This window comes from Calonectris borealis, chromosome 4 (assembly GCF_964195595.1).
Source record: "Calonectris borealis chromosome 4, bCalBor7.hap1.2, whole genome shotgun sequence".
NCBI lineage: Eukaryota > Metazoa > Chordata > Aves > Procellariiformes > Procellariidae > Calonectris > Calonectris borealis.
In genome coordinates this window covers 8,575,814-8,697,709 of record NC_134315.1, presented here as the reverse complement: position 1 = coordinate 8,697,709, position 121,896 = coordinate 8,575,814, and the positions used below count along the sequence as shown (strand labels likewise).

Below are 121,896 nucleotides of genomic sequence, written 5' to 3'. Positions count from 1 at the left end.
AGCTGGAATAGCAGGTAATGGAGGTGAAAGGCTGGGTGTAGGAAAAGTCAGTTGTGTACCGGGGGCCCGGGACGGAGTCACCCTTCCATGAAATCCAATAAAACCTGATCTGGTCATGATTAACTCAACATTTTCAAATCCTTTTAAGAGTTCACAAAGAACATAATGTCTAGCCAACTTGTAGTGGTATACGAGAGACCCCTGACTCTAATATCCCAGGATGTCAGCCCTCTACTTGTTTTAGATTTTGATGCTGAACACTGCTTTGCTTCTCAATTCCAGCTTATTTATTTAGCATTCTTATTGCTTTATCTCATGTATAACAAGCCCTTGAACATAAGTAAAGAAAAGTACATTATACGGAAAACTCATCTGTTTGAATAGTCTGAGCAAGGTTTATATTAAAACCACCGATACATATAATTAGTGGCAGAACTTCCTCTTGTGCCCAGAACCTGTATGCTCAGCTGTGAAACTGCTAAACAGAGAGAATGGAGAAGTGTGAAAAGTATCTTTGATGAGGCTCAGCCATGCCCAAACATCCCTGCGAAACACACAGGGTATCACAGGACCCCTCAATACCTAAGCAGGGTCTCCTGTACCTGCTCTACGTCGGACTCCAAAGTCAGTCCAGTTTCTTTCTTCATCCCCTTGCGTGGGGACTCCCTGGGCCAGGAGATGGAATCCACATTGCCCCCTTGCTCCTGAGGGCGACTGCAAAGTGACCCTGAGGGAAACAGGATCAGTGAAGGATTTTATTGGATCTGGAATCTTTCTGACAGGCCTTCATAAATTTGTCTTTTAAAGCAGAGGCCCCTTTTCCATTATACGTATTTTATGGGGAAACAGATGAGTGACTAACAGTGATAGCTATAAGAAGAGAAATACCATTATTTGGGGTAAATTTACCTGAGACTTGCTATCCCAACTGAGACTTGCTATCCCAACTCACTTACTTGTCTTGCTTCTATAATTCATTGTAAGAGGACAACTGTATGTAATAAATACACTAACCCTTGGCTTACTAATGCTGTACTAAGTAAAAAGTGATCAGTGTATACAGCAAAATACCTTTCAACCAATTTGAAATAGTGTTGGAAATGCTCATCTCAATCTTATGAGCAGCTGGGCAGGTTACAGAGTGTCTGAACTATCTTTGCACTTCATTTCTTTAACTACACCAAATAGCTGCTGGGCTCCTTATCTACAAACAGTATGAAAATAATAACAAAAAAAGAACTGAGTTGCATAGTCTCCTCTGTTTCCCTTCTTGATCTTAGGTGGTAATTTGCCTAAATTGGCAACAGGTTAGTAGTAACACACACGTAGCGTTAAGGTTGTTTTTGCGTGAGAGGCAAGGCCAGCGTGTCACTCATGCCTATCTACCATGTTCTGACTAAAGAGGGGAAAACATTCCCTTTCTTGAGCTAGGTGTTGAGACGGGATGTAAGAGGAACTGCTATTCCTTTATGGAAAATAGGTGTCAAGACGGACCAAACTGAACTTATCATCCGTATATGTAGTGAAGACTTTTATATGCTTACTCCAGTAGTTTAGGTGCATAAAATAATCCCCAGAAGGGTATCAGAGCAATCATGCCATGCATCAGTTCCCCTAGCTGAAAACTTTCTCCTGAGGTTCATTCTGATTGCACCTATTTCAGCCTCTGCTTTATTGTAAAGACAGCTTTGTATCTCCCCTTAGGTTTTTTTTCCCCTCTTTTTTTTTTTTTTAATTTAGAAACCTGTCTACATTCATGTCTCACTATTTTGTTGGAAACAGATGGCCCTTCCTGGAGACACACAGTTGAGTGAACAGACACCGACCACTTTAACATGTGGTAGCATGTTTGTAATTAGATATTTAAAGTGCTAGACAATTACTATTGAACCTTGTCATGAGGGAAATTTAGGTCTGTGTTTACCAAGATCTGAATTATAAACTGGATCCCTGCCAGAGCGTTACTCTTGGGTATAAAATAAAAGACGACTATGGTTGAATACTGAATAACATTGATTAAAGCTACCACCTGCCCTGTCTCAGTTATGATAGCTCACTCCTATCTCCCATCCCAGTCCCTTAGTTTTTGTTGACCGTTGCATGTGATTTGCCCATGTGATAAATTTTGGGATGCAACCAGCTGATCATAGGACGTACCACCTCTGTAACATCACTAGTTTAGGGCTCAGCTTCCCTCCTGTTTTTGGACTACAGACAGCTGAAGGCAGCTCCACCCCAATAGAAGAAAGTATCAGTCATTGTCGCAATGGAAAAAAAGCTAATAAAGTTGGAGAAAAGAATGGAAAGGGATAAAAGAAATCAGGGGAGAAATCACAGAGGAGCATTACAGAAGAAGAGGAAGAAGATTTAAGAGTTATCTAATCCATAAGATAATTTAATGACTGCAAACTTTTTACCCTAGTTGGAAACACGCAGCCTGTGGAAGTTGAGAGCAGAAGCAGCGACTGCTGGGGGATGCGGCTGTAGCTCCTTTCGCATGCCTCCCCCATGGCTGTGGCCATGGCTGGAAGTAAACAGTTGCGATCCAGAGGCAGTTCAGTTTCAGAAACACAAAGTTCCCTCTGGTTTCACCTTACTTGCAGCAGAAATTGGGCAGGAGGCTGGAGGAAAGTATTGTGGCTTAACTGAGAGAAACGTTGATGTTTGAAAACTATGAAAATGGTTGAACTTGTAGGTGAAGGAAAACCAGTTTTACATCAAAAATCTCACGCCTGAGCTGCTAAACTCCAGTGGAATACTTAGATATAGGTTGTGTAAGATAAAATAATATTATGACTTCAATTTTTTTAGAAAAACTGAATTGTTAATTCTAAGTTTGGATAAGGATTTAGCAATGAAATGCTTCAGGGATAACTTGTTTTCAGTGGGGAATTCTGTGTACAAAACTGATTACAGGATGGAGCCAAATCCCTGCCAAAGATAGGGGTAGGATCATGAAAGCAGATGAACTACAATTTCCCATGCACTAGAATTCACAATAATGCCAGGAGCAAAATGAGCACAACCAGAAAGTATTTCAAGAGCCAGGACTGAACTATGGGAGAAAGCTGTGTACTTTTCTCTGTGTACCTTTAATCACTTGCAAGATCTTTCTAAAGAGAGGTAGGTGTGTTGACCTTACAGAGAACTAGTACAGTAATTTAAATATTCATTGTATAATTTGGGAAAGGTATCTTGGAAAACTACTTGAAAAGATTTCAGCTTAAGGTTTATCAAAACAAAATAAACACGCAAAATTTTCCAGAAACTGAGTACTGTAGGGGTTGTATAGGGTGTAAAAGATGAGAGGACAGTGATGAAGAACAAGCAGCAAAACCTGTGGTTTGAAGTAAAATTGGTTTTAAGTTATTGGTCTCTTAAGGTTAAAATTTGAAAGCCTCGAAAATAAGCAAGCTGAAGTAAGGATGTCTCAGAACACAGTTTTGATTTGGGCTATGCATGGCAACATTAATTCAGTATCTATTGCAGCATTGTCTTGTAATTCAGCAAAATCTTACAGGATAATAAGGTAAAGTCAGCTGAAAAACTTCTGGGTCAAAGGAAAGGTGAGGGAGTGAAATACAACTCCATTGCAAACACTGAAGAACAGGTTGCAGAAGGCTGAAATAACAGATGCTTGTTAAAGGGATGCGAAGAACTTGCTAATAGTCACCATTAATAAAAAATACCTGTACCTCAGTAAATCAGGGTAGGCCTGTAGGCAACAGTAAATCAGGGTTTGGTTTCTCATGATGTTAAGGATTATGCATCCACACAAAGCAGTCCCTGCCCTGACAAGTGTACAATGTAATTGTTGTCCAAACACATCCCACTTCCTCGCTACAGTTGACTCATAACTGCTTTTGAAAAACTCCCATAGGAACATTTCTTGCAGAGCAAGACGCAGATGTTGGCTTTTTTTCTGGCCTCCATTTTGAGAGCCAAGAGAAGATGGCATCAGTTCGGGTCCGTGCGGGACCCCTGCGGGAGATGAAGCTGAGGTATTTCCAGCAGGTTGGACTGGAAACTGCCAGCTGAGGGAAGCACGGAGCAGGCAAGCAGAGGGCAGTGTAACCACACCGTTACACGGCGCAGAGCAGCACGCCTCCGGAGGCGGCTGGGAAGAACCAGCTACGGGGAAGGCAACTTAAGCACCAGGAGCTGGTTAGGGCAAGCCATGGAGATGGCTTCTGAGGGAAGCCCAGGGTGCCATTCCCGCTCCCTCCGGGACTGCCACAGGGCCGGGTGCCCGCACCTCAGCCGTTCTGTGGAGAGGCTGTGCCAGTGCTGACAGGCTGGGTGCAGCCAGCTGGGCCGGGCCAGGCCAGGCCTTGGCGGAGGTCGCCCACAGACTGACAAGGCCCAAACCCCCCAGGGCGGCCTTGACTGGCATGCTCGGGCCCCGCTCCGGGCGAGGGGCGGGCCCCGCTCCGGGCGAGGGGCGGGCCCCACACCCTCCCCCCCCCCCCCGGCCAGGCCCCAGCCCCACTGCCCTGAGGAGAACCACCACCACCATTCCCGCCCTCCTGAGGTGACCCCCTCCGTTCGCCACTGCGCATGCGCACGCAGCGCGCCGCGCGCATGCGCAGTCAGGCCGGCTGGGCGCCGCCGTGCCCCGCTCGCTGCGCCACACGCGCACCCGCGCCCACCTTGCGGCTCCATCCGGGGACGCGATGACGTAATCCCCCCTCCAGGAGAGAAGCGCAGCTTCCCCCCCTCCAAGTGCCCCTCCGCACGCTCCCTGGCTAGCCAATGAGAGAAGGGCGCCGCGCCGCCGCAAGGCCTCCTGGGGGCTGTAGTCCGACCCGTCCTCCCCGTCTCACCCGGCACCACAGCTGTGCGTCCCTGCCGGGAACGGGCCCGCCCCCCGCCCCTTGTGGGCCGGGCCAGCGCGCCCCGCCGCCCTATGGCAGAGCGGGTCAAAGTTCGGCGGGCGGGCGGTGCAGCCAATGGGAGCGGGCGGGTGCCGGGAGGGGGCGGAGCCGGCTGTGTTTTGTTCAATTGCCGTTGCGGAGCCCGGTCCATACGCGCAGGGGAGGCGGCCCAGGCGGGCGCAGGTACCGGTGGCCTCCGCTGCGGTGAGGGGGGTGCGGGGGAGGCCACGGGGGCAGCGCCCGCCGGCGGAGCGCGAGCGCAGCCGACAGGTAGCAGCCGTTGAGACGGCGGAAGACAGCGCCAGGCGGAGGGGAGGCGGCCAGGCCCGGGCTCCTTCACAGCGCCCGGGTGGCTGTGGGCACCGGGCAACCCTCGGCGGGCGAGCGCCGCCCCGGGGGGGGGACCCTGCGGGGTGGGGGTGTCACCCCGAAGTTGCCCTTCCCCGCGGCAGCAGCCTCCTGCTACCCCAGGGCTGCGGGCTGCTCCTCTCCTTAATTATGTAGATAGCTAGATAAATAGGTATAGATGTTGTATTTTTATTATTGGTATGGGTATTCAGGCGGGGGGCCGCGCCTCTTCATCACGGCGGGAGGTAAAGGTTAGCCCCCCTTCGCCCTGCCATTAGCTGGAGACTCCGTGTGGAAGCGAAACGGCGGCTGCCCGCAGCCCTGGCAGAGGGGGGGAAAAAGAAAAACCAAAAAACCCAAAAAACAACTTATTAGCGTTAATAGTTGCCGCTCGGGATGGGAATTAGGTTGGCTGCGCGGCGGTGCTGTGTCTCCCGAGGCGCAGCGGGGCTGCTGCAGGCGAGGGCTCCGGCCTGCCTCGGCCGTGCGGGGAGGGGAAGGGACGGTCCCCGGCCCCCGTGAGGCTCGGCCGGGCGCGGGCATGCCTTTGTGCCGCTGCCCTGCGGGACGGCTGCCTGCGAGCACACACCGCGGGGCTCCGAGGCGATTCCCCCCTCGGTTGCTCAAGGGTAGAGTTACGTCAGAGTAGGTGCATTTTCCACCATAGCTGCCTTCCACAGTGATTTCTGGGGGAAAACGGTGGTTATGTTCTTCCTTCCCCCCCCCTCAGCAATAAGAAAGTTGATTTCTAATTTATAGCTCGTGAGCGTAACAACCAGTTGGGTTAAAAAGTCCGAGGTGGACGAGTGAATCGGCTCTTTGTGTTATTCCGTCTTTTCTAAGGGCAGTAACATGGCTTTGTTCCGATTATTTGGCATATTAAAGGTCTTCTTGCCCACGCGAAGGCTAAATACAAATGTGTTCTTGAAATTTTGGGTGCTATTTAAGGAGGTCGCTTTAGGTCTCGTGAGAGAGACAGGCCGTTGTAGATGATCCTCCGCTTCAGCGTTGCGTCAGTTATCTAAGCTCTTCTGGTAGAGATCTGAAAGTTAAGGCGTTTTCTCTTGAGGTAAATGATACATCCATCATAACCGTTCAGAAAACAGCCGTTACGGGAGCCGCGCTTTGTAGCAGCGCTGTAACTTTCAGGTTGCAGGGTTGAGAGTGGCTTGGTGAGTCAGACCAGATAAGACACTGGTTTTTAACGTGCATGCCGAGTTCTAGGCCTCGGGATGAGTTGAGCCAGCTGGTCAAATCTATTTTCTGGTTCACTGTGCTTACATTAAAATTAGCTCCTGAGAACAGTTATTACAGCCTTTACTGTTACATTGCCTCCCATTCATATGCCTGACTGCTAGAAAATATTTTTGTCAAAGCCATTTTTGGCAAGAACCAGTAAGTCTGTGTATCTTGTGGCAAGCTGAAATGTTTCTGGATGTGTTTTAATTGTGAATAGTCTGTTTGCTTCAAGTCGGGCTTATGAAATCTGGAGTACAATGTTCGCTGAATAGCAAAAACTTTCCTAATGAAGCATGTGACTTGATCTGGTTTTATAGGAGGTGCAGTGTACATGATCAAGCCCAAAGAGCTTGTATCTTTACAATTATTGTGCTTCTGAAAATGCCTGGAAGAATTGTACTCAGAGGCAAGAGATCAGTATGTGTAGGGAGCTAAAACATATATTCCAAGTAGTTCTGCATAAGCTGGTGGAACTCCTAACTAGAAAATGGGTTTACTACTCATTTATTTTGAACTTCTGGGAAATACTATTCATATTAATATGACTGTTACTTTTAATCAGCCCTATTTTTTGTCAGTAACAAGATTCTACTCTTCATCGTATGGAAGTACATGCTGCCTATTAGATGTAAACTTAAAATTCTGATCTGCAAGATCATCCCCCAGATGAGATCCTTCCAGGACGTTCCATGCTGTGGTAATCTGGCTGTCCTCTCGCAGCCTTTACCTGCCAGTGTGTAACCCATAGTTACTGTCTCTTTAAGTTGAGAATTAAAGTTGATTAAATAATTGTAAAGGGATATTTTAAATTTGGTGTAGTTAAACTTCCCTACTTCCTCTTGAAAAGCTGTTTTTCTGCAGGGTACTGTGATTCAGAAGAATGACGAGACTGAAAGAAGAAATATTATTTGTGTTTGCAACCATTGTGTTAAACTTTGGAAGTTTAGTATATGGCATAAAGCTGTATTTATGAAAATATGGTGGGCAGATAAACTGAAAGCTTAACGTTACTGAGATGGCAGCAATTTATTGCATGGATTGCTTTATTTTAAAAAGGCATGAAGGATTTATTCTTTCCTATAGGAATTCCTTGAGAGTCTGGTAGCCATTACTGTGGCTCCCTTTTTTAGTTCCTTCTCCTTTTCCCTTCCCTGTTCTCTCTTCCCCCTTCCTCTGTTGCCTCCCCCCAATCTACATTCCTTTGTGTTAGCAGTGATGATGGCAGTTCTAGTCACCTCCTGTGGTTTGATAGATTATTCCCTTTGGAAACATGGTGTACTTAAAACTTTCCAAACATGATTCTTTCCTTGCTCCTGCACTTTTTTTGATGCTGTTTTTGAGTTTTGTTCTAAGAATTTGTCATTTCTGGTTCTGCTTTGAGTTTTCTTAAATAGTAATGAGAAGTCTCATTAAACCTTTAGTGGAAAATATTCGTGTTTATATTGTGATTTACATTTCTTTTTGTGTATTTTGAAGGTCATAATATAAACGGAAATTTTTCCTTTTGGCAACAGTGAATTTCCCTCTCCCCTGCAAGCCCTCAAGTCTTGTGCTTCTTTTAGCTTGCTTTAAACTTTCATTTTTATTTCTATAAAATAAACTTGTTGGACTATTTTTAGATTACTAAATTCTTGAGATCTGATATTGATGTAAGAATGATCTTGCAGGTAAATGTTCATAGGACCATGTCTTTAGTCTTACACAACCTACACATAAATTTTGAAATGTATTATGGTAGAACATGTAAGAGATTCCTGTCCATTATGGAAGTAGCTCTAACTTTTATTCTAGGTACTGTAAGTAACATAAGCTTAGTGAGGGGGTGAAAGTACACACAGAAATCTGTGAAGGGCTTTTTGAGCACTCCTGCAGGAAGGGTTAATGAGCAGAAGTAGCCCTGTTCATTAATTCTAGGGAAGAAATTCATGGCTGGGAAAACAGCTACTTGAACTCGGTGTACTGTAGTGGCTGATATTTTCTTAGTGGGTAAGTTGTTTTAATCTATGACTGTGTATACCTGAGAGGTAGCCATTTATGTTGACAACTTGTTTTTTTGGTATATCATGAAGTTTGTGTGGTTAACAAGATCTTAGCTGACAGTGAAATACTGCAATCCAGTGATGAAAGGGAGTCTGTATAAAAAAAAAAAAATCTGTGCTTTGTTGGTTTCTCTTAACTGTAACCACTCTGCTAGGGGCATTGAGACAGTCGTATTTTCAGAAAATGGTTTTCTTTCAGGATTTTTCTTTCCCCCTCAAAAGGAGGCCTGTAAAAAAAAAAGTGTATTTTTAACTCCTTTCTAGGCTGTTTTATGGATTTTTTTTTTTCTGCAATGACCCAACTGGGTATTGCAGTACTGTTGAGTATAGAAAAACCTGAAATTAAGGTAACTGTCAGCTCTTTAATATTGCCATTTCTACATTTTGTGCTGTTTTGGCTTTTCTGTTCAGTCAGTTTGGGAAATAATGTCATCAACAAGCTGGCAAGAAACTCCTCAGCTAGCTTGTAATGTTTTGTAGTGGGCAGAAATAACTTCTGAAGGCCATGTTTCTGCTAATTTTTAGGTTGAGGGGAGGAAGTAGGCAGGGTTGTTACCAAATACATTATCTGGGTTGTGGCTCTCAGTTTACTGACAGCAGTATTTTTTTAAGCAAGTGGTTGAATATCAAGCTTTAGACAATATGAAATGTTTCAGATAGGAAACTTACTGAGTTATAAAAACAAAACTAATATAATTGGCTTTCCACTGTTTGAACTTGATTATATTTTAGTGAAACACAGGCCATCACTTATGTTTTGCTTGTTGGGTGTTAACAGTAAGATGAAGGGTTCTGATGACCTGATGTTAGCATCATTGCTCTCAAGTTGGTATGACAACATTGGTTTAAGTTCCTGTGAAAATTAAACTCTAGTATAGTTAAGTACAGGGAAGAATACTGTCAATGATCTATCAAATTGCAGGCCTGGAGGTTTGGACATACTCACTGTGCCAGTGATGGCAATTGCTCTTCAATGTGTGTAAGTCTGTCTGTGCAGATAGAGTGAAGAGTGTGAAATCAAACAACATTTTGCCTAGAGCTGTCATTAGAAGTGTCATTTGCAAAACTGACTCAGTATACCAAGACCTACATGTCATTGTGGGAAAGGCATTTGAGATGGAAGAAAGCTGTTTCTGCATTTGCTGAGCTTTAAAATTGGAACCCAGCTGGTACAGGAAATAGTTGAAGAAATAACTGCAGCACCACTGTCTGTACCTCTACTTTTGTGCTTTAGGCTGAGAACTGTGATGCTGGAGGATAGGATCTGGATTCCTCTTTTTCTGAAGAATACTTGTTTCTCCTTAATACCCACCCCCCATCCAGCCAGTCTTGGCAGCTGGCTTGTTGTTTATTTGTTAATGCACTTAAGTTTTCTGGGTTTATGAAAGATCACATTTATAATTTGACAATTTCTGCACTGAAGTTAAGGTGGGTTAACTTTAAAAATGAACAAAAACCTTTACTGTCCTAATAAGACTTCATACAACAAGGCTGTGGCTTCTCTTTTACTGTCGCCTCCCCTTGAGCCATGAATGGGAATAATAGGAACTTCTGTTGGTGTTATATTAACTTTAGGTCTCTAATTTGCATCTCAAATAACATTGTGAACAGCATTAATGCCTTTGAGGGGTTTGGGAGGTTTTTTAATTTGTAGGGTAAATGTGTTTTTTAACCTAATTGGGCAGTTCAAATTATTATTGCAGCATGTTTGATTTTTTGCTCTGTGCAGTTCGTGTTGATGTGAGTGGCACTAAATCATTCCTTCAGTGCTGTGCACATGTATTATGCTTCACCTTATTAATTGTGGCTTTAGATTTTGTAGTAGTAAAGTATTTCTCCATTTCATACAGTTACTACTGGATACTGTGTGATGTTTGCATTCTTTATTCTATCCTCCAAAGCTTGCTTATAGGGAAAATTTTTGTTTTTAAGCTACTTCTTCCTTTAAGTCCCCCTACTTTCCCAATGAAAAATGCACTTGTCTGTCTTCCTTCACGGTTTCTGTTGATTTGACCTCTTTTGGTTTTAGAGGGATGAAAATTTACCATGTTTAAGGAAGGATGCAAGTGACAAAAAGCTGTATGTTAAGATCTTATAAACCCTGTTGCTCTATCAACTTCCATAGTCCAAAGTATTGTGCAGAATATGAAAAAGGTTAAAGTTTGGAGCTTCAGGTGTGATGTAGATTATGAATCAACAGAGTTGTGGGAATGTGCTTGAGGCTGGATGGGTCTGGATCCTCTGGGTTCTGTCTCTTGCAGCTCAGCATTTCTTAGTCAACATGTAGATGGCCACTGATGTTGCAGGTGGCTTTTGTATCATGGTATGAACCAGCTTTGTTTTCATAACGTAGGATACTTCTGTTCTATGGACCGTTTGATGGTGTGATTTTTTTAAGTGATGGTCTCTATAGGATCTATTTGTATGGTTGTAGTTTTTTTATGAACAGACAGTTAGAATTACAATCCTAGGTCAAAAAAAAAGGAACCTTTTTGCTCAATTATCCCAGTCTAATAGTAGTGGTAAATAATTATTCATTATGTCCTATTTGGAATGAAGTGTAGTGGTGTGTAAGCATGCCTCAAGACTACTGCTGTGCTCCAGAGTGTAATTTGATGCGGTGTTTAGTAAGTGAGGAGAAGAGAGGAGTAACGAAAACAGCATTCAATAATTACTTGAATTGGCTACAATATGGTATATATTTCTTGTAGTGGGAAAGGGGAAAGGAGTGGGTACCCAGGACCACATCTTTTCATTTTTTTAAAAGTGATGAAATGGAACAACAAGGTTGAAACTTGATGAATTTGAGGAGTGTGAGTAACTTGGACCTGTTGCCTGCTGTAAGGGGCTACCAAAAGTTAAGATACAATAGCAGAGTTGCTGGTTAGAAGATACTGCTGGCACTGGAACACGTGTGAAGCTTAACCCGCTCACTTCTCAGTACGCGTGGTAGTCCACTTGAGCTTGGCCACCCGTGTGCTTGCTTACCTCATCTCCTTCCATTAGTGCTCCATCCTGACTAGGCCTGTCTAGTTCAATTTTTGGATAAGAAATTGCTGAATTCCTGGAGGGTAAAGATGGACTGGTGCTGCTTTCTTACTTTCATGTGTCACAAATCAGAAGGATGGCATTTAAACAAAGCAGACAATACCTGGATAAGTACTTGTAGTAACCAAAAGTATTACAGAGGATGAAAAAGGATAGTATGTTGTCTCTAACCGTTGCATGCTTTGTAGGTGTCCTATTTGTGCTTGAGCTCTTAAGAGTTAATTCTTTCCTAGTTTAGTGACTTTAGATTTTGCAGTTTAAATGTGAACATGTAATTTATCTCAGGCACAGACTTCCTCTGACTGGCTGTAACTAATGCTGTCTGCTTCAACCCCCCATCTGTAAAATCCTGGGTATATTAGATTTTATTTTGGAGCATTTGGTTTGTGTGCAGCATTTTCCATCCTCAGGAAGTCCTAACCAAGCCTGAGGCTACAGTTGTAGTAAAAGGTGCGTGCATATGTTGTGTGACAGTGCTTTGTGACACCACATCAATGAAAGCTATTACATCACTCTTCTAGGCTGTTAGAAGGCTAAGCACACAGGTCTTTCTGAAGTAATCGGCTTCTGGTTTCTGTTGGTCGGAGGAGAAAGGTACAACAGGAGACTGCAATATTGCGGAAATTTGCGTACTGCCATGGGAGATGATTGGAGTTTGTTTATTTCTGCATGAAGAAAGTATGAGGCAGGTGTGACTTTTTTTTTCGTTGTGTAGTAAAGTAAGCTGAATGTGCAAATCCTGAAGTTTTAATTTGAAAAATCAGAAAAGTAACTTCTAGCTCATTCAAACTAAACATACACTGTAGGAGGGTAAGCAAAGACATTACAGTGGCTTGAAATTGAGGTAGTCATTTAAAAAAGAGTAGGGCTGAAAAAGGTGTAGGCTGGTTGTGAGAGTCCCCTGCCCCATACCAGCACATCTAATGTGATTGATAAAAGAAGCTTGAGCAGCTCTACTTTCTCCTCAGTCCAGATCTTTACTGTCCTCAGCATGAAAACTTGTTCTGAATATGGAACTAGACATCTTTACTGCAGGTCAAACTTATTGCCTAATTCCCTGGGCATGAGGGACAGCTATTCTTTCCCCTGTGGTAAGGAATCTTTTAAAAATATTTGAACTGTTCTTTGTCATGTTCCTATTTCCTTGTGTCTTGCCCTCCACCCTGCAACCTTGTGATACTTTTGGCCTAAATAAAACTAGTGTATTCAGCTCTTCCCAAGAGGTCATGTTTTTTCAGCTCTGATCATTCTTGTTCTTCTCTCAAGTTAGTTCGCATGGGTCTTCGAGTGTGGTGCTTAAAGCCCAACTTTGTACTTTGGCTGAGGCTTTCCTGCACTGAGTGGAGTAAAAAGACTGTTTCATGTGCCCTGGAGCTGATACTCCTGTTTATGTATCCCCATACATTTGACTTTCTTACAACAGCTTAACACTTGTTTCAAGGTCAGCTTGTTGATCCAACCTAGCCCACAGCTCTCTCCTGAAGAACTCGCTTTCCTGTTTGCTCAGTTAATCCTGCCTGAGCATACCTTTCAGAACTGAATTGTATCCTATTTCTTTTAGAACAGTTTTCCAATTTGTCAGTTACACAGAATTTTAATGCTGTCTTACAGTTCTTCCTGCCTTTCTCCTACTTGTAACAAGCCTACTCTGCTAGCAACAGATGATGGAAAACAAAGAAATCTGAACTGAGCTGGGTTCCTGTTTGGTGTGTTCTCCCATGCACCACTGATAACTGCTCTCTGGGTATGGTTATCCACTAGGTATTGCATTCACTATACAGCCTTTGCTTGCTTGCCAACAGCAGAAGTCTTTAAACCTAGGTGTATGACCTCAGTAGGTTCTCTCTTGTCTCTAAACCCTGTGACTCTGATGTCACAGTGAACCTGCTGGGTGCTACTCGCCTCCTTTTGCCTTTTAGTGCTCACAAAAGGTTCCCCCTTCCCCTGGGATTGTACTGGAACGTGGGGAATTGGAGACCAGTCACTTGAATTTTGACCTTTTTCTGAAGGCAGACGTGGAATGAAGGCAGGTCTCCTAGCTTCAGAAACTAATGTCCAAAACGTTTTTTTAAAAAAGTGAGGCCTATTCCTGTCTGTACTCAAATATATCACATAACAGCCTAAATATGGTACCTTGCAAATAATTCCAGGTGTTGTAGAGTGACTCTGAAGTCATCTGTAGTTAGGGTTGTTCTAAGCTCTCCATGCTTGAGATGAAATTTCTCTTGCATTGCAAGCTAGGCGTTGAAGAATAAGCCCCAGTACTTGGAGCTAAATTTTTTTTAGGGTACTTTTTTTGTATTTGTATACACAAGTATTTGTTGATATCTCTATGGGTGCAACTTTCTCTCTTTGAAATCTTAGTTCTCATGATATCTCCCATACTGAACTTGATTCACATAACGAATCTTGCACTTTATAGAAACGGGTTTCTCTGAGCCCTGTCTCTGGGATTGTTTGATACAGTTCTGTAAATAGTCTTCGTTGTTGCTTCTCCAGCATCTCTCCCTGTAAACTTTCAAACTACTTTGCGTCTCCACCTTCCAGTAATTTCCTTAGTCTTGCTCTAATCATTGCCCTGTTCATAGTCCCTGCACATGTAGCAGCTTATTCTCATCACCCAGATACATTTGAGTGTAGTTAAAGTTTTAGGTTGCCTACATGCTGGAATAATTTGTCTTCTTTCCACTGTGTGCTCAAAGGAGACAGACATCTATCCTTCCAAATCATGCTGCAGTCTTAAATTGGGCAGAGGTTTAGGAAGTCTGATAATCCTTCTCTAAAGGTGTTGAATGTTTGTTAGCTGAGATTACTTGAGTGATCACTTTTAACTCACAATGTGTTGCCAAAAAAGTAAGGCAGCATCTCCTGGTGTTGAGAAGTTAAAGGCAATGTGGATGGTGAAATGTGTGTTGAGTGGATGTAATACTTTTTTGTATTTTGATACACAAGATGAAGTATAATTGTTTGTTTTTAAAAAGTCCTTTTACTTTTTCATAACATTAACTTATATTTGCGTAACGACATATCTTAAAATAAAATCACTACATTTCTTCTTCAAACTGTTAAGATATAAGTAACTTCATGCTGTTATCCCAAAGTGTCAATTTTTGCTGTGGAGTAGTAGGACTGAGAAGTATCGCCCATCTTACCCTTGAAAAGGTGGTGGCTGGCATGGCTTGGGTAACGTGGGGATTAATGCTGTGCTTGTTGTGTGCAGCATTTGTGCACTCACTTGTACAGCAAAGCATATCCCAGTTCCTGCCCTCAGGTTAGACATTTGGGGTGGGATTTACTTGCTTATCTTCTAACACCTTCAGCTGTATTAACTTTCCAAGCTCCTTAATAGTCAACAGAAACAGGGATTTTGTTAGGATGCTTTTTTCCAGGCTTGTTTAGTTAGATGCGTCCTGCTGTCGGTGATGCTGCTAGGCAGGCTTGGCTGCGGAGACTGCAACTGAGGGTGGTACGGGGAAACTGTGTTCAGACAGGCTCTTTCAAGGTGGGATAATCCTTGGTTGTGGGAGGTTTTTCTATATTAAGTGTGATGCTCAAATTTTAGTAATATAATGTTACAGAACACATGTATCCTTGAGACTAAACTTTATAGTTCTGTTAAATATACAGTCTTAAACTTTGGAACTGCTTGGGGGGGACCTTCCCTTCCTGTCCCCCTTTTCTCTGTTGAGCACAGGCTCTGAGAGGATCAAATAAAACCAAACCTGTTTCTAAATTCTGAACTAGTTATTGAACTAACTGTTAAAGTGAACGAAACTGAAGTTTTGCACCTGCAGAAAAGGCTGCAGCTGTCAAAACCTTGTTTATCACTTCAGTACTTCTTGGGTCCAGGTGCTCAGCCAGTGACTTCCCCCAATGCAGTGGTTTGATGGTTTGAATCTTCAGCAGAAAAGATGTTACTGCTCTATGCCGACTACTGTATGCTTAATCTTTGCATGAATGAAGATGCCAGAAACCCAGATGTAATTTCAGAGGCTTATTTTAAAGTGTGTTTAGATAGAACTCACTTTTTATCAATATTGAAAGATCATTTGAAAGATTGAGAGTTTTCAGGTGAAGAGCTGCAAGGACATGCTTGCATCTCTCAACTGTTGACTTTACCAGATACATCTTTACTGTTTTGTCCTTCAACTTGGTTATCAGAAGTTGTTCTTGTCAGAATGCAGTCATCTGTAAGGATAATTGCCCAAGTGGGAGGACACAGATTTCCCTTCCAAACACTAATGGTCCTGTCCTCTCTTGCACTGTTGTTGTCTGCAGATGTTATGTGCTTGACTTGCTGGTCAAGTGACTTACCTGCTGCCATTTAAAGCTGCTAAATTTCTGTAGCAATCAGTGAAGATTAAAACTGAAGGCTCTTCCCCTTCTTCAACTTTCACTTTTTACCTGGCATTTTTGTGCTCAAATAAAATTGAGTTATTCTGCCCTATACAAACTGAAGTGTGATCCATAATACTTGTGTACTGCTCAGCACCTTGTGCCCATTTGCTTGCCGTACAGGAGCATGGTTTTGCATTAAGGCTTCATAGCCTGTACGGTGTGTGTAAACTTAATGATTTGAAGTCCTAGTGACTTCTATGAATCCACTTTGGCAAATTAATCTTTCCATGCAACTTGCTTGTAGAATTAATGACTCACTCATTAAACATCTGATAGTGTTGAGGTAATGCACAATGAAAATACTGAGCTTTTTCATGAAGCAGAAGGTTGTCTTTCAGTATTTAAAAACAAAACAAAGGCCAACAAACAGAAAAATCATGCTGATGTAGTTATAATGGAGTTCACGTTAAACTATTTTTTTATCTTAACATAGTTGTCTTCTCTTACATGGTATAATTTTTTGTCTCATGGTGTTTCTTTTAGTTCATGCAATTGTTACAAACGCTTTTCCTAAATACCTACTGCAGTTGTGTACCCCTTGGTTTGTGTCTTGACCTCTAGCACAGCGTTTCCTGAATCCAGCTGTTCAGTGCGCTGTTGAAGGCTGAATGCATAGACAAAGAAAGTAGTTATCTTGCTTTTGGAATGGTCTAGTGAACTAGTAAGAGCTGCGTAGCTCAACTGAGCTAATTTTGATTGAAGTACCTTAAGTCTGGCAAGAGGGATCTCCTTGGTGATGCTTGAAGTGATACCTGAATCGAATGCTGAAAGCACACACAATATTGACATGTATATTTTGTCTTTGTGTTTCATTGCATTATTTTAATGGACTTTAATTTGTGGTGTGTTTATACTTGGAGCATTTGTGGACTGTTACTGAGGGTTCACGTGTAGTAGAGCAGTATATATGTAGTGCAGATCTCTTCAGAGACTTCGCCATTCGAAAACTCATGGGATGTGCAAAGCAGAAGTTGGAAACCAAGAAATAATGAAGTTGATATGAACTGTAGTTTAGCAAAGTAAGGAGCAACAACAACAAATTCTTCAAAGTAGCATTCAGTTTTGGTATTTGTAGTGTAATACCTGAGACTTCCTTATGTTAAAGAAAATTCTTGCTACTTGAAAGCTGTGTGGTGTTTAGGCTTTTTTCTGAATTCTAATGGATCACGTAACTAGATGGGTGTTGTAAAACTTGAGGTCTTTCAGTGTTCCACCTCTTGAGGTGGTGTCTCCTGCCAAATGAATTCAAGTTCCTTGAGTTACAAATTACAGATGGTCAGTCATGATTGAGAACAAGTTTGGGCCATGAGAGGGAACTTGGTTGTCTGTTAGGCACCGTATCTCGTATCTGTTCACTGCACTTCTGTGCTCTTTCAAGATAGATGATATAGCAGAAAGCTTTGACTACTGTATGCAAGCCTGCATAGAACTTTACTCTTGTATAGCTCCTCCTGTAATTTGCCTTCTTTTTAGACATTTAGACGTTTTATATGAAGGTATGTAAATAGTGTATTTGTAATAAATGGCTAAAACAAGGATACGCACATACAGGTGCTCATTCAGTACAGTTACACAGTGATCTTCCGGAGAGTTATAATTTTGAGACAAAGACTGAAACTTTTCTTACCCTACTAAATTGGGCATAGTACTTTGTGTCATGAGAGGGAATTACTACTCTTAGTATGAAAAATTAGGACAGTAAGGCTCAGGGAGGAGTGTGTTTCATGTTATTGTAAGCATTGAGATGTATGGATATTTACAGAGCACTGCTAAGCACTTGAGTTCTAAATTTAGCAGTATCTGCAGTTCACCAGCTGTACTATTTACTGAAAAATATTTGGACTACTATAGGCTCCTTGTTTTTAATTTCCGTAGTTCTACGCAAGCTAATGTTAGGAAGACTTCCCTGTGTGCAGATTATATAGCTCATTAGATCCCTGAGATGCCATGAAGTAGCATCTTAACACAAGTGTTTTTCACCTGGCCTGAGGCCTCCAGCAAGAACATTTCACACTCGGGATCATAAAAACAAACCTAGTAGTTGGGCTTTTTATTTCAGACAACCAGATGTCTGAAACTCTTCAGAATGAACCTAATGGCAAATAGGAGGAGGCTTATTAGCTGTGTGTGTTTTGGGAGCAGGATGTATGGGAGAGATTTGTATAATCCCTCAGCTCCAAGCTTACAGGGTTTAGTAATATAACAGTACTTCAGTACTGATATTATTTCAGTCTCTCATGGGGAAGCAGCACGTGCATGGAGTAATCATCATTGTCACTGCCATACAGGGTCAGTGCTACATATTTTTCAGGCCTGAGTATTTTTAAAGCGTGTATATGTGCCTGCTTGACTTTTTAAGGGCAAACACTAGAAGAAAGTAGGTGATACTACTGCTTATCTTCACTTTTTCCCCTGGCTTTTCTTCTCCAACTGACGGAGTGAAGCAAGTATCTCAGTAGTAGAGCCAGTTAATCTTCATCTATATGGTTTTTTTCACAAGCCTTGGAGTAAAATAAAATCTTGTGTCTTGTATAATCTGGATCATTTGCTTTAGTGGGAGTGTGGTAGGCTTAGGTTGGGGGTATGTGCATTTCTTCAAACACTAATATTCTCTGTATAAATTATTATTTATAATGAATCTGAATTTTGTATCTTCCTGGAGACTTTGTGTGCTAAATAAATACTTCCATTGGTTTTAAATAGAATATTTATAAAAACAGTATGTGGAGGTGGAAATAATTTGTGTAGGACCTGAGCTCCAAGCTTTCAGTAATATCAGAGACTGAAAGTTACAGTAATACTCTTAAGTGATGATTGCCCACTAGGTTTTGTCCTGAACTACTTAAACAGATAATAATTCTTAGTTTGAGCTAGTGTAGTATTGAAATAATGACTGTTAGCGCATTTAGTTCATAATTATGGCAAAAGCAAAGGGCTTGGAGTTCATGTATAAAAGCCTCAGTAGACCAGACTTCCCGTTCCTCAACACTGGATGACGTAGTCTTGTGCTTTCTGCAGTAATGCTGAGAAGAGGGAGGAGAAAGAGTCCAAATCGCACATTGCAGGGAGATAACTGGTCACGGGCCAATGCTGATGGCTAATTCAAATGGAACTCCAAACAGAGTAGATGTAAATATCCTTCAGCAAAATTAACAGAATCCTTGCCTGTCATTTAAATAGTGGTAGATTATTTTAGGAAAGAGAACCTAAGTAACAAAAGCATCTTGGAAAAGCATCTTGGTACAGGATCAGACGCAAGGCACAGCTCATCTGTTGTCCTGTCTGGCAAAGAGACTTTAAAAGACGCAGGATGACTTGTCTGTGATGTGAATGTTAGGTCTTCCTCAAGTCTGAAAGACAGGTTTAAACCTGGGAGACTGATGAGACTTCTTGCTGATAGGAGCTGGCGATAATAATTATTTAACCTCTGGCTGGGTTGAGGTCTTAGCCCTAGTTTTCTCTGGTGATACATTCCCTGCTTTAATCAGGTATGACCTGGAAAAAGTCTCTTGAGCTTACTTCTCCGCTGCTTCTATTGCTTTGAGAAATTTGCTTTATAAACTGTGACAAAGGCTTAACATCCCCCATCTCCACCCTTCCTTCGCCTTTCTGGAAGTAGACTTTCCTCTTGCCTTAAAAATAAACCCAAACCACCTGATAGTAACTTGAGAAATAAAGGGTAGTATTTATTACAGACAACAGTTCATTGTGTAACAGAGTGAAATCTTCCGTTTCTAATTCAAATTTTATTAAACAATCTTAGGTTTTTATTTTGTATGTGTTTCTCGGCTAAGCTGGATGAATTCTGCATCTGAAGAATGAGAAATCTGTACACCAAAGTATTACCTTCAACCTCTTTCCAGCACATCATCTGGCTGCAAATTTTGCAAACTGGAAACCACCATCTTAAGCCAGGATATTCTCTTTAGTTTACTTCTGGTGCTTCTGCTTGCAGGTTTTCTCCATCTCACATGGCAAGGTCTGTTTTTTCAATCAGAAAACTCAGAGTACTACTTGTTCCTTTTGAGTTCAAGGGATTTGCCAAAAGTGTTGCATTTTAAGTAAAACAGAGTCCAAAGGCTGTGTGTGATGGTTGAGGCTTTACTTCCTTCTCATAGGGGTTCTCACATGTGAAGTGTGGGAGATGGAGTAGAAACGAGTATGTAGGATGCAGCCTTATTTTAGTAATGGTTTATATTTTGTCATAGCTGTCTCAGTGACCAGTTGGTGTTAGAATGATGATGCTTTAGGGTCAAAACAGTGACATTCCGGGCTCTGTAGGGATTTTCTGCATTTGAGGCAAGTGGACCTAATATTTATTCTCGTCTATCTGGAGGCAATAACAACCCAAATCCTAGTTTTTCCACCTTAGAATGGTGAAGTAAGTCCTGTCTTGCACATTAAGTGAGGTATGTTCTTCAGCAGACAGTTTTGAGCTCTTGATATTGCTTGTGCTTCCTGAGCCTGTGGAATATCTGAGAAACTCGACTCCAGTGGCCATCAGTTAATATAAAGGATGCCTTCTAGCGTATTTTTCTTGTCCCTTTTTGCAGTTTTACGCTGGAGTTGTGGCAACCTTAATCCAGGCTTGAAGACCTCATAATATTGAGGCTTCCTTCTAATAAAAACTGGCTTATGAAAGCACTGCATGGAGAAAACGAAGAGATTCTGTAGCTCAAGAAATCTCTCTTCAGTGTTTAAAAGAAACTCTTGAATTGTAAATGTTGGAACTAACTTCTTTGGCTTCATTTTGAGTTCTAGCATGTGTAGAGAGTGGTGTTGGGCCTTACCTGATTTTATGTCACATCTGAACTCTTCAGGGAAAGGAACTACTACTTAAACAGGATTTGCTAGGTGGTTGTGAAACGATTTCTACAGAATACAAACTAGGGTTATAAACTCTACTCTTTTTTGTCTCTTTTGTTCAGAACCTGTTGTTCTAAGACACTATTTTCACACTTTGTAGAGAATCTCAGAAAACAAAGGGGTGCTAGTTAATTGTGCATTAAGAGAGGATCCCTAAAGTATAACATGCTAGGAACTGAGGTGTCCCCCTTCAGTACCAATCCCCCAAAACATTGATGGATAATTCTATAGCTGCAGGAAACTTTCTAATTAAAGCTCTGATTTTTTTTTTTTTAGACTTGATGTGGAATTTTTGAAGGTTGCAGAATAACTGCTCTGCAGATTAGTGGTAAAAAGGATAGAGTCCAAATAATTCTCTTTAAATGCCTGCTGTCGAGAACCTTTCTGGGCTAAAAGTTATTAATAGACTTATGTTATTATGTTACAAGGAATGCTTAGCCTCCCTGTGAACTTCTTAGTACTATGGTAAATAATGTGTAGTTTTAGTAGAATGTTCTCTTTCCATTTGGAAGCTGGAATCTTGCGTTGCAAGAAACTAGGCATTTTTTTCAGATGGCATAAAGTATTAGTTTAACAGTTTCTAAAAAGCTGGTCTTCCAACTGAGTCTTGCTTCAAGCATAACTAGGACAGGGCAGACAATGCTCTGTTAAAACTTGATCAGTCTTCGGTGATGTTTCAATTTTGAAATGCTGCTTGGACACTGCAGAAAGTGCCAGGAGGCAAAAAATCACAACATCTTTCATCTAGAGTCTAGTAGCAAAATCATCTAGATCTGGAGTTAGTATTGCTGGGGTGATTAGCTGCTTTGGCTTGCTGAAGCAGAGATAATATTTTAAGGGACCTACTTATCCGAATTGGAATTTTGACTCTAGCTAATCCTTTTCTTCTGCTGGGAGCTGGCTAAGTACGTCTTTATGGGATTGTTGGTAATAAGGGTTCCATGTAGCTCTCTGAGAGAAGAGTAGGAATAATGTGAAGGAACGTAAGAGGGAACGACCTTCTGCATTCTCACTGGATAATTTAGTCCCATAGGCAGAAAAAATGGAATTGTGATCATCAAGAAACACCTATGTTTGTGTTATGGGGAAATAATCTAAAATCTTGTGATCTTTTCTTCTTTATCCAAGATGGAACTTCCAGAGACAGAGGAGAAATTGTTAGAAGTGTTTCAAACAAATGTAAATTTTCCCAGCGAGATGAGCTGTTGCTGGAACATTTTGTCCTGCAGGATGCAGAGGAGGAGGAGTGGGTTGGAAATGAGTCTGGCTGCCTTACTTTCTTAGAGCCAAGAAGAGATTTTTGAATTGGCTTTATGTTCTTCATCAGGACTCTTCATATCTTTGAAAGTAGGTTGTCAAATTGGATGAGTCTCTGACATCCTTTAATAGTCTGGGGGGTTGGCTAATCCATATTTTTAGTAGTCTTCCCAAAAAAGACTCCAGTGACATCACTAAGAAGATACAGAATTCGTGACATGAGTGCTTCTTTTCTTTTATCTCCACCCTTAATTTTGGCAGAGATTTTACAAGTCATTACTACTTGTGGCTAAACTTTTAAAGAAATAAAACATCTTGTCTTTAGTAGTACTATAGAGATAGAATAATAAATCTGTATTTTTCTCAGACTTCAGAGTGTGCCATAGAACAGAACTTTAAGTCAGAGATAATGGTGATACTGATTCCATCACAGTTCATTCTCCAACTATGAGGAATGTTAGCTTTGGCTTGCATTTGGAGTTTGATTTTTATGTTCCATTTATTTTATTCCTTTTCATTAGTCTACCTTTCAGCAATAAAAGTAGCTTCTCTTCCCCCCCACCTCTCTCACCTCTGCCCCTCAGCTTAAGGAGATCCTAGTAAGATTAAGTCTCTCCCAGGACAGAGACTGACTAACATCTTTTGTTATGCCTGTTTATCTTGGATGGCTCAGCTTTCTCACTATTCTACCTAATCAGGCTCCGTGAAGGATGGTGTGCTAAGGGAAAGATGGCCATAATCTTGTAGGACTTCATCCAACTTGGAGCTCCAAGGGCTATTATTATTACCTCAAGGCTTGGAGGATCTTAGTGTTTGAACCTGCATGCCTGGCTCAGCTGCTACCTGTAGAGACTTGGTGACAGCAGAGGTGTGTATCTTTGGGGTGTGCTTACAGGTTGTATACAGAAAGCAGGGCATGTACTCGCAATGGTAGGCAGAACTTGGTTGTGCTAAGATCTATGCCGTGATGCAGCTGAAGAAATGCAACTTCAGCAGGATCCACGTTGCCCTAGCAAGGATGGTCAAATGGTTCCTATTACTGAAAATCCAATTGGTTTGAAGTGCCAAGCAGTTTGAGAGGGATTCAGCCTGATAAGCATAAAGGGTGTGATAAGGAGAGACTGAAAAAGAAAGTTAGCTGCCTTTAAGCAGCTTTGGAAAGACAGCATGGTGGAAAAAGTACATAAAATAAACAGCTTGCCATCTCTGTGGGTATTTTAAATACATACCACAGCAGAGGATCTTGAAACAAACAAAAGAAAACCCCAAAATGTGAAAATACCATGGGGAGTTTTCTGTAGTGTAAGGAACTTCCTTCTAAGAGGTATTGAGGGCCAAAAGCTTGTAAGGCTTGAAAATACATATTGATGAAGTTTTAAAATGACAACAGCATAGCGAAGCTAGAGTGACTCTTAAGAGTCTTCTGCCTCCTAACAGCCAGTATTAATCAGCAAAGATGAGGGAGGCAATTCCTGATAAGAGTATAAATAGCTCAACCAGAGTGAACCAGGACTTTGGTCCCTCTGAGTTAAGGCGCTGAGGCTGCAGGGCTGATTTCGGATCACTTTGAGCTGCTAAGTTTAGTTGGTCAAAGGAATGTGAATTGGAAAAGGAAAATAGCAGCAAAACTTGTTCAAACCTTGCTTTGGAAGGAGTTCCTAATTATAGGAGAATCTGCCTGGCTCAGTGTGGGAAATGCTAATGTCAACTGGCTTTCTTGTGTGACTTTTCTTTCTTTTTTTTTTCCTGACGCTGTAGTTGGACAGGCACCTCGATAAGCAGTGTCGGCATCCCACAGTGTGCCCATACAAGCATTTGTGTCCAGTTCATGGCAAACCAGACTGGGGAACTGATCCAGCTAGAAAACAACCTTTACCAGAAAAAAAGGAAGTGTTTTGTTTTTATCCAACGATAAAAATTCCTTGATCTAGTAGTTCTCTGTGTAGTAGCAAAAACACTTGTGCTGGCATGCTGCTGTGGGCAACAAATAGCCAGAGAAGAAAATGTGTTGGCAGTTGTGATGGCAGCCAAGGTATATCAAACTGCGACCTAGAATGGCTTTCATTGGTAGGAGCCTGATGATGGTAACATTTTTCCCACTTAAACATTCATTATGCTGTCATTAGCAAGAAGGACTGCCCTGTAGGAACAGTACTGATGTCCACAGTGTATACCTAGCCTGGTGGCTTGCTTTGGACCAGCATTAGTCTAGTGCAGGGTGCTGAAGACCTAATGGTGGCTGCAGTGCACCTTCTGGCTTTGTTTCAGAGTGGATTACTTCTCGGCAAGGCTGGTCCGTGATGTGAGATGAAGCATATTAAAGGAGGATGAGGAGGAAATTCATTTCCAAAGCATGCTTCTGATGTGAACTAAAACTCATACTCTTAGGCCTTGTGCTTGGTATTGAGAAATGGAATTTCCTGATGGAAGGGAGCAGTAGAAACTGGGAGCTGATACATGAAGGCTTGTCTGGCTAATGTCACTTTTTCACTCCTGTCGCATGTAGCCCTTAAATACATACTTAAAAAAATCTTTCTCAATGGAGTGTCTCATTTAAAAAAGTATTGTTGGTAAGTGTGACTTGCTAAAATGAGAAACTTTCTGGGGAACTTCCATTTTGCTTGTGTTTCAGAATTGATTGGGTTGCATACTGTCAGAAAGGGCCTGAATGGTTATAACTCTTTATCACTTTCAGTATCTGGTAGGATTTAAGAATGTGGATAACTACCATTCAGCTTGATTCTGAAAGTGCCATGCTTCTGATTTCATTTGCCTCCCCTTTATCCTTTCATGCAACTGAATGCGTCGGTTCATTAACTAAAGACTAATGTCCTTCTGTCTATTCTGTCCTTATTCTAGCTTGTATTATGCTGACTAAAATTTCAGTGAAACACTTGAAGATTAGAACTAAGCAAAATGTAACTACATTGTAGTTAACTGATTACAGATCAAAACCTTGTTCCTCCCCTGTCTTTGGTAGTTTTCTTGGATTTGCTTTTTTCCTTGAGGGAAAAAAAACATACAAATTCTTATATGGTGCTTCCAAACAGAAAAGTAATTAAGCACCTGCTGAACTTTTCAGCTGGTTCTTATTAGTAGCCTCTTGGTTGTGGAAATCTTAATGATTAAGATGAATCTGAAAGTCTTTGTGCTGGTTACTAAGCTCCTCAGCTTCAGTATATTTTCAGTCTGTATATGGACACTTTCTGACCCCCAGTCAGCCTTTCTTTTGACCCCTATTCTGGATTTCTAGATCTAGTTTAAACTTCAACAGGGTTAAAAGGGACATTACAATGTTTGATCATGCTACTCCAAATACTGCTCTGTTCACACACTTGCCCTTAAACTTGCATAGCATTTCATGAACTGCACTTTGCTTTGGCAGATGCTTGTGTTGAAAAGGGTATATGCAACTTCTACCAGTGAGTCTATGAACTTGAGTGTGTTTGATATTTGACTTGGTGTAATTTCAGAACAAGATGTGGTAAATATTTCAAGTTGTTGGGTGCTTTCCTGAAAGATAGGACACATTCAGTAAAAACAGACCAGTGGGATCTCCAGGTATCTGGGTAGCATTATTTATGGTTGAGGAACACTTGTAAGCATCATAACTTATAGCAAATAGAAGTAGGTATGAGAATGAGGTCTAAAAGATGGGCAGAAATGATGATTGTGGGACAGCGTTCAGGCTAAGGGAGGCTGTTACGTAGCAGACTTCTGTGAAGGTGAAATAGTGTATGCTTAGCATATGAAAATTATATTTGAGGATGTACTCAAAGGCAACAGGTTTAAAAGATAATCTAACATTACCATTAATACTATTAATATCTTAGTTTCAAATGGGTTTAACTTGGGTCATGGACTCAAGTGGCTTTTTTCTTGCTACTACTTGTTATTTAAACAGCTGATAAGTAGCAGTGTGGAAAAGAGGCAATGTTTTATGGAAATATTAATTTTAAAGTATTCTTTTCTGCTATTCTTTTTTTACTGTAGACTTTAAAACCTAGCAAATGGAAGTAAACTTGTGATCCTAGCAGCATCAGTGTTCCTTCCCCAAGGCTCACGTTGCTTTGTTTAAATTTGGAAATACCTGTGTGTGGATCTTTTCCCTTTTTTATTCCGTAAGCAGTCACTGAATATGCTCGACTAACTTAAATCATAAGCCAGAATGGCTAATGCACGTCACAAATGGATCGTCGGTATGAGTTGAGGAAAGATGTTTTTGTTTACACAGTAAGGCAAAGTTATGGGAAGAGGAGTTTTTTTGAAGATAGCGTGAAGAAATTACAATTAATACTAATGTAGACTTAGAGGTTTTGAAAACTGGAAGTGAATTTGAGAGCTGTGGTGAGCCTGAAAGACTTGATGATAGAAGAAGGAAAATGAAGAAGCTGAAGTCCTGTGGTTTTGTTCTGGTTCTTCTTGAGAACTGGAAGAATGAGGTGGAGTTGAGGAAAGTACAGAGGTCCATTTGCTCTGGTAAAAATAACCAGCTAATAAAGACAGTGAGGAATGATATTGCAGCAGTTAAGGCTTACTGATGCTGAGGGAGGAGAGAGGGGAAGAAATTATGTTTAGGATAGAAAGAGGCAGCTAGTGAACCTAATGGTTTTGATTTAGATGACTGCTCACAGAATAAAGATACCTGAGCGCTTACTTTGTCAGTGATGTTTTTAGGTGTGTGGTAACGTGTCCTGCTTACAAGTTTAAGATCTGATGTTTGCTGACAGGTAGCAATTACATAACCTTTAAAAATGGGAAAAACAGAGACTATATGAAAAGTATCTGGGGGTTTGGAAAGTGGATATAGCATTTGAACTACCCACTGCCCCACTCTGCTTTTAAGAAGGGTTTAGTGATGAAACAACATGGTAGAATGTCTAAAAATGGCAAACAGTGTTAAACATACAGAACAGTATGGTAAGTACCTGCATGTTTCATATGCTGTTCTAGTACACCTGACTAAGATGTCAGTAATAGTTTAAATGAGGGAAAGCTTAAGTCTTTCCTTCTGCCTTGGATAAAAATCCTACCTAGAATCAGTTCAGTGGTAGGAAACAGCCAAATAATATCCTGATCTTTACTATGTGTGAGTCTCATCTCTCTTCTGAAGTTGTAATCAATGAAATCTCAATAGCAGTATTCTTTCATGAATAGACACATGTAATCTGAAATGCCAGGCAATAGCATTGGTCAGAGTGGTATACTTGCAGGAATGAATGGTCCAAACACGAGTCCTGTTACTATAACAGTAATTACGATGTACACAAGAATTTTTCTGACTTTTTCCTTTTTCTGCCCCAATTTTACAGAAAATCAGACATGATACACTGACAGCATTTGGAAATAAACTTTGGCAATAAGATGGAAGCATAAATCTCAAGACTTTAAACCAAAACAGAAATGGCTCATGAGTATTGAAACAAGAGACTGAAGAGCCTCCAACACTTCCGTGTGAGCAGTGGAAAAGGAACAACTACCATGGTAACACTAATAACAGAAAAGCTGCAGAACCAGAGCTTGGATGATCTGACGTGTAAAACGTACAATATTAATCTGGTAAGGATCTACCAAAATAACATGTAATAAATGTGAAATGCAAAGTAGATTAAAAGTAACTCAAAACTACATAACAAATTCGAGAACGTAGATCAACCAGAATTCAGCCATTTAAGTTAGGACTGGTTTGCAAGGTGAATGAGTGTTGTAAGGGGAAGAAGTGAAACTTCAGTGTATGGTCCTTCTTAAAGTGATGATCTCTTATTTTAATGATCTTTTTAACCTTACAGCTTCATTTTAAATAATTAGCGAAAAGCCTGTTCTCTTCACAAAATAATGTTCTAATGACTGAAAAGAATTATCAAAACTTCTCAGGGTTCCTTTTTCCCTAACAAAAAACACAAGTACTGGTATGTGGTGAAGTTTTCTTCACTTCATATTGCCAAGTGCTTGATATCTGACAACAGTATTTACTTACAAAAATCAGTGACCACCATGTAGATAACTATAAGCACTGGGCAGAAGGAGAACAGGTCATCAAATACAGTTGAACTGAAACTCAGGTTACTGACCACCAGACTATTGTTGATGCTAGTAGATCCTTGCTTTATCAGTGTGTCAGATGCCTGGTGCTCTGAAAAGCTTTGTAATATTTCCTGGGTTATTTTCTGCTGGTTTAATCTGTGGGTTGATGGTGTGGTTCAAGCATGCTATTCAGACACTAAGGAATCTATTCTCTTCACATTTCACTTGTGAAATGAGATATTATCTGTTCTAGAGTAATGCAAAATGGTCTCCTGTCAATTTTGGGTACCCATCTGAGAACCCTGAGACCATATTCTTCATGTAATGCACTAGCCTTGTTTCATGGACTTTAATTGCTATAGCACCCTTATGTAAGTCAAACTTTAGGGTACCAATGGGACACCAAAAAAAAAATTAATTTGACTAAATGTTGAAGTATTGTTCAACTGTAGTTCTGTTATTTTTTTTTTAAATAATAAATAATGCAAGCATTGAACCTGAAGCATGTTCAGTTACTTTTACAGTAAGATTCTGCCTCTGTTGTAACTTCTACTTAAATAGTTGAACTGCTTGCTTATTTGTTTCACAAGCCCAAACCAGGTAAAGCATATCCTGAATGCAGTGGAATTTGTGCGTAAGCACCTGCGAGTCTCATGTGAAGTGCTTGACCTCTTGTCTAATACTTTGTCCAGTGAGGATGTCCAATAGTAGACATTAATCAAATGGTTTTATTTTTAAAACTGTAACAGGTCCATTTAGAGTTCTTCTAATAACTTGTTTTTACTGTCTTCATCTTAAATATGTGCTATTCTTGAAAGGCAGATATAAGGTCATGGAATGTTAACTCTCTTAGAATAGAAGCGCTTACTCAGCTAGCATTTTATTTCAGCTAGCTTGATGAAGCACTTGGGATATGCAGTTTGTAGGAGAATCTGCTGTATTCTTGAACTGGCGAACTCATCACTTGTAACTAAACTCTGGGCCTAGGTGACCTGTAACCGGTAGCAGTGCTTGCCTCTAAACTTGTAGTGGCATCTTGTAATTTCTAGTTTTTGAGGCACTAAAGTTGGCATAAATGTGGAAACTGAGCTGTCCTTTTACTGATAGTCACTGTCGGTTTTTGGACCAGAGACTTGTAAGAGCAGAGAAGGATGTATTACTGCTTTTACACTGTGTGGAGTCTATACAGGAGTGTGTTGGCATGCTGTAATGTGTTGTAGCTTGGTTGTTTTTTATTCCTGTCCTTATCTGTACTTATAATAAAGCATGAAAAAGAATGAGTGGAGTGGAAAATGGCAGATGATGTCTCATCAGTGGTTTCATCCTCACCCTTCTCCTGCTCCACTCCTGCTTTAATCTATCAAGTAATTGGTTTTGTGAATGCTTTAGTTCTTGCAGAAAATGGGTTCTGAGACCAGGAACAGGTTCTGCTTGTACACAATGGCAGCTTGAAAAAGTGTGGAAATCATGAAGTGAGGTGTGGAAATGGAGAAGCAAGTGTGAATAAAAGTGTGCAACTAGGTTGCTCCCTACTAAAAAGGATTCATGGAAGCAGATGATAGCTTCTTGACTAAAACATGAACCTAAGATAATAAAAAGCACACTTTTTCCACTAGTAAAGACAACAGCTAAATTTTAATAAGGGGAAAAGACTGCTAGTGGGGGTCTTGAATCAGCTCTAGCACATTTAACCTGAACTTCTTGCCAAAAAGTCTAATGCTGTAGTTCAGCAACAGCAATTTAGAGCAATTCTGAAATGGTCTTGCCTGCACCTTTCATTACTTGTGCTGGCACAAAGTTCTGTGGGACCATGTGGTGAATTATCTTGTGAGCTGATTGAGGATTAAGACTAACCTTTCTTGCCTGGGTTAATGTTAACCCTTACCAGTTTCATGATACCTTTCACAGTGCATCTGCACAAGTGCTTGTCTTGACACAAGTAGATAAAATAGCGGGGGGGAAAGCTATTCTGTAATACAGCTCATAAATGAGGGTTATAAAAGAAAGAAAGAATAGTTCTTCCAAAGCTGTTTACCTTCCAGCTAGCCAAGCTGGGCAAAAAGACAACATGTACATAGTACGCTTTTTTGTTTGTGTAAGCTGTATGATGACCAAGTACCTTTCTTTACCTGTTGCCCGAATATGTTTTAAAATACTGGCTGTAACTTCTTTTACTGCTTTGTTAAACATCATGCTAATTTTTCAAGCTGGTGTAATTCATTTGGCCAGTGCATGCTCAGTTATGTTGTACAGTCTTGTGCTTCACCTGCCTTCAGAAAAAACCAAATGATTGGGTTTCCTGCTGTAGGAGCAGGAAGGTTGTCCCAAGCTTTCATCTCAAGTGGGCACTGTAGCTCACAAGGTAGAACAGTATCCCTGGTTGGTTGACTCTACCTCACAACAGTGAGATGTTCTGCGAGCATACTATGGCTTGCAGGAGTTGACAGCATCATTAAATCAAATATTGCTCTCTATTTCCTTGAACATAGATCTCTTGAATCTTAAGAGTCTTGAGGGTTTTTCTATATGTTCTGGCTAAGTTTGTACTTTTTTGGTATTCGTGTAGCAGCTAGTATTGGTTTGTGAAGTAACAGTGTGTGAGATGCAAGACTTCAAGGTGTAGTGTATTAAGAAGGAAATGTGAGCATCTCCAGACAAGCGTTTGTGGAAGGAAGAAGCTCAACTACAAACCCTTTCTGTGCATGTGGGTTTTCATTAATTTTAATTTTTATGAAGCTGACTTGTGTTGAAAGACTTGGAATTGGGCTGACTTCCTTGGATGGAAAGCCACTAGCCGAAAGACTTGAGGGCTGAGTCTAAGATGTGACTTGACTTAATCATTTCTTCATATTCTGAGAAAAGGTCAAATGGTTCTCCTCACTACTTCCTATCTAGTCATATTTGGAGGATATTTGGTAGAGAGATGGAGGTCTGGCATGGCCTATTCAAATGATGAAAGTCACATCTGTATGGTGGTGGTTAAACTAGTACTTGAATAATAAATGCTGGCTTTCCTGTGGCTTAGGAAGAATGCTGATAAATTGGAGGAATTCAGATATACTTGGAAGCTGGAGAAAATGCCTTCAAACTAAAGAAATTAAGTTTAAAATTATGAAGATCAAGAAGTCATTCTGAGAATGACGAGGATAGCACAGGCTGAAGTTCTTGATGTGGTAGACTGGAATGTATGGAGAATTATTTTTGTTACAGTAGGGTTTTTGCTAGCAAAGAACACTTTAAATTAGTGATGTAAAGTATAATCCATTGTCAGTCTCACTTGTGTGCCTCTTCCATTTACTCAGTTCAAGACTAGGTGTCTTTTTAAGTGAATATTAACAAAAAAACAGCTGCTAGGACTCAGGAAACCAATTTAAACCTGCAGCACTGTCCTAAATGTCATACTGTGCAATTCCTTTCTTTTTGAGAACGGTCTCTTCAAAAGAGGTTCTACTGCTGAATAAGCATTTCGAAACAGACCCACTTTCTTGCATGAAGCAAACAATTCCAACCTTAGGTGAAACTTGTAGTTTCATTGTTCTGTGTGTGTCAAAATGTGCTTTTTTTTTTCCCCTGGAAAGTTCTCGAGGCTTTTTTTTAACATCTATTCAAAAAGCAGTAGTTGGAAAATGGACATGCATGAAGTCTTGAGTTTCCTCTTCAGGAAAATGACCATGTTGAATAATTTGGCCTTATTCTAAGGAAGATTTCCTTCACACAGAGGATAGCAGACTTCCCTGTCAAGGTTCTTAGCAATTGCAGTCTCTTTTTGAGTATAACTATTAAAAAAAAGAGCTCTTCATTCGGGAAGCTTCAGGTAGATCATAGCACAAAGGGAATGAATGGGGGAGGGTAGAGCGTAGCCAACCCAGGAGAACTGATAAACTGGTTCAGTGCCCTGTTACAGTAATATCTAGTGAGACTTCTGCCATGTGCCATATAGATAAAAAGATCCTCCCTCCTATAAACAATTTACAACCTGATATAGAGTCTACTCAAGTTTGGACTTTCAAACACCATTAAAATACACTACGAGATAGCGTTTCCAAGTATCTTTAGTTTCAGTTGTAGAAAGCCAAGTGTAGATCATAAAGGAGATTTGTTACTTTTTCTCCTCTTAGTCACCCCATATTTCAGTGCCTTGAGCTTTTACTGGAAATGGTGCAGCTTACTGTCCCTTTTCTGCATATGATGTCACGTGTGACATTCTTAGTGGGGGTTTTTGGTCTCAATCTCCAAAGAACTAGCACTTTTTTGTAAATAAACAGGATTCTCTATAAACCATTGCTTAAGAGAACAAGTTATAGTTGTAATGCGTCTGCTTTCTCATAGAACTGAGTACTGACTTCACTAGAAGCTGATCAGAAATAGCTATAAGGACGGGGTTGCTGTCTGCATTGGAGAACATTGCAGTCACTCTCTGTAGTACAGATAGTCTGTGTGTATGTGATCCCACTTTTTCCATGCTGCCCTTGAAAAATGCTTTCAGTGCTTTGCAGTTGTCAAAGGTGTAACAGTTTAGTCCTACCTGATGAACAAGGCTTTTTAAGGTGGTTAAAGTGCAGGTAATTAAATACCTCAGGCATTTGTGAAGAGGACCTTGTTAAAGATGCATTTGGCTAAAGACTATTTGTAAAAACTAAATATCAAGCTAATAATTGCCACATGGGATTGTCCTTGAGGTTCTGTTCCTTCTAAGCATCTGAGGTCTTAGCCTGTGTGAATAGTCTTTTAAACATCCCTAATTATGATATGATTAAGTCATTCTCATTGCCCTTTTCCATGTGGTTCAAGATACATTAGCTTTAAGACATTTTGACATGGAATTCTGTTCCAAAAACATACTTTCCTTATCTGTTATCTGATAGTTGAATAGGTTGGTATTGCCTTTCATTTGGGGAAAGCTGGAGAGGGAGGAATTTGCTGAGAACCCTTATCTTTAAATCTCTTTAATTTGTTTGTTTCTCCTTTAGGGACAGCTGAAAGGTAACTGTTATTGTTATCTTAATGTGCTTGTGTTCTATATGACACCTTAGTAGCTGTTTAGAGTCAATAATTGATACTAGTTTTTCAAATATGTATACTATATAACTGGCAACTACAGTTATGAAAAGCAAAAGTGACTGCTCCTGCTGTCAAGTTGCAGACTTCAGATGGTTTGAATAGGGCTAATTAACTGCAAATCTGATGGAAATTCAAATTTGGAGTTCTGCTATTTACTTAAAGTAGCCTTCTTTAAAAGGAAGTTATAAATGCATCTACAGATGCAAATGTAAAGGAAAAATCAAATGGCTTGTCTCATATTGGCAGACGTTGATAAAAAATAAGATTAAAAATCTGATTGCTGTCCTATCCTTTCATCTGTTCCATTATTTTCTACCTCTAAAACAATAACACCAAGGGAATATTACTGTAGCTTAGCATTTGTATCTTATACGTGGGGCTCAAGGATATAAAGTTGTCACTAGCACTCCATGTGTTGCTATACAGCAAGAAAGAAAAGCTTTGTAGCCCAAGGATGTTTGTTTAAAAATTGGCTTTTTATCTGGAAAGGAAGTGTATGTACAATGCTATCTTCTTTGCTTATACACAAAAAACAATGTTCACATAAAGTGTGTTGCTCTCTTCTTAAAGCAATCTTCCCTCTCCATCCTGAGGTGGTGATGGGGGAATAAATAATGGCCCTTGGGCTCTGATGGAGCCGTAAGCCATTTATTTATAACTCCTTTATAGGAGGCTAGATAGCAAGCTCTATTCTTTGATTGAGAAATCTAGACCCTTTAAGAATGCCTTTATAGTAATATTTTCTAGATAAAATTAGTTAAGAAAATGGAAAACATTCAGCATAAAACTTGTCTTACTGTGCAGATGCTACTGATGAAGGTTAATTGTAATTTCTGAAGCCCTTTACACACAAACTTTGTTTTAAGCATGGCTTTTGCATTGTTTCTGTGTAGTGAACCATCACCAATAAACTGTGATTTCAAAAACTCACTCTGCAAAAGGTGATTTTTGGATAGGAAAGATTTTTTTAGTGGCTTTTGTACTTTAAGAAATAAGAAAACATTTTGCTACATTGATTCTTAAGAAAATGTAAAATACTAGTAAAGCCTGGTTTGGGCAATGGTCATTCTGGGGACCCTTAAGAGTTTGAATATTTAATTTAGGTAAAGCTATTCCTGTCTCTTAAGGTGAACTGTTTTGCTTTTTACCCTTAAGATTGAAAATGGAAACCCAATTGTCAGACTGTAATTTCCTCTCCACTGAAGTGAGAATTGGATCAAAGCTTTTTCATTACGGGTGAATTATCACTCTTAATTTTGCAGTTTATTCACATGGGGTAATGTTGCAACTCTTGAAACAGTTTGATACGTAGCAATATATCAGAAAACATTGCAAATAGTTAGATGCCAAAGGTTTTATTTAGAAAGATCCGCTGTTCAGGAATTTCTTCAAGATACCCAGCAAAACTCCATCCTTTTAAAGACGTTGTTAAATGTACATATAGGGAAACTGAAAACTGCATGCTGTTTTCTTGAGGTATATGCTGACTCTTTCATACAATTAAAACTTCTTTTTTCTGATTGATTTCAGTACTCATCTGAGAAGCTGAACAAAAATGGCAGCTTGTTCCCTTTCGAAATCAACGGTAAGTTCTTCAGAAACCTTAGCTGTGTTTTACTGAGGTAATTGGTATAGCAAGCAGCCTTTCTTTTGTAAATAAGGTGAGGGGGATGGAGCATGCTGTTGTAGAGCCTGCTGGTTTAAGCTGGTCTCTGAACAATACTGGGAATAGCTGGTTGTTAGTTTTGTACTTGTGATCTGCTTTGCATAGTAAAAGCCCTTGTAACGCTTTTTTTTTGTTCAATATCTGCTATGGTGTACAGAAGCACAGCAATGCTGTTTTTCATGCTAAACATCTCTTCAGGTTCCTCAGCCAGCAGAACGCTCTCACATCTTAACACACCTTCTTACATGCTTTGCCACATACAATATCCAGCATGATGCAAACCATAAGTTGAAGTCCAGTGCCTTCATACAAGTGTTATTTGCTTTTCCCCCCTTGTTCCCACTAGAATAAGAGTAAGTTTTATCTAGCAAAAATAAAAATGCCACTTATTGATACATAAACTTTGTACTGCTTTATTAAGGGATGGACTTGAAATTTTGCATGTTCTGTCGTGTCTTTAAGCATGGAGGATTTTTATTTGCTCAGTGGATTCCCCATAAAATGTGAATCTTGGTTTGTGCGAGGTTTCAAAGAGAAATGGTATTTTATCTTAAATACTGCTACCATGTAAACAATTAAAACACATGTGTGACTCTTGACTTCTTTTTTACAGTAAACTTTAAACCAACCTCCCAGCCCGGGAGAAAACTTCCTAAGGATTTTTAAAAATCCGGCCAGTCCAAGCTAGCAAACTGTCCTACAGTAAATGCTAGGAGTTTCAAACATTATCTGGATCTCATTGTGTTGGCTATTTTACTTGCATTGAATTATGGATGGTCCCTGCCTTGAAGAGCTTACATGCTTAAGGCAAAGCACAGTATGTGGTTGTACCCATCTGAAAGAATGGAGGAGGAAGGACAGAGGAATTCTAATAAAACATGTTGTTTGAATAGGCCAGCTGTCTGCACAGTTAAATGATTTTGAGACAATAGGGTGTTCTTTAAATAAGATCCAAATAAACAGGATAATCCATGACATACTTTGGGCATGGAACATGTACAACTATTTGGGTTTGCAACTTTTAAAGCTACTCAGCAAATCTTTTATCTGTTGATTGCTCTAAAACTTAGTTTAGACAGCCAACTATAGGAATATACAAGTATTTAATGTTTAGGCTATATCTAGTTCTTAAAATAGGCATAGGGAGAAACCTGGTATTTTAAATATTCTTTCTTTGAAGCCAGGATAAGTGAAACTTACTTGGCTAATTGGTTTAAATTAGCAAATTTTCTAACCAAGCATGAAGCACTGTTAACTGGCCAACAGTTTTGCTGCTTTTCAATTTGCAAATCCAAAGTCTGCTGTAGTTCTTATTACACTTCATTGTATAATGTGGAGGAACAGCTGTAAAATGTGCAGAATGTTCTCAAAGAAATGCTTCACAAAAGAGTGAGAGGCTTCGCTGGCAGACTGCTTTTAACCCAGCATTGCCACTTCAGATGAGAAGTTGTGGACTATGGGTTATGTCTGTATTCACAGTAAAACTTGCAGGAGGTTCTTAAGGGATAGTTACTTTATTTTATGCATTGAATTAAGATTTTTTTTTTCCCCTACACTTTGAATATGAGCAAAAAAAGGAAACAATCTACAGTCTAATTTAACTTTATCCTGTTTCTAATTTAAAGCTTTTCACACCACAGAATGTGAACGCCCATCTCTTTGAAACTTTTGTTTAGTAAGGTATTCTTAATAGAAAAGCATAACAGCCAAATGAAGGACAGCAGTCTAGGAAAAAATTACTCTGCTCTTTTATTTAAAAAAAAAAAAAAATTCCCTGGTGGCTTCTCACATTACTTCTTAATCCATTTGGGTTGTACATCAGGTGGTTCACTCTTACAGGTTTTAACTGTGGTATATGCCATGCACTAGGAAGCAGGTAAGGAAGCTGTCCCTGTTGCTCACTAAAACACAGTGCTGTAATCTTTCAGTATACAGGAAGAAGCATTAGAAGCATTAACAAGGTACATATATACTGGAATGCCTAAACTGGCTCCTGAAATACTTTGGTCTTCATGTTTTTGGAATTTTCTACCTTTTTTAAAATGAATATGTAACTATAGTGTGAAATTTTGATTAAGAGCTGGGTATTCGTGGCTTATCCTTCCAAGCTTGAGTTTGATTCATGGTTTACTAGGTTTAAAACAAATTGTCTTTTTCCTTTGCATCTTTCACCTGTATCTTTCTTTTGTTTTCAGAAGAGAGTCCTTGGAAGGCTTTAAATGGGGGTTGCCCAATCCAGACTGACACAACAAGGAATTCAGCTTACCCTTTCCCAGTGTGCCCATTCAGCACCGGCACTGCCAGTAACGGTGGTCTGCAGTGGCAGCAGGAATCTTCCAGTACATCTATGGTGTCAGGATGGATAAGTGAATTAAACCTTAACGAAAACTCGGGCCAACCCTTGGCACCACCAACGAAACGCCATTGTAGGTCCCTCTCTGAGCCAGATGAGCTGGCTCGCTGTCGGTCCCCGTGGAAGCCTGGCAATTCAAAGGTTTGGACTCCTGTGTCAAAGAGACGGTGTAATAGCGGCGGTAGCGCTACCTTGCAACGCTGCAACAGTCATGGAAGTGCAACCTTACAGAGAAGCACAAGTATCAGCCTGCCACAAAACATACTGTCACTAAATAACGTCTTCACTATCACCAGCTTCAACACATCACCAGTACCCAGACCTTCCTCTGCCAGCAGCGGGTTTGTGGACAGTAGCGAGGGCAGCACAAGCTCGAGTACCCGCTGGAATTCTGGAGGCCCTTGTGACTTTAACCCAAGGCGCCGCCTCTCCCTCTCCCAGGAGCACATCACCGAGACGGGAAATCTCTTGCCTTCAGCCAACAGCACTCCCACCTCCACACCCGAGCTCAGCCGGCGTCAGGGCTTGTTGAGATGCCGCTCTCAGCCTTGCGTTCTGAATGAAAAGAAAAGCCGGCTAAAGCGCAGACGGGAGGAGGATGTACGATGGAACAGACCATCGTTAGACTTTTTTAAAATGACACGGGTGAGATTTTACTTTCCTCAGTGTGTGAAGGAACTCTTGCAGAAAGGCTATTTCTAGATAAACTGAACTAATTTGTAGTTGTTACAGATTTGCTTGTGTTCTTGTACTGATATATATCACCTTCAGCAGTATAGCAGGCTTCTTACACTTGCCCGTGTTATACCCCATAGCAACTTACTTACTTTTTGCTTCCAAAGTCCAGTTCTTGAAGTCCACTCTACTTGATATAGAGTACAAAGAGCTATGAAAAGATGCTTGAAACAGAGGCCAAAGAAAAACGGCTTGTTTTTTAAAATGCAAGGAAGCCATGGGGAAGAGGGAGTAGACAGGGTAGTAAAAAAGTTACGCCACTGTGTTCCCAGAGAACAGCGTGCAACGATTTTTAAGTTGTCTTGGTGCAAATCTGTTTGGTTAAGCCTCCCCTTACAGTTTGAGTAATTCAGTAAAGCCAAATAAGAGCAAGCAAACCCCTATATAATTGAATTAACTAAAGAAACTGCCAATAAGCAGTCAGAAATAGAAAGAGTGTTCTAATACATGAACTGCAGATGCTCCAACTCAATGGAGAGGTATTTTACCCTAGTTATTCAGAATTCTACTTCCCCTCTCATGTGAGAGTGAAGGTGCTGATTTAAAAACTAGTAAACTTCAGTTCATGCCTATACTTTGCATGTAATACAAATGCATGTAACAGCTCATTTTTCAAAGCTTCTATGTCCACAGAGGCAACTGCTACTGTTTAAAACGGAAGATGCTCATTTAGTTTCTGTAGATGTAAAATTGAGTCTTATGTTATGGTCAGAGAATACTTTGTGCTTGTGAGAATATAGCCCTCCTGCCTTCAGTAGATACCAGACTCAGGAGGTTTGTGTGAGTAGATCTGCTAAGAGTAGTGGGGAGGAGGCAGTTTGCAGAAGTAGTAACTTGGTATTAGTAGGCTTTACACAGAAATGCGTACGGAAAAATACTAGTAAGATACTGGAACTGAACTGCCTACTGTGGGATATTCACCAAGTTAACTAGTTTATGTCCACTTTGCTTAGCTAAACGTCTGTATGATGTCATCTATCCTTCTCTTATACCTTTGTGAGACAACTTACTCATAGCTTAAAGGATTTTCTTCTTTAAAAATATGGCTTTTTTTTTATGAAGCTGTGGGGTAGGTAATTGGTTGGCAAGCCATACAGAATGGTCTGTTTGCTTATGGACAAGGTTGGTAACCAGTTCTGTTCTAGAGATGGCTAGACACTGTTCTGAGTTTTGGTTAAAGATGCAAGTTTACTAGTTAGCTAATCAGATCTTACCTGTTTCTCTGTGTTAATCACTGTTGAGATTAGTTTGCTAATCTAGTCCAGAAATATTGGTGGATTTGCCTTGCAACTGCCCGTGTGGTCTAATGCAGGTGTTTCTTTATTTAAACTGAATGTAAAATTTAAAACCTGCTCCTTTTTTTGGCTAGACTTGCTGTTTGCATTCTTCAAGCTCTAGAGGCGAGATGCAGTATTTCAGACTGGCAGAATAGTTTCAGTTGCTCAAATGTTATACTTTCTAAATAATCCATATAATAGTGTGTATGGAGAAAACCTGATATAGCACATGTCTATAGAAAGTTTTTGGCTCTTTAGATTTGCTGCTGAATTGAAGAGTACATGAGACTAATACTCGGCCAGTCTTGACCACTTTTTCCTGTAAGACCTATTTTGAAATGATGTTTTCACGATAAGCTGAGTAGTTTATGCAACAAAGTTCATTCTACAGTGTCAAGGCCTGATGGGGGTTTTTTCCAGCTGTTTCAGTAAAATCTTCCTATAAAGATACTACTGTGTATTTAATCAAAGGCACAAAGTATAATTTGGAAATACATGTTTCCAAACATGCTAAATCTTAATGAAAACATCTGTTTAAAAACTAGGCAAGTACTGAAAACATTTGAAGTAAAAATTGAATTAAGTTTTCAAGAAATGTTGGGGTTTTAATGTGACAGCTTGCTTACCCATTACATTGTTAGAAGTCTTATATTTCTTCATAGCCTACCTTCTCCCCATGCCCCAAATCCTGGCAGATGTATATGCTTTGAAACTTATATTGTGGTCTTGAACATTTCTCTAAACTTAAACAAAATTACTGCTGTGCAAAATATTATAAGCTAATACTACAGAAGACTTGTTTTGAAGTGTCATACAAAGAGATGTGGATGTGTCCTATATCTGCATATAGCTCAGTGAAGATCAGGACTACGATAAGGGGAAGTTCAGTAAGACCTCTTTCATGTATCTTGATGGCTCCTTATTGTTTCCAGAAATACTTTTTCTGTGATTTCAAATTCACTTCTAAGTCAGTTTATGAAAAGACCTATGTCGAAAACAAGTGCTTTTAAGGATTTTTGTTTTAAGCTTTACTGCAAATATTTTGATGTCCTCAAATCTTCCTAAAAAGCTAAACTTATCAAATAGTTGCTCAAAGGCAGGTCAGCAATGAGATAATTAGTATTGCTTGTGGAGAACTTAAGTCACAGTTGACCCATGTTATGATAAATCTGAAAGTGCTGGGAAGGGAGAGTTCTTACTTTATATTGCAGTGGTGTATTGGAGCTGCAGCTGCCTGAAGAGGGGAGATTTGGGTCTGCAGCCATTTCTGCTAATGCTCTGGAGTCCTGAGAGGTCGGCATTGAAACACCTGCCAAAGCTAGGAATTCTCTCAAATCAGTATTTATCAGAACTAAATGATTTATTTACTTTAACCTGAAGCAACTGCTGTTGTATTTGAATGAAGATCTTGAATAGCTGTGATTGGGTGAAGCTTTAGAGGAAGAAGGGGATGAAAGGTGGTTTTGGTTTGGGGTTTTTTTTTTGCGCTAGTGAACTAGTTTTTGCTAGCTGAGTTCTGGAAAACGTACGTGGTTGCTGCTTCAGTCCTTACTAATTTGCTAAATATAAGTGCTAGAAGATCAAAAGTCTAATTCTGAAAGCAAAGTTCCCATTGTCATTGCTTTTTAAGGTTAGAGTTCATAGGTGAGTAAATTCAGATTATTAATCTATCTTTATAATCTCTCCTTAGTTCCTGTACTTGTTCATGGCTTGCTCCTTCCACTGTTGCCTCTTTAATATTCTAATTTGTGCTTTATTTGAAAGAAGGAAGGAAATCGGGCAGCTCTTAATACCATAAACTGCTTCTTTTTATATACTTTGATTTTATTTTCTTCTTCCACAGACCTTCACACTTTACTTCACTGTACTCTGTGTTAGATTTTATGCCCTCTTGGAAAAGAATATGCTGTATCTTCAGTTCTCACGGAAAACACTACATTAATATTCAGTAAAATGAGTAACTCACATATGTAGAAATAGATTTAAATGATCAGGCAGACTGCTGTACACCACTGTTTAGCTCTGAGTGCTAAATTCTAGAAGGATCTTTTTCTGGACTTGATTTTTCTGGACTTGAAGCTGAAAATACAAACTTGTGAAACTTCAGACCTTCTAGAACATGAAGACAGCTGTAAAAACAGTGGAAAAGACTGTAAAAAAGATAACAAAACATGATAGCTGTTCTCAGCCCCTAAGGACTCAATATTACTTTCTCTATTCAGTTATGTATGCAAGAATAGCTGTATGGGTTGTAGAACAGCAGAACACGGTATCTATGCCTACTTAGTATTTGTTCATGATCGCCCAAATAAGAAGCTGACTCCAGTGAGGAGTGTCCCATCTTCCTTCCCTGCAGCGGGAATCTGATCGCCCTGGTATTTCAAGATGACTGTGTATGGCAAAGAGCCTCTTTGGACTCGTGCTCTTCTGCAGCTAGTAAGCTCTATCACAGAGGCAGCCACAGAGTACGTAAAGGTGGCATTTAGACTGGTAATGGCAATAGGAGGTTAGAAATGTTTCTTTACTGAAAAGAAGAGTTCTTCCACCCCAGAAAACTGCTGAGCTTTTTTAAATGTTCTGCTTCATGAATTACCTCAGTCGATCCTGAGGTGTGACAAGTAAAGAACAGTCAAGAGGTTGCACATGTTTTTCAGTGTGTAAGCAAGTTTTATTGTGACAGTAAGATTTAATTCTGTTTCAGATCAAACAACGCACTGTAGTTTAAAGTCTTTCTGGTGTTTAACATTCTTGTGCTACTCCTCCCCCAGTGCTGTGGCATGGAGTTGCCAAAAAATAAAAATATCTTTGTATCATGCTTAAAAAAAAAAGACCCAAACTTCTCTAATATGTTCTCTGAAGTGATCTTTGGTCTGTTTAAATTGATGAAGTCAGCTATTTTGTGTTAACTAAGTAAGGAGTAGTTTCAATTATTCAGTGCTATGGCATCTCATGCATTAGCTTTAGACTAGATAAGACAACGCAATTAAAAGTTTTAAGGGTCTGTAGGCAGTGAAGGAACTCAGGGACTGAAGTTGTGATTTCATAGCACAGGGTGCTTCTGCTTCCTTAGAAATGCTTTGAAGTCACATGGATTTTCTTGGTACTGAGAGAGATCCGAAGTGCCACACCAGGTCAGGCCAAACCCTGTGTCGCCTGGCACCCTGCCTGGCAGAGGCACGCAGGAACAATGAACGTGCAACGGGATACTTCCTCCAGCCCGATGGCCTGGCTTCTGCCAGGGTGCATCAGTGGTTCGAAGTCTGGTAACTACTGATAGATCTATTTTCTGTTGGTAATCTGGTTTATAACCCTTTGTCTTGGACCTCCACAATATTCCACAACAGTTTTGTAATTTGTGTAAATTCTGTTCATCACCTTTTCCAAACACCTGAATGCTTGATTTATTTTCTTCCTTGGAGTTTAAGGTCTTGAATCAGCAAAACACTTGAATCAGGATCAAACTTTGATCCTTAAAGTAAATTGAGCTTAAATTGTGTGTGCTTTATGATTATTGACTCTATGCTTCAGGTCACAGTGACGTAGTGGTTTTGAGGATCTATATAGCAAGGAGGGCTTCTCACAGAAGATAACATCTGACTCATAAAGACTTGTCAACTCTGGCCAAAACAGCAAGACTAGTATCACCTAGGTATGAGGATAAGCAGAGGGACCAGTTCATAGGGATTTCCACAGCAGTTTAAAAACATACACAAAGTAGGGATGAATGGTGGGGGTGGATATGTTTCCCTGAAGGGTGTGATGAGGAGGCAGTATTTTATGAAGGGTAGAACACATAAGGAGCTCTGCAACTGAACTTGGATCAGATGACCACAACTTTTCCTGCAGAGGCTTTCTTAGTAACTCCTGATCTCTCGTGTGGAATCTCTGCATCCACTTACTTGAACTTGACTTTGTGTGGGCCAGTTTGCAGAAGCCAATGTGAATAGATACAAGGGTGAGATGTGATACTAATTATTTTATTTAAGTATCTAAACCAGGGTAACAAACTTGTGGTTGCTCTCTGAGAACTATTAGGCATTCATTTTGTTTTGCTGCTCTTTGAGGTCACTGTAATAATAATAATAATAATCAGTATGTGGACACGTAAATGAATTAGCCATACTGTGGCCTCACTAAGTTTAAGCAAAATAAGCTCTGAAGTCTTCCCCTTGATTCTTTGAATTCTTGTCGTCTAGAAAATTTCCAGGTATGCCCTGTTAGGTATAGTTACAGTAGATTTGTTCACTTTGATTATGCTACAACAAAGTGGATTAATGTTCCCAAGCTGCACAAGCAGTGTCACTGCTATAGTAGAACTTAAGCACGGACATAGAAAAGACAGTACCATACATGAATAGCGTAGTGAAGTAGGTGCTCGCTTGTATTATAACAGCTTTCTCCCAGGCTGCTGTTTTAGCATGTGCAAGATAAAGAAGTGCTATCAAGAGTCCCTTACAATGCTAGCAGGGTAACCTGTCAGTCAAACCTGGACTGGCTGAAGTAGGTTAAGTAGTGGCTCATGAAGTTCATTCAGATTGTGTTCTCTAAATAGTAAGCATGTTGCTTTAAATAGTTTGAGATGCTTATGTAAAGCTTGTCTCTTATAGCCGCCTGTCAAAATGGGAACAAACAGATTATTTGGGGTAGATGTATTTTCTGCTTGTGGATACAGTTAAGTCAGCAAAGGCTGTTCTCTGCCTAGCACATTACACTTGTGTACTGTGACTGGGGAAGATATTTAATACAATTACAAGCCTTAATCACTTAGGTTCTTGTGGTACTCTTGCAAGAAGATGTAGTATGGCATCTCTTGGTCAGAATATAGATCTGATTTTTTTTTTCTACCTGTGGATGACACTTTGCAATTCAGTGATGTATTGCTGTGCACTGCTGCTTCTCAGATAAAATAGATGGTAGATGTCCTTGCACTGTATGGGGGTATCTTCTGCTTCAGGGTGCCCTTGGCTTTTGGAGTATGGTTTGTGGAAAATACAGTACAGATGAGCTGTATGTAGTGAAGAATTGGACTGGGGTTGATTGGGATCAATAAAATGGTAGCAAAGGTAAATGCACAACATTAATTAATTTACTAGTGGTTTCCCTTTGTATAAGATTAAGGACCAAAAAGAACAGCTGTGAATGAAGCAGTTGAGCCAGGGATAGAATTTTGGTTCTTGTTTGAAAATTTAATACCTATTCCTAGGGGAGCCTTTAACTTCATATTTGAAAAATAAAGCTAAAAGATAACATGATTTGTATTTCAAAAGGCATGAAGTAATTTAAGCTCAGTGGTCAATGATCTTGTTCAGAGGAAGGGAGCTGGGTATCAAAATTGTCCGGCTAAGTAAATCAGTAGTTTAAATCCACTTTGTGTAATTCTAGGTATAAATTTAATTCATAGTTGAAAAGAAATGGTCACGGTGGACCTCAAGGAAAATGTTGCCTCTGTTCGCCTATACAATGTACCCTACATGCAAGAGGCCAAATAATTCAGGATTTCCAAAGTGTAAGTATTTTTTCTTTATGGGCAACCTTACGACTTGGAGGACAAATGTCTGAACAGAAATGGATACAGTAGGGTACTTGTAGGTTTTCTAAGCTTCAGCAGAGCAAAAATAAACTACTGCTATGCCTGCAGGATTTTCAGTAATGAAATGCAAGTCAACCTCGATCAGCTAGAGGTTGGTCAGGCTATTATATCTTTTCATTGCAAATTAGTTTAGAAGCTAGAGAATTGCTAAGATTGGGGAGAACCTCTCTTTGGAGAGGAACAGGTATGTTGGAACAGTTTCTTGAGGTGCCTACTCTCCTGTGGTATTTATGAAAGGGAGACACTTTTTGAGCAAACTTCAGTGATGGCCAGTGGCAGTCCCAGCACCACTGTCATGGGTGAAACAGCACCGATGTTCTTGAACTCTTTGTACCTGTCTCTGGCTAACAGATGTCTGGTAACCTTCCAAGTGTTTTGACTTGGGTTGATGTTAAATTGGCTTCTTCGAAGTTGAGCAATATGCATCTACTATGTAGTGTGATTATGCCTCCCATATCCTCAAATTAAATGAAAAAATAATGTACAGCAGTTTGAGTTGAAGTTTGTGTGGGTGACTGTTTACATTTGGCTTACTATCAATCTGTAAAAACCAATTGTGGAAATTATGGGTGAGGAAAGATGTTTTAAATCACCCTAATTCTCTGTTGATGCATGATTACTTCCCACAATATATATTTTTCTAGTATTTGGTCCACTGTAGCCTTTTAAATGCCTCCAGGGATGTGGTTTCCTTAGCAGATAAAGAGCCTTTTGTGGGAAGCAAAGGCAGTTTCGCTTAGGCTATAAAACTCATTCAGACTCACTTAAGATAGTGGTATGTATTTTTGGATCTCTTTCCTACTGTCATGATAACAGATAATATTTTATGGAAATAAAACTTTAATTTAAGCTTCCTGGTCCTCTGGTTAATGAAAACATATGAGCTCTCTTACTTTCAATTTGAAAGCAACTTCTGCAGGAGTAAGAGGAGGGACAGCAGGTATTAAGTATGGTGTCTAGAGAGTAGGAGTCTGTGTCCAGTTCTTTCTTTCTGTTTTGTGAAAATGTTAGGAATGATTGTGCTTTTTGCCTGGAATATTTTTTCATAAGAGTTAAAGGAATTGCACATGAGCAGTAGTTTTTGCTGTAAGAAATAAGTCAAGGACTTATGGCTTCTTGCAGGGCTTTCTGAGGACCAGCTAAAGTGTTCAGCTAGATCTCCATTTCTAGTCAAACACTTAGATTATTCTTTTCACTAATAGTTATGTTTCTTAATAATTCAAAGTTCCTCAAAGTACTCCAGTAAAATAGGTTAATCAAAATGAATATCTTGTAGAAAGTGATGAACCTTTTTCAGGCATCGTAAGTTTTATTTACTCTCCTTTGAAGTTTTACACAGGTGCTGCTTCCTATCTTGAAGTTCTTATGTTAAAAAAAAAATCAACTGCTGTTTTCAAAACTTAAAAAAGCCAAAAAAATTACGTCTTAATCTATATTGCATCAGAACAAAAAGCCTGTATTCCTGTAATCCGCAGTGAAGATGTACATAACTAGTAAGTGGACTTAAACTCCAAACATAGTTTAAAAAAAACCCAAACCAATACAGCTTCATTCTGTTATAAATCAATAGGGGGGAGCTTATACAGGAAGGTGTTTAGTTCAAATGGTGTTTTCCTTCTCAAACAAGATTCCCTGAGTGGAATGAGCAGTAACTTGACACAGAAAAGCCGGTGCTGATTTCTGACTTGAGGAGAGCAAGCCATTCCCTCTGCTAGCTCTGTGCTTCCACCTGCGGTGTGATATGTTGGGTCTGTTGAACCAACCAATTTGTTCATTTGAATTCATGTAGCTTAAAAATACCTGTACTTCTTAGCATTCTTCTAAACTTCTTAATCCTGTGTAGTGTCTAGTGCTTGTCTCTTGCTGTGTCCATTGTTTGGGCAGGAACTTGTTTAAATAGCAATAGTATTTTCAGGGAGTTATTAAACTAATTTTATAAAGTATGCATTTGTGGCGTAAGTAGTTCAGTTAAGTTTAAAGACAGATTTTTAACCTTGTTAGAAATCTGTATTTTCCTCTGGGCTTTATGTTACTATCTGACTATCAGTTATGAGTTTGGATTTTGTCATTTCAGGCACAGTTGTATGGCTCTTTCATCCTTCTAAACCTAAATAGATGAACTGCACATCTGTTGTGTGAAAGTAACGTAGGAAGTCTCTAAATTTTTCTATTTCAGGAGTGACTTTGTTAACATCAGTTGAAAGGCCTATCTATAATTACATTATTATCAACACTGTGGTGTTTGAAAACGGATGTTTGTTTTCTATGAGCAAAATGTTACCCCATCCCTTCCCAGATGGTTTTTAATATGAAGTGCTTGAAAAGTCTTGAGTTACTTTTTTTTTTTTTAAATCTGGGTATTATGCTTAATAACTAACAAAGCAAGATAACAACACTAAGTTTTTAACTACTTTTAATAAGTTTAGGCACTGTACCAGGCGAAGTAAGAATTACTCTTGTACAAAGAGCTAAGTCTTTCGCCAAAATGTGCATAGCAGCATTGCTTAGAGAGAACCTTTGTGCCATGAGTAACTAACGGGCAGGTTGGGAAGCAGACGTTGGGAGCTCTTACTGTTGATGGGGAGCTGCAGAGACTTAAGCGTGGGTTTTAGTTTAGTGTGCTGTGATGAATTCTTGAAGTGAGAAGAGGCTAGGTTCCTAAAACGAAGAAAGATATTAGATGATACCATTCTTCCAGGAGGAGGTAAACATTGTGTAAACCTTTCCAAAATTTGGCTATAAGAAAGGTCAGGTTACAACTTAATTTGACAATTAATCTCATAAGGCTTAGGATACCAGATGGTACTACAGTGTGTAGCTACTGAACTGACTTGTCCGAACTTCTCATGTAAAACTTGTGGGTTTTATTCAAGTGCATATAAGTAACATGTAACTCTGCTCAAAATGGGGAAGAAATGCTGTGGGTTTAATTGTCAGAGACACTGTCCTGTGGAATTAACTTTCCTTTTGAACAGTCTGTTTAAACCTTTGTGCTTGCAATACACGTAGTTGATTGTGTAAGCTGTAAGGGTTTCCTGGCAGAACAATGCTAACTTAAGAGTGCAATTATTACAAAAGCAAGATGTAGGAGACTTTGTTTAGTGGCAGACTGGGTTGATGAGTTTGGATCCTCTTTGCTTGATGATACATGTCGAGTCTAACAAATTAAACTGGGAAGGATGCCTGTTTTTCAAGGTTTTCAGTGTTTCTATTTTTCCTTTAAAAAAATACCCAGTTTTTCACAAAGTAAAAACATCTCTGATAATAACTAATGTTCGTTATATCAACTTCTTGAACTTTACAGTTCAGGTAGTCATGCAGTTCAATACAGCTGAAAAGTGCATGCTTAAATACAAAATTTGATGTTAAAACTGCACTTCTTGTCAACTTCCTCCAAATTTGTTTTGAATCTGGGATATAATTGAGATTGAGACTCCCCCCTGCCCTGTTCAACAAAGTGCTTATTGGGAACTTGAATTCATTTTTTCCAAAAAGTTATATAGAGGAAAAACTGTTAAACTGTGTTTTTTCCTTGTTCTGAATTACAGGTCCTCCTTCATCACTTGCTGTTATGTAGATGAAGGTGTGTTAACTTCATTCTTTTTCAGATCCATCTTGTGTAATTTTAAGTTTGGGTTCTCCAAACATTTGAATTTTTATGTTGGCATTTTAATGATGTTCTTAAGCAAGTGCCAGTGTGCATGGCATTATTTTCTATATTCTCTCTCTATATATTATATTCTCTAATGCTCTGCTTTCCTGTGATCATCCTGTAGCATGTTAGTGTTGTGCAGTCATTTAGTCTGCTCTGGAATTACGGGAGTTTGGCGATAGAAACCACTTTTAGTGCTTGCTTTTCCCCTTCCTCACTCCCCTCCCCTTGCCACCCCTGTGGTTTGAGTTTTGTATGAGGAGGACTCAGAGGAAGGGAAGCTGAATTCCTTTTCCTTGTTTTCCTCCTTCAAATACAATGGTGATTACAATGCCTGTACAAAATGAGCATTATATTTTGGTAATGTTTTGTCTCAAAGCAAGTGAGTCATCTTCCGACTGTCAAGCTTCAGCATATGACAGTCTTTAGAACTTTCCATATGAGGAAGCAATAACAGATTTATGGGATGGCTAATGAGTAATAGATAATTAGTGTCCTGCTCCTGCTAAGCTTCAGTGTCTGACAGGTATTTGGCCTTTGTGGGGTGGTGTAGAGAAACATTTTCTACCCAGTTGGTAATTTGACCTAATATATGAAGACTTAAATGCCAACTTTTTATATCGTGGTACAAAAGCAATGTGAATTGCTCTCACGGGGTTACCTGTTGAGGTTTTTTTTGTTCACTTAGTTCTTGTGGGTTTATTCTAGGGCAGCAGAGATTAAAGTTTAATCTATTAAAAAATAATTGTTTGGGAGACAAGCGATACATTTTGCCTGTATTGGTGTGCATGTAACACTAATTTCATATTTGATTTAGATGAGCGGGAGGAGTATCCTTGATATATTAAAGATTATATTAAACTTGAAGTAGAATTAGGGTCACCTAGTTATTTTTGAGATAATTAACTTTATGTAGCTTTAGCTTGGCTTAAAAATATTACAAATAATTACTTCGGCAAGCTAGAAGTTTCAAGTTGGCAGTATTGGGCTTGTTTTGAGTAGCCTGGGGTACTCATCAGAGCTCACACTTTCTGGGAGAGGCTTGCCTATAGCACGTAATGGCTCTACTGAACATGAGTGGTCTTCTGAATCCATCCCATTTCAGTGCATCTGCTGTTGTTCAGGTATAGCTCTGCAGTTGGTATAAAACTAGCAAAATTCCTTGGTAGTCTTCTGTTACTGATGAAGATGTTTAGACACCAAAGCTGTTAATTTTGGTATCTTTTTCCAAGGAACAGCCATTTTGAGAAGGAAGGCCTTTCAAAATAGGCATCTAGGTGTCTTGGAGCAGGAGAAGTCTTCTTAAGAGAGCTCTAGGGCACATCTGAGGCTTGTTGCGTAGTCTCAGGCTTACGGGAGCCAGTGTTGATATCAATGACAGATCCTTCAGGCAGGATGAGCAGATGCTGTCCCAATACCTTCAGCCTCTACCAGGTTTGAATTTGAACTTGCTCTTAATTTTTCTAATCCTGTTTTAATAAACAGGCCCAATTAACTGAGGCTTGTTTTACTGCGGTGTCAGTACAAATACCTGAGGATCAACCTGCAGTTTGCCAAGTTGTTTGAGATAATGCAAGTCTTGAATTTGACTTTTACCTCTTCCTGCCTTAAACAAGATGAATAACCTAGATAGCTTTAAAAAAAAAAAGGGAGGGGGGAATTGCTGTCCATCTAGGGCTCCATTTCAGATGCATTGGAGCTTGGATAATCTAGATCTTGTGTAATTCCCTCCTTCATTATGAGAAAAAGCTCCTTTACCTATAGCTCTAATTGCTAATTAATGAAGTCCTTAATTTGTTAGAAATAGCTTTTTAGGTTGCGCACTATTAGAGGTGAACATTTTTTCTGATCTTGTACCCTAAATGATCTTGCTGTCAGGAACAGATTTAAGTTTTCTGTACTGAAACATAACTGATAACTACATTCCAAATCAGAGTTGTACAGGTCATAAAGTTTGTAAGAAGTGGCCTTGTGGTTTTTTCTAACCACAGTAGAGCATTTTCTTGACCTAGTTATTTTTCAAAGACAGATTACTGTTTTTCTTACCTTGAACATTGTTGCCTGAAGGGGTTAGTCTGATGGCTTGACACATGGTTTGGAGAGCCTCTAGTCTTTGCCTCTGTTACTGTTGAATTTGAATGCTATTCTGCCCAGCTGTGTTCTAAAGAACAAAAAAAAAATGTAGGAACTTGAAAAGCTCCTTCAGTTACAGGCCTTGAGAAAGCAAACCTTTCTGAAGGCACATAAGGCTTTTTCTTGCTTTTTCTTCTAGGATGAATCTTACATAGTACAAACCTAAAGTATGGAACTGTTCTACTGGGAATCAACATTTTTGTCAAATGGCAGTTAAGCATCCTTACAAAATACATGTCTGCGTGTATTGGAAATTGGCAAGCCAGCGTGATGTCTCCTGACTAATTCCACATGGTCTAAAAACTTTTTTCCTCCCAAGGGTTGCCAGCTTCTTTCCCCATTACTGGATCTGTGTGTGTGCCTGCATGTGCTTATGTTTTATAAGGAAGTTATGGACTATTATTTGCTGCTGTAAGCTCTCTTCCCCTTGGAGTGAGGACAAGAGAAGTGAATGTTGGAAGCAGGAGTAATTCTTCTTATATTACTGTGTGAGACCAGGGCATGTGCTGAATTAAGGAGTTTACACAGCTTATCACTCTTCAGGTTCTGCTTCTTGTACATTACTGTTCTGCAAGTCCCTTTGGCTTTGCTCTGGGTTATGTACATCTTCGCTGCTCTCTCTTGCTTTGCTGCTTTCTGTTTAGGGATTTTTTAAGTTTTTTGGTCTGGTGTCAAAATCCTGTTTAGGTTCCCTTGCAGAGAATAACTGTCCAGAAAACCATCTGTCCCCAGGTGTTGAGCTTCACTAAATCCTGCTCCATTGTCATTATGGCAGTAAGAAGTATTCTATACCCTCTACCAGAAAGATCCAGTAGAACTGAGTTCTCTTTGATCCTCTTGTGTGGTGGCATGACCAACTGATGGTAGTATCTGCAGTTTCTATATAAATACACTGAGCTCATCTTGGGCTACTGTACAAGCTGCCTTATGCAAGTTACTGAAGTGTTCCCTGACTACTTAGGCTTGGGATCTAGTGACCCTGACACTCGCTGGATGTCTCAACTGTGGCCATAGCATGTTTGAGGGCCAGGCCTGAGAGTATCGGGCATCTGTGAAGCCACGTGAACTCCCCTCAACCTCCCCACCCACAATATCTTTTTGTTTAAATCTGGTTTAAATTCCTCCCTCCTGGACACTGCTGTTACTGGTCATCCTTCTGGTATCCAAATTGGCTCAAATGGGATCATCTTTATCATTTATTGAGACAGCGCTGGTTATGGCTTGTACTTGTATTTTTTTAGTAAACCTATTTCCACAATGACTATGGGTCTTCATCTTTAATTTTTATTAAATTGTATTAAATTGTAATCCACTTAGCATGGTTCTGGCTTCTTCTGTCTTAGTGCATATTCTGAAAAATATGAAGACCTCTGGGGAGCCATGATATTAGTCTCACAAGTAGGATGTATGGCACAATCAGCAACCAGATGGTGGTGGAAAAAGGGTGCAAGAACTTCCCGAAAGTTCTGTTCCCAAACAGTATTTGGGGATTTTTTTTCCTTTACTGCTGTCAGCAGTTTGACAATCTAGAAGTTTGTGCCCTAAAGCTATGAGTTAAAAAAGCATATTTTTGTACTTCAGGAGGGGGTGTTGGCATTTGGAGGGGGAAGGAAGGAATCTGTCCTCTGCAGCCTTTTTAGTTTATGCTCGAGGTCTATGAATAGCTCTCAATGCCTGTCTCTTCCAATTATTATTTCCCCAAGCAGCACTATTTGTAAAACTGATGTTCTTGAGATGATCTTTGGTTTCATACGTGTTTTTAAGCATAAATGGTATTTCTTCTTCGGGTACGACTCTACTGATACGTGCTGGATCTTCTACCTTGGGGGTTCCTCGTGTACCTATGAAATAACTTCAGACTCTTGTTCTCCTGAGTAGTGACAAAAGCAGCTGCCAGTCATACAAAGCAAAAAATCAATAAACTGCCACATTCACTCCGACTAACAGTGGCAATTTGAGGTGTTCCTCTGTCCATGTCAGAGCACCACAGTAACTTGTGGGAGTAGCAGGAACTGTGACCCAAATAGGAGAGAGATTCAAACTAGTGCTGTGATAATTGTCTGCAGAGCATAACGAGTGACAGGTTTGGGACACTTTGAATTTCTCCTCTGTTTATTTTTAAAAAAAGACCTTTTTTGCTTTGATATCTTACAGGAAGTATTGCAAACAGTACTGCTTGGCTGCTTTAGCTGCTGTCATACTTTTTTTTTTCTTCTGTTGTGGTAAAGTCCTTCCCTTATTATGAAACAGACCCCGTATCGTGCCTTCCATGGGGGATCATTTGATCTATATCCATTCAGAGTGGGGGTCAAGTCCAGTTTTGTAATGGATATTAATAGTTTTACCTTTAAGTTACAGCAGAAATAACTTGATCTTTGAAGTTCATGCTTGGAAACTGTAAAACCGAGGATTACAAAGAAGGAAATGAGGAGGGATGGCAGGATGTTGAAATGCGTTTTTAGTGAACAATCATATTTGTAATAACCTCTAATCTGTAAGAACAAACCTCAGTGGAACTGTTAGGAAACTATGAATGCTGTTGTTAACTCACGCTGCATTAAAGCTCCTTCCCCTTCTGCACATCAGTTCCAGATCAATCATATTTAAATTCTTTAATGTGATTTATACTTGGACTATTTTTTTCTCCATCTGTAAAGGCTTTGTGTACATAGATTAAGGCGTAGGATGATACTCCTTTCCGTAACAAGTAAGGTAAAGTGCTTGAGTATCACTAATCTGTTTAAGTGTTGTTTATTTTAAAAAAGTAGATTGTAATGTCTGGGTTTTTTTACTTCTCCAATTTAAATTTTAGGTGTTAGAAGCCTGAAAATCAATAAGCAAGATATTCTGGACTGTTTCTCAGAGTTGAGTATGCATGAATGACTATTAATGATGCATTTTTCTCCACATGTATTTTCTGTTTTTAATGTGCATTTTCTGTTTCCTTTAGGAAGCTCATTGATCAACTAAACGCACTAGTTCCTAGATTTTTCACTTACTAGTTTCCTCTCCTGTTGCACTCCATGCAGTTGAAGAGAACTTGGGACAGGTTCCTTTTATAAATGTTTCCATTCATTTTTTTTCTCAAAAGAAATCTTGCCTAGGAGCGCTAGTCTGTCACAAAGGATGTTTAAATGTTGGTTCCTTGTTACTTTACTGTATTTAAGATACAGCTCTCAGAATATTTTATTTTGTACTAGTCTGCTTTCACCCTTCACTGACCAACTTGCGTTCAAAATATTTTTTGTGATCTATTTAAATATATTCTGAGATTTATGATAAGCTTGTTCTTGTGTAACACTCCCCACCCCACTAGTTTCTCTTCTGCAACCTACTTGGTTAGACTTAAATACTGTAAAAAAACATCAAAATCTCAAAAAAGTAATAGGTGACAGATGTATAGCCAAACTTAATAAATCTGTTGCTGAAAGATTACACAGGTTTCTAGGCTTCAACTTACTGCAAAAGGCAAGTGAGTAAAGCAGAAACTGATGTGGTTTGTTTTAAGATTTGCATGTGAGCACCAGCTAACATGGGTTTTAACTGAAGCTGGATTTTATTGTTCGTTCCCAACATGGTTGGCTTATTCTTCGCATCCGTTTTCTAATATAAGATAGTTGGAACAATCCCTTAAACTGGGATTTAAATAATAAAATAATGTATTATATAAATAATATAAAATAAATAATCCCATAAACATGGCCGATTATATCACTTGTCCTTATGTGAGTGTGTTCTCTGGAGCTGGTTCTTTAGCTCTTCCTTTCTGACGGATCCCTCTACAGTATGCACAGTTAGAGAACAGTTATTGCTGATTGTCCTTTTCCCCATGCTAAGTAAACGAGGCTCTTCAGAAGTAGCCTTTCTGTCAACCTTTCCTACCTCCAACTCCTTTCTTGAAACACTGCAATTTTTTTTTTTGCTTTGTTCTGTCTCCTTTTATGGCTGTGTTGTGTTGGTGACTGTAGTCACTTGTTTTTCTTGTCCTGCTCTGACCCGTCCAACTGATGAATTCCTCATGATGCAGTTTGATAGTGTGACATTGTGCTTTTCTATAAATGTGCCCATGATATCATTTCAATCCAGTTCTCGAATATTCCAGCCTTCCCTTATGTGGCTGATGCCACTCAACGTTAACTAGGGAAGCGCATTAGTATAATGTACTCTTTGGGCACTTTCCCCCCCTTTAATCAGTCTTCAGATGCATCGTCTATAGATGGCCACCTCCATCTCTGTGCAGTTATTCTGTATGTTGATTAGCTCTCACTTCCAAATGAGGCTTTAGGTATTACTGCACTGTTTCTGGCAAAACTAATGCACGATGTTTTAGCTGGTTGTTGAAGTAGTGTAACAGTTGAGAGCAGGTTTGTGTGCCACTCTTGAGATAAACATGCCAGTGCTGTTAAGTACATAAAACTAGAAGAGCTGTAGTTCTTATAAAAACTATCTGATCATGATGACCACTGGATGGATGTTGAAGAGAATATTTAAGAAACAGTTATTCTCCTCTGGACTTATTTTTCTACATACTTTTGTAAAGTAAGCAATTGAGGTTCAATGCTTAGTTTATTTTTTGTAGGCAGCTCAAGTTTGTTGCTATTAGGGTTTTTAATACAGACTATATCTTGACTCTTTATGCCAAGCGCTATGTCATAGCGTGGTTTTGAAGAACTAACCCTTTTTCTTTTGGGATAAGGCGTAACTTCCAAAACTAGTTGTGTCATGCTGTTGTTATGGGCCCCCTTGGACTGAAGTCTGGTTGTTTAGCTGCCTTGCCTGTCTTGCTTATGGAAAAGTGTTTTAATCTGCTTTGATTATGTCAACAAGAGTAAGTAGAATATGTTAAGAGTTGCAATTAATTGCTGTGCTGAGTGGGGTGTGTGATCTCTTCAGCTCTAAGGGGCTGAAGATGTGCCAGGGCTGATGGTTTTCTCTGGAACCGTATTCTGGTTTGGGTCTGTTTCTTTGGGCAGCAGAAATGGGCATGTACAAGAAAACTGAACTAGTACTGGTAATTCAGATACAGTTCAGAGGCTTTTTAAAACTTCAAGTCTCCACCCAAGAAACTTCCTGTGAGATCAGTACACACAGAAAGAAGATAAGGAGGTCCTAGATTTTAGGTGGATTAGTGCAGAAAACTCTTTTGTAGGGTTTTTGATGTTCAGAAAGACGTTTTGAATTCCGTGTGGTATATAAACATATTGGGGAAACTAACTTGCTTCAAACTTCTATCTGTAAGACTACTTTAGTATAAATGACTGCCGTGGATTTTTGGTGAAATAATAAACTTGGTTTACAACAAATGCAGCTGCAGTGCTGATATGAAATGAGTTTTTGTTGCTAAAATTACAAGGGTGAGGACTCGTGTGTATGCGTGGAGGGGAATTTACATTTTAAAATGAGAATGGTTTAAGTTTGCAAAAAGCAAGGGGGCTCTTTTCAGTATTTTAGAAGAATTATCTGGGAGTAGACAGTATCAAGAAGGCCTCTAAAGTTTGGGGGCTTTTTTGGTGTGGTGGAAGGGAGAGCGCGGCAGGAAGGATATCCAATGCCAGTGTGCAGTCCATCGGTTAGGATTTTGAGTGTTTCTGGAATCCACATGGGAACTTCCCAGTAATCAAGTGGTCAGATGAATGAGGTTCTTACTATGCATTTTAAAGTCAAGGATTAAATCATTTTTGTTAAATTAAAAAAGTTCTTTATGGCAGAAGTCAATATAGTCATTTCCATGAGTCTATATAAAAGAAAACGAAGAGGAGTAAATGAGACTAAAGTTCTTTCAAATCTTGTTAGTTTTTTCCTATCTAGATGTTGGGAATTTTCTACCTTTCTGTGCAAGCAGAGGACAAAAAATGAGTTATTCTAACATGCTTTTCTTTAGGTCCTGGAGTCTTTGGTTTTCTTGGTTCTTGAATAACTTTCTAATCTGATTCCTTTTTATGTATGTGTAGCAGAAGGAGCTAGTTTCAAATTGGCTCTTCAGAGATCAAGATTAAAGGTATCAGTTTGGGCTGAAAAATACTGCTTGTATTTGGGCGACAGAGGATGCAGTTAGGACTCACGTGTGATGTTTTGGTACCAGGAGGTGTTGCAGGTTTTTTCTAGGTGAGTAGCTGTTGTCATGGTTATAGTTTCTCTACAGTTTTGGAGATCATACCATAGATTTTGAGGTTGCTTTGCCACATGAACACATCAGCTATGTTGTGTATCTGACTTTCAGGAAAATACTTTAATCAGGCATCACCTGTCTAGTTTAAATATGCAATTAAATAGTGCAAGTAAACACTTGCATTAACTAGCAAATAAGATGGTACATTGGAGATTAGGTTTGTTGTAATAATGAAGTGACGGAGAACAAAACGCAGCTCCTGAACAGGAGTTATTAACTCTGAAGTGCAGTAGAAGGTAATCTGAGATAAAATATAACTTCCAGTACAAGTCATCAACAGGATAAGTAGTAGATACGTCTTTCTGTATTAAGCTTAATTTTGCTAGGTCAAAAGATGTATCATGCTGACAGTGTATTGTTGATGACAAATCTGTAATGACTAAACTAGTACTTTGACTTTTAACAGTAAAACTGCAAAAATGTGAAGGGCTTATGTCTTAGGCCAGGCTTTTTGGAGTCTCAACTGCAGCACCCTTTATGAAACATAAGTCTAGGTAGCTTTCCATTAGTTTGTTGCGATACTGGTATGGCACACTTCATCCACCTTGTAGTCTTTTTTAAGAATTTTAAACTTACATTTGAAAAAAATTACTGCAACTCATTCAGTGCCCTTTGAAATGACTTTTCCATCAATCTGGATGTTTGTTTAAACTTCCAGTTTAACTGCCTTCACACAGCTTTGAGAAAACGGCAAAGACATTCTCAGTTCTGAAGATGGAACAGTTTCTGCTTGCTCCAGCTGCATACTAAGCGGCCAATACTGGGCTTCTGTGTGCTGATAACTTCATTATTAATGTGGCAAGCTTGTAAACTTCAACCAAATGTCTGAGTACTAAAGTGCTCAAATTCTATATAGAAACTGATCTAAACTAAAACCTAAATTCAATGAATGTTTTGTTAAATGTAACTAAAACATTTTAGAGCTAATCTTGCCAGTTTGCTTAATTTTTTTGATCCAAAATCCTTTCTTCTGGGCATTATAAAGAAGGATGGTGGGGGAAGCGAAAATGCAGAATACTTCAGAAGCTGGGGAAGGAGAGAGGATCAATTTATTTCACTTTTTGCAACTTCTTGAACAAATTTGTCTTCCTCTGACCTCATGTGTGCTTGTAGCTGCATGAAAGCCAGTGAACTCATCTGAAATGAACTTGTGTTTAATTGCATTTTGCTTAATTAATGCAAGGTATACAGGGCAATTCGACAAAGGATATCTTTAGGCTGTCAAACATCTTTCTCCTGTAATAGGGAAACACCCTCTGGTTTAAATTTGAAAACAGCATTAACATTCTTTCATATGAATGATCTTGCAGTATCACCAAAGGAAACTTGGTCTTTAAAAATGGTTTTTTCCCCCTAATCACACCATCAGTTTGACAACCCATTATTTTAAGTGGACAAGTTGTAGCAAGGCCCTGCATATATATATGAATGAGTTGAGGCTTGCCTATGTAGCACAGTTATCGAGTGAGGAAGAGTGTGAGTTTTGAAGGACAATGACTATTGTAGAATAGCTGAATGCAGACGCTCTTCTCTTAGTGCCTTTTTCTAGTTTGACCATTTTGATCAGTTCTTCCTCTGTAGGTGCAAACCCGTAGTAATGTCCATTTTCCTCTAAAAATGGAGAAGGAGCATGTCTTAATATCTCAGGGGGGTGCAAAAAAAAGGGCCTTTTGTTCACATCAGTAGAATGTTTGAAAGTGAAGTATCTCTAGTACAAAGGTGAGTCTGTTTGTTTGCATGATGCAATGGGATAAAATGTTGAGTTATATTTTGGAGGCTTGTTAAAAATTATTAACTTCTTTCAGTATTTGCAGTATCCCAGCACTCCAGGTATCATAGTTTGCCTAGGTCAGAAATATCAAAGTGTTGAAATTTTACACACAGAATTTTTTGTGTATAACTGCCTTTTTATGTAATTGTCTTTATCAGTAAAAAGGATTAGCTTTTATTTTATTTCCAAAACAAGGTGATGCTTCTTTCACAGGATTCAGTGCAGTAGAAAAAGAACATGCCGTACACATCAGTGTAAGGGGAAGGAGGCGTGATAGATCTCACGCTTTGTTAATGCTCAGGTGTGCATCAGTACTGGGGTTCCCTCATCTGCATGCTCTGGCACTTCACTGATGTCACCAGCATGTGGCTCGTGGGTGTGAGTCTCTTCTCGCCCGTCTCCTTCCACCTTGTCCTTGCGCAGGAAGGGTGTACGTAGCAGGAGGCTCCAATGCCACACTTGTTGATATTTGTTTCTAGCTTCCGACCAGCTGAAGAAACCGCTTTGCCCAAGCCTAGCCTGAGTAGTAAAACTAGCAGGCAGGTAGCCTACATGGTCCCTTTTCTCATGCAAGAGGTAGACTAGTTTGTCAACTTAAAAACTCTATATGTGATTGCTTGGGCCACCAAATACACTTACACGTTTTATGAACGCAGAATTTAACAAAGAGACTTTAAGACCAAGGGTTGAGCAAGTTAAGCCCTGCAAAGTTACTATCCTTCTGGGAAAGGGATTTGCAGATTCCAGGTATTCTTCAGGCTAGGTTGTTCATACTGTATGAAGCTGCTTTTTTTTCTTTGTCTAGTTATATTTTAACTATCTCAGTTTTCAGTTCTGTTTAAGTTGATCAGTGTGCACTTTGGCTGTCTTCTAGACTAATGCACGTTAACAGTAAGAAGCAGGAGAACTTTGCAATCTTTGCAGTATTCGAACAAGAACACGTAGCGTAAATTGTTTAGCAGAAGTAAAATTTTTCTGAATTTCAGCTAATGCTGGGCAACTCCACTTCAGCTAATGTGTTAAAACTTGTCCTTTTAAAAAGATGCATGTTATAAGGGTATTTAAATTGAAATAATAGGTTTAAAATAATTAAGTGATATGAAATAGTGATGTACAAGTAGTATGAAAGATCTTAAGTAAGATCTTACAATGCATATGACAGGTGCCTTGTGGCTTAACTGTCATGTCCTATTTTGTAGAGTTTCAAGGTTACTTGTAACAGTTATAATGTGTGCTTATGAGTGGCAGAAATCGGGTGTGCTTGAAGCATAGTCAACATAGAGCCTCACTGGAAGTTATTCATTAGTGCACAATAATAAAATTGATCCAGAGGCTGAGACTCCTGATCTAAATCTTTAAAATGTAAACTTAGTGTGTGTTTTTTTTCCCCTTTCCTCCTTTCAGCTTTTAATTAGAGTTTACTTTTGCGTAATAGCTTGCCTAAGCTGATTTTTTTGAGAATGTTATTCACCGGATTTGTTTTGAGGGTACTCACGTGAATCAAAAGATGGACTTCAAGATTTCAAAGTGATTGTATACTGCTGTAAGAGCTTAATGCATAGTGTTCATTGTGTTAAGCATTTAAAAATATTATTTGGACAGTGTAGCTCTGGTAACTTGTGCATGTGTTACTATAGAACCAGAAATCATTTTAAGTTGAATTTCCAAGACTTGTTAAAATTGCATGTCGCAGAGCAAAAAAAAAAAAACCTCACTCTCTAAAATTCTGTAAAGCTCATGTAGTTGGCAGTGTAGGAAGATGTGTTTTCAGGGCATGCAAGCGTGCAGTTGGGTTGGTAAATGGCTCTTAAGCTTGTTAAATTAAGTACTTTGTACTTGTGTTGTGTACTAAGTCACATGAGTAGGAATGGATGAATGGGATTTAGTATGATACAGAAATACTTAACTTTACAGTGGAGTGTTTGACTTCTAGACTCACTTCAAATTTATAACTAAAGAATATATATACTCTATGTTGAAAAATACTATCTTCTGCTATTCATATTCTAAAATAACTGAGTTCCTTCTGCTGTCTCCGCCCATAGGGAGAGGAGACACTTCCTGGAGAGTTCAAATAACCATGTGAAGGAAGAATTTTCTGTCCTCTCTGTTACTGAGCCCAAGCTACTTAACTACAGAAAGCATAGACCCTAGGTAGTTTTAAGTAGAGATTAATGATCTTAAGTGGCTTGAGTATACTGGAAAGAACTTAATTGATCCCCATCTTTTGAGGAGCTATTAAATTCTTCATTGAGATCCAAACTATTTGGTTGCTACCTTATCCCTGAAAAAAAATTGTTCCAAATTCAGGTTAGCTTACCTCTTCACTGTGGTGTTTGAGCTCTGCAGGAGGTGTTTTCTCCCTGGAAGAGTGGACAGCGGAAGGAATTCAGTTGTTTTAAGATAAATGCACTCCTCAAACCAGCAGGGACCTGGATGTCAAGTGTAATGTTTTTGTTGCGTCTTGTAGTGATGCAGACTGATTCAAAAGCAATTTGATTAAACTTCAGGGTACATTTAGATCTAGTAAGAATGTCATACTCTTGACTGTTTAAGGAGGGTAGGAGGAATCCTTATGTAATTGCATACTTGCAATACCTGAAGTATATATCCACTTGTTAAATCTTAAAAACGGAAGCCTTTGAATCCCACCTTTGGCTTGAGTAAAGTACAATAGAAACTTGTTCAAATGGCCTCCAAACATTTCTAGTGGACATAAGCCAACATGTTCTTGTGAAAATACAGCAATAGTAGAAAATGGTGAACTGTTTGAAATGGTCAAGGAAGTTCGCGTACATGTTGTATTCCTAGCAGAAGCATTTTATTGAGGGTGATACCAGTCCAAATTAGGAGTTAACACTGAACGAGTTAATGTAAGTGACCTTGTAGGCTAATATTGGTATGTTTATTCTAACTAGCTTCAGGAAACACTGATTTGTTTGTGACTGTTTAAAGAGCATGTATATATTTATATAAATATTTATATATTTTTAATATTTATATAAATATGTATTTAATGTATAAAAATATATTATAAAAATAAATATAAAAGGCTTTTCTGTATCTTTTCCCCTGTGCTCTGCTTTTGGAGGCATTAACATGGTAACATGTCGCTGAATGGTGATCCTCATGAGGACTGAAGCAATGCTGTTCAAAATGCTAAGTAGCATTATTATATTATATGTAATATATTATATTATAACAAGCTTATTAAGGTTAAAAAATACTTCTATGTTATGATCCTTTTTTTTCAAAGTCACATTCTTAGTTAAAACTACTTTGCTTTTAGTGCATTGTTTTTAAAATCAAGGATTGAAGATAAACTCAGACTTCACCTACAGATTATTAGCTACCTAACTAGGTTAAATTGCAAATCTCCTAACAGTTTCTGATTTTTGCCGATGTATGATTTGATACAGCTAGAATCAGATGTAAATCACTTTAACATAGGCTTGCTATGTAAGAATATTGGCTGAGAAAGCATTGGAGTTGTGGATCACAATTGCTTATACCCCTTCCAGGCACTGGGGTGGAGGGGAGATCGCTGTAAGGACTGGGAAATAAATGGAGTTTGTACAAACGCTTCTGACTTGCCACAGTTCCCTTCACTGGCATCCAGCCATCTCTCAAATGGGTATGGACTTGAGAATTAATCACAAAGTCCTTTCTCTGTGATCACTGACTTTTAAGGACAGGTAACTGTCATCTTTCCACTGCCATCTGGTGTGTAAGGGAAGGGTGGATGGGCAGATCCTAACAAGCCTTATCCTGGCTCTTTTTGCCATCATCTTCTCCACTTGCTTTCTAAGACTCTAATTCATATGTCCCTATAGTCCTGTCTTATATGCATATTTAGTATGATTATGCAGTGTGCTGGCTAATAAGGTGTAAACTTTGTAAAAGGAGTAAGGTAGGTTACACCTTCCAAATCTGTGTAAAAGTGCATGGTTATATGACTGGTTCTGAGTGCAAACAAGTGAGCATCCTTGCCCATAAGAAAGTTAGATGCTTTGGTACAGTGCTTGCCACAAGCTGCATTTTGAAGACTTCCAGATCATCCAATTACATTCCTGGTTAATCACCAGTATCATTTTGTTCTCATGTTGTAATGTATTTGCAGGTTATGCAACAGCCTTAGGGAATTGAACTACAAGTTGCAAGCTTAGTTTTTACTCTTAAACATACTTGGCAATAGCTCTTAGATTTGCTGTGACAGTTACTGTATATGTTGGCTTTTGTCCATGTGCTTTATATGGACGCTGAAAGTACTGCAGACTTTGATTCTCTCCTTTGAACGGTTTTCATTGAACTCCTCTCAGTTGAGGCAGACTGTCCTTTGAAATGCGTCCTGTCAAAGTAGCGCAGATTTGGAGCTTTTCCCCTTGAGAGGGACACTGGGCACATCAGTCGGTAGCAGCCACTGAGCGTTGTCTGGCAGATGGGGCGCAGCGGTTGCCGCTGGGGCCTATGGAGATGCTTCTCACCAGGAGCAGACTTCAGCGTCCTGGCTCTGATCCTGGGAACGGCCTGACTCTGTATCACAGAGCCAAGCAGCCCTTCCATCTACCTGGCAGTTGGTTGTACTTGCTGTTAGAAGTGCTGTGCCCTGTTTTCTCCACCGAAGAAAGTGGTAGAGTGGAAGGAAGCATCCCAAGGGCTGCTAGTTCCTTCACGCTCTAAAATTATTGTCAAATAATGCCAGTGCCAAATGAATGTTACTTTAATCAATAATATTGATTGCTTGAAAGTTTGAGTCTTCAGCAATCTTTGGAACCCATTATAGTGGCTGTACGTTTGTCTGTTATGCATTTGTAGAATTTAATTTTCACCTATGTGCCATATGCTGGGATTTATTCTTGGTTTTTGCTGTGTGTCTTCTACTTCCCAGGAAGGCTCAACTTGCGCTGCAAGCCCTAGTAAACCAGCTTGCAACCCTTACCGCTACTGCCCTTTGCTAAGAACTCCATGAGCTGATATTTTAGATGAGTTTTCTGCCTTGCTCTAAAGTAAAATTTCTTAATCTGACATAATTAACAGTAAAGCTTTCAAATATTTGTGCTACTCTTTTGGGTAAAAAAAACTTTTGTGAGTCAGGAGGATAAGATGAATATATTGCTGCTGTCAAGTGCGTTTCTGAGAACTTAATCCGTATGCAAGTACCCAAATCCTTGCTTCCCTCAGAACCCCTTCACTCTGTCCCTCTTGTCATGCTGCAGAGGCCACCAGTATCGTGTCCCATGCTAACAGCAGAATACAAATGTAAACTTGAGGAGGTTATCTGATGTTTGGGGGAGCTTTTGACTGGGTGGCAGCTGCAGCTTGAAACACCTCATCTTGCAGAGGCAAGGTGCCTGCAGCAGCTGCTTATGATTCGCATCTCCCCCTCTCACAGCAGCCTGGCCTGGCAGAATGTACTTGTGACAAAATATCTATGGGTTTAATGAGGGCGAAACTTGGCCACTATTGCCCAGAAAAGCACTGCCAGGAGTGTGAACACTTTTCAGATGGCTTAATGCGGTTAATGATCAGTTGTTTCTTTCCAGATAGTAACCACCTTTGTGTGAAACATATTGCCCCTTGCATTAAAAAAATCTGTTCAGTTTTGTAACTGAAGACAACACACTGTTGCATCAGCCCAAGACTGTCCTTAGTCAGCAATTTTGATTTCCAAAACACGATTAGGAGGATTGCTGCACAATAAATACTCAGCATGATCCTTACTTGGACTTTGGTTTAGGCTCTGTGGATTCTTTTAAATGGACAAGGAAGAGGGAACTCGGTAAAAGTATGTTCTTGCCTATGCAAGGGAGCAAACTAGAAAAACAGATGGTGCTAAAAATAGTTTATTACCAAGGTCTAAATATGGCTCTGTGATTTTTTCCTTATAAATAATGCAGCTATAAATCCTGCTAGATATCAATAAGTATTGAATTAACTCCAAACTGCTGAGTGTTACAGAACCTTTTGGCAGCTTTCCAAGCTTGGTGTTGCCCTTCATTCATAGGATCAACATTTAATTCCTTAACGGGGGAAACCTGAAGAATTCATCCTCTTTGAATGGAAACGTGGATGCAGGGAGCTTGAATGAGTAGCTACAGGCGAAGGCATCCCATTGCAATGGAAGGGGAGCCGTGCTTGATGAGTTCCTGCTAGGTCGCAGCCAGGATGAATCTCCTCCTTTCTTTTCCGCAACGCATGAACAATCAAAGGCTCCTTTTTTATCTATTGTTGCCATGGAGGGCGTCCATTTAAAGTTCAAATTCCAGCAGGCTTGGGAAGAAGGAAAGGAGATAGGAGTAGGCTGGGCTGGGAGATGATAGGCAAGCATCAAAAGTGAGCTGAAGACAAGCCAGCACTTTGTCCTGTGACAGGACAGACCAGGCTGGGGGTACTTGGTTTTGAATGGATGCCTGGAAGTTTTTTGGAGTAGTGAATGAAACGCTACTGAGGTAGCAGGCGCAGAGAGCATCTGGCGTTTTGCTTTCTTTGCATCGGCAGAGCGGGTCACAATGTGAAATTAGGCCCGAAATGGCATTTAATGAAGTGAGCCCTTGTGCTGGAGGTTCCCTGTGCTCTGACAGCGAGGGGGAATAAGCCTTGAGGATAGCGAAGGAAAGGAAATCTCATTAAGGATAGAGGTTTCCCCCCCCTTTTGTAAATGGCATTCTGTAACAAATGTCTTGCAAATAGCTGGAGGTTCTCAGAGCTGTTCAGCTCTGAACCGTGGCTTTGTCAGACCTGAAACTGGCTTTGTATGTTTATGGTACTTTTCTGTAAGCCGTGTGCTAGTAAGAGGAGGAGGCAGCTTAATATCTGCTGCAGATTTGCTTTTCCTTTCTGGCAAGTTCCTGTATGTACATGTAAGTGTTCGTTGCTGAAAGGGCTAATGAGTACCAGACCAGCTGCATTTGACATTATGAGAAAAGGGGCCATCTATTAACTCACAAGCCAGGTTTCAGCCAGCTGTGGATATTTTCTTTTTTAATTATTACTTAGCCTGTCCATAAAATTGGATTATGCTTAAATTATTGGTGCTGTTGTTTGGAATACAATACAATATTGAGTTAAGAGCTATGGTTCAGTGTTACATATAGGGTACTTAGAGTTAATGTGCCTAAGCTGCACCAGAGGGTTTAAAGAGAGGTGAGAGCACTTTTCTCAGGTTTTACCATCTGGGTTTTGGCAGGTGGCAGGGGATTAGGTTTTTCCTTGCTCTGAATTGCAAGAGGTGGTGGCTAGCAGAAGAGTTGAGCAGTGTTTTAATCATTGATATGGGAACTTTTTTCCAGATTTCTTGGCAAAAAATGAAATCTCAATTTAATTTTTTAAAGCTTATTATGAAATGAGTTATACCTCTTTGAGTTTAACTTAGGGTAATTTTGGGAGGGGGGATTCTCTTCAATAATCAGTATTCTTGTGACAACATGGTAATCAAATTAATAGATTAGTGCATCTTTATAGTACCAGATTAGAAGAACTCTTCATTCTGAAACTAGGCCTTGGTCTTCCATACTCTGAATATTATCTATTATGAAACTTCCCTTGCTTTTTGACAGTCACTTTCTGACCCGATGCATCATCATCTGAAAGAGACCTAAACCGAATTGATTCACCTGAGGTTTTTCTCTACAGAGAGGTTTATTAAAATCACGTTGGAAAGTCCTAAGTTTAACTGTCACTTTGGCTTTAGTCTTGCATTGCAGAGATCAGTTCCTGCTGCATGTATATACTGCTACATAGGTGTGATAAAAGCAAAACAGATGTCTCAAGCATGTGAAAATGAACTGATTTAAATTTATCTACATCAATTAGAGATGTCAATTTGTTCTTCCATTAGGATGGGAAATACTGACTTGTTTACATGCTCTTTTTCAAGTATATACAAACCAAAGAGATGTTTGTGTGGGGTTTTTTAAGTTGCTATTAGAAACAACTTTTAATGGAGTACAGTTATAAGCAGATGTTTTCTGCGCAAGAGATCTGGGAGGTGATTGTTTGGTGTTAAGGTTAGCTGCAGATAATCAAATAGCTGATCTGTTCATATACTTGAAAATACTCAGTTCTTTATATGCTGACGATGACACGTTCTTCTGCAATAAAACTTAAGTATTACCAGAAATTGAATTTTAAATAAATTAAGACTTCTGACGAGTTTCCTGATTTCAGTTTTCATTGTAGTAGTAACCATGTGACTAAAACCTAAAAGGCTTTGATGGTATGCTAGGAAGCTTGCAAGTTGTGGTAGTATAAACAAATTTGACTCTTTAAAACAAACTGTGTGTAATACTTGAATGTATAGCTTTTTCGTGCAGATTCTGATTTTACTACAAAATAGAAGAAAACTGAAGTTGGCCATACAGTGAGAAGTGGAGCTTCTCAGTTTTAGTGTTACTGCAGTGCTTGAGGAGTTTGAATATTAACTCCGTCTTATACAGAAGTTGCTTATACTTTGTTTCTTTTCTTGGTATGATGTATTTTAAAATACATATTGTTGTTTTTCAGTGCAGCTGAAGGATAAAGGACCACATATGTGGTTTCCTGGCTTAACTTTTTTAAAAACCATATTGAGCATCAACTGGTGAAGTGTTGTCAGCTTTGGTATTTGAACCAATAAACAAACTTGTCTAAATCGTATCTCCCAAACAGAAGTTTTAGCACAAGTTGACTCAGTATTAAAAAAATCTATGGCAGGCTTGCCACTTGATGTCAAGAGCACTTCGTGAGCCACCCGGTTTCAGAAATGTTCAGAATGGTCCAAAATCAGATACTAAACTAGAAAAATGCAGTACATGTATTGGAGACTGAAGGTGAACAGTGCTAATTCTGTTCTTTCTAAACAAATGTGTTGTGTTGAACTTAAGTTGTCTCTGGAAATAATTAGTGGCGAGAGTCCACCTACAGTTTGAATTAATGCTCCTACAAGAATTTATTGTTAAATTGTGGTTTTTGTGTCGAGTTGAGCAAAAGATTCCTAACAGCACTTGTACTTTGTCTGCATGTGTATATACCCGTGCGTGCCTGCGTGCACTTGTATAACAAGATCTTAAGGCTTTGTTTTGGACAAGTATTTCTGTAGTGGAAAATTGGTCTGAAGAAGGGGGAACTGTTCCCAAGCTGAGGTCGTGTTTCCCTTTCGTTCCCATCCCCCTTCCCTGGCAGAAGTGAACTTTATGGCCCAATTATAGAATCCCTTAAAATGCTAGTTATGATGGAGTGCCAGCATAACCCAATAATATAGGTGAGGCTGACATCTGTCAGTATCTAATGAGGGTAGCCTTAGAATCAGGATTTGGAGTTTACTTCTCTAATTTCTTATAAATCTGACCCATTGTATCAACTTAATATTTGACCTGAGGATTAAAAAGAAAGAACAGGCTAGAATTTTAGGAGAACTTGGTACATGGGTGTACTCTGCAAAAATCAGTGCATATGTGATTCAGTTGTGAAAGTAATTGTTTGCAGCTCACAGCAAAGTCATGAAGGAATAAGACCTTGGCTAAACTGCTCAGGAATAGAAGTTCTCTATAAAAATAGATGACACATAAATGGCAGGAAATGAAGCCAGTATGGTCATGTTTTGAAGCCACAAGGGTCAGATCCTGTCCTGTGTTACACTGGTGCATAATCAGTCAACTTAAACCCTGTGTTACTTGAGAACAGAGTTTGGCATGGTAAGGTGAACTGCAAAATGTGACTGATTATTAGGAGTTTTGTGGAAGCACAGCTACAGCTTTCTCTCTTCTTGTTTGAATGCATTTAGTTAGAAATCTAGAAACCTGGTAAAACTCCTGGGTTTGGAGGCAACTCCTCTGTTTATGTTGATTCAGAGCTGATTATAGTATGCAAGTCTGTTAATTCCTCTGTCAGAGGAATAACATATTAGAAGGCTTTGGCTACCCAGGATGGTCTCTTTGTTTTTGAATCCTGAATGCTGAATACTGAGAGATGATACTGCAAGCAATCATATTCTTAAATAGTTTTCTTGTACTGTTCAGGGATATCAACATTTTGAGCAACTGTGAAGTAGATAGTATATGGGCATATCCCTATGTGAAGGGATGTGTGTGTAGCTCATGTTAATAATGTGAGCGTGCATCCTTATTTTCCAGTTTGAAATGCAGAAAACTAGATGCATCTTTCTAAAATCTGTATGAATTAGACATTATTTAAACAAACTCTCTATAAAATCACTTTTTCATATTATTAATGGAGCTGGTAATATGCACTTTAAGTTGTTTCTTGTTTCCAGAACCTGTGTTTTCTTTTCTGAAGGGAAAGGTAAAAGTTCTTGAATCGGAAAAGATGGAACAACCCTGGCAAAACATGAATCATTTCTGCTGGGGGAGTACACGTGCTTACATTGTTTCCCTCTGTGCCCTTCTACTACAAAACCAGATGTGTTCATCATCCCTGTATGAATACAAATGGTGCAGCTGTTTGTTCATCACACATCGCTCATTAATGCACTTGGCTGATGTGAGTTTGTCAGACTGAAGCCTCTCAAGCTTGTGCAGCTCAAGCACAGTAGAGGCCCAATTCCACATTGTCCAGCTCTTCAGTTTATCCATAAGGTGGATAAATCCACTATCCGTATTGGAGATGTGCTTAGGGTCAAGCAGGGAGTGGGAAAATAACTAGATGAAGGTGTGCAAAGACAGTTGTTTCCCTTAAGGCAGAGCAATTGCTTGGGTCCTGCAAGAGACCCCAGACTGCAGCGGCTCCAAAGCAAGAACAGAGCTAGAACCCATCTTCCAGGCTGCTCCTCCTGCTCTTTCAGTGCCCTTTGGAGTCTTTTCTCTGTGGTGCTTCTTTCTCTTTGAGGAAACCTCTGTTCTAATGCATCTGTGCATTTCAGATGAACACTGCTGCTGTATCTAGTAGTTGTCTCGTTTGGCTTAATCTTCCTTCTCCCTGGCCAAAGTCTTACACTGTATTATTCAGCTGAACAAAGCAAATGTCATTATATTCCACTTTCTTTGATGCTATATTGATTATCAGCCAGTTCAGAACAGTTAAATCTACTGTGTGAGCCTCTTCTGTTTTAGTTAATGGAGTAATTCATAGCATCTGTAGGTATTTATGCTTGTGGGACTGGTACTAAGAATAGTTGAAACTTTTTTATTTAATTACATGCAGGTGAAATAGGTAGGCCTGATGTTTGTAGAATGTAATTCCACAGTCTCATAATAAAAGATTGCATGGTTTATACTTACTGAAACAGGAAAGGTAGAAGGTTGCAGTTCACAGATCCACCGAACTAGAAAATGTGAGGTGCCAACATCTTATTTAAAATTCCATACTGTAAACTCTTAAATGCAGTGTAATGTTGGCCTGGGTTTTATTGCTATATATGTTCACTCCTTTCATGTTAGTATTGGTGTTGAATCACATTCTTGACTCTATTAAGTACTGCATTAACTCAGCTTCCAATTTGTCTTTAAAAACAAACAAACAAAAAGTTAACCCCTGTGATGAATGGTCTTGGACCTGTGGAAGCTGCTGAACCCCAGCACCTGAGTTTCCTGGCAGTGCATGTTAGCTCTGTACTGAACTGCTTCTATCTGACTAAAACTTAATTAGAAAGGAATGAATAAAAAACAGTAGTAGTGTTTTGTCTGCTTAAAGTTTAGAGAAGCACCTTTAGACTGACAAATGTTTCTTTTAATCTGCTGAAATTCCTTAATTTCTTATGTTGTTTAATGTTGGAACTTAATTGAGCACATGTGCACACTAAGCACATGGGGGGTGAGCTGGTAGCTCTGAGGGGGCCTGGGGGTTTTCTCCTCAGTTGTTTAGATGATCTTTGCAAACCACTACAAGGAAAAGATGTGGAGAGGATATTTAGTTTGAATGTGAAATTTCATTTCATATGTGGAGTGCCTACCATGAATAATTTTTGTCTGACTTTGGGGCAAGGGGGAAGCAGGTGTTCAGGTTGAACTTAATCCGTGGTGGTTGTAATCCCTGCTGTATTTGGGATCTTCCACACTTGTGGTGTCACATGTGGCTCTTCGGAATTTGGTGTGATAGCAGTGATTTTCACTGGGTTTTACAAAGTTTCCTAGCTAAATGAGTAGGCTGCTGTACAGGTCTGAAGACTGCAGTGCATGAGTCTGTTCCCAAAAATCTCCCCACCAGTGCAGGTGACCAACGTGTGTGGACTGCAGCGGTGCTCAGGCAGAGGACGGGACCCCCAATCTCCCCTGAGTCTTTGGATTTTGTTTTTCTCACTTGTAGACCTTAACTATTCCAATGGTTTCTGTCAGCTATCTCACAGCACAATCCCGCTTTTTTCACAAAGCAAAAGGTAGACGTTGCAATGCATTCAAGCCCTCTGAACTGCAGCTTTACATGTTACGCTGGTACAGTATCACATCTTTCAAGCACAATTGTGTGATGAACAGCCTTGTATTCTTGCATATGTGAGTATAATTGGACAAATTCAGCATTTCACTTAAATATTTCTATTTCATTAAGCCATAGTATTTTTTCAACTAATAGCACTAAATAAAAAGCCAAATTAAATCACAAGTTCTTACAGCTCATAAACAGAACTTATAAGGATACTGTGGCACAATTTAGAATATAAGCATAAAAATCTAGGCCAATAAATAGATCAACTTTCATGGTAGACTACACCACAAAACTGCATGCTTAAATCTAGAACAGTCTGGCTAGTGGAAGATGAAAGCCTGTTACTTCATGATGCTGTTTAGTATCTGATGTGAAATGAGTTGATGTCAGTTTACTTCTCTTCCTGGGCACCTACATCTAAAAAATTAAAATAACCTTTGAAGATACAGCAGAGACAAAGTAGTGAACAACTCTCATTTCTAGTCATAGCCATACAAGCTGTGTGTCAGCTTGTATTGATTTTTAACTAGGTCTGTGGCTTTGCAAATAGGATTTACCTTATTTGAGTACAAGAACTGCAGCAGTAATTTTATCTCCAATGTAAGGAATGGTTATTATATAGTTAAGTGTCTAATTACATGGCAAAATGGTAGCGGTTGTTTGCTCTTTCTCATTCATATCCAGTATTCCATGTTTTTTCTGCTTCCTAGTTATAGATGATGAAGCAGGCATTGCATTTTTGAATATAAAAATACATGTCAAATTTCCAGGAAAATGAGGGATAACTGCAGAGCTATAAAAAGTGAACAGCATGTTTGGTTCCCAAAGTGAATTTGGTCAGAGATTAGATTTTGCCCATGAAGGTGTCAGGAATTTTCTAGGGATTTGATTCTGTTTCCACAAAACGCATAAATAGAAATGTTTTTGTTAACTACTTGGTTTGTAGCTCAATGCAAGAAAAAAAAAAGACCTCTTTGGTTTATTTCAAATACATAGTTTAAAAATCTGCACTTTTTGATTTCTCATTTGAGCAGGGAGAAATTCTTTCCCAGTTAACTTTCTTTTTTAACTTTTAGAGTGTATTAGGAAGCCTCAAGCATATAACATGAAGAATACTATATTGTTTTCCTCCTGTCAGCACTGCTTCATACTGATGAAGCAGTATTTCTTCTCACCTGCAAGCTTTTTAAAGCTAAGGTTATCTGTGAATACTGAAGTGTTCACAAAATGCTCGGTGCTATTCAAGACAGAAAAGTCAGTCAAACGTCAAGAGCTTTACTCCCCAGAAAGGTTAATAGTTTGTTACATGAACACAGCATTTTTCTTACTGTTTTTCACTTTATGCATAGTAGAAGATACAGGGATTAGAACTGCGATGGGCTATTTTTTAATCTATACAACCAGCTGAGATTTCTAATCGTTTACAATAAACACTGTATGTGTCTCCAACTTGAATTGTCACAGGTCATGATATTAATGCAAATAATTAGATGCATGACGTGAAAATTCAGTTTACAGGAAGGGACACTGTTCACATCGATTTGTGGTAGGATGTGATGTCAGTCAGGTGAGGGTATGTTCAGAAGGCAGTTTTCAACGTGATTGAGCTGCTTAGGATCAGTCTTTCGTGACAGTTTGTTCTTATAATTTAAAGTCCTTCCTTAAGTCTCCCTCTTAGCTTCATTAAAGGAAGTCCCTTCAATGTAATGAATTTGTACCATGGTTGGACTTAATTATTGCTGAGGCTAAACTGTAACCTCTTCGGGGATAGGTTAGTGTCTGAGATACGAACACATCATGCTGTATGTGGTGCTTCTGATCTAAAACTTAACTGTGGTATGAGTAACCAACAGTAAAGGCATTTGGTTTTGAGCCAGTCTGACTAATCTATAGGAAACATAAGTCCAGGAAGTGAAATAAGGACCTGTGAAGCCCTCAGAGGGAAATGCAGCCCATCTAACTCGCTCCTTCCCCATCTCCGTTGACTGGCTAGGTACAGGGAAGCAACAGAAAAATCCATGTGTTGCTCCCTGCTTGGGATGCCTCTTCAGTGTTTTATGCTTGGATTGGTTCCTGAAATTCCAGGATCTCCTCACCACGAGGTCCTCTGCATCACCCATATCTTTCGTATCCCTGGTAGAGACCTTAACAGTCAAGAAACCCTATGGGGGGGTATCTCTTAAAGCAGCATCTCTTGTCTTGTGTAGTCGTAGGCAAAAGTCTCAGGATGGGACAGAAAGCAAGCCAGATAACTACTCTAATTAGTCTGATGAATTCTCTTTTTTCCTAAGCCTATGGCTCATCTTGTCATGATGACCTAGTGCTGAGAAGCAGTAGGATGGGCTTAGGGCTTTTGGTGGTTTCAGGCTTCCTCTGCCCCTTGCTTTGTGCGAGGCTGCAGCTGCACCTCTTCAGAGCAGCTGTATCTTCCACCCCATTGAAGAGTGAGGGGGAAAATGGGTGGACTTGGTATATGATGGGGGCATGGGGAAGAAGCATGAGAACTGCTGCTCCCATTATGCACGAGGTTTTCGTGCACATAAATGACTTATTTTTTTCCCTTGACTACTGTAGCAAATGCTCTAGTTTTGTTAGTAAAACAAAAACAACCTTTTTATTGCTTTTTATATTTGGAAAGTGATGTATTATGGGTTTCTAAACTGGAGGTTTAGTAAAGAGTACAGACATTAGCTTCCTTTCAAGCTACTCTGGGCCTTTCTTGTTTGCTTTGTATGGCAAGGGTCTAGAGAGATTTCTTTTATTTCCTTCCCCACCATTGTTTTCGGTACAAAGTTTTTTTTCTTAATATTCAGACATTTTATCGCCTCACTTCTTTTAAAACTCCGAGTTTCTTTTTTTTCTTTTTTTTCCCATCACACAAAAGAATACTTTTAGCTGATTGAGTTCTATCCATTGCCAACTGTGGACTCTTTTGTCTTGTTAGTCCAGCATCCTTTATAAAATGAGGACCATTGAGCAAGTACTCGCAGGCTCCCCACTGAGCACAATTGTGCTTGAAAGGTGTGGTACTGTACCAGTGTAACATGTAAAGCTGCAGTTTAGAGGGCTTGAATGCATTGCAATTTCTACCTTTTGCTTTGTGAAAGAAGTGGGATTGTGCTGTGAGATAATAAATCCACCTATTTTTAGTTCGGTGCGGTTGTGACAAGTGGGTGAACAAAGAATCAGTTGAATGCACTTGCTGTTGTGTTGAAACCGGCTAAAAGTTCCCATTCAAGTGGTTTCAGCACAGTACAGCTAACAGGCAATTTTCCATTTATGTACACAAACCTTCTAGAAAGACAGCTGTGTGGTTGGATTAATTTCTAGCAGTAAATTGAATAAAAGATATTTTGAAGGGGGACTCGGGAATTCCTTTCTAAAACATTGAAAGCAGAACTTTCAAAGCTTTCCTTTATTTGATTGCTTTCCTTCCCAGTGCCTACTATAAGATTTAAAGAACTGAAAATATTGTCCCCTATATGGAGATACACAACAGGAAATGTGTTCTTTTTCAAAGCAATGAGATAAAATTAGGATTAAAATATCCTTTAACACTTTCTACTTCAAAAATAGACTGTTTTGCTTTTAAGTAAATATGAGAGAAGTTCACACCTCTTAGTCATAAAAAGCAGCTCAAATGTTTGTACTTGAATAAGCTGTAAGTGAGCTTATATAGAAATATTTTGAAAACAGGAATGTATTTTATACCAAAACTGTTTTCATAGGGGAGTGAAATTTGGAAATAGAAAGCTTTTTGATCATGCAATGTTACCAGTTTTGCTGATGCTAGTCACATGCAAAATTGGATGTGGGTGTTAACCATGGCTAACAAAGACTTTGGTGAATTCCTTCTGACAGAACCGTGGTAAACAGTCGCGTTTTTTCTGAAAGCTGATCTTTGGATGCAGGTCTTGAAGTTGCATAAATCAACTCGTAAATGAGGTCTTGTTTGTGTCTGTCTAAGCAAACTAGATTATGCATTATAGATCCTTCTGGCCCGAAACCTATGACCTGTTAACTAATCATCTAATGTATATTATAAGATATGAAAGTTCTTTGAGCAAGAGAAGAGCTGTGTGCGATACGGGCATAAAAAACCTCTGATCTGTAGTGAAAAGTGTCACACTGAAGTGTTTTCATGTGGTGCAGGCTTGGGGAATACTGCTGCAGTGTCTTACCTGTGGAGAGATACCAATGATGGTGAACCTCCATCCCATACCGGTACTGCTGTTCACTCCTCAGCCTAGTTGTGCTGTGATTAAACTCCAAAACTCAAGTGGTTTGCTTTTTATCTTTACCCGAGCTTTTCCACAAATAAACTTTCTGTGTAGGTTTGATTGTAGGGATGACCAAGGAACTGTATGAACTTGCAGAGTGGCAGTGGGTTTGTCTGCAAGATGTTCCACATGTAACATCAACCCTAAGGGGTCAGGCAAATCACTTGACCTCAGTGAGGTTTCCTTGCTCTCTTCTCCTTCATCCAGTTGTATACAGGCAAGGCTGTCTAATTCGGATTTCTTCTGAATTTGTGAAGTTTTGTTTAAAAACTACTCAAAGATATTGGCAAGCTGCTCGTTGGCTGCTGGTGTGCAGTGGTGAAGTAGAAAGATTATCCAGTGCTCTGGAAGAGCATTTGGAATATAGCATACTGGGAATGTTGCAATGTTCCTGTTTCATCTGAATATGTCAACAAATCTAAAATACTTAACAAATGACAAATTGGGGGAGGAAGCTGAAAATGGGTGTGAAAGTTGGTCTTGTTCCCTGTGGATCTACTTGTAAAAAACCAACATGCGTATGTGAGACTGGAGTCACTTAACCAGTAAGATATTGAAAGCCACCACAACTTTATTCTCCTGGCTCTTACGACCTCTGAGAGGAGCCCTGACTATTTCACCCCCCTCTCACTCTGTGCTTGTATGAGGCAGAACTTAGATTTCAGTAAGTGAGAGACTTCTAACTTCTGCTGTCTCTGTAGCCCTGTTTTCCTTAAATGCTCCTTTTGGATTCTAGTCGAGGATCCCTTACAGTTACATGAGGAACTTGGGCATTTTAATTCTTTATCTGAAGAACAGAGGTAGCACATTTACTGAGGTTTTCTTTTCTTTTTTTTCCTTTGTCTAAATAAAGGTGAGTGCCCCTCTGTTTTTAATATACTCTTCATAAACTGAGTTCTCAAATTCCTGAACTCTTGTTCAAATGGTAACCAAATGTAAGACAAACGAAGTCGACTCTGGACTAAGATGCTTCCGGTAGAAGCTTGGTTTTCTCCTGCTTTGAGGTTACCCAAAGGTGCCATTTGCCTCGCAGGCCCTCGCTGTCTCTGAGGTGAGGCCTGAGGGCTCATTGTGTGCACACTTGGGAACTTCGAGAAATTAATTGTTGATCAGACAGATTAGGTCATCTGTCTGACCTAAATGCTGACGTTACCAAATGCTATGCTCTGGATTTGCCAGAAAGCTAAAACATCAAGCTGGGTGTCTGTTGTTCCTCATTTAGTTGACTAAAGCTAGGTTTTTCAATCTTTCTGCATAAAAAATGGGACTGGTAGTTTTGCTCACTAATGGGAATCTACATAGGCAAAATATCTGTGCAAAACCAGGTTGCGTAGTAAGTAAATACTGTTCTTCCTTCTTTTTTCCACATATGTGGCACTCTAATTTTGAGTACAAACTCTCAATCCATTCAAGAATTTAAGGATTTTATTCTGCTCCTCCCGCACAGTCATGGTTAATACATTCATGTATTTTTTTTATTGCAGACTTTAAAAAATTCCAAAAGTCTTTGCTCCCTTGACTATGAAGATGATGATGATGACACACAAATGAAAACGATTGTGTCATCCCCATGTGACTCAAATGATCTTATGAACATCATCACCCCTGGTTCCAGTCCGATGAAGGAACAGCTGGATGAAGTAAGGCATCATGGGTCATGCCAAGGTAGCTTCAAAACAAGGGATTATAAGAAAGCAGCTGCAGTATGTGAAAGCGATGAGGACACAAGTGATTGTGAGAGCACCGAAGAAGGCATCTTTCCTCTAGACTGTGGGGACCTGGACCTAGAGCAGATTGAAAACAACTGAGACTCAAAGTTGTGTGCTAGAATCAGAGTTGTTCTAAATTAAAATGATAGAGGGTTACCTTTGCCATGCATAATCCATGTCCCTGAATCTCTGTATTGCCTATCTTGGGCCTGTGTTAGAAGAAATGTTTCAGGTGGGGGAAAAACGTGAACCATTGTTACCTGTTTAGTCTATTGATCAATATGTGGATGACAACAAAAAAGTAGGAGGTTAAATGTTATTTTGAACATTAAGGAATAATTTTGATTAAAAATTTCCTAACAGATATTTTGCATTTTTATGGCTTTTACAGTTCTGGAGAAAAAGCATCTCTATTTTGAAATGAATTTTCAGAAGGGCATTCTATAAAACTAAATCTGTCTACAGTGATTCTGGTGCGGGTATATGTTGCTTTTGTTAAAGAGCTTAATGTGAAAAGTGAATTGCATAACAAAATTGGTAATAAACTTTCAGATAGAACTCTTAAATATCTGGTTGACAACTGGTCCAAAATGCTTAACTGCCATCTTCGACAGTGTCTGGTTAAAAAAACTTCATAACATGTACAAATGTTCTTTTCATACATTCAGGACTTTTTGATCAAAATATGGTAGTGACCTTAAAGGTTAACATTTTCCATGATTTTACTACTTGAATTGTTTTCTAGCCTGAAGCAATGCTAATTTAGGTGGGATAAAACTGCAAGTAGCTGCCCACCTACTTGGTCATTATGTTTTCTGTGGTTCAAAAGAATGTACAAACAAGAGCACTTGAACTTTTAGACAGGGACTTTGTAATGATCAATTCCCCAGGAGGTGATCCCTTCAGCAATACTAGAAGGAAAATAGTCCTTGAATTAAATAAAATGACATTTTGCTTTGCACTTGTGTCTGCTTATGAATTTTACTAGTGGAAAACATGTGGTCCGTGGCACATTCTGTAATGTGGTACTTGGGTGCAGAATTGGGTGGAGGGGGAGGGCAGATTTCTGGTCGTCTGAAGAGAAAGTGAAGTTAGTCTGGGGAGCTGGGGAATAACTCACGCTGGATCCCAAGAGTGTGTTTCAGTGACTACATACGCTGCAGTCATCTCAAATGTAATACTGTATTCATTGCAGACTATTGCAACACATACTTGCTTTGTTAGTTCAGCTACAATAAGGATTTTCCTGAAGAAGGGGGAAATTAATCTCAATGGTTTTAAATTGGATAGAAGTGGGGAAGCTTAGGTTATGGTGTTTCAGTGCATCGTGTTAGTCTGCTTTTAAATGAGCCAACTCCTACTGTAACTTGTACCATAAAACCGAAATACAGCAACATATTTTAAGTCAGCTAGTGGAATGTGATTAAGGTAAGAAATAAATATCTTGAGGCATATGACAAAGGCTGTGGCAAGGTATGACACAGGCTCCAGCCTTGTAATTAGGGTCAGCCTTTGATCGTGAAGAGAATTGGCCTGCAATTACTGAACCAGCTTACATAACTCAGTATCTATACAAAATTTTAAAAGTTTGGATAGCCAGTAAGAAGCTCTAAACTTTTTTCTTGCTTCTATGACTCCTACTGCATATACAACTACGAGTGGCAATCATCTCTGATACTGGTACTGGTATACGTGCATAATAAGGTGCAAGAACGCTAAAAAGACTTGTTGGGTTCTTGATATGTTAATATATATTGTGTGGGAGAAAGTGAAGCTGCTCACTATTGACAAAAATCATTCACCTTTTTCTAGATGAGTAAATAAAGGAGTTGCTGTTGGAGCAAAGACTTCAGTTCCTTCAGAAGCTCCTGTTAATCGTGTGCATCTTGCCCCACGGATATTTGCTCTGGTGCTGCACAGAGCATACAGATGGTGGCATACACATGCACAAAGCTATTTGAAATAATCTTATGCAGCTGAGGATCACTATTCTTGCTACTTCCTCAAGAAATAGCTACTTCAAGAAGTAGCAAGTGAGGTACAGCCAGTTCCCCTCGTGGGTAGGTGGGAAATGCACTCTGGTGCGGTGATCAGTCATCGTGGGTAATGGAGCAACCCAGCTCCCTCCTGGACTGCAATTACGAGTTGCAGAACTACACTTCTCTTTGTGTATTCTTCTTAATTGAGCAATAGAGGTAAGTAAAATTGAATCAACTTTAATGGAGGATTGTAGCAAAGGCCAATAGTACAACTGGGATCGCTTAAAAGCTAATTTACCTATTTGAAAGCACTCTAGTTAAAAGTGTAATGGCATGCAATGAGAAAGCTAATGTGGCAATCCATTTGGCTCTTCCCCCCCGCCCCCAAGGAAGACAGGCTCCTGGAGGAAGTAAAACAAGAAAATACCTCAGAGGGCATGAATAAAAGGAGGCAAGATGTGCTTTGCAAGGAAAGAAAAAATACAGTAACAAGAACTGAAGCTATTAAGACAGTGATAAAGCAAAGGCAAGAGTAGAAGATCAGATAATATTTGTTCTAGCTCTGAAATATGGTCTGGCTGTGATCTCAGTGAATTGCCTTCTCTAGCCTGAAAGGCAAGGTTCTCCACCTCCCTTCCATAGGTGCGTTGTGTTCGGTCAACACAAAGCCACATTCCTACCCACACGCTTGGGGTAGGAAAGGGTTTCCCAAGTGAAGGTACAGATACGTTTGCTTGTGGTAACACAGGACTCGGTCTCCTGGTAAGCCAGCTGTTTAAACAGCCCTTTCATGGAGACAAACAGAAAGGAGTGGGTTTAGATACTGAAGAACAAGTTTCATGAAAGTAGGAAGTAGTAATTACCCAGTTTAGGCTCTTATTAGCGGGTGACAGGAAAATAAGTGGTTGAACAGCTGTGCAGTAACGCTGGTGAATGAAGAAATCTGCTGAAAGGAATCTGTGCACTTTGTCTACAGCTGCCAATGTAATCCCCCCGGAGAACCAAGAGTAAAAGGAATTACTGCTTAAAACTTGCTTCAGATGGGGCAGGCTTTGGCTTTGCATCACGCCCGAGATCTGAAGTCCTACTCCAAAAGAAATTCACAGATGATGAATTTGGCACTCGGTGATACGATTAAAATCTGTAGTGGCTGTTGGGCAAATACAGAAGGCGGTTTGCAAAGAGGGAAAGCATGGTTTCAGAGATTGAATTGTACTTGGTAGTGGGCTGAGCTAGGCTGTGAGCAGCTCTGGTCGGGGAGTGGTTTCCTTCCGTCTTGCACCCAGCGTCAGAACAGAAGACCGCATTGCATGGGGTTGGGGGAGTTGCTCTAGGTCACTTATCTTTCATTTTTATTAGCAACCTGGATAACAAAGTAGTATGCACGTTAAATTTGCAGTCAACAGGAAACTGGAGAGATGTGAAAGATAAGATAGCATTAGAATTCAAAATAGTCTTGGCAACTTGTAGAAATGGTTGCGACAGGGAGGAGATGGTGGGGAAAGGCAAGATCCTTTTCAGCAAGGCGCTAAATTTAGATAGGGTTAAACTGCACAAATTCAGAGTCACGCCAACTAGTTAGCGTTATTTCAGACAAGGGATCTGGCGGTTTGTTCTGCTGGTGGTAGCAAAGCAAGCTTCAGGCTAGGGTTCACAAATGGCGATATATTTGGTGAGACTCAAGATAATCCTGTGCTTCACGGGAGCACCTGTAAGTCTGCAACTTGAGATGCTGCACTTGGGACCGAGAGCGCAGTGGAGAGTGGCAAGAGGGATATCTTGAAAATGTGGGAAAATGCACTTCTGAGGATACACTGAAAGAACTGAGTTTGAAATCATACGGTAGACTGGGTTTAAATTGCAGCTAGGATGAGTGATGGTTTCTTCTAAGGCCAAATATAAAAAAAACCCCCAAGGATAGGGAATTACTGAACAGATGTGTGGGGAGGTGGTAGTAGCTCTTCCACAGATGGAGATCTGTTATGAGCAAGCATCTCTTGCTCTTACTCGTCAGGAGTAATAGCTGTGTTTCAGCTTGCTTTGGGGCAGAGGAAAAGGCTGGCTGACTTCCCACAGTCCTTTCCTGTTCCATTTTCCTTGGGATCTGTGCGACTTGCATCTCCAAGCGAGCCCAAAAGTTACAAGGTAAGTAACTGCTGGAGGAAGAGGAGTTGAGAATAACGTGGCAAGGAAAGCACGCTGGAGCAGAGGTCGGAGCTCCCAGTGCATGGTTCAACTGTAATCTATAGATCCTATTCAGAGTTGACATTCGCTAGAATATAGGCCCCTATGTTGTAAGCTTGGGCTAAATCATCTTTCTGAAAAACATAAATACGTATTTGTCTGTATCCAAGTCCATTCCGGTGGGGTGGTGCCTGGTGAACTCTCAAATTGCAGGTAAAGATGCCGATGATCTGCTGGTGAAAAGTCTCTGCAGAACCTCTGAAAACACACGGGTTTGTTGGAAAGTCCTCGGTGGTGGTTGGCAGATGCCAGAATAATTCTTCTCAATCTGTTCACTGTGTTTATTTTGTGAACGATACGGTGTTCGTTTTTAAAAGTACTGGAGTATAGATCTGTGTGCTTAGACAGTGGGCTTTCACAGCAGGGCTCATCCTCTCGTTTGAAATCCCCCAGTGCCGCTCAGCACATCACCAAGGCCTTGTCCCTAGAAGAGGTGAGCTGGCTGGGTTGGTGGCACGTGTTGCCTGTGCTCACCTTGCAAAGGACCCGGTCCGGGAGCTGTGGGCAGCCACTTCCACCACATCTCCATCTGCCTTTTCCTCAGCACTATCGAGGGACCAGCATCAAACAGTCGGGATCTGGGACCCTGCTGCTGTGGCTGCTTAACCTTGGACACCTTGGTGGAGCTTGATAGTTGTTTAACGCACACAAAATAGAGTTTGAGAGGAGCGTTGCTGCCATATGCTTAGCGGCCCATTCTGGTGTGTTTTCAAAGTGAGTTTTGACATCAGTTGTTTTGGAGTTTGGGTGTAATTAACATCATCCAAGTTACTGCTCCCACCACCATCTGGTCAGCACAACAGTCATTGGGTGCTTTTACTCTCTGCAGCTTCTTGGACCCATCCGGCAGTCCTGCTATTATGGGTTTTTGCTATTGAAAAGTGAGTCGGAGATCTATGCTGCGAGGGATTTGAGCCAGGGAAGCATTGCATGAACTCTATGGAGACAAGTTTAAAACTTCCTTAGAGCAGCATTTCACTTCTTAAAACCCAAAGCATAAGATTAAACGTTTTATGATGTCTCAGTTTGGACATAGAGCTGTGGTGTCCTGATTCAGGTAAGCTCGTCTGATGCGAGTGATGATGTGACTTTAAAGTGAGGGCTATTCTGTTGAGTACTCAAGACTTGTGTCCCACTTTCCAAAACAGGCTGAACTCCTCCCTGCAGCAGCGTGGGGTGAGAACGTATTCCCAGAGCACTCAGCTATGGACGGGGGTGATGTTCAACTGCCCCAGCAGTTCTTTGCTCTTCCTTGCTTCATCTGCTTTATCTTACAGCTACTCTACGTCAGGTGGGGGTTTGAGACACTGTCTGAACGGGTTTCTGGAAGTGTCAGAGCCGTGGCTCCTGGCTAGGTAGCTACAGCAAGGGAAAGGTCGGTGCTGTAGCCCTTACTTGTGAGGTGTGCGGTAGCAATGGGATTGCTCATCAAAATACAGGGCTGCTCACATCTCAGGGAAGCAGATGTTCCTCAGAATCCGTTCTCATATAATTCTCAGGCAGAAGAAGAGGGAGATCTTGGAAAAGAGAGACAGAGGATGGCCCTGTACTGTCTGCAGCTTTTGCTTTTTTGCAGCTAATGAGGCTTCGGTCCAGCGTACGACCTGATTTTGCTGCGTGACCCTGCTTCATCCTCCCAAGGCTCTTCCCATGCACCGAGTGAGACGTGTTCCCGTGGAAGACTGAGCACGTCATTACATGAATGGAGAATCTTGCCTAACGCAGAAAGGTGCATGAGAGCAAATTACAACTCTGTAGGCAGCCTTGCATCTGCTGTTGCTAATGCTGAGGGACTTAACAATTTTCATCTCCCTCTAAGACACAGTTTTAAAAACATTATGTGATACAACTCCTTCACTGAAAAAAAAAAATGGAAATATACTAATTCTGCAGATTTGGTCATCAGCATTGCCATGATCTTAAGACCCACAACAAAGTCATTCACTATGCGAGCTAACAGCCTGCTGCTTTGTTTATTGTCTGATAACGTGGATCCACCAGAGGGGAAATAAGATGCATGTTCTGCAGATGTCTTCATAGCTTTTTCCTTACCAAGAAAGCAATGTCCATGCCTAGGGAGCATGGGTTTTACTCTGGATTTTTTTAAGTCTTTTTATAGCCAGACTTAATGATCTAGTTCTGATGATCTAGTTCTGTTTTACCCCTCTGACTCATTAGCATCCTTGATGCCTCCCCATCCCCATCAAGCTGTTCTGACCCCCATGCTGCTCAGTTACATCCATCATCCTCTCTCAGTTTGAAAAATCATGTCCAGAGCTGGTTTGTCGGAAGGGTTTGGGTGGTGTGGGAGTTATCCGGCCAGCAGCAGGCAGCTGGGACGGCAGACGCGTGCCCAGCACGTATGAAATGTTTAGAGAATTGAGATGCTGAAGTCTCAAATCTCAAATTAGAGTTTACAAACTGGCGTGGTTTTCCAGCCCTTAAAGGAAGGTCAAAATTGGATGAAATTTTACAGGAATCACAAATGCTGATTTGTGACTAGCTTTGTGATGATCACAGTAACCCTGACAAAGTCCCTGTAGATGCTAAGGCTTCTTACTTAGATGATTGGTGGTTTGGTTTGTGTTTTTTTTTTCAATTGAGCAAAGCATGGTATTTTTCCTTCCTTATCTTTTTATGAAGAGTGTTGAACCAATTTAGCTTTTTTTTAACAAAAGGAAGGAATCAACCCAAAGCCAATATCTGACATCGAAGAACTTTAGCCAAAACACCTTTAAGTCATTGGAAACAAGTCTAAAATCAGGATCTTGTAATGGAAAATGTTGGGTGACCTGTTTGGAGCTCTTCATCACGTAGGGCAGGGTGAGTGTGTCTGACTTGTCTGTCTAATGTGAATGTTCTGCTTTCAAATGTTGTTATACTGGAGTCTATCTAGGGCAAATGAAAAAATGGTGACAGAAATAAAGATGGAAAAACCATGGAAATCAACAGAAATAGAGAAATATGAATAGGAAAAAAAAAAACAGTATAGGAGATCATCATTTAAACCAAAGGGCTTGTGGCACAATGTCAGAACTGTAGCAAATGCAAGTTGTCCTATCCTGTTTTTTTTTTTTTTGGACTGAAACACATATTCCTTCTAAAGGAAGGCATTTCTATCAGTCTGCCTTAGTCAGGGCGAGTGGGAACGGCTGGGCTAGTCTTTGGGCACCAGCCTCTTTGAGTTCTTGCCAAGAAAAGTTTCCTAAAACCATTGCTCTTCAGGAAAAGAATGTGATTTTAGCCCATAAGCAGGAAAGGACTGGGGCTGTAAATCTTGTTTGTGCATTACACAAAGCTATCTAGCCCTTGAACTCCTGAAGACGTGTGTATCTTGCATAGTAAGAGCTCTTTGGAACGGTAGCAGTGACCCTAGAGGCCTCAGACAGAAAAAGAGCGACTCCTAAATGTATTTTTTTCCCCCCCTAGCTAATTTGTCTAATGCTGTATTTTCACACACTCCAGTATTCAGCGTTACACCTGTTGCTAAATCCGCTCGCAAATTGTAACATCCAACCTCATTTCCACACCTTCCTTTAAACTTCCCTCCCGCTAAGGGCTCTGCCCCGTTGGATCTGTTTCTATTTTCTTTTCTGGGGCACTTCTATACCCGAGCGAACCCAATGGCTGGAGAGGGGCCGAGCCGGGAGCACCGCGGGTGCACAGGAGATGCCCGGGTGGGGGGAAAGGCTTGAATATGCAAGCGGAGCGAGCCAGACACGGGGACAAAAGGGTGATATAATCCATTTTGCCAATGGCCAGCTGTTCAGCTGCGGGGCTGCCCCGCTCCCCCCATGGATAGTTATGCAAATGGAGGGGGGGGGGGGCAGAGGAAGGCAGCTGGGCCACCGGCCGAAGCGGTAAGCTGGGCTTTGTAACGTGGGCTTGCTCGTTAGCCGGGCCGTTGCATGTACCCGCGATGCTTTGGGATGGGGTTCGCCATTTGCCAGCCGAAACTTTACCTTCGGCCCCACAATGGGGCATGCACAAAAACTCCAAGTCATTTAAGGGAGCGGGGGAAATGCTGGATCCCCAAGGTCGGTGCAAATGGCCTTTGTAAGGGGGTCTGAGGAACTGCCCCTGCCCACAGCCCTGCTCCTCCTGCCCTCCTGCCCGCATCTCCTTGGTGCAATGAGGAAGGTTTTGTCTGAAACTGGGTACAGAGGTATAAAAACTTGTGGTGTTTCAACAAGCAGCCAGGCTCCAGCACAGCAGACTGACTACTACCGCGTTGTTGCCCCCCATTTTAAGCCCCCTGATGATGCGCTGGGGTTTGTAGGTGCCCTGGTGTTAGATTTGTTCTGCAATGGGGCGGGCAAGCTCCACGTTTGCACCTTGTTTGGGAGAGAATTGGGTGGGTGGCGATGCAGGCGATGCCGGCTGGCTTCAGCCCAGCTCCCGCGGGGGGTGTAGGGGTTTCCAGCATGGGGCAGCTGCACCCCGCTGCTGGGCCATGAAATGGGGTCTCAGGTTTGGAGACGCACGTTGGGGAGCAAGGGCTGGGTGCCCCCAGCCAGGGAGTGGGGCAGCCCCGAGCATCGGGCACCTCTGTGGGGATGGGACATCAGCCTGCATGTCTGTCCTGGCTCAGCGGTGCCCGTGGTGGGGAGGGCTGCGGCAGAGCTGTGGGCTGGCATCCTACAGCGTCGCTGGGGCAGGGACTGATGGCCCTGGGCTGGGCTGAAACGGGGTCGGGATGCTCCATAGACCTTTTATGAAGTGCATCTGCCCCTTCCCTCCTCCCTACCTGTTCCCAGAGCATTCTTAGCCATGCAGGGGCTAGGCAGGAGGGCAGCAGGAGTGACTCCTATGAAACAAGGGAGCAGGGGGTGCTGCAGTAGGAGACCGCGCAAGAGCGATGCGCCACTGCATGCTGGCACGGACGCCTGCAACCCAGCGATCGCGCTGGTCTCCCTTTAACCCCGTCTGCTGGGCTCTGGCCCTGCTGTGGGCTTGCTGGGTCCGTGCCAGTCATTCCGGAGAGGTCGGTTGAGTTTCTCATCCTTTGCCAAACACGCATCGGTGCCCGGGAGCACTCCCCTTTGAAGCCAATGACAAAAGCTCCCCGGAGCTGCACACTGGGGGTGGATGCGCTGCACCGGCACCTCTCACCTTGCCATTGCACCTGCGTGGTTGCGAAACACACGGCTCCTGTAAAAGCTGTTCTGGAAATCACACCATGTGTCTCCACTTCCATCAAAACCCCAATGCGCGGTGCTATGGGTGGCCCAAGGGTGGGATGCAGGGATGCTCTGCCCTCGGTGCAGCCAGGGCACCGGTCGCATGGATTCCCTGCATCCTTCTTTTGGGCAGAGGTGGGAGCGGGGCTGGAAAAATATGATCAGCAATTCATCTGGCTGACGGCTGAGCACCATTCCAGGGGCTGGGACTTCAGGCAGTGTTGAAATCCACCCCTGCAAACTTTGAACTGCAATTAGTCATGTAAATTGTCGGGCTCTTGAATGTTTAACTGCATTGTTCGGAGTGGGGGGAGTCAGGAGGGACCGACAGGCAGTGGGGGTCCGTGGGGGCTGGGGGGAAGCTCCTCGTCGTGATGAGATGTTTGTGGGGAGGAAGGTTGTCTTGGATGGGTGGGTTGGTAGATGGGTTTCCAAAGCCAAAGGAAAACAGTGGATCATGGATAAGATGAACGGACAAGAGCTACCCTTTAAGACATTGAACCAGGTTTGAGCGGTGCAACCCACGGAGGAATTGACTGCATTGGCAGCAGTATTGGCTGTGTGTAGCAACGCTTTCAGGTGTGTGGCGAACGTTATTCTCCCCTAGTCTTCCCATCCTAAATGCCTGAGTAACTTGATGCATTTTTCAGATCCTCTCTACACCCTGCTGGGGAGCAACCCAATGAGGCGGCGGCAAAACATGAAGAAAAATCTCATCGTCATCTTCAGGGAGGAGGTGTTTTCCCCAGAAAGACCCTTTTTGACTTGTCAGGTGTTTGAAACCTGACTCATTCTCCATTTCTCACTCTCTCACCAGAAAACCGGTGCTTCTATTGATGTTAATTCTTGCAAATAGCTTTTACTGTCTAATTTTAATGCCTTTTGCAAGTAGTCTGTCTAAAAATGTAATTGATTCCTATGGAGATAGTCCAGGATACTGGGAAAATAATGTGCCCTCCTAGGATGACTTTACTGTCTGGTAGAAGTTGTTGAATGATTTTAGTAAAATGTATTGAGAATGACAATTAGTTCTTTTCTTTTTTTCTCTCCTTTGTAAGTGAAATGGAAAGTCTGATTAGTGGAAAAATCCAGCATTTCCCTAATGAGGTTAAGCGATTAGATGAAGGAAATTCATGACCATAATATGTCCCGGCCTAGACACTCCATGCAGCAGTCTCTGCTGTCCAGACTGAGAGCAATTCAGCCTCCTGGCCATCATTTTTTGCAGAAGGGATAGAAATATCCTTATTTTACCAACAATGGGACTGCCAGGATGATTCTGTGCTGTGAACGGCAAGCAAAGACTTCCTCCAAGATGCTGTGCTTTCCTGATGACACCTGCTTAGACGCTACAATACAAATAAATACACACAATTTCCACTACTTTCTCATACGCTCTGGGGTCTATGCTCAAGTGCTGTGCTTGATCTAATCGTTGGGACTATACCTTAAAACTGATGAGAGAGCCTGCGGCGGAGCTGGGGACGGACACAAGGATGCTCCGGTCTCCCTCCCGCGTTGCCCTTCTGCTGCGTGGTCCTGGAGAGCTCGTCCTTGGGGCTTTTAACATCAGACATGTCCTCTCACCTGGTTTTCCCAGCAGGACCCATGTGCTAAAACACCCTTTGCCTCTTGGTTGCAGCTGCTTTCTATAGCTGTAACACAATGCACCCCAAATGGATTTTCTGCACCGTTTTGTAGCCTGGTTAATTTTTTTTTTAATTTTCCCGCTCCGGCTGGAGGCTGACAAGGTCTGTCTCCTTTACGCCTGCTCAGCCTCAGCCGGGCACGGATTTCGGTTGAAGCGGTTTAACGAACGTCAGCGCTGGCCTCATTGTGCTGCATTGTTTTTGTGGGTGTCTGCACCTTTCAAGCGAGCTCCAATTAGAAGAGGAGGGGGAGAAGAGAAGGAAAGAAAGGAAGTAAATAGAGGCAAAATGATTCAGCTTTCAGCAAATCTGCAGCCTGTTTAGCAGACAGATGGAGCCACGTAGTGGATGGCTTTGCTGCAGCCTGGCCCCCGAGCAGGTGGGTATTTTGGAAACGATGAGCAGTTTGCCCCTCTAATTCGCGGCCGCGCAGCTTACACCGGACATATGTTGATTACAACTTGACTCGGCTCCTGCTGTTGCAGGAATCGGAACATGTTCTCCCCTCTCTACCGCCTTTAAAAAGAAATTGCTGGAATAAAAACAAAAAGTTACAGACACTTGTTGCGTTAGAGTGGGAAGGACAAATAAGGGTTCAGAACCAGTCGGGCACAATTTCACTTAAGTACTAATTGCTGAGTGCCTTTCATTAAGAGACCATCGTGGTCGTCCCAGCAGCATTTTGAACGTATATGCAGATGGGCAGATGGCCCTTTGCTGTAGTACAGACAGACGCATCTAGTGTTACAGATGGATTATTATGTTGATTCATTGCTAAAAGAAAAACTTATCTCACAATAGGGCATTCGTTTGAGCACGGTTCCTTCTCGAGCTTATGTTTCTCCTCAGTTTGAAAACAAAGTTTTCAATCAGCAAGGCTAGTGTTTCCCCTTCTGTGCTGCAAAAAGAGAAAGAAAAAAAGTTTAAGAGCCTGTTTAAGCATAAAATGGCCCTTTTGGGAACCTAGAAGATGCTTTATAATACACCTTTGGTAAGTGCTGTTTACTCTTCATCTTTCTAACCCCTGCTGAACTGTGATTCATAGGTTGAGTCCTCCAACATCTCTGGGTTAGGAGGAAGATCTAGGATAGATGCATCGTGTTGTCCTCATGGAAGAGGAATCAGTTTGAAGCTCAAGGTAACTTTGCCAAGAAGATGATATTTCAGCCTCAAACACCGGCATGACTGTTGGGTTGGTAGATATGCAATACATGTTCCACCGTTATGGTGGGATGAACATGGTACTTCCACAATGAATACTGAGATGTGTTTGTAAAGACTGCATAGTATCTTGCCTAGTTATTTTAAAGGGTATCTTGTGCAATGGCGAGGGCAGAGGCAATGTGAGGCTTGCCCTGTCCCAGGTCCAAGAGGAACAAGACACGGAAGCAGGTAGATGGTTGGATTGTGGCAGATCATGGTTCTCCTTGGGCTGGTGCCAAAACCAGCTTCTGGCTACTCCCAGGGTGATCTTCCTGGGCTGCACAGTCTTGTTTTCTCACAGTCTTGTCAAATGTAGTTTGTTTCCCCAGGATATCCTCCATGGGACACTGGAGCAGCGGGGGGAGGAGAGTCAAGTAACAGCCTCTAGCATCACTTGTCACCAGCTACGTGGCAGTTGTGACAAGAAAGCACTCTTGTTGCACCCTGTTTCCAAAAAAAAAAACAAGAGCGAAAAGAAATCTCATTTTCTGCTTGACCCTGATATCTTGATGTTGAATTTGCATCCATTAGAGAAATTCATGTCCTGCTCCTTATCTACCCAGCCTTTGTAACTTGGTGTTGTCATCCCGAGCACCACTCTACCACAGATTTGGCCAACAAGACAAAAGTAAACAGAAGATGAACTCAGAGATATGGAATCTGGAGCTACAGCTGCTGCAAACAAAGTTATTCTAAAGCTGGCCGGCACTGCCCACTTCAATAATGAAGCAGCAGCAGAAGGTCCCAACAATAAGAGCAGAAATTGCCCCACAGCTGAAATATGTGCCGCTGCAGTTATGCCACTCTCCAGTAACAGTCTGTCCTGAGATCACACCTTTTCTCTCCCTCTTTACGAGGTGTGGTTTAACACACCCACTGCCCAAGGGAGGTCTGGGGAGTTAAAAATCCTCTGATCAATGGTGTTTCTCCAAATAACGGGGGAAGTTGTGTGCCAAACGCTGAAAATGAACCTCAAGTGATGGCTTAGGTTTGCCAGTTGTTACCTGGCCAGATGTGCCTTCCACCCAGGCTTGATGCAGGATTTCAGATGCATCTGGACAGTCATTAAATATCTGAGTGTCTGGTTCACAGCTTGCCCCAGTGATATCTGCTCGAGGTTTGGGTCCTAACAGTCCCCTCCAGTACCTGTGCGTGGAGCTTGGTGGTGCTCTGTAGGGATGGGAGCTGCTGGGGACTCCAACATATGATGAAAGCCTGCAGATAAGGGAGATCTCCAATAAATAAGCAGAATAATTATCTGGGGTTGTAGAACAGACAACCGTGGAAGCCAGCAGAATTTAGGATAGACAGACATATAAAATACTGGGAAAAAAATGGTTGCATAACATGAAGTAATGTTGCACAAGGCAGGGAATGGGATATAGTCCTTAAAACAGAAAATGACCTTTTGGTTTTAGTTTCTGAATGACATCGACTGGCATTATGCAACAGTTGATCTGCCTGTAAAACAGGGGAGTTAGTGTTTACTTACGTCCCCAGAATGTCAATCATCAATTAATATTTGCAAGGCAGTTGGAGGACTTTGGATGAGTGGCTTTGCAGGTACAAAGATAGGCGTTACAGTCTCCCCGCTGTCAGACGACACAGCGGCGAGTGCCTCCACGTGTCTGCGTGCAACCACGCGTGCCCACAAACAGCTTTCCTAAAAGAACGGTGTGGTTTCAAATGAGCAAGAAACACAATTCATTGTTAATTAGTTAGCCTTACGCTCAAATGCCTTACGCCTAGGAGACTTTGTGGTCGTGCTACGGATCCATTTGTCATGTTCAAAGAAGGAAATGGTTTCTGTACTGGCCGTACGAGGCCAGGCTGGATGACTGCTGTGGATCTTCTTGGCCTCGGTTTCAGTGAATCTCTGCATCCTATCAGAGCATGAAAATGTATTTGCTTAAATATGCCAGCTATATCTAACAACGCTAACTTTGGCGGTCCCCACCTCCTCCAGCTGTCTGATGCTACCAGTGTGACGTTATTTCCCAGGCTCCGTGGGAGGCTGTAAAGAGGAGTGACTCCCTTGGCATGGGAAGCTGTCTGAGGCAAGGTTTGGTAGAAGGTCTCTGCATTCAGCAGCTCCCGCTGTGACTTTTATGACCTGGTTTTTCAAAGAGCCTCTAAGTTCTGGGGGAAAAACAGGCCATTTATTTGCCGTGTCTAAATGGGATTTGAACTAATCTTTGAAAATCTGGCCCAAATATTTCTTCTATAAGTAAAAAGAGGAAAAATTCTATTTCTTAGAGTTGTAATTGTCAAGGAAATTCTAGTGTCTTTGCTATCTGAGGCATAGCCTTTGAGACTTCTCACATCTATATTTTGCTGAGAGGCAGTATCTTCCCATATGGCTCAGGAAAACAAGGCAGTCAAAGCAAAGACTGAGGGAATCATAGGATAGCGGTGATAACATCTTCCGCAGAGTTTATAGTGATCTCATTGCTTTGTGCTGTGATTTTGTTGACTGTTTTTGGAAAAAGATAGAGTGAATAAGTCAGGATTTGAGGGGGGAAACAAGCAGCCCATCAGTTTGAGGAAAAAAGCAGGAAAACCAGCCTTTGCTAGGAGCTTGTCCAGTGCTTTCTCTGTAGGAAAGGGACCCCCAGCTCTCTGCAAAGGACAAGCTTGAGCTGGCAGCAAGCTGGGACACCTCTGTGAAGGTGGGAGAAAACATGAGCATCGGGGCTCTGCTGCCTTTGAAACCACCTTTGTGTGAGCAAGAACTAGAGCTTTCCTGCAAAAAAGGTAGGTCGGTGTTTCACAGAGAGAGCTGATGAGAGCAAGTGGTGTGCAGCTAAACTAGGGGATGAGGAGGTGTCTGAATTGCCTTATACGTATCCAGGTCAGGATGCAAAAACGGGAGATGTTTTCTTCTCTGCTGCCTGTAGGATCCAGAAGCAGCATCTGCAAAGCAGCGGTTATATTCATCTTTGGTAGGGTCCCATCCACCCCGGCTGAGGTCATTTTTTCTCTAGGTGATTCACATCATCTATAGCCTCCGTCCTCCTTTCCTCCTCGCAGAATCACAGTTTCCAAGCTGTCGGCCCCACTGCATAAAGGAAGACGCTGGCTCAGCGTGTTAAGACCATGCCGAACATTTATAGTATAGAATAAAAAAAGTAAAGGTGAAATGTGCAGCCCAGGGCTCCCAGTTCTTTCTTGTGTGCTCCTGGGAATGGAATTTTTGTCCGTTGGACTCGAGCTGCTCTAAAAAGCACAGAACAAAAGCTGATCTTAAAAGTGATCCGCAAAGGAATAAATGGCAGGCTCCCTCTTTGTTATTCATGTATGGTGCTCAAAGAGCACTTGAAATGGTTGGGATTTTCTTCTGAACATTTTCTTTTTTTAATTCTGCTTGGGTTTTGGGGTGTTTGGGTATTTGTTTTAGCAGTGGCCCAGGCATATGTCCCTCCTGAAAAACATTATGGCTGGCTGGGAAACCCATATATTAATGACGTCAGGGGACACATGTGAGTGAAACGGGTGTAAATGGGAAAAGCTGGGTGGTTGGGGGGGTGATATTCTCCAAGAGGCAGCCTGGCCTTTGTCTCTTACTTAATTTTATTCCTACGTGCCCTGTGCTCTGTGCCACGCGATTTACGCACTGAATCATGCTCAGCAGCCGTATTCACAAGCTGGCATAAATTTATTTTCGTCTGCTGGCCAATTACACCAACTGCCTCAACTGTTGTTTATTTTCTTCTGTTGCATCCCCTTGAGTTACTGTTAACAGTGTCCCTTTTGAGGAGAGATGGGCTTTTTGGCACGGGGGCCTGTCGGCCTGCCAAACTAATGGACCATATCTGTTATCTAACTAGTTGTAAAGGCTCCAGTTTCAGGACAGCTTGCAGTTGCTGTGGCCACCTGTAGTGCATTGGCAGGGGTGGAGACCGCTGCCCGTGTGAGACGTGTCACCCCATCCCAAGAGTGTCCTTTGGCACCGACCTGCTCTCGGGGAGACACTTATGGGTTTTGCCTTGGAGAACAACCGCCCTTCTGTGGCTGAGAGTCTCACCTCCCCGGGGCTGGGTGGCACGAGTCCGGCTGTGCCAGGGGAGCCTCGTTGCCCACGCAGGGGACCAGGAGGTCCCCCGCACACAGCTGCTCTGGAGGCTGCTCCTCTGGCCAGAGAGGGACCTGGTCACGGGGAGGCTGCAGGAGGGAAGAGCCCTGCAAGGTGACAGCCCCTGGAGTCCCAGGGCTGGGGAAGAGGTTAGATTAAGTGAGGAATTAAACAGCCTGAAAAGCAGATTAGGGTAAGAATGTCTTTCATGCAGTGCAACTCTAACTCTGTCCTGTTTTGAGTAGCACCTTTGTGTACCGGTGGTGCCAGCAAGGGTGGGGTCCTACCTTTGAAGGATGCTTTGGGCACGCAGCACTTGCACCCTGCAGGATCTCCTCTGATTCCTTCTGTTAGCTTTGTAAAGACATGCTGGGTTTTGGCCAACAAAGGCTATTTCTGCCTTGCTTACATGCAGACCAGGGGCCAACCCCACTCACATCACCCCTGGCTTGCGAAATACTCCAGCCATCTGAAAATGGCTCTGTCGCTTTACTGTCTCTCCGGTCCCATTTGCTCTGTTTGCTGTGGGTTGTTTACTGCCTGCCTTGGAGACTCATCTAGGAATTGGAAAGCTGAGCCGTCTCCTTTCTTTCCCAGCAGCCGGAGTGTCCCTGTGCCAGCAGACATAGCAGGGTGCTGGAGGACTACAGCCTCCCTGAGCCACAGCTACAGCAAAGGGGCACTGCACTGAGACCACGTGCTGATGCTGCACCTGGGAGGGGGCTTTGGACCACAGCCTGCATTTGCAAGGCTGGCATTTGGGAGGAAAACGTTGTCTTGCAGGTCAACAGAGTGCCTTTGAACTGTGCTTGCTCACCCTTGGTCACCCTGTTGTACCTGGGGATGGTTTGTGTGCTCACCCTTTACACTAGGGGCCTCAGAAGGGCTTTTTCTGGGCATGGCAAAGAGCGTGTTTCAGCTCATTGCCATGGTCATTTTGAACAGAAGGGTCCTGGGCAGGGTAAGGGTCCCCCAGTTTCACCTGGGGAAAAGCCTTTGCTTCTCTTGTGGGTCATGGTTGTTGCTGAAGCTGTGGGAGCGAGGCAAGGGCTGGTCCTCTGCGTCTCGACTCTCCAGGTTCATGCAGCAGCAGCTTTGCTGGTAAGCAGGGAGATGGGGTCTGTGCCATGGCCTGTTTCCGTTTCCTTTGGGCAAAATCTTTTTTTAGCCTTTTTCTCCCCACCCAAGCTATTTGACCTTTTGTTTATCACCCCGAAGTCCCTGTCAAGAGCACTGGTGCACAGGTGCAAGTTGTCTGTGCATCATCCTTTGCAGCATCATTGGTGGATCAAATCCTGACCTGCCTCTGTAGAGAAAGAGCAGCTTTGCACTTTCTCCCAGATTTCCTCCCATACCCTGAGAGAGAGGGAGGAAAGTCATAACGTTTGGTGGCCAGGTCCTCTCCTCTCCAGAGGCTCTTGGCTTTTCCCTCCCAGGTGGGCAGCCCAGATAGGTCCTACCTAGGGCACTGGTGACAGTTGTGGCTGTTTCCATACCAGCTCTGCCCAGTGTCTGGGGTTACAGCGATAGGAGACAGCAGAGCTACCCCAAAAGGGGTTCCTTGCTGGAAGGTGGTGCCGTGGTCCCATACTCCATGGGGGGACACAGTCCAGCCCAAGGGGGGAAATGTTACTCAAACCCTGTGCCTTGCATGGGGCAGTGCTGCTGGCAGGGTGAGGATGTGGATCTTGGTGGCCAGTTGGGCTGGTATCCTCTGTGCTGAATGAGGGGGGACCATGTTCCCCAAAGAACGTCATTGTGCCAGGCCTGGAGGGGAAGGTGAGGAGACACCACGGGCGAGTGATTTGGTTAACTCCTCGCAGAACCACCAGATCCCTGCACATGCTCCGAAGTCTACACTTGTGCTTGTAAGCCAAGCCATCACGAGCAGATTTGCCTATTTTGAGGGCGGAGTGGCTCTTGTGTTTGCAAACCAAGGTTTGGCTCCTATTAAAAAAAGATCTAAAGCCCGAACCCTACACGCATGCCTTTACTGCAGGAACAAGGGCTCTGCAAGTGCCGCAGCAAATGCTACCTCCTTGCAAATGCAATTTGGACAGGCGAAAGTCTTCCCATAACTATTTGGCGGCACGCCTGAGGTTTGTAGGCTAAAAGCATTCACACGTGAGCACGACAAGCAAACTCAGCAGCCCTGAGGTGCGAGACCTTCGTTTCCTTCGAGACACTTTCATGAGAAACCCTGTGTGATCCCATGGCAAAACAACCTCATTTCTCGGTGTGCTGTTGCCTCTATGACATCCATGACTCTGCTGGACCGGTGGGTTCTCTACATCCTTTTAGGTGACATGGTGTCAGTGTGCATTTGCCTTCACTTTGAGGGCTGTGACGAAAAGCAGCGCTCTGCACGCCTCCTCCGAGAGGTTTTGCTTTCTGCTCTCCAGCGAGTGGCAGGACGTGCAGGCAAAGACCGGCCTCGCGTTGCCAAGTTTGGAGTCATTTCCTCCTCCCAAGTACTCGGGGCTGTCTGGAGCAGAGGTTGTACTTGAGGCCCATCTGTAGCCCTCAGCAAACTTTTCATAAACAGGAAAGAGCCGCGGGGAGGACGACAAGACAGAAATCAGTCCTGCTCTGATCTTTTGTTCTTCCCCTCCCCTTTTGTCTTAAATCTAACAATGTGTCGCTTGATTTGTTGCACTGAGAGCTGCCAGATGGAAGTAGAACTCCTTCCTCCAAGAGCGCGTGGCGGTCCTCTGCAAGGCCTGCGGCATGCAGCTCGCTGCGCGGCCACGGCCAGACCCCGTTTGCAGCTGAGGAAATGCCACCTACCGGACCCGCTCCCGGATTGCAGCTGACACGTTTGCAAAATTACTGTCTGCAAGAGGGGAAAGTAGGGACAACCACAGCCGCTGCCTGGAAGAGGGCTTCAGGGTACAGGGGTGGTACCACGATGCTCAAGATCTTACCGCAGCAAGTTTAGCAGAAATAAATTAAGGGTGGAAGGTCCTAAAGGTGCTAGCAAGGGACAAGGACGTTTGACTCTCTGGTTGGGGCATGTTCTCTTTCTCAGGCTTTCCAGCCTGGAAGAGCAGAGGGAATCCTACCAGAGGGTTAGACAAGGTGTTATCTCAGCCCTGTGTCACTTTTTGTTTCGTTTCCTTCTGTAATGTCATTGCTGTGAAGGGGAGGGAAACCTTTTGTTTATCAAATGTTCCCTCCAGCTTTTCACTGCAGCCCCCCCACGCTTGCTGGCAGCCTCCCCAAGTGCCAGAAGGCGGTCGCGAAATCCTCCGTTGTGCTAACGAGGCTTGTCCTGCTCTGAGGGGGCAATGGGCCAGGTGCTCCATGGCAGAAAGCAGCTCTCTCAAAGTAGATCCCTTCAAAATCAAAGAAAAGGGCTGGTCCTCTTCTGCATGATCTGTTCCTGGCCCTTCAAGACCATTGAAAATATGGACAGATGAGGAAATGAGTGATGCGATGCAGTTTGTCCTGGGGACAGGAGGCATAGTCTAGCAATAAGGATACCCAACTGGAGCAAGAAGTAGGAGCCAGGTCTCTGCTGAATGCCTGAATTACCAAGTCTCATTTCTCCCCACCTAGCATCTTTCTAGCCCCATCAGTCTTTCCTGTGTGGCTACCTGTTGGGCCAACTTCAACAGGACATGCCTTGATCCAGTAGTGCCAGTACCCCTGTGTTCAACACACCTGCCTGCGACATGGGAGTTTGAATCTTTCCCAGGTGGAGGAGAAACTCTGGTGTCTCACGTCCAGGGCGAGCTCCTGCCGGTGGACGGTACCGCACAACGCACCTTCTAGCAGCTGTTTTCAGGTACAGTAATGCCTCAGCTGACTTTCTGTAACTCACCTTCGGCACTTGGGGCTGCACCCCCAGAGGACCCTGACTCCTCTTTGGCAGCTAGAGTACCATTGAAACCATCATGGGAGTTTCCTTCCAAGACTCCTTCCTTCCACTCCTCCCCAGGACCCCAAAGGGGTGTGTGAGGGTTTGGATCCATGACACGTCTGCAAGGGACTTGGCCGTAGAGAGCCACATCATGAGGTTATTATACACTGTCTGTGCCTCCGTGGGGGTGAGGTGGTTAATGACTAACTTGTAAAACTGCTCGGTGCAGGGGTGAACTGAGTAGGTGTTTTCAGAAACAGCTGTGCCAGTTTCCCCTGTCAGGATGGGCTTGGGTGCTGGCCAACTTTCCTATCACTCTCTCTGTTTGCAAAGCTTTGTGGGGTTGAGTTTTGGTTTCTGAAACCCATCAGGCACAACTGAAACTCAAAAGCGGCATTGCTTGGTTTTGCAGGACTCTATACCAGTGCTTTGTTATTCTGTAAGATGGTGAAGTCATAGTACTACTGCCAAGAAGCCCCAGTCTTTGACTTATACGTTGATTATACCAGGAGGAGAAGCCCAAATCCATTTGGATGATGCTCATCATACCAAGAGCTCAAGGGTCTGTACATAGTGTGTGGAAAGCTGGGCTTGATTATGGATGGGAGCTTCTAATCTGACCGTTTTGGCATCCTAGCGTTTGATGTCCTACATCATAAATCTTCCAGTGTATTTAGCACTTTGTATGAAAGTCTTTCTAGAAAGGACTGTCCACCAAATATGAATTTGTTCAGCTGTCACAAAAATGTCTGGCAGTTCAGGTCCCTGCCTCTTACAGCAACGTGTGGCTGAGACCTGGAGAAAGCTCTTTTTGATCCAAGGGGCAGACTGCTTTTCTCTCACTGACTCATTACCCGGGAACAGTAACAGGTGAGTCAGATTTTGTGCACCAGCCCTAATTTGGCACATGCAATATAGTGTCCTGTCCACCCCTCTTGGTGCCGAGACCTTGTCCTCCAGGCTGTTGAAGCTGTCACGTCCCTGATGCTGATATTTCTGGAGAGAGCAGAGACTTCTAGAATGATTTGTTCCCTTACAAAACTGGAAATAGGAGTTTCCACCCACTGATACTATTTATAAGTAAATAGTAATGGCATTAAACTGGAATCCCTGCCATTCCTGACACCACTTAAAGACTACGTGGTTGTTACAGTCCCATCATGGGGCCTGCGGGTGTGAAAGATGCAGCTTGCTTTGAACCGTTTCTCATTTATTCTTATCGCACCCAAGCACCTGTGAGTCAGAGGTCTGCCTCTTGCTTGCTTTCCTTCTCTCAGTCTACCTCTGCAGACTAAAATGGGAGGTTTCTGGTAGACCTTGTCACGTGTATGTAATTTGGCCATCTCAAAATGAAATATCTACCTGGCCTCAGGCTGCTAATTGCCCTGTCCTCAGCACATGTTATAGGTGGCATCTGGGTGCACCGGTATGAATTGTGAATAGTCATGCTTTTTGCAAGGGCAATGAAACCTACGGATGGAGATGCCTATTTCTGGTGCCATTGCGTCCGGGGACCCATCCCTCCATCAGCTCTTTTCAAGCTGAATAGTTGATGCAGTCACTTGGCATACAGATGCCGCTCCAGATCTCTGATCAGCGTTGCCCTCCACGTTACCTCTGTAGTTTTGCTATTGAGAAATATTGACCAGGGCTGTCTAAAATTTCCAGAATTTGAGGGTGTGCAATGGACTTTTTATTTTGTTCTCTGCCCTTTTCTGATGATTCCTATCGCTCTCTTTTTCAAAGCTACTGAGCTGGAATTTTCAGACAGTTATTCACAATTATTTAAGTCCTTTTCCTGTGTATGTCTAGGATGATTTCTCTCTCCCACATACATTAATCTGTGCTTATTGACACTGACTTTTAACTGTGGTTTCATTGCCTGGTTACTCAGCGTCATGAGATCCTCCCACAATTACTCACATTCAGGCTTAGATCTGAAAATCCTGGATAACTTTTAGTACTTGATCATTGGTCATTTCATTGCTCATCCCTTTTCCAGATCACTATGATTGCACCAATCAGCTGAAATTCCAGCACAAGTTACAAGGTGTTTCCAGAAACTCTTCTTCTATTACATATGTCAGAATCTGCATATATACAAAAATATACACACATACGTACACACGCATATGTATGTGTGCATATGTATCGTTATTTATGCCTACTTTTAACTTCCTATGTTTTAATCTGATATGAGTTTATGATAATCTATGACAATAATTTCTTTAGAGCCTTTACCAGCTGTCAACACTTTTCGAAACCCAAGTGCAGTGAACCAACCAAACTGCTCTGGCCCTCATGTCTGGCAATCCTTCAAAAATATCTAACAGATTTTTGAGGAATGACTTACCTTTACAAAAGCTATGTTGACTTCCGTTGATTGATTGATCCATTGATCCATCTATTTACGGAATCATAAACACACTGGTTGAAAGGGACCTCAGGAGGTCTCTAGTCCAACTTCCCATTCAAAGCAGGGCTGTTGCCAACAGTAAGTCAGGCCAGTTTAGCCTTTGTCGGGCCAAGTCTTGAAAACCTCCAAGGATGGAGTTTCTAACCCCTCTCCAGTTACAGGTCCCAAAGCTGCCAGTCTAAGCGTCCTGAGTTACAACTTGGGAACCTCTTCTCCCACCCTTTATTAGTGTCCCTTGCTCTACCCTCTACCCCTGGCAAAAAGAATTTGGTTCCATTATTTATTGCTTTGCTTCCAGTAGTTTGAGTCTGGGGACTCTCCATCTCCATTTTTAGATACGCAAAACTGGAGCAGACAGCTCTGAAGGTGACCCTGTTTCAAGCAGGGGTTGGAGTAGGGGTCTCCAGAGGTCCCTTCCAATCTAAATTATTCCATGATTTTGCAATTAGGCTGGACTCTAATAGTAGGTTTCTCCTCGAGGGACATCAGTCCAAGGTGACATATTAGGAGGTGTCATCTACTAAAGCACAATTCTGGCATCCCAGGTATTGTTTGGAAATTTTCCAGGCAGGTATACTTGAGAATCCTTGGCATGTTGGAGCAAACAGCACAGGAAGTGTTTTTCAAGCATTTCCTCCATGTGTTCGGTTGGTGTTTCTGGGATGTGCCTGTCTTGAGAAAGAGGCTGTAAATTGATATTCTGCCACTCTCTTATCTTGGGTTGTCAGTCCATTTTTGGATCCAGCGCTTGTTATAATAAAATGGTGTTTGGAAAACAAAGCTCGTGTCAGCCCTTACCAGCAGGGCATTCTCTTGAAGATAAAGAGCTGGAAGGCAGCATGGTAGGAGCAGTGAATCCTATCAGAGCCAGCAGCAAAACACTTAAATGCTGAAATAATTCAACATCTGCTCAGAGCAGGAACTATCCATATGAAAGACACTAATCTGCATAGACTTTAAGGCTGGAAGGGATTATGATGATCTTTCAGTCTGACCTCCTACATGATTCAGACCATAAGATATCATTCTGCATCAAGCTCATAGCTTTCAAATGAGTTTGAAAAAGGTATCCACTCTTGACCGAAGGACTGAAGGACCCCATTTTTGGGAGATCATGGTAAGGTTATCCTCACAGCTGGGAAAAATACTGTCTATTTCAGTGCTTTATTTCAGCTTTCACCCAGTGGGATTTGTGACGGTATTTTTCTTCTGGATTAAGCATTCTTCTACTCTCAGGGGAAGTTTAACTTCCAAGAACAATTTTGACCAACTTTCTTACCTTTTTCAATACCTTCAGTAGGACCCAGAAGAACTATTTCTGGCTGGGTTGTAGACATTTCAGATAACCTTGACCTTAGCTTGTTTCTGCTAACAGTGATCCTCTCTAAAACAGAGATAATACTACTTCCCTCCCTCTCACAGGTGTTGGCTGGAAAAAAAAAAGACCATTAACATTTCTTAAATGCTATAGTGGGAGGCAAATATTAAGTCAGTCAGAGATCAGAGGCTGGATATTGCATTCCAAAATACGGTTTAGTGCAGCAATCTTATCTACTGAAAACCAAGTTGATATTGCTAGAAGATATGGGCTGCATTTTCATATATGGATATCGGTATTCTGAATCAAAAGACATCATCTGAAAACATTTGTGTACAGCAGTAACTGGATACACATGAAAGAGAGAAGGCATTTGGGGACAGTAGGAATTAATTGTTTCCCTTGTAAGGGACCTTGGGATAAGGCAATGTAGACCTTGTTAAGAGTATTTCTCATAGGAAAAGACTTAAAAAGATGTAAAAACAGAAGCTGGTCTATTTGAGTCCATTCATCTGTTTACTCTAGGTGAGGCTTTTACTTGTAATGGAGCCAGTGGTCTCAGCTATCAGCCACACCATTTACAGTCAAAAGCTAGACCAAAATAGCTCCCAGGTCCTTCTGATTTTCTATTTTTGTCAATGATCTACTTAAATGCTGACTACATCCCATTTAGGACACTCAGATCAATCAAACTGGCTAAGCATCAGTTAGCTGCACAGTGGGGGAGGAGTGGATCACCTCTCTATATTTAAAATGAATGTATACGTGATGTCCTTGTGGTGGATGGCTACAGGCAGGCCTGGCACAGCCAACTGCAAAGTCATGGCTGAGGACTGAAGAAGATGCTCCACCTCAGTACGAGGCTGGTGTCTCCCACACTGTTGCTCTGTGGTGTTCAAGAGGCAAAGTCTATGTAGGGATGCGTCAAGAAAGTGGATGCTCTGCCCCTGTTGCCTCCCATGCTGGGGCCAGCTTGTCTGCTGAGAGGTCACCAGGGCTGGATTCAGTTTTTCTGGTGACGGGCAGTGACTCAGTGGTGTGGGAGTGCTCTCAGCCCCGTGCCAGGGAACAGGTCTCTCCTCTTAGCTCAGCTATGACCTTCTCCCGAAGGCCCAAGGAAGTTCTCCTTGTTGTCCACTGTCTTCTGTTATTCATAAGTGATGAACGTGGCTTTATTTATCTAGTGCCCCAAACACATGTGGTGCTGAGGTGGTATATGGGCTTGAGCAACAGCCCAGAAATCCATCCATATTTTCATACACAGGGACTGAAAGGCTAATGCAGTTGTGTCTCTCTGCTCCCCTCTTGACAAGTTATAAGCAGAGCTGTCTCCAAGTCTGTATGACAAAAATCATTTATCCTCTGTGGAAAAAACAGATATTGAACAGAAATCTGAGCCTTCTTCCAGATTATTCTGGAGTGAAGGCTTCGGTCATATGCCTTGTGTAGCTGCTCTAGATCATTTGCAGGTTCACAAAGGGTGGTCCAGCATTAACCTGCTGTGCAGAAATGCAGAAGAGGTTGGGTCCAGCTATCAGAACGATTACTCTGCACACTTGCTGGGTAGTGCCAAAGAGTCTCACCTTCCGATTTTCAAATCCTGGATACCATGCAGGAGAAGATTTTTGAAAATCCTCCTCACCTTGTTGTTTATGACTCTAAAGAAAACAAATGAAAAAGGAGATTTCCTCTCTTCTCTATCTATTTTTAAATGTAAGCAGCTAAAACAGATGAGTCCTGGGATGGAGTCATCAGTGGGGAAAAGTTTGGGCCAGATGCATGTTTGGGAGCTGTGGGGCACAGCAGGGGGATTGTGCTCAGTGGCATTGGGTGCTCACAGCCTTGGCTTTGTTTAGAGAGCACGTGCAGTCCGTACGGGGTTACTTAAAAAAAAATAAAACCAAAACCCAACGTCACAGGACCAGACACAAGGAAGTCCTGGTAGTTTCGCCACAGCTTCCAGGTCAGGCCATAACATGACCATGGCAAAAACAACAAATTCTTTAATGTTGTATGTATTACTTTAATTAATTAAACACTGGGAAACCCAAGTCATAGCCCAGGTCTCTCGTGGGGTAGTAATTACAAAAACTGCTTTGGCAGGGTCATATGTAGCTAGAATTGGTTGTTGGTGGTTTTTTCTTTTTCTTTTTCTTTTTTTGTTTTTTCTTTTCTAATCATTTTTTTCCCATTGAGAAAGTTTTGTAAATTATTATTTCCTTTCAGAAATTTTTGAAGAAAAATAAAAGGCATTTTCCCACCCACCCATCTTGGATTTAATTCAGAAATGCTGTGATCATGACAATATTTGGCTTTGAAAAATGGGAAACTTTTGGATGTCAGTGTGGAATATAGGTGTGTTTCATCTGTTCCTTCTGCTGAGGACATGCCCTATGATTTTTTTGCTAATGGTGGTGTTCCTGTTTTGGGCTTTTCTGGTATCCTATTAGCAATATATCACAGAATGTTTTAACTAACAGTGTTAGTTACAGGCAGTATGCAAACATATTGTTTCTCAGGCTCCTAAAAGCTCTGCTTCTAATACATGACAAAAGAAATGTATTAACTGGATAATAACCCCCAATCCACGCAGTATGCAAACTAAACCCCAGGTGTTTACTTTACAGCCGTAACTTTCCTGGTGTTACCCTACACATCATTCCAACGGCATTAGTGCAGTTGAAAAGGAATGGAAATTTCAGTTTTATTTGATTATACGATATGGGGAAAACTCGTGTGGCATCGCTGGTTTGAATTTAACAGCACGGGCTCGGTTGATGGGGTGTTTCATTGCTCTTTACTGACCTGCCGTGCAGCTGAGGACACAGGAGCTCTGAGCAGGCGTTTCTTCCATTTCTCCTCTCTCAGAGAAAGGAAAAGCATTTGCCAAGGTGATCTGCTCTCAGAAAAAATTGCGTTTGTGAAGTTAGCCTCTCTTTAGGAACAACTTTGGTTCAAATGCAACCCTTGTTTTTAGTGGAGAAGTTACGTTACCCCATGTTACACGAGAGCTGGACAACGTGCAGATCCTTACGCTTCCTGGGGACTCCGGGTGCACCGCATCAGCAACTTTATTGCATTTTTCTGTCCTTTCCCATGCAGGGGTGGCTGGGTGCCCCTGGCACCGCAGCTGCCCCTGAGGTCATGGGATGTTCTGGAGGGACGGGTGGTCACCAGGTGAACAGGCTGCAAATAAATAAATAAATAAATGCCTGCAGGGTGTATCAGGTTCAGGTCGACTTGTGTGACAGGGAAGAGCACGACAGGCAGAATGGACGGGAACAGATTTTGTTTAAATTTAGCAGCAGTGTTGTGGTTGGAAAAGGCTGATGAGAACTTGGCACCTAACTTCTCACCTCATACTGCTCCCCCAGATAGGGTTGTTGGCCTCCAAACAGAGCATTGCTGGTGCATAGCCTGGGCAAGCACCCTTTAAATAACCTGTTCCCTTCTGTGGACTGTTTTGCTGAGCCATCCTGGTTTCTTAGCGTCCACAACAGCCTTTATGTGGCAGGGCTCCAGCGTGTGGAGGGGTCTCAGTCCCATACCAGGAGCAGGTGGACCGTGAACTGGTGTGAACCTCCCCATCAGGCCAACCATCACCTGCATTTTCGGATATGTGCCGTGACCCCCCTCCCACACCAGGGTCCAAGTAGGAGGTGCATCTGGTCAGGCTGCTCTGCCATCTTTTGAAGCCAATACCTCCAGGTACCACAAGGCCACTCTGCAATGCACAGGGGCCGGTCCCACCTTCCTCTTCTCCTCGCTCTCTCCCAGCCGTCTCCTTGCACAGGGCAGGTGGGATCTGGGCTTGTTGTCGCCAGCTGTTCATCATCTCGGCACCACTTCTAGGCTCATCCCTCCTGTGCCGAGTCCCACCGTTTGTCTTCTGGGATGTGATGCCTCCAAGATGCCCTAGTGCAACCTTAGGTCAGGGGATGTTGGCACAAGATTTTGGCATCAGGCAACCCCAAGTCCCCTTAAACAGATCCCGTGCAGGTCTGTGAACTTTCTTAACTCAGAGCAAGTAAGGGAGCCCACTGGAAACTGTCCTGCCAGCCATCAGCTTCCAGTCTGTAGGGAAATTGTGGATTCCCCCAAACTGGTATTTTGCCAGAAAGTTACAGGGGAAATGATATTCCCTTCCCCAAAACTAGGAGAGGGCCATGCTCATTTACAGGTCCTGCTAGGCAGCTGGGAAGCCAGCAAAGATAAAAACCTTATGCTCTATCCATCCCAAAGGAAATAGCCCTGTGTGTTTTCTTATGCTGGCACATCATAAACACCAATGCTGTCATGTTTTCTGGTTGCATCTTGAGCCTCTGACTTTCCTCCACGAAGATGCCAGCACTGTCCCTGTCATCGCCTTCTGGTGCTGTGAACCTGCTGAACATGGCCGGTGTCCCCATCGCTATCCACTTCGTGTAGCCCTACAGAAAACACGTGCCAGCTCCAGTGGAAACGAGCAATGGATTTCACTGGGGAGGAGCGCTGCAGGCTCTGACAGCTCATCATGGCTCTTTTCAATGCTGCTATGTTTGCTTTATTTTGGGCGGCAGAGTTAATGACCCCTTAAATGAGTATTTACGACTGCCTTTTTTTCAGCTTAATTGGGGGAAAAAAAAAAAGTCTTTTCAAAAAGTTGAGTGCCCCTGTTTTGTGAAGCAACAACCTGGCTTTTTCCCCCTGCCCTTCCAGATTACATCCACCAGGCTCAATGTTTGTTTTCTACCCTCGGGATTCAATTGCAGAGTGTGTTAAGCACCCTGAAGAAAGAACCCTCACTCAGTCCGTGCTGCTTAGCGCAGGTCAGCAGGGTTTGTAATAGAGATGGACTTTGAAGGCCCTTAGTGCTGCAGGTATCTTTGGATGGAAGGAGAAAGCTTGGTCTCTCCTTTCTGTGCTAAGATGAAATCAAAATGGTGCACTGAAAAATCCAGAGGAGCTTCTGGACAGAAGTTTTCGGAAACCTAATACTGAAAATATGAAGGTTTAGACCAGTGTTTCTCTGCACACTGCGATGGCCAGGAACTGTGTCCCCATTGAGGGACTGAACATGAGCAAACTGTGTACCACAGGGGTTGGGGGGAGCCGGGGGTGTTGCTACACTCACATTTTAAGGCCCTTTTCCCTATTCTTCTCTCTGCACGAGATACTAGCCCAGACTGCCTGGGGAGAAGACCTCTGTCAAAGCACACTCATTGACAAATGAAAGCCCCCTGCACTGAGATTAGGAGGAACTTTCTGGTCGTGGGAACCTTTAGACAAGGATATCTGAGCCTCCCCCTCCTGCCCTGGCAGTGACCCCAGCTCCAATCCCAGTCCTGCAGCTTGCGACCATGACCGGGGCAGCTCGTGACTCTTTTTGGCCATGGAGCTCGAAGCCCATAAAGGCGAAATGTGAGGGTGGAGCTCCAGAGGCAACCTCGCCTTGTGCAATGGCCCCAACAAACATCATGTGGACAAAGCTGCTGGATCATCCTTGTGCCATGTGTCTGTAGAGGAGCAGCATCACGGTGCAGTGCCTTGGCACGGTGGGGAACGGCATCGAGAGCTGTTGGCCACCAGGAAGGGGACAAAGAAAAGGAGACCGTCTTTCTGAAACGGAGCTGCCTGTGGAGCTGCCTTGCAAAGTGATGGGGTATGTGTGTGTGGGAAGAAAAAACTATCAAAAAGAGTAGCGTAATTGGCTGGCTGGCAGGCTAAAACTTCAGCAGAGGCTGTGATTATACTCGTCACTATCTGTTAACCTTCAAAACAGGTGGTGTGCGTTTGAAGTGCCAAAACGGTGCTCAGGCTGCAACCCGTGTGTGTGCAGACTGCGGTGATAGGAGCATGGGCTGGGGGAAGGGCCGGGGGGCTTGCCAAATGGGCACAGGCACCGAAAAGGGACGGTTTGAGCAGGCAGCGCGTGTGACGCAAATGGACTTGGCTGGCTTTGAAAGCGGGAGTACCTCCTGGCGGTGCTGGGACCGAGCAGGACATGTCCTCGGCTGATGGCAGACGGTGCTCCAGTGAGGACCCCAGGGAAGGGGCTCCTCTTTTGTAGGCTCATTTAACTGTTGAAGAGTTTGGGCCAGGTTTATTAAAGATCTCAGGTTACTGAAATTCAGCTGGAGGAACTTTGACTCCTGCCAAGATCCTGAATTTTTACTTGCTTTTAGGAATTAGGACTAGGGAGTGCTTTATTGCACTCTCAGTCCAGCTCAGAGTCTTTCTTCAATGTATTTGGGGTTTATTTCCTTTTTATAAAAGCCTTAAAAACTGTTAAAATTTTGGTTTGAATAATTTTTTTAGGAAAAAAATTAAAATGCAATATTTCAGTGAAAAAAAAAAAGTACTTTTTTTTTCTTCCAGGGAGTATTTACATTATCAAACATCGTGACGACGAGTGTCTTGGGATCTTGCAAGGCTGTATTGTTAAGTAAGTCAACAAGCAATGTAACACTTGGCATGTGTGGGAGGTGAGTGAACAATGCTCAAATGGGAAGATTAGGTAGGGGTCTGAAGAATACCTAAAGAATCTGAAATAAAAGGCTTCAAAGAAAAATGTCAGGGGTGAAGATCAGAAGATTGTAAGGTGCTTATAATGGGCAATTCGCATAGCTTGCAAAGCAAAAAGACTGTCAACGCACTTAAAAATCTCCTCATCTTGTCTAACTAAACATAATTAGCTTTAAAATCCAAACTCAACCTGGGTTTATACCATAAGTATGAACAAGATAATCTCGTGTCTGAGTTCCACTGTGAGATTCCTTTTAATGCAACCCATAAGTCAGGTTATCTGATTGCTTTTTAAAATTAGTATACACCTGTACTGTGCCCTTGTCCCAAATGAGAACAGCTGAGAAACACGTCTCATCCGGATGTGCGTGACAGTCATCAAGCAGAAATAGCTGATTGTTGACACACTAACAGGTTTTCTCTAATTGTTGATGAAACTCCGGAGTCGTCTTTTTTTTCTCCCCCTAGTGTTTATTAAACAGACGTTGGTTTGGGTGTGAAGTCGGCAGGTGTGGAAAATATATTTCTATCATCAGAGGTGATGCTGCAGGGTATTGTCTTGGTTTGGAATCTTTTTTTTTACATATATTCTGGAATATTGCAAATCATGATGCGATAACCAAGTACCTATAAACAGTCATTTGGCAGCGTATCTTGATTATCAGAGATGTGATGCAAATGTGTCTTCATACCTTAGGCGTTCTCATACCGTGCACCTCCCACCCTGTTCCTGCAAGCGGGGGAGTTCGCACCGAAGGTTATGGCTTAGGGTGACCTGAGCAAAATTGCTGGTCATTTCTCAGCTCCTTGCTGCAAGACAGAGATGGCTCTAGTTTGTCTGACTGGGGAAGACAGTCTTGGTACAAGGGGCGTGCATCCCCTGCAAGCCTGGCTCGGATGCAGTGTTACTTCCCGGCTGGAGCTGGAAGAGCACACACAGCATTTGGGAGAACGTTATCATTTTCCTTCTTTCACAAGAGTCAACAGACACATCCAGAAGTGAGGAAAAATACATTCTCAAAGAGAACAAAAAGCAGAGAGAAACCAATGCAAAGCTTTGGTTTGTACTTATTCTTGAAAACAGGCATGGTTTTTGCAAAAATCTGGGGGTAGCTGCACCCTTCAGACGTCATGCATTAAGAGGACAGAGCCGTGAAGCAGAGAAGTTTCCATAAAGTTCAGGAACAATGGGGTCTTTGAAAGAACATTTGCTTGAAAACAGTAAGCAATGCCTTCTTTATGGTCCTAAGAACTTTTATTACAGAGAGAAATGTATGTTGAAAAATTCCCTTGGAAAAGAGAGCTCTGTTTTCCTGCTGCAAAGCGTTGGATAATTTTCTCTGAAAAATTAGATGCTAAAGTGGTTTGTGTGGGATTTAACCTGCTGATCAGAGTGGGTGTCTTCTTCAGGCAAATAACTCTCCAGTTTTCACTGACTGCATTGACAACATTGCCACTGACCGCAGTGGGAATTTGGACACCTCGCTATGCTCCTGTGTCCTAATCTGGGATTTCAGTCCCTTGAGTCACGGGCAATTTTAAAGCAGGTGTGATGGTTTGGAGATTGAAAGCGAGTTTAGTCTCCATACGGTAAAAAGGCTGTTGGAAAATGCAGAAATAATTGCACAAAGCAGCGGCAACGTGAACCCCAGTCATGCCCTGAACTCGGTAACCTGCCGTTGCATGCTCCATCTGGGAGTGGTGAGCATGTGCTGGGATTATTTCTGAAAGTTCAGGACAAAAAGGGAATTTATCTCTTCACCTCAAGGAATTCGATGTGCCTTATTTCAACACAGAAATGACAGATTTGAAAAAAAGGGTTTCAGTTATTTACAGAAACCATGCTTTATGCCTGTTTCTGACTTGGGTAGAAATTAGATGAAGTTGGCTGTTTCTCTTCTACTTCTTTCACAAATACTTTATTTTTTTTTATATTGGAGGTTAATTACTGAAGCGTGTGTAAAAATAGAGGGGAGAAGAGTATCTCATATCAGCTATGGGTTTCTGCAGCTGTTCTGGATCACACTGCTTCAAAGCTTTATACCATTGCTAAAATATACTAACAAAAAACTATTACTGCATCACCACAACTAACCAAAAATTTACAGATTACAGCTGGTAATCTTCAATGCAAAATTATGTCAAATTTTACCACCCTAATTAGGACCTCCTCCATCCTTCTAAGCTTGATAACAAATGTTTTTTCAAGGAACATAAGTCTGAATTTTGTGTCACATTTTCCTAACCCCCAAATATTTCTTACCTGGGGATAAAGTGAATATTTTGCATGTTTTCTGGAGATGAGAACAAGTGAGAGCAATGGGTCCTATCTGTCTCTGTCTTTTGCAGTCATTATATTAGCAACTTTTAGAAGCTCTGTTTTCCATAAATTCTAGCAAAATGCTATTATTTAGAGTACCTGCTTGAATTCTTTAGCAGTTAAATCTTGTATCAAATTTTCTGTAATTACTACCCCCAGTAACTGTCAGGCTGACAGACTTATGCTTATTTGATCATTTCCTTTACCGTGTCCAAATACTGCCATAATATTTGCTTTCTCTCAAGTTTCTGCCACTTCTGGACCTGAGTTAGTAAAATCAGCATCCAGAGGAGCTTCCTAACCTGCTCTTTTAGTAATCCTGGTGCAAGGTACCTGGTTGTACTGATTTTAAAAAGTTACTTTAGTAGTGACTGTTTTACATCAGTATTGATTATGGCTAGAGTGGAAAATATTCATCCTTTCCTTATGACATGAACACAACATCTGGTTTTCTCCTGGGCGAGGAATGGATGTATTTGTTAAACACTTCTGACTTTCTGCATTGTTACTGACTATTCTGATGCTCTTACTATTCATGGGCTTATAGTATTGATAGGGTTACTCTTGGTCCCAAAGGACTCAAACATCTGCTTCTTACTGCCTTTTTCTTTGGCCATATGTATTTCCTTGTGTCCCTTTGCTTCCTTATTAATTTTATATAGATTCAGGATGTATTTTCAGTGTTTACAACATCTATCTTCTAAACATCCATCCATTCATCTTTATTATTGCTCATTTGCATCTGTTTCTATCCTAGATTATTTTTGACCCACGCTTTCTTAATTACAGTTTTAGTTCATTTTTCTTGTTGTTATTTGGTTCTTTTTACATCTAGCTAAATAATTTTAAGCTATACATTACAGGCATCACATTTAGTCTTCAGTCCTTCCTTACAGCTGACTTGTGCTTGATTCAGCTTTGTGAAACTGGCTGTCTTGAAACAACATGTGTTTTTAACTGACTTAGACAGGAATCAAACATAATCACTTCCACCTTAGTTACTGTTAACTTTTACTTCTTGGTTAGAAAATTGTCATCCATCATTTGTAGAAATTCCAGAGAAGATAGTACGGCTAAAAGGAGATTTTGATCTATATCATCCAGAGTGAAGTTTCCCATGACATTCCTGCACCCATGGTAGATAAACGGCTTTGGAGCTGCCCCACCTAATTTGGGGGGTGGTTTAGCATTTTGGGGCAGCTATTATAAATTCATTTTGTACTTTGCCCATCTGGACATGATCCATAAGCAGTCAAAGTCATTTGCTTCTGAGCCATCACTGCTACAGAAGAAATTAATGCCAGCCTTGGTCTCCTTTGCACACCTGATTCTCCTCTGGAAGGTTATAGTCACTGCCCCCAACCCACTCATGAAAGTAGATGTTTTCTCTGGGTTTCATTAACACAAATCAATCAAAAATAGCAATTTGACAATGAATTTTGAGAAATATTTCACAAATGTTGGTAAGCATTTTAAATTTTTCTTCAAAGGTTATAGTTTTGAACCTAAAGCCTGAGTTTCCCTGTCTCCAAAAGAACATTTTGTTCACTCACCAGTTTTAGTTATAACACCTATAAAATGCCTTATCTTTTAATTTAAGTTTTCTTTTAAAAGTTGTGAATGAGGGAAAGAGAAGTCCATCGCTTTCAGAAGGCTACTTTCTTAACTGTGCTCTTGCAGACCTCAGAAAAAACACGTGGTAAAGAGGGAAGCAATGACGAGAACTTCAGAAGCTCAGTCATAGCTGATATGACTTTTGTGCTCATCAGCAAAGGCAAGAAAAAACTCTCTCTGTAATCAGAAAAATCGTATTAAGAAATTCAAGTGATCCAGAACAGGACACATCCTTTTGCATTCTGCTTTTACTTATTCGTAAACCCAGGCTCTCACCATCTTTTTGGGTTCAGCAGAGCTCACATGGAAGAATTCCCAGCATTTCAGTGTCAATTTTCAGCATTCAAAACTGCTGGTCCAGAAGGGGATACACGGGAGAGCAGACCCTCTTTGTGGGTAGGAGGCCCCATGGAGACATTGCTGTCCTCAAGGTGGCATCTCCCAAGCAGCACGCCCAGCACAGGGGCTAAATGTGCCTGAAAGACAAATATTGTCCTCTGACAGAGTTTGAAGAAATTCATGTGGGTGTTTCCAAGAGTTTATGAAATAACCAGAAATGGAGATAAGTCCTAGGCTATCTATTTCATCAGCTAAGAAACTGTTGACCGAAGCCTAGCGTGAGCCCAGTACCTACACGCGCAGTGTTTCAAAGAATTAATCATGTCTTCAGATGTGGAGCCTGCTAGTTAGTTTAATTACTGTCCTTTTTTTTTTCTCTTTCAATAGCTAAATGGATCCAGTGACAATGAATCTTATTTCATTTTTTAATAGATAAAAGAGAAGCAGGCTTCAAAACAGATAATGAATTTCTTCTAACTCGTCTGGAGACTGAGGAGCCATAATTCTGATTGATCAGATATGGTCTGCTTCAGAGAGGCACCAGATGTGATCCAGATTTTAAATAGATGCTGCTACTGTCAAAATGCATTCGCTCCCTCCTGGTATAACAAAGTGAAGTCCATCTGTCTGGAGTTGTGCACTGTTTTTAGTGGTAATAACAGTTAACATCAACAATAAGCTTTGTCTCATTAGTATCACATAATCCCTACTACCAAGTCCCCAGTTTCTGGTCCCCATATTATCTGCCATGGAAAAAATAAAGACCACAGCAGGAGCTAAGAAGGTCAGTGCATTCTCAGGGTAATCAGCTGTAGTAAATTCAGTTCTGACAAGACATGGCTTGCAAACGTCTGGGGAATTAAGGGATCATCTATAATTTCATATGTTGAGTGGGAAAGTGTCCTTCCAAACATTTATTAATTACAGATGAGGATGCGTATGGTGGTCATCCTTGGAGAGATTTCTTCTGAAGCAAAGCAAGAAAAATAGATTTAACTGTTTGCTGCTGCTTCTAAAGAAAAACTACTGATCTTAGCAATTGGCCTTGCAATAGTTTCAGTCAGTATTCTTTCTCTCCCAGTTCTTATTGCTCTGTCTTAGCAACTGATGCCTGTCACCCTTTATGAAACTTTCTGCATAAAAGCTTCCCACTGTAATCAATGGGGAAGCCTTTCCTTGGCTTTAGTTTGGCTCAGTGCCATCTCTCCAGGGTTTGCAGTCCTTAAGAAGTAACAAGAACAACAGACAAAAGGGCTTCGCATTTGGAATTGAACCTTTCACTTGAAGATCTCGGAGCACTTTAGAAACCTTAATTACTCCCCTTTGAGGTTTGTATTGTCCTTTCTGTTTTACAGATGGGGAAAGTGAAGCACAAGGAGGTTAGAAGCTAACGTTTTCCAACTTGCGGAACTGAAGGTAAGTGCTTACATCCACACCTTTCTTCCTCCAGAGGAAGTCCTCAGCACTTTCAAACTCAGTTTGGCACCTGTTTTTTGAAAGTGTGGGCTATAAGCTTAGCCAAGGGCTCACCAAAAGACCATTAAATTGTCTTAAAAAGAAGAGATTCAAAGTGTGTGGCTTATTTATTTCCCTTAGTGAAACCAATGCTGAGGAGGAGGAATGAACACTAAATCCATCAGGGGGCTAAACATCCAGGGAGGGAAAGAGCTATTTGAGTAAAAGAGTAAACCTGCCATGAGAACAGAGTGATCTCAGTCACAAATAAGCATGGACTGGAAATTAGGCGGAGGTGTGTAACGATCAGAGTAAAGTCTGGGGACAAATGGGAAGCTTGGGGGCAAATAATGTCACTCGGGTTGAGATGGAGTTGGATCAGAGTCCAGGAGGGATGAGGGGATGCTGTACTGGCACCTCCAAGGGACTGGGTTTGGTGGTCCAGCGTGTCCTTCTCCATGTTGTGTTCACAGGATTGCAAACCAGTTCCCTAACCCCTAATACTGAGACAAACTGGTCTTCCTTCCCGCAGGGGCCCCTGGGTATTTCTTGTTTAGGGTTTAGGTCATTTGGGTAGGAAAATGCTATTGCTGCCACAGGAAGAAAATGAATACCTGGTGATATCAAATACCGCTCTCCTTTTTAGACCTGCGGTGCCTCGTATGCCAGATTGCAGCTATTGTATGGAGAATTTTCTGTTCCTTTTTGTGCCTGGCGGCTGATTGAAAGTTCATATTATTTATGGCAGCAAACAGCAGTGTACTTTTGAGCCTGAGGAAGCTGGGAAAGTGCAGTGGGTGTCAATCAATTAAGCTATTCAACTTATTTATGAAACAAGACAAAACAATGTCTAGGATATGAATTCCCATCTCAATAGGATCCTCCCTGATATAAAATGTCAGAGCTGAAAAAGGGTCAGCTCATGACCCTTGAATATTCTTTAAACTATTTGCAAATCAATACCTCTTCTCTGGGTTTGTTCAGGGACCATCATTCCCTTTTATTATAAGTCACGGGGCATAGACTGCTTATCAGCGAGTATGGAGACAGATCACTGCACTAAAGGAAGCAGCTGGCTTTGGAGACTGGGCTTGACTCTCATTTGTAGGGGAGCCTCAGTTCACACTACCCTGGCAGAGCAAAGGGTTTTAAAGTTAGTATAATCATGTTTTGTGCTGACTCTCAGGCTGCTTTATATCTGCTGAAAGAGCAAAGAAGTCCTTCGCTGTGCGTGCAGTTGGGATTGTCTTCCTCTTACTAGTGCCTTTATCAGCCATGAACGTCATCTCCTGTTTTCTCTTCCACGTGCTTAGTGTCAGGAGGTCCTTCCGCGTCCCTGTGTAGCTGGGTTTTGGGTTTGCAGTCCAAAATTGTCCTCCTCTCTCTTAACAGTTCTGCTAGCGATAACCTGTTTGGTACAGGTAGGGCTTGAGTGGACAGATGGCCTGATCCTCAGCTGAGCATCTGGCCTATTAAGCTCTCATCTTTACAAATCCTGGTCTTAATCTCATTGCCCACTGTGTGACCCATGGGGGTTTCAGATCAGTGCCAAAGAGGCGAAGAGGAGGAGGAGGAGGGCAGCCAGAGGATCCAGAGTCAGGGGGAGGGAGGGAGCTGCCTGCAGGGCAAGTCAGTTGGGCTGAGCGCTGGGGATGTGCCCGTTTCTCATGACGAAGAGATGGAGAAGAACAGCCCTGGCTGGACCAGACAGTCTACCTTGAGCTCTCCTGCAAGGAGGATGTACACCAAAAAAATCCTTGAAATAGTTGGTCCAGGCCTTTGGATAGATTTGTCTAAGGGACCTCCCATTGGATTTCCTTGTGGTATCTTCTTTCTCCGTGCAAAAACATGACGTCGTCCTAATACCTTTCAGCAGCGCTTGGGCAAGGTCAAGTCCTGGCAGGTGAACTGAGGATAAAACAACGGAAGAAATGCCCAGTTTTCTACTGAGTTTTATCAATAAGAAGAGAGCTTTCTGCAAAAGGGAGATGAGGAAGGCAACGGTTTGCAAGGGACTGAGTCGTTCATGCCGGCAATCCCATCTACGGACAACGCGGCATTCCTCACAGGAAATCAATATACACATTTTTTGACTAGAAGGCCAGCAATGTAGTATATCCATAAGACACCTGTGAAGAAGAGTCTCTTCCTCTCATTTTCCCTGTTATAGAATGAACCTTGAAGCAGGTATTTGGTGATGGTAATAACCTGAGAAAAAGTGAAGAATTTCCAAAAAATTTAAATTTGCATAGTGCTGAGTGACCTGGAAATTGTATTGAATTCGGCTCTGATCCCTCCAACTATGTTCTGATTTTGAGGAAAATATGAATTTTACAGATTTGTAACATATTACTCCAAAACCTCAAGCCCAAATATAAAATAATTTGGTGCAGGCTTGGATCAGATTCTTTTAGAATTAAGGATATTAAGATATTAAATTGAGTTCCCTGAGATTTTCCCTCACAAATTTCTGAGGAATTCTTTAAAAATAAATAAGCACAGCTACATTAAGTTCTTAAGTTACATGGTAACTAAGTATAGAGATGGTCCCCTTCTGTTTTTCAAATCAAAATTTTTTTTTTTTAAATGTATTTTTAAAAGGCCAAGGTAGTAATTTTTTTTTTTCAACCGACTTTAATACCTGAAAAAGTGAGTAGTTCTGATATGTAGAGTTTGTGCTGCTGGAAAAAAAAATCAGTGAAAGTCCCCCCCACGTCTGTAAAAGAAGACTTGGACACTGTTTCATGTGCAAGTTTGTTTGCACTCAGTAATTCTGGTGCAGGCCTGTACTGATGTCTGCTCAGGTAGGAAACATGAAACAGAAGCCCCCAAAGAGTCTCTCATTGCTGTTTGTTTTTTTTTAACTGGGTTTTCCTTTAATTAGGGAATCTTGGAGAAATTGCTGTTCACTTGGATCTATGATGTGCAATAAATTCCCACATCAACACAAAAGGGTCAAAAGGAAAATGACCCCCTAGGCATGAGCTGGACTGTAACACAAGCTTTCTCTAGTTATGGTAGAGAGCTGCTCTTCAACTTTAAGCCAATCGTCCAAATTTTTAGTTCAGGCTTCCATCTAGCAACATTATTTAGAGACATTCTTAACTTTAAGTGCATATAGAGTTCTGCAAAATGTGATTCAAAATAACTATTCACAGATACAGCTTAACTCTGATATGCGTAGAGATATTTGCATAATATTTGCCCCAGAAATCAATCAAAAATGTTTAGGATCAAAATAAAAACCAAGCAGCTCATTAGCTACCAATTTGCAATTAAGGTAAAGAAAGGAAGTCCAAAAATAAGAAAGAAACATCTAAGTTCTAATTATAGACATGAAAGCAATATATTTAATATGGCATTCACTGGAAAACTTTCTAGACAGCTCTGTCATTGAATAGTGAAACAAAATTGGGTGAAAACATCTCGAAGAATGGAATATGAATGTTGAAAAAGGAAATTTCCAGTCAGCCCAAGGTTTGTTATTAATAGACGTTTGCCACACAATACTTCTTAGAAATAGATTTGGAGCTGGAAGCTCACCGTGATGCAGCTATAAAAAAAAAGAAAAAGAAAATGCTGATGAATCGCAGTTGCTTCTCTCTAAATAAAGAGTAACTAACCAAGGAACCATCTGTCGGTGTATGATTACCAACTTTCTTTTTGTCTTTCAAAACAGCCTGAGAAATCAAGGGCACTGGGAGTAAAGCGGAGAGCACAGACACGCTGCAGGCTCGCCGGCAGCCACCCCAGAGGATCGGATCCGATCCTTGCCTTTTTCGCTTGGTGCACTGATTTCATACTGCTGGTTTTCATCTGGCGTGCCTGTGTATTTCAAATACACGCCGAACACTAAAGGGGTTGTTCTGCAGTAAATGTGGCTAATTTTGGTACAGCTGAGACTTGGGAAGTAAAACTTTTCTAAGAGAGGAAAATCCTTGAGTTCTCTCTCTCAGTTTGTGAAACCAACAGAATAATATTAATTCATTTTTCCCTGCTATTGAATAGTAAAAAGCCTGGGATACCCTGGGAAAACATATTCTTAATTGGTTTTCTTAAGGCTGAATGCCCTACTAGCAGTAAGGAAGACAAAGCAGTAAGATCTAAGGCCTCTTAGTCTCTAGAAAACTGTATAGGTTTTTATGCTGGAAAAATGAGGGATTTATTCCTTTTTTTGGTCAGATGAGTTCAGGGTCAATGTACAATTTCTCTTTTTGTTTCTATTCCAATGACCACCTATTTTGGGGTGTTTTATTCCCCCAAACTCCATCTGACTCTGATCAAACTCACCGCATCTGGCTCTTTGTTGCCAAAGGCGCTTTGCAGTGTCTGTAGCCACGTACCCGCAGCTCACACAAAACCCAGCACCCCACAAACGCCTTTGTGAAGGAAGAGCGATGGACGCCAATAGATTTGCCAGTGAAATCCTGCTCACGTTCTAGCCAAAATTATATTTTCTATGTTATGTTTTTACAAATCCCCCACTCCTGCCCATGACTCCATCCCTTGCCGGTTCGTATCTCCTCCAGCTGTTCTCATGCCCCAGGCTTGTTTTCTCCACTGCATTTCCCCTTGTCCCCAACCCTTAATCCATGCTACCCACCTCTGGTCCAGTGGCTGAGAGTAGCTGGAAAGGCAGGTGATAGTATAAATATTTATGTCCGCAAGACTGCATCTAGAAGTGTTTCCTGATGGAGCTGTCACCCTAACAAAAAAAATTTAAAAATCCGATCCCAAAATGCATGTACAAATACACAAACAGGCATCTTTCCTTTGCGTGGCCACCAAAAGAAAGACTCCCTCTGTACAATCAGTAGTAAACCCTAGGTGCGTGAAATTAAACAGACCTGAAGTTGCCAGGGTCCAGTGCTTGATGTGTTTCTAAAGGAGACTTACGATGGGAAGCCAGACAGCAACAGCTATCCTACAACTACACGAGTAAAGCAACTGTTTACGTGTGCATCTTGTCGGTTTGAGATGTTAGTTTCTGACTCTTGTTAGGCGTAAATGGGAATACTCCCACTGAAGTTTCTAATTTTTTACTGATTTACACGTTAGTGTTGCACCAGCCAGTGCAGCATCTAGTGCCAGTGAATATCCTATGGGCACAGAATTAAGCAAATAAAACAATTTGCAAGCAGCTCTAATAAGCACCATCCCATTGCATGCCTGGAAATCCTTTAAGACTCATTAAGCAGCCAGCAAATAAGACACATTTGTCTCCCATTAAAGAGTAAATTGGAAATACTGAAAGGAAACGTATGCATGGCTGTGATTTGTCAGAGAGCGTATTAGCAGGAACAACCACAGCATGTTTAGCAGTTGGGTATGAGTTAAAGCAGGAACCGGAGAGGAACTATTTTAAATCAGCTGTATTCATACGCTGAAAGTACATTTAAAAGCATCAGCAGTTACAGCCATCTTTGATTCTTCCAGGAGGAAGTTGCCATTTGTTGCAGAGCTGCTGTTGCTTTAATTTGACACTCAATACGTGTTTTCCCACAGTATTAGATATCTCGGGCGCTATCCAGGACACATTTGGAAATGAACTGATGCCTGTAGTTCCTATGCAACGATGAGATTTACTACTTAGGTCGATGCGTATCTTCGGTGAGTCAAATAAACATGAGGAGCATCAATTGCTTGCTGAATTTAGATTGCATTCACACAACCTGATATGGGAGCTGGTGGGACCAGGCTGGTTCACCCGAGGTTGCACGGGGTGAGATAGGCAGCGACGGGGGCCTGGATCAGCTGTGGGCTGAAAAATAAACCAGCCCTGCTGATCTCCTCCCCAGGCTCTAGGCTGACTTTGGGAAACTCCTTGGAATTTACCTGAATTTAAAGAATTAAGGCATAAACAAACCAACTAAACAACCTTTCCTTGATAAGGAGAGATTTGAGATCATTTAGGGACACGTCAGCAGGAGAGTGCTTCTGCGATATTATAACTGATGCTTTGGCACACCACAGTAGTCAGACATATATGTGAGTAACTGAGTGTTATAGATGTTAAAAATGCATCTTAAAAATATTTTAAAATCAGGTTTTAATCTAGGAAGTTTGTAAGAGGGGCCCATAAGGGTTGTTGATTTCTGTTCTCAGCCCTTCATTAGCTGAGGTCTCTAACGAAGGAGGTGACACTCTCTGGAGCTGATTGCCTCCAGGTGCACTGAAATAAAACACCTCGGGCTGTTGGTTCAGAAATCACAACAGCTTTCCTTTCCTCGGCTTCTGAGTGCCAAGTCCTTGCAATCTGAGAGGAAGGATTTTGAGGAGGTACATGCTGGGATTAAGGTACTTCCCAAAAAAACACGCTTGGCCAGTGGAACCAGCGTGCACCAACGCAATTGCAAGCATTTTGCAAATTATTTGACATTTTGTGCTAAGGATAAAAGCTACCTGGTGAGACCGAGCCAAAACTTAGCAGAATCACTCTTGTTTTCACCAAGCCCAAACTGGACAGAAGAAGTCTTCGGTGTCCTACCTGGAGGCATGCAATCAGCTCCCTTTGGTGTCCTACCAGGACTGGGGCTATGGTCAGCTCTTTGCGTGTTTTTTTTTTTTTTTATTGCTCCCTTACCAGTGGTTTCTAGGGCCACCTCTGGTGAGGTTACATGAAGCGGGGCCGGAGCCCACTGTCACTCAGGAGGCATTTCAGCCTGCTGCTGGGTACGGCAGAGCACTGCAGGGACGTCGGTGCAGGAGCTGCACTGCCGAGCATCGTGGAGGGAACAGGTAAGGTTGCAACTCCCTCATGGCTTTGGGAAGTCAAACATGGGTGAACCTCTCTTGTTCAGACATCCCCCTTCTGCAACATGCACTGGGACACTTCTAAAGCTCCCAGTACTTCCATTTGAGTTATCCTTACTGTGGCACAGTGATTGCTTTTGCTTTTTATGTCAGATGTTTTTGCCGAAGGAGATACATGTTTTAAAGGTATAAACATTTTTAACAGCTTTACTTTTGCCAGCATCATTCACTACTGACTTTCCAGAGGTGGTGTTGGGAAGCGTCGGTTTTCCTGTGTGCAGCAGGGAGAAGGAGCGCAGCAAGGCAGACCTGCATACTTTTAACCTTGCAACAGTGGATCTGCACAGGCAAATCCTTGTCCCTGCTGCAGAAGACGACCAAATAAATCTCAAGCTGGCACTAAGGTCTCCAGCAGACTCAAAAACTGGGGACAGATTGCCATGGCTTTCCCTCTCTAATGGGGGGCAAAGACATTTCCGTAGTGCCCTGTTCCCCTCTCTCCAGATGCTCTCTTGTCCTTTGCTGGTGGAAATGGGGCATGAGACTGAGGCCCACAGTTTCCCACCCGTTGCTGTCACAGCATGTCAGCGACATGGGATGCAGAGAAGGGGATTTCATCTGGCATACCCCTGATATGGCCCAGATATGGGGCATACCCCCTGTCTGTGGGTGCTGGAAGGATTGGGAGTAATTTAGGTGCTGTGTAGTTGATAAAGACTTGCCGTTTGAGTGAGGTCCCGTATCTTGGCAGCTTTGCTCAGCATGGCCAGAGGCGAGGAGCTGCAGCTCCCCTCGCGAGCAGTGAGCACTTGAGCCAGGCTACATTGCTTACGGTGGAAGATCCACCTCTACCCACTGCGGATAGCCAGAGGGTAGGATAAGGATAGGAGAGTCCCAGAAGAATCATTTTAAAAAGGAGAATGAGGTCACATTACTGAGGATGAGATCAAGGAATAAAATAAGCATGTAGGGCAGAAAGGTTGCTGTGCTAAATGAATTACAACCACTGAGGAGTGTTAGGAAACAAGGAGAAAGGTGCTATAAATACAGTAAAGTAAGAAAAAGACAGCAGCAGGCAGAAGCCCATTACCTAATGAGGAACAGGAGAGGTGCAGATGACCTACAGAAGGCCAACATATTTAATGTCTTTTTGCTTCAGTTTTCTCCACCAAAAAAAAGCGCTTCACTGTGTTATAAAGATGCAAGACACAAGACAGAAGTGGAAAAGAACGGACAAGGGAGAACATAGTTAAACTGAATATATTCACCAGAGGGTACAAAGGAAAGCAGGCAGCTTTGTGGTGCGGATGTAATCTCTGTCCTCAAAGAAGAGAGAAAGGTGGACCTGAGGTTATGTAAAGCAGTCAGCCCCAACGCTTACCAGGAAAGGCATTGGAATAAAAAAGAATCAAACTGTACATACCCAGAGATCAAATGCAGTGATAAGAAACAGCCAGTTGGATTTGCTGAGAAGCAAATATTGTCCAACCAATCTTGCATTTGTGGGTGGGTGGCTCAGTGAGCCAGGCAATGCAGCTGCGCATCTCGACGTGTACAGGTCTGGGTGTAGTAAGGCTTTTGGTGCAACGCCAGCCCTGAGAAATGTTTGTCTGAAGTAGGTCTGGACGGGAACCGAGGGCACCTGAGCTTATCCAGTGGCTCTGTCACAGCTTCTCACATGGCTTTGGGTAAATGCAACAACCTTATTGTCTTCGTAGAAAAAGTGGGATAATTAGGACCCCATATTAAATCAGGGAACAATGAGATTTCGTGTCCTTTGTCTGTAAACTGTTTGGGTCTGTTATGTGTCTGCAAACAGGACCATCAGTGGAATTTTAGATGCCCCCAAGTGCAATTAATAGGGATGGGTGTCCCCACGTGCAAGGTGCTGGATGCACTCACATGAAGGACCTTCTTGTGGGGTGCTTCTAGTCTGCTACTGTGAGCTGTATGAGGGAGTAGAGGAGGACGGTTCAATTAGCTATATCTTGCTTTTGTGCATGGTAGGTGTTTCAGAACACTGAAAAAGTAAAAGAAGGCTGAAAGTCACGGATGGCTTGGTGGGAGGGATTTTGCTGGTAAGTTTGGGTGAGAAGAAACAAGGGAGAGGGAGACCTGTCAGGGCCTTTGAAGACAAAGGAAAAG

General features: G+C 41.7%; 1 protein-coding gene across 5 annotated transcripts; it reads left to right on the top strand.

Moving 5' to 3' along the window:
• The first annotated feature begins 4,957 nt into the window (after positions 1 to 4,957).
• On the top strand, positions 4,958 to 77,804 carry FAM53A (family with sequence similarity 53 member A). Of its 5 annotated transcripts, none has more exons than XM_075148533.1 (5): positions 4,958 to 5,057; positions 27,382 to 27,628; positions 34,685 to 34,739; positions 37,019 to 37,818; positions 76,619 to 77,804. In XM_075148533.1, the coding sequence occupies exons 2-5, from the start codon at positions 27,551 to 27,553 to the stop codon at positions 76,940 to 76,942; spliced, it is 1,257 nt and encodes a 418-aa protein (XP_075004634.1). In that variant the 5' UTR covers positions 4,958 to 5,057; positions 27,382 to 27,550; the 3' UTR covers positions 76,943 to 77,804. The 5 variants fall into 5 exon arrangements, with proteins under 5 accessions (XP_075004634.1, XP_075004629.1, XP_075004631.1 ...); XM_075148528.1 differs by having other exon boundaries at positions 37,016 to 37,818; XM_075148530.1 differs by lacking the exon at positions 4,958 to 5,057 and adding an exon at positions 5,058 to 5,078 and having other exon boundaries at positions 37,016 to 37,818.
• Positions 77,805 to 121,896: the final 44,092 nt, after the last annotated feature.

Coding starts and splice junctions, on each gene's coding strand:
- FAM53A (XM_075148528.1), top strand. CDS start 27,551: ATGGTAACACTAATAACAGAAAAGCTGCAGAACCAGAGCTTGGATGAT. Junction 27,629..34,684: donor AAACGTACAATATTAATCTG/GTAAGGATCTAC, acceptor GATTGATTTCAG/TACTCATCTGAGAAGCTGAA. Junction 37,819..76,618: donor ACTTTTTTAAAATGACACGG/GTGAGATTTTAC, acceptor TTTTTATTGCAG/ACTTTAAAAAATTCCAAAAG.